Genomic DNA, 142,183 nt, shown 5'->3' with positions numbered 1-142,183 from the left:
GTTGAGTGCTTAATGTCAATTGTTGCTTGCTAACATCAAGTTTTGGCGGTGAATTAATCTGCACGCAGGAAATCTGACATTGTCAGAATAAAAAATATTGAATGAAATTAACAACTGATAAATATTGAAAAAAAATTCCGGGGGATTTTTTTTCGGGGAAATCCCCGGGGATTTTTTTTCAAAAATTCGCAAAATTGTAAAAAAATAAAAAAAACTTTAAAGTCGTATTTTTGGCTTTATTTTAGGTATTAGGGGGCTGAAACTTTACCATGTTGTTTCTACGCCCAAGGCGCATCTACACACCAAGTTTCATCCAAATCGGAGAAGGTTGATTTTTAAAAAATGCCAAAAATAGCGTTTTTTTTGAATAGTTTTTATAAAAAATGTCTATTTTGTCGTTAATTATAAAGAATTGGACTATATAAGTATCACCGTTGGATTCATATTGTCCTAGCGCATCTTCTGTGAAAATTTCAGCCAAATCGGCGTAGGTCGAAAATAATTCGAAAAAAATCGCTGGTATATGCACGTCGAAATTGGCCAATTTTGCCCTATGTTATAGGGAATACTGATGATGTGAAATGCGCTATAATAAATAGTCGAGCGTTATATCAAACAGACAAATCTCGTTCTTATAACTATTTGTAGGCTGCGACAAGCTTCTTGTCGTCAACCTGTTATTTAGAAGTCGTTTTGGGAAAATTGTTGATGTTGAAATCCAACTCAAGATGAACTGTGTATATTCACCAGAAGTCTTTTAACAACCAATCTTTAGAATCCACAAACGCTACTGTTTTTGTGAAAATCACTTCAGACTGAATAAATGATAGTTTGCGGTTTCTTTATGTGCGTTTGGAGAAACTGCGAATATTTCGGCTGGCGAAAAAAATTTTTTTTTTATTTGTTAGTATAAAACAAATTGTTCTTTTTGTAATACATTTTTTGTAAGTTTTTTTTCGAAGATGTCTTAATTTTTTTAGCCAAATTTTTGGTGTGAGTTGTGTTATTCGTAGGCGCAATGTTTGTAACTTTGTAGTATAGTCTGCAACATTCTAGAAAAAGATGTTGTTGGTTTGTGAAACACCGTATTCAGTGCTTTCTCCACTCGTTCCAATTACCCTGCAACCAAATAACTATATCTTCTTCCAAAAGCCCATCGAAGTAAAAACCAAGCTCGAAGTTGCTTAACTTCCTAGATCGGACAAGCTCCCCCAAGGTTTTTTTTTTGTCAAGCAGCACTTCGCCAGTCTTGAAGAAGACCTCTTTAAACCTTAAATTTCGTTTTAAGTAATCCTCGATTAAACTTTCGTTTGTTGGTTGACGACGAAGAGCTTAGTTTCTCCGTGAGAACCAGACAGTGATAATTCAAAGTTGTTTATTTCGTTTCTATTGTTTTCCACATTTATATTTTTGCAGAAGCCGCTTTCACAGTTGAAAGCAAATGGTGTCAGTTGACTGAAAAATTAAAACAAACACTTAATTTTACTTATAAACGTTACTTTTGAAGTCTACAATGTAATAAGGGTACAACATTATTATATTCTTTAATAAATGGGCCGTATGATAACTTATTTTTATCTTTTCTTTTTTTAATTTAACTATTAATAATGGCGCCTCGGATAAACGTCACCATCTACGATATCGCCTCTGTACAAAGTCAAACTCGTTGTCGGGCACCCAAGAAGCGACTAAAAATTTGTTTTTCGTTAACAAGTAATCTGCGTTTAAACTTTCGTTTGTTGGTTGATTATCGTTTGAAATATGAATCAAAATATTATTATTATAATTACAACGTTTCACGTAAGCGACGACGCAGTGTTTTTTTTGTTATTTTTTTATAACGCAAGTTAGGTTCAATGTCGAGGACAAGTATATACATATATATATATTTTTTCATTATTATATACTGGTGTATAGGGGAAAAAACATAAAAGGGGTAGTGGCTTTATCTTCCCATTGGCCAAGAAGGAGGCCGGGAATGTCTGAAATCCGGACAACCATTCCCAAAGGAAGGTGGTGCCGCCACAGGGAGGTAGGGCCCGAGTTATAACTGCGCATCGGCAGAAGGTCAACTTTTCGCCTTTTTGTTTGGGTGTAGGTAATAAATAGTAGTGTCAGTATTAGTAATAATTTTAGTTTTCATACTGACCAAAAAATCACGGTTTTACCCGGGAAAAAATGCCAGGACACAAACCCCACAGTGATCCGGTTAAAGACACCTAAGTTTTTTTTTTTTTCTAGGCAAAAAACTCAGAATAAAAACCAATATACCCATGATTTTACATTATTTTTTAGAAAGTGAGGGCTTCCACCTCCGGATAACCGTCTACCTAACCTCCAAGGAGGAAAGGCACGGAATCCATTGCGGGAGGGAAGGCGCACAGTTTTTTTTTTTTGTAGGTAAAAAACTCAGATTTTAGTCGTTGGTATTACTTTAAACCAAAAGGATACCCATGTGAGTTTATCTATTATATTTCAAATCAGGGCTTCCGCCTCCGGTCAACCGTCTACCACTCCTTCAGAGGGGAGTGGCACGGACCATTATGGGAGAGGAGGCCTATCGGGGGATGGTTTGGGTATGAGTGGCCTCATCATATGTTTTATGCCTCTTCGGCCAACTGCCGATGATTTATTTCTTGTTTGTGGGATGTATGCATCATATACAGTACAACTATATTTTTTGCCACGTCAAGCATTTATAAGTCTATTGTTATTTCTATGTTTAGTTTTTAGGGATAGAAACACACTTTAACATGTGGAATACTTTGTTTCTTCGGCTTATAACCTGACAACGATTGGCGTCAAAGACAGTGTTTGACTTGGTTTTCGAGCGATGGAACTCCAGCAAACTTCGCAGCCCCAACAACAAGTCCACCGACTTGTTTGCAGAAAGCTTACAACCCAACTTTAAACACTTTTAAGGATGTACAGTGCTCACAAACTGCTGTTTATGCTTGTCAAGTGAAATGTGAGTTGTACAGTATTTTACTAAGTGTACGTGCGTCCTTGAATTGCTCTCTTTTAAATTAGGCATTATTTTTCATCGTGTTCATTTCGTCTTTTTTTTAGTTATAAAAAAAAAAATTGAACAGCCACGGTACAATTCTAGCTATTTAATCGAGCAGTGGAATGATATTTCGCCTAAACTTGCTGCTGAAACTGGAAACAATATCAACGATGTATTAATAAATGTGTGTTTACTTAAACTCTGTCTAAATGTTAGTCAAAAGGTTACCATTGATGTATTTATGTTTTAAAGATTACATCCTGTAGATGGCGCCCTCAAGATATAATACATGGTTGCAGGCGATTCCGAAGTTTTCAAATACTCGGCGAGTCATTTCTTGCGGTATTTCTTTCACTGTTTGAAGAATAGACCCTTTAGTGCTTTAATAGTTATTGGCCGGGTTTTGGAGACCTCAGCCTTAACATATTCCCAGTAAAAGGGTCTATTCGTCAAACAGTGGAAAGAATTCCGCAAGAAATGACTCGCCGAGTACCGTATTCGAAAACTTCAGAAATCTCCTGCAACAATATATTATATCGCGAGGGCTCCATTTATAGGATGTAATCTTTAAAACATAAATACCGGTACATCAAATGGTAACATTTGGCCTTTGAGATGAGACAATGAATGCTTTGATTGCTTATAAATGTTATCTCTTTTTCCTAGTTTGAAATGTGGTAGGTTTTTCTGGCGCACCCTGTATAACTCCATTGACAGAAAACATAACACAAAGCTTACACTTAGTCAAGCAACAAAAATTTTTTTTAAACATAATTAAATGACTTTTCAAAGACCTAAAAGTGACTAACTCGTCATGTTTTGAATGTAATTTAAAAGCAAAACAGTAACACCACACTTAACACAATAATAAACAGTGTAATAATTATTTAAAAAAATAACGATCAACAAGGATTTGTGTAACTGCCGCAAGCTATCCACAGGGGTAGCAATTGAAAAAATACATTGTAATTTTGTCAAAACGTCATTGTGATTTGCATATGACGTAAACCAGAGTGACAGTGTATTTGACGAATTACGGTGATTTTGTACCGGACGGGCTCTTTTAAAGCAGGCTTAACATAAAAAAAATAAAAAAAGTTGTATTTTGCGGCAAAAATTTGTAGCCTAAAAAACAAATTTTAAGTGAAACCAACATTTTGACGATAATCACTGATTGACGATTACTGATCAACGCTAAAGCAATGGTTCTCAACCGTTTTAGCTTGCAGACCGGTAAAATTTTAAAACAAATTTTGCGGACCGGTGAACCTTCAGAAATCAAAATTAACCCAAATTGTAATTACGACAAAGTATGTAACTAAAAGTTTTCTTAGCTTTTACGTATAACTGGTTTTCAATTTTAGGTTTTAAACGAGTTGTAGCCCACTTTTAAACAGATGGATACAACACTTGCAGCATTGTGACATATGATAAAGTTTAAAATATACCATTAACTCTATGTTACGTGGCGATGCTGCAAATTACGGAACTGGCGAAGTTCTAAACTTGATAGACAAGCTTTCGACATTTTGCATTTTGTAATTGAGATATAAAATTGTGTTATATTTGGCGGACCAGCAGAAAAGTTGAAGCGGACCGGCACCGGTTGCAGGTAGATAAATATGATTGTGTGCGAAACCTCAATGATAAAGACGTACGCTTACATTAAAAACAATATGGTAGATATTTTTAGTTAGTGAAGCCAGCCAATTGTTTTGACAACTCATCTAAAGGAGTAGGTGTACAGTTTATTGCGGTGCATTCATAGCCTACACATATTGGCTTCGCTAAGGAATGTGTTTATCAACCACACCACTGAGATTTAGTTCCTGTAGTTCGTGGCAACAGTTGAAAAAGAAAGCTAACTGTAGTTTACACCAAAGTAGTCAGGTAAAGTAAGGAAAAAATATTTAGCTTGGTAATTAGAGTCAGCCTTCAATTAATTTAATAGGGTAACGTACTTGCCATCGCGATTTGAATAGGTTGCCGAAACGTTGGTTAACAATTATAATTACCAGAAAATCTTGTTTATATTGTTATTAGTAACTGTCATCTATCCAAAAAAACAAATCGTTTTAACAAGATTAAGGAAAACTACGGCCCACGGACCGGATCCGCCCGCCAAGCAATATAATGTGGCCCGTGGCTAATTTTCAATGAAACTTTTTTAGACAATATTTAACCTTAACATTTGTTTTTTTGGTTTCAAAATATTTTATTTCATCCATTTCTCGTGTATAGCATCCACGTGATCTTACTTTTACCAGCTTGTCAAATCAAGGATATTCAAAGATTCTTTTAAAAGGAATCGCACTTTGTTTTGTGTGTAGTTTTGATGGCTCGTTTAGCAGTGTTGTAAGAAAGTCATTTAAAAAAACCTTTATGTTAGGCTGCGTGTTAGGCCATTTTACATGGCTGAAAAACAACCAATATTTGTTTATTTTATACCAATTGACTAATCAGTGGGCGAAAAATGGCTTTTAGATTCTTCGATCTCCTACCAGGATAAATCTTGCTTAAGATCAAATTACTAAAATAAATGCGATTGTTGTGACAGAAATGTTGTGAGTGAGATGTGTGGGTTTACACTAACTACGCGTTTTGTTTATTCGTTACTTTTATCGCGGGGTTATATCATTAAACACTGACTGCCCAGCTTGCTGAGGTAAACAATGAAGTTTCCGTTTTGGGTAGTTTGTCAAAATGCAAAAGCCTCAAACACAACAAAAGACATCGCAGAGTGCTACATAACAACAGTTAGGCGAATTTCCTTCGTAATAAGTCCTCAATATATATTTTTTTTAACACAAATGTGCCTACGTTCTGAGAAACCTGGAGTTTGATTTGTTGCACTTGAGTAATTATTTTTCTTATTTTTTTCGGTTAAAAAACTTATATTTAAAAGAAGAAATTTTTAAGTAAAATATATAGTGGTCCTTATGTTTGCTCAAGTTTCTGTCAGTTATCTTATTTTCCCCAAATAACTCTGAACTTTATTCTTTGATAAATATGGGGGAATAAATATAATAATAATACTTGATCCACCGAACACTCACTATAATACAAATATAATTAGTAATATCCAGTCTAAAATGTGGTAGGATACTATAGAAAGCGCCGAACATTCTTCTGTATCGGTAGAACAGGCGTAAGTGTTTCTATTTCTTTTCCCAGCCACACAAACAACTTCAAAGGTAACAAATACAGGTGAACGCTGCATGTATGTTTTTAAATAGCATTCCACGTTACATTTGTTTTGGTTAGAATAAATAGGTTAAAAAACTTGAATCAAAAATGGTCAATGTTCGTTTCTGTCTTCGACTACTTGTAGCAACACTTCTTCAACTATCTCCAGTTCTTTGTGGTAAGTTTTGACGCTTTTGCTAACGACATGCAACTTGAAAAAATCAATGCCTTAAAGCGGTTGGGTCTTTATTGCTTAGCTGCAACATGGTAAAAGAGGGTAGCACAGCACAAACACGCGTTTATAAATGTACAATTGCGAAATAGAAAGAGGCGATCTGCACGCTTCGATGAACGTGGATGCACATCGGTAGGTTCGCTACAGGACCCCCTCCAGAAGCGGGCATGCGTGAAGCTGCGTAGGTTGCAGGGAAGTTCGTCGGGTTGCTTCGTTAGTCACTTTTGAGAACAGCGACGGCATCGCGAGTCGGGTACAGCTGGGCGGAAAATGTCGAGTGCTTAAGTTGAAAGTGTTCGTCGGAGGTATTCTCACGTGGCCATGGTCAAGCGACTATCTGCCTAGCATGTGGGCGAGTACGCTTAGAAAACATGTGGGCGAGTAGGCGTTTAGAAATGTACAATTGCGCAATAGAGAAAAGGCAATCCGTACGCTTCGATGAACGTGGATGTACATCGATAGGTTCGCTGCAGCCTGAAGATTTTGTGCCAAACTGTCAATTTGTCACACGCGGGGTCTTACAATAAAAAAGTCCTTTAAAGAAATGTCCAAGTAGCGCCAGGCTTTCAAAAGTCAGTTGTTATATCCGCGTTTCGTTGCATTTTAACCTGGGCAATACTTACTTTTTTTAGTCTGCAACCTGACCACGATTGGCGTCGAGGACAGTGTTTTGACTTTATCAAATGACCAAGTGAAGGCAGACACAGCTGAGAGGGAATGTGTCAAACTGGGAGGACATCTTGCTACAACTAAAGACCAACATATCAATGAATCACTGACAACAGAAATAAATATAAAATTTGGTAATTTCAGTCAGGACTTTAGGTTAAACTTGGGTTATTTTTAATATCATGTTGTTTACCAGATCTGCGACGTGTCTACATCTTTTACAACCCGACCGACGTCAGGTTTTATAAATATTCTAAAGATCCAACAGAGACGGGAGCTTGGAAAAGTACCAAAAACAATCCAAACGAGACTCTGTGGTTCATAGATTTACACAAAAAGTAAGTTTAGGGCAAATAACAATAGTGGTCTATGTTGTGTTTTCAATTTGGCTGTGGCGAGTTTACACTGCTTAGCATTCTGAAGCCTTCGTTTCAAACAATAGCAGTGTATTCAATCAACAAACAACAATCTTCAAATCCACTCTATTTAAACTGTTATATACATGTTTAACGGGTAAAACGTCGCAATCTATGCGATATTTTACAACTTCTACCATATTTGTTTGTGGTTTAACACGATGTGACCCACTAAGATTTAGCCTAAATCATCATCAAACTATTTGTTAGTTTTTTATACGATAGCCGTGAAAGTTTGCCAATGCCTAATTAAATTGTGCTATGGATACGACCCGTGTGGTAGCAGTAACTGTTCGACTTGCGTGATATCGAAGCAAACCCGTAACCCTGTTATCAAATGGAATTCAACGTTAGAAAAATACGTAACCCGTTGTACAGTGAACATGTCTTACGCAATAAACGCGATATTTTGCCGACGTTCCCACATATTTTGGGGTAAATATCTGTAAGATCGTCTAAAGTTAAAATTGCTATGAGAGTATTTTTTCTGTGTAATCGAAAACGACTTTCTTTCTATTTAAAAGTATAGTGATGAACTCCTGCTTGAGGCCAAGCAAAGATTGCTTGAATTTTTATGGTTTATAGTTGCAGATCTTGGAAGTAGGCTACTGTGGAATCCATGAGATAAGCTGAGTAGGCAAGAATAGAATACTATGTTGAATATATTCAAATAATTTTACTTTTACCCGTGGCGCACCTGGCAACCTTCCATGACTGTAGCGTATACTTATGTTGCTACAAACCTTAATGATTACTTTGCCAAAAAATGAGCTCGAGCCAATATTAGGAATTAATGCGATTTGTTAAATAAGTTTAGGCTAGCGACTGTTCAAGAGTGTTTTTGCATTTCGAAATTACTAACGAATTTTCTTTTCTGTATATATTTGTACATTATTCGATGCATCTTTTTGTGACGTAATTTTCTACTTTGGGGTTAGCGTGTAATGGAATTTTATACTGGTCACTTGTGCGCTGAAAGCGGACGCACTTTCCGTCTTTGCATGGATATCCTGTCAAAACAGGGTTTGCGTCCGGGGCCAAAACAGGTATGGCGTCCGGTCAAAGCAAGTTTTGCGTCCTGCTAAAGCAGGATTTTGGTTGTTTGGGCGTTGCAAAAACATGCTGATATTGGGGGTAATTATTTTGCATTGTCCCATGTCAGTTTTGATTCATGATTATTGCAGTAATATATTATGGTTTGATAAATATTATTAAACGAATGGGTTATTAAAATAGGTGACAGAAACATAATTAAAACGCCGTTGCAATGACGCTGCTATAGAACAACCGGCGACAACGATTCAATTGCATGTCACCAACTCTGATTTTCGATGACAAAATTAAAACTAAGTTTACCTTTGTAGATGGGCTACAGGTCGTGTGAAGGTGACGTTTTGCACATATCAAGCCAAAAAGTGGTTGGTAGCAGTTGGGCAAACTAATTATAGCTGCGGACCGCTAAGTGTTGGTAGGTTATGCTACAATAAATGTGTATACAGTCGTTCAGTTTCCATTGTAGAACGCAATTAAATCGATGTATTGTCAGAGGTTGGAAATTTTTACCTAAACCCACCACACGGTAGAAAATTTCACTTTTAGATTTCGGGGTGTGGCGTTTTCTACGCTTTCAGAATCGAAGGGTTTAATTTTCACGTTCGCTTTGGAATATCTTAATTATTGATTTGACTCAAGTGCTCTTAGGTATCGATTTTCAAGTGCCTTGTTTTAGTCTTACTGGCAAAATAACTTGGACGTTACTTTTAAATGTTTGGGAACAAAAAGTGTGCCTGCTGCATAGTGTTTCTAGTGTTTGCTAACAAAAAATCCTATTCCATTTTCTATAGTTACCAAATGATTAAAATGACCTTGAACAGGTGAATTTGCATATGACTTAACTTGGAATTTTTCATTTTTAAATATTCTGGTAACACTTGTTTATCTTTCAAAAACACTGGGGACAGATTGGTTCTACGACTTTCATTTATATGGATCCTCTTCAGCAACTGGAAGTCAGCAAATCTACAGCTACAGAAGATACAAAGTTGGTTCTTATGGCAGCAGGTTGACAACCGTGCAGGGAAACTTCTATAACAGCTTCGTTAACGACGAGATAAGCTTTTTGTCTCCAGGTATTTCTTGAATATGCAAAGCGTTCAATGAAAACGTACGTTTGTTAAGTTATCATTCCTATATTAGTTAAAAGCGATGCACGAAAATTTAAAATACAGGAACGATATAGAACTGCTGTTCTAATATATAATGTTTGTTTGTCTTTTATGAGGGATGTAAGTCGTAATGCCAGTATAACGCCTGCAAGTTTATTTGTAGCCCTACTATGGTTGAATCATTTTAAAACTAACCTTATTGTCAGTAGCCTACTTAGAAACACGGACAACTTTCAGAGAAAGTATTTTTTATTACAAATGAATACCTTATTTGTCTGACTTAGCAATATAAAGTTTAACTAAATGTACAATCACCATTTACATATGTTTTATAGAAAAAATATAATTGCAATTTTTGCTTCAGTTCCTGCAAACGTGTTGATCGGTGCAAGATACAGCAACTCTCGATGGCTTTGGAGCGATGGAACTCCAGCAAACTTCGCAGCCCCAACAACAAGTCCATCGACTTGTTTGCAGAAAGCTTACAACCCAACATTGAACACTTTGGAGGATGTACAGTGCTCACAAACTGCTTATTATGCTTGTCAAGTCAAATGTGAGTTATGCGAGTGCGGGTAGTTTGTGTAGGTTTGTTTAACTTAATTTTTTCAGTCACAACTACCATTGAACATGCGAAGTGCAATTCTAACTATCTCATCGTGAAGTGGAATGACAATTTGTCTAAACTTTCTGCTGCAACTGGAAACACAATCAACGATGTATCACTAAATGTACTGTATTTTTTTTTGCATTTTTTTATATATTTGATGTGAATGCGCAATATTATAACATTAACCCACTATGTCTGCACATTGTTAATCATATTTTGTTAACATAACGTTATATAACCTATAGCAACACCTTGTTTGACAGCCCATTAGGATTTATTTTTTTGCCAAAAGAACACAATATTTTAGATGATCGGACTTTTTGAATTACCAACGACGATTTTTTTGGTTTTCTGTAGGTACACTTCAAGGAAATGTCAGTTTCAATTAACGTTCCATACAAAACATCAGTTGCACAGATAAATGGCCTAAAAGCTCAAACAAGTTATTTAACCAAGGTAAGACAATTCTACTTTTATTTATTGGTAGTATTTTTTCTATAATAAAAACACGTTCTTGGCCGATTGTAAATATATTTTATCAGGCGCAAGTCAAATTTTCGGGCTGCAGCAACATCACTCTTACTAATGAAATGGCGACCACAACGGGATACGGACTCCCAGATCAAGTCACAACAGCTCATGTAGTTAGCTCGGATCCTTGCATATTGATAGTAAATCAACCAACAAACGACATGAATATAACAACATACACGGTGAGCAAAACTAGATATATTGTTCTGCAGCGGCCCATCTCATTGCGAAATTCGGAGGCTGTAAACCTTCACCCCCAAAATCAAAATGTGGAATTTTTGTATTGTCATGAAAACAAATGTTAACTGCTAAACTCGTCTAATTGTAAGCAATGTCTCAAGTAACATTTAGCATAAACGAAAAGTTTTATGTGCAAATACTACGATAAATAACCCAATTTAAAAACTGCTTTATACAAAATGTCTAAGTATTTGTCCGAAAAACTAAGTCAAGTCATTCGAAAATAGTGACTTAAGTGCACTTAATTCAACACTGGTTATGAGGGTGCGGCGTTCAATTTAAGTGGGCACTCACGAATTACTCTGTTTGCAGGTGACAGCAACAAGTAATGCAGAGATCTCTGAACATAATTTCAACAACACTTTCAAATCCGTTGAAGCTTTTCGAATTCCATTAACTGGGCACCCGGAAAAACAGAGGATTAATTTCACAGTAAGCTGGAAAATTTATTGTACATTTTTTTCCTTTTTCAGTAGCTTTGGTATATCATTACACTCACTAAAAGACTATAAGGCACTCTTTATGTTTAGATCCAAGCAAATTCGTGTGAAGGTTCGGGAAAAAAATCCTCGGTGTCCGGATTCTGTATTTCTCCTAAATCATCATTAACCAACACAAAATCACCATCCTTTACTACAAATCCGCTCGAAATCTCAACTAAATTAGCAGCAACTCACCCAAGTGGAACACCAAATAATACAAAACCTTTGAATGGTATGTCGCTATATGTACCCTTACAACACTTCCTAAACATATTTAATTTTATCACTAATTAGAGAAAAGTTGCTGTGGATAGTGACAAAATATCACTTATGGAAGAAAGTTTGTTTATTATATCCTATGTTTTCTTTTTTAGTTGTGGGGATAATAGTTGGATCTTCAGTTGGTTTGTTGTTGCTTCTGGCACTCATCATAGTTGCTGTCATGACAAAGAAACGGTACGTTAAACAAACAGTAAATGTTGTTTGTTTAGGAATTATAAATTACAAGTTTATTTGTAAACAGAATGGCCGAGTCCACAACAGTTCAGAAACCAACCACCCCACAGTCGCATGTTGTGTATTTCAATCAAACAGGTAATAACACTACTTTAGTAACTTTATTTTTAATGGAATACTATCATCATTCAAAGAGTAAAACATGAAACTATTAATTTTCAGCCAATGCACAAGACAACGAAGGAGAGTATGTTGTTCCACAAGGTAACTAAATACACCAAAACTAGATACCGAGTGCCTTTGGAAAGACTGTTACCGAATTCGGTTCACCTATTAGGGATTGTAGCGCAAACAATCCTAAAAAACTCTATCCTGTGGTGAGGTTTGAACGCACGATCTCTGGAAACTAAAGCCTCCGTCCTATCAACTGAGCTACGCATGCTAAATGGGAGCTGATCAAGAAATGACCATAGCACCACTGCCTTCTGCATATTACGAGTCATGAGTTCGAACCTCACCTCAGCCTATATTTTTTAGTCTTGCCTTGCTTGCACTACAATACTAATACATTGATTTTGGTGGAAGCCTTTCTGAAGGCACCTGGTATATCATTTAAGATGTAGCACCGTTGCCTTCTGTTTTTACTTAGTCGTGAGTTCGAACCTCACCTCAGCCTAGATTTTTTAGTCTTGACTTGCTTACACTACAAATCTGATAAAATTATTTCGGTAGTAGTCTTTCCAAAGGCACCTTGTATTATACTTCAGCAGGGCTAGATCGCAGTATATACTCCTGAGTACTGAATGACTAGTTGACATAAATACAAGTTGGTATTTTTTAACTATTGTAAAACATTTAGTTTGTTAAGATCATCAAATTTTGCGTGCTTAATCGACCACTTCGTACTTTTATTTGATTTATGCTTCCCAACAATAATTTTTAGAAATGTTTTAGGGTTAAATTGTTTTGTTGAGAATTTCGTCTTAGCGCCATAACTGTCCTGCTTTCGAATTTTTGATTTGACATAAAATACCGGTTATTTTAACGCTATTACTATTATATTTGAAATATTGTACAAATTTTCGTGTTGCGATCAAAATTTTTCGTGTTGCGATTGTTATACTCTTAACTGATTCTGTGATACCTACCTTAATCTGTGCAATAAAATAGAATGGTCGTTGCGAGTTCAAATACTTTTGTGTTGTTTTCCTTATAAACGAAACATAAAACAAACCCCAGTTGCCTTTAATTATTTTTGGATAATAGAATCTTATTCCTATGGACAGATTATGCCACTTTAAAGTATTATTTCTGATAAATCGGCCAAAACAAAACATCAATTTGAAAAACAATTCCATTTTTAACAGCAAAAAACAACAGTGTTTATTGTTATTTTTTCAGGAATGCAATTGTATGAGGAAGTGCAGAACACAAAACGTGTGTGAAATCACAGAATGAAACTAATTTAAACTTGGGAAACTATTTAGCACATTTCACACCTAAACAAATATTAAATTCAATATTTACAGATATTATTAAAATAGCTACTAAAGTCATAAAAAATCCAGCAAATTCCAAATTACTCTCAATTATCCCGATTCGCTCTTTCTCCTAATGTAAATATACTTTTCAAGTTAAACAGTAGTTTTCTAATTTCGACATAATGTTTATTGTAAATCCTGTCCCATTTACCATGTTTTCCATGTAATAATGGGTTTACGTGTAAATAAATCGTATCATGCGTGTTATAACAATATCGTAAAATGTATTATATATCTACTTCAGTTTGTTTGATATTATTTCAAAATTAGCCGTTAAATAGTTTAATTAAAATTAGCCGTTAAATAGTTTAATTCGTTTTCCAATTCGAAATTGTGACCGGTAGTGAATTATTTTTCATGAGTAACTTATAGAAAAATCGACGACGACTTTTTTAATCATAGCAATTAATATAATAAATAAAGCCCTCTCTATAAGTCATACTAATGTTCAGGGCATCTCCGTATTTTTTTCCATGGCATAGGTTAAAAAAATTTTAATTTGACCTTGGCAAACATTAGATTAGCAGAGTTGTATTATTTTAATTAAAAAGATGTTCACCCGTCGTCCTACTGACGATTCTCTTTACGTTTTATTCTCGTTTGTAATCGTAAGATATTGTAAAACGTTCGCTGTCCAACTTACTAAATTCGAACTTTGCTTTTTAAATGTAAATTATATTCTTCTCTAATCGTTTGCTGTAAGAAAATAAAACTTGTTGTTGTTGATATTGTTGCTATTGTTACATGTTTGTTAAGTGCAAGGTTGAAGCATTGACATAAGTTAAAAACATACCACTAAACATTTCTTTTTGAAAGGTATTTCACTTGAAAAAGACTTTACACCAGGGGTGGGCAACCTTTTTAACAAAAGGACCAGTTAGAAAATGTAATGCTTACAGGAGGGCCGCACATTAAATAAACACTAATTCATATTTTCGGCTTTTACTTGAAAAACTAATGAGCTATCAGGCTTCTGTCGGTAAGCAGGGTCTTTAGGGTGTAAGAGATTCTATCAAACAGGATGACAATGCCGAAAATACTAATAGTAATAAAAGACTGTTACCGAATTCGTTTCACCTATTAGGGATTGTAGCGCAGCAAGCCTGAAAAACTCTATCCTGTGGTGAGGTTTGAACGCACGATCTCTGGAAACTAAAGCCTTCGTCCTACCGGCTAAGCTACGCCTGCTAAAGGGGAGCTGATCAAGAAATCACCATAACACCGTTGCCTTCTGCATATTTCTGAGACGTGAGTTCGAATCTCACCTCAGCCTAAATTTGTTAACCTTGCCTTACTTGCACTACAATTCTAATACATTGATATTGGTCGTAGCCTTTTCTGAAAGGCACCTATATCATTTGAGATATAGCACCATTGCCTTCTGCAGTTCGAACCTTACCTTAGCCTAAATTTTTTTTTTTAGGATTCGCGCCAGTCGCCGAAAATGTTGCTACTATGTGTAGCAAAAAAGGAAAAATAAATTTAGAAAAGCGGCCATGGCCGCGTGCATCTTTCTTTAAACAATGCCTATTTTTAAACAAAACACACAACACCATATAATTTTATTCACCTAAAACGGTCTTGTAACTATCCTTTCCTACTGAGAATCTAAAAACTAGAAACATAAGACAAACTAAAGCGCAAACTTGGCTTTACCCACTCTCACTTCTTTGTTTGATTTACAACATTCATGATGCACTGACTCACTATCTGGTACTTGGGTAGCTCAAATTTTGACTTGACTCTATTAACTGACGACGTTGGTGGATTACTAATTAGTTACCATGCAATGATGGCTTCTTATTAATCCTAATATGTCACGAAAAATCACTAAGTAGGAGCACAGTTTAGAAAATGTCCAACATTTGTATTTTTTTATTAACTGTATGATAGCAGTCTAGTTTTTGTCCCCTATTACACATACACACTTTAGTTGGGGTTTTTCACCGTTTTCAAATGAATTGAATTGACTGGAGTCTTTTGGGCATAATGATGTTACTTGACTTAAGTCTTTTAGACAAATGACTTGGGTAGGTATGAAGTGTTTTCAAAAAAACAATTTGGTAAAATTGGGTTATTTATACATTTTTTTAACATAAAACAATGTGCTTGCTGTATATTGAGTGCGTTTTTGGTAATTTTTAGTTTAGATATGGATTAAAATGTGGTTTACCCAATTTTAATAGTTTAACATGCATTTTTTATGGCAAGATCTTGACCAGGAATTGACTTGGTATTTATTCAAAACGACTTTGACTTTGGATGAACTATTTTGCGAATGACTTGACTTGACATTTAAGACACTTAGTAATACAATAATTCCACAGGAAACATAGGAAATGATTCATGATAGAAGACTTCCGCTTAATCAATCAATGTTATATACAGATAATTTGCCAAACAATTATACCAAAACAACAAGAGCAAAATACATAAATTTTGTAAAAATGTTTATTTACACTTCTAATACTTCACACAACATTTTAATGAAGTTCAACTGTAAGAAATTATTATTGTGGAAAACAACATTTTTTGATTTTCGTAATAATTGACATTGAAAACTTCAATTGAGATTATTTTGACTTCTTTAACTTAACAGCCTCGATCGCAGACACAACTGCTAACACTCCTTAATCAAAAACTTATATACAGGAACAGCGATGTCAAAACCTTATGATTCATGGCACGAATGTCGGTTTTAAACAAAACAAGTCAAGAATAAAAATCCCTTCAAGTCTTTGTATACAGCTGAACACCACTTTTATGCTGCTAGATTGAGAACATGCAGCCTAACTGAACAATGAAACTGGTAAAAAAAAAAAAAAAAAAAAAAAAAAAAAAAATGAAACTGGTACACTGAAAACAGATTAAAAAGTGATGGTTCATGCTAAAATGTCATCATTTAACAAAGCCAAGGAAGGTTTGCAAATTTGTGACAAGATACAGTGAAATAGGTAATGAAAAATATAATAACACCAGACAATTTAAATTAATGAAAGAGGTTAATTAAATAGTCAAATAAGCATCATAAACAGTTGGTGTGCAAGAATTTTGTTTTAGAAAATAAAAATAGCGTTTTATATGAAACTTTGATTAACAATTTAGCTAACTATTAGTGGCTTTCACTCAATAATAGCTTGAGGTATCAACCAATTAATCATGTGGATAAACATACTACAAAGCTAATCCTAAGATAAAAATTTAAATTATTAGATTTTTAGTTACAAATACCAATTTAATGGTTACCTAACTATACTGCAAATTTGTTTAGGCGAAAAAATAATATACAATTCTGTGTTTGCAGTAATTTATAATAAACAAAAATAAGTGTGCGTTTTATAAAAAAATAAAAATGTAAAAGAAAATACAACACCAACCATCAGTGCTAAGATAAAATCAATATTTATACAATTAAAAGGAATTTATTTGCTTTGAGACTGCCTAATCAGAAAGTGTTGCATTTGAAATTGATGTGTACTTTGCAGGAAACACTTCTGAGTAAAATTGAGTCATATCATGACTTTGACGCTAGTTTCCTTTGCTGTTTAATTCTTTCAATACCCAGTTAAAGGTTTAGTTTAGATACTAGACTGAACTGAATGAACAGGACAGTGCTTTGATACTGTTAGCAACTGAAATATAAAGTTAAATACTCAGCAAATGGGTCAAATATTTAATAGGAAATCTTCCGTTCGTTATAAATGTATTTTAAATAATAGAAAAACTACTAATTTTTATGAGTATAAGTAACCAACCTGTTAAATACATGTCGACTATATCAATTAACATGTTACAAAGGTTTGGTCCACTAAACATTTTTTTATAAATCAGGTCTAAGTAAAGATTGTTATAACTAGGCAACAAATACTATGGAAAATGTATGGCAAATTCTGCTATTGCTTGGAATACTTTTACAACTTACAGAAGTGATGCCTGGTAAGTAACTCAGTATATCTATAAAAATAAAAAAAAACTTTTACTGCATGAAACTTGAAGTAAACAAAGTTTTTGAAAAGTTGATTTTAAGGCAGTGGTTTTCAAATTGCTTTACCTGATGAACCTATATTGCCTCTTTAAAAAAATAACATACTGCTTCAGATTTTGTGAATTATATTTTAAATAATTAAAAAAAATTGTTGAAACTTTTTCAAGGACCTTTAGGATTCTATGGACCCAATCGTGTGAACCATGGTTTTAGGAAACATTAAATTTTGAGGAACCCTAAAAAATTAAGTTTGTTTTGTAAGTAACACCAAAAACATTTCATCTTGATTACAGATTGCAGCCTCAAAACTGTTGCCAACAAGGACAGTATGATTACTTTATCGAATGACCCAGTCAATGCGGACACAGCTGAGAGGGAATGTGTCAAACTGGGAGGACATCTTGCTACACCTAAAGATAATCAAACCAAAACCATGCTTAAAAAAGAATTTACCAAGCGTTATGGTATAGGGACAATATTTAAAGTCGATATTTTTTTTAAAAACAAGGAGCCGTTTTAAACTTTTACACTATTGCCAAAACTAACATTCAAAGTTTTAATACGTAGTATGGCAATATTTTTAGGACAGGGTAAACATTCTTTATCAGTTAGAAAAAAAAATGTAAAAATAAATTATTTATTTCAAATTCAAGATTCCAGCTAAATTAAGCTGTTATTGTTATACAATAATTAAATATTATCCTTGCCATAGACACACAAAGAATCTACATATTCTACGATAAAGGAAACAACTTTTACAAATTTTCCAAAATGCCAAATGAGACAGGGCCCTGGAAAACATCAAATGAAAATTTAACGTACATCGATTTATATAAACAGTAAGTCTAAATACCTCAGAGCTGTGAAAATTAAATAGAAATTGGTATTTTTTATAATTTCATGGTTTAAATTTTTATTGCATGAATCACCAAAAATAAATATTACTACATACATATTTAATAATATAACCACTAAGTATATAAAACTGTTTAAAATCATTTTTTTTAATCCTTTTAAACTATCTATTGGATTAAGATAATAACTTTTCGTTAGTTTTAGTAATAAAATATACGTTAAAGTTTTAGTTACTAAAATAGATTTTTGCAAATGAAATAAAGGACTAAGTTTAGAGTATTCATTTTTTGTTGCAATTTGTACAGATCTGATGCAGGTCGTGCAAAAGTTACATTTTGTGTGGCAAAGAACAGTTTTTCAACTCCACACAAGTGGTTGATTGCTGTCGGTCAAACTGGGACCTACTGTGGACCGAGAAGCAGTGGTTTGTAATTAAATATTCACATTAGGTCGGCCTACAAAAAATAGAAAAAATGTATGATGCAAATAAACTATTAGAATACCACTAAAATAAAATTGAAACGCTAATCAAACTGCTAGTTTACAAGACATGTTAAATTAGAAGGTCGATCCACTAACTGTAACTGAATTACACAAATTGATGAAATAATAATAATATTATTACTATTTTTGTTAATTTTGGGATCTAAGCCTGCTCCAACATTGCTAGTTGTTGATCTCTTCTCCATATCGTAAGATTCAAGCAAAGCCACAAAGGTTGTAAAAGAGATCCAAAAACAACTTTATTCAACAAAAGCAGAATACTATAGTTACGCAAAAAGCATCGTCAGTTCTGCTAATATACTACAAACACAACGAAACACCAAAATTATATATAAATAAAATAAAATAAAACTATTCAAAAGTTTAAAAAGCCAATAACAGAATAACAGGACTGCCCTCTTACGACACTACGCCACACATCACATTAATGAACTAGAAAGAAAACCCCCAATACACGAGTGTTACAATGTAACATTTGTTGCACAACCCGAAATGGTCCAGCTGGACTTTCATGAGGACATTTGGTTAAACAAAATAGGAGCTACCATCAATATTCAGAATATTATAACACCCACTATTAAATAATCCTTGCACCTTACGTTTTTTTCTCTTTTCTTGACCTACTTTTGCGCGACCTCAGAATTTCTTTGCGTTTTCTTGGCGGTGTTTTGCTTCAGGCATTGTGATTCCGTTTATTATAGTAGCTCTTTATTTTGCCATTTTAACGTCAGTATTGGTAAACAGCTCTACTAAACTGTATTGTAATTCTGTTATTGGCTTTTTAAACTTTTGAATAGTTTTATTTTATTTTATTTATATATAATGTTGGTGTTTCGTTGTGTTTGTAGTATATTAGCAGAACTGACGATGCTTTTTGCGTAACTATAGTATTCTGCTTTTGTTGAATAAAGTTGTTTTTGGATCTCTTTTACAACCTTTGTGGTTTTGCTTGAATTACACAAACTGTCAATTTATTAACATTAAAATAGTCTAAATTACGCCAATCAAATTTTCTTTTTAGAAGACACTATTATACCCCTTGTTCTTAACCTTTTTATTCTGTTGACCCGTTTTAACCATATTCAAACTCAATCCCTCCCCTAAGAAAAATATTACAACCTGCCTACCTTTAAAATAAGTCAACACAAAAGAGAGTATAACCTTATATATACTTATATAGATATAGCCGACTATGAAGTGCTGTTAGCTTGTATCGTTTATTCCATCACAGAAGGTGGAGTAGGGGGAAAGTGTGGGGCACGAGTTTAAGTTGTTGAACTTATAATAGTTTATTCAACAGAAGTGCGTTCTAATGGACGCTTTCGTTCTGACTCCAATTTCAAGTTGCGTAACTAACTCGCGAGCCAGCCACAGACGTTCTGGTGATTAGAATGAACGAACAACCAGTTTTAAACTATAGATCAGCGGAACAAGGTAGCATATAGCAGATGACACAAATATCAACGCTGTTAACAGTAGGCTACAAGTTCCCGAAAGGAACTAGTTCTAAGTCCAATCCGATGACTTATGAAGCCATAACGAAAATGTCAATTAAGATATAACCCTGGGGTGCGATAAGCATTGCTTCGCTGCAGAATGCGTATAACAAATAAACCTGCCATAACGCAGTACATTGCAAATAACACAGACGTAATTAAATAAGTACGAAGGGTTGAACAGCAGACATCATATAATCCTACAAAAGCAAGGGAGACCAGATAAAGTAAGGTGTGGTCTTAGACAAGAGACAGAGCGGTTTACTAGGGCGAGACAAAAAGGCGATATATAGAATACCACAGGAATGTCGTTGGTCTGATAAATTTGCCACTAGGCAGACCTAGAGTTGCTGTATTAGCACCAAATCATTAGTAACCAACTTTGCTGAATGGCATTCAAATGAAAAATAATTTATTCTGTTACAGTAAATAGCAAAACTCATTCATAGCAATTTTTAACTTACACAATCCAAATCCCTCCTTGAAACTTCAAAAATTTCACCCTAGGGCCTGTTGAGAACCATTTCACTATATTGTGTCTGTAAATACCTACTAAGGTACTGAAAAATGAAGATTAAAGATTACTAAAGTAATTCTATCAAAATAACCATTGCATATAAAACAAAATAGTGCAACTGTGTAGCAAAGAAAAGGTAAAGTCATTTCATTTTTTGCATTTTATCACACCTCATCCAATCATCCATATATCTATTTACAAAAGACATTTTATTTGTAGGTTGGTCTTTTGACTTTTATCTTTATGGAGCAGCATCAATAAATGGAAGTCAAACAATATATAGTTATAGAAGCCCAACTACATATGGCAGCAGATTAAAATCCATAAAAGGAGACTTTGAAAATAATTATCGCAATGACAGAATTCAATTTTATGCTGCAACAAACACAGCGGGTTTGTATTAAAGTTTGCTGAAACCAGACATAATATTAATAAAAAACAGCTCTAGCATGAATAGAGGTCACCTAAGTGGTGCAGGAGAAGAAATATAGAGAGAACCTGTTTGTGATCGTTATTATACTCTTTTAGAAAACGTGTTGATCGGTGCAAGATACAGCAACTCGCGATGGCTTTGGAGCGATGGAACTCCAGCAAACTTCGCAGCCCCAACAACAAGTCCATCGACTTGCTTGCAGAAAGCTTACAACTTAAAATCCACGCAGTTCATTGATGTTCAATGCACATCCAGTGCATTTTATGCATGTCAAATAAAATGTAAGCAAAAACCAGGGCTGTAAACAAGGCGTTTTGAAATGACTTAAGTCCTTGTCAGTCAAGTCATTTACTTAAGTTAAGTCAGTACAACAGTGGCATTTACTATACATGAATTCCTGCAAAGGTTTTCACGATAGGTAACTTTAAGTTATAATATTGCATAAAGCATGATGATTTATTTTATCAAATTGTGTGTAAAATTTATTACTGTTTTTGTTATTCACTGCAGTTTTAGCTACAATTTCAAAAGAAACATGCAAGCCCAGTAATCTTGTTGTACAGTGGGACAATAATATGTCCAAATTGGTCGCTATCACAATGCAAAGCATCACAGTTAAGGTTTGACACACATTTCTTTCACAGCTTTTAATCAACACCGAAATAAAATATTGCTTGCATGTTTAGATACAATACACTGGAGGTCAACAGAAGTCTTTTCCATATTCTAATTTTACTACAACCCTAACAGGCTTCTCAGTAAGAAGAAATTATCAGTTCACAGTAAGTAAAAATTGTCTAATTACAATAAATCGGACCTATACAATATTATGGTCTGTGGACCCCATGTAGCTAAACTTTAAATGTGTCCCCTTTGCGTCTCACAATGTAATAAACAAATTAAGGTTTAATACTTGTAATTGAAATCAGTACAGAATTTTTTATGTATTACGCAATCGATGTAACCACTTACACAAATAACAAAGACAAAGTTTATTAATCATCTGGTTGCTCTAAGTCTAAAACATTTAAATTAAAAAAAAAACAAAAAAACTTGAAGCTAATTTTTTCATAATTTAAACTTTTTTTTATCTATTGTTCAAAATGTGTGTTCATATCCAGGGCTGCCACACCATTTAACGTTAAATATATTTTACCACATTCAGAGACTGTTTGCAAAAAAGTTGCTAGTTTTTAAAGAACTAAAGTTGGACCGCTCTACGTTTTTTGGAATATAATTCGAAAACAAAACAGTAAAATCCGTGGTCAACACAACAAAAAACATTTAAAAAATTACTTTTAACAGCACTTTCATACACATAATTTAAGCTGAACCTAAAATAAATTCTATGACTTTTTAAAAAAACATAGGGTCAAATAACTTTTTGATACCCAAATCAGTTCAAAGACATTTAAAGCTTTTGTTGCAATGTTACCATTTCTACTAGCTGCTTTCAGAAGATTATAATATTAGGCAAAATACAATTTTTTTACTATTACAGATACAAGCTGAGTTGAAAGGGTGCAAAATTCTCAACATAGTTTCAAAACTCGATATAACCACCGGATATGGGATACCAGATGCTTCAAGAAGTTATATTTCATCTAAATTAAAATGCATTGTTGTGATTCCAGTAGACATACAGTATTTAAACAAACAAAAAGTCATGCAGTACAAGGTAGTTTGACTGAGGAATTTTTATTGTTTACTGAAATTTGGCTTATTAAATATTTTGTTCGGAACAAGTGATATAAAATATTATGTTCAACACCGCAGTGACCAGTGATAACAACAAGTTATTAAGTTATTCACAAACAGAAGACTTTAAATAACAGAATTCTAAGCCCGCAGTTCAATAGCTTAACAACTACATTTAATTGATACTTGTTCCAAAGTTGAACATAATATTTAGCATTACATTTATTTTTTTTTTACCAAATGCCTATAAACCTAAAATCTATGAAAACTAAATTGAAAATCATAGAAATCGTCAATGATTAATACAAAATCCAACAAATACTTAACCTAGATAAAATTTTCCAAGACCTTGATGATAAATGTCTTTGTAAAGACAGGTGAACAGTCAATCATAACCATTTACCGCTAATAAAGGTCACCTCAAAAAGTGTTGTCAATCCAACAGTGCAGTATTATGATGTCACAACAGAATCTCCATTCCATAAAATCGAATTCCAGATACCAACAAAACATAATGGTAGAGGACAGAACGTAAACATATCGGTAAGTTGAAAACGATTGAAAAAGCAGAACATATTGTAACATTGACACATTTTATAGGTTCAGGCAATTACTTCAACTTGCTCAAGCACAGTTACAAATTTAATTGAAGCATGCATATCACCAGGTAAAAAATAGTGTTTTTAAAATGTTTTTGTTGAGTTTGTATTATTATCTAAAGGAGAGCTTATCCAACTATTTAAAAAACACATTTTTGAGTTATTGGCCTGACATTTTTCTATTTGTAAAAATTAGTTAAATCATAGGAATAGTTATATATGTACCTCTCTCTCGTATATCTAAGTCCTCAAGCATATTTTAACTAAAAAAACAAAACAGAAAATTAGTGGTTCACCATCTTCAAGCACTAACAGTTGTTTATGTAGAATTATATAATTCTTGTGTTGAATTAGTTTCTATACCTTTGTTTAGAATGTCCATTATCCACAATCACAACAAAAGACAGGATAATAATTCTTTCCGATAAAATTGTAAATGTGGATAGTGCTGAATCAACATGTGCAAAAATGGGAGGAACACTTGCTATAAACAAAGATGCCACAGTAAGAAAAGCGTTGGAAACTGCATTAAATGCTGAATATTTGTCAGGTAAACTTGAAAAAAGAAATTAACTTGGTTCAATTTTATGCAAGTGGAGTTTTTGATCCACTTTTTCCTTACCCTTCAAATAATTAAACTAAATGCCCAGGACTACTTGAAAATGGCAAAACATTTAAAATGTTAGACAAATAACGAATTTGTTAACTTCCTAAATTAAAACAATGCCTTAAATCTTTCACAAAGGTCTGTTGTACCCATTTGAACTTTAAAGTTGAATATATGTAAATTTCCATTCAGTATAGCATCAGGTGTAGTTTAAAATGAAACTGAAGCTCTAAATTTAACTTATTTTTTATTCTACTTAAGATCTGAAACAAGTGTTGATTTATCAGCTTACAAGTGATCCAACAAGTTTCAGATATTCATTTAATCCAAGTCTATCTGTAGATTGGAAACGCTATCAAGCAATCCCTTATATATTTCTGTTTAAATAGTAGGTGAAATTGGTCAACTATTTTAATATTTTAAAATGTTTTTGCCACATTTGTCATGCATTCAAAAGGTTTTCATTTCTAAATATGTACAAACTATTAAAAGTGTAATTTCGGTGATGTTATTGTAGCACTTTACCGCAACTATCATTGTTCCCCTATGGTCAGACTCACTGGTGAATTAATACAAAGTTCCTGGGAAAAAGCGGTTGATTTTTATACACGACTATATTTTACAGTAGAGAAAGAGAGAGCGAGAGAGAGATAAATACAATCAAAATTTTGTTTTAAAATGTTTTTACCTCACTCTTTTTGCACACTAAACCCGACATTAAATTTATTTATCTGTGTGCATAAGCTTTTATTTGTTTTCAGCTTTGTGCCCAAAAGTAAACCAATACATTTTTGCAAAAGAAACAACACTTTATGGAAGATATCTACAACTTCGTTATGTTCAGAAGCAGGTGAACACAATTTTTAATATTTTCAATATATACAAACCATAAAGCATATATAAAATTGAAATCTCTACCACTGCTCAAACATAACGATTATAAACACAAAATTCTGGATTCTTAGTTTGTTTACTATTCTCTCAGGATGGACATGGGACTTTACGCTTTATGGTGGGATTGAACAACAAGATGGATTTAAGACTTATTTCATAAACAATGGATTACAACTGACCAACAATGGAAATTCAATGGAAGCAGTTTATGCCTTAGGTTTGATTTTATTTAGTTTTAAATTAGGTACAGTTTTTGTCAAGACCTTTTAGACTAATTGTGTACCTTTTTTCACAAATTTTCGCCACATGTAAGTCATATGTGTTTTACAAATGTGAGTTTTAGAAACTGCTCTATTTATAAGTAGTATTTGTTTCAAAGCAGTATTTTAGATTATTTTTGTGTTATTTAAATTACGGTCACTTTATTTTGCTTTGTTGTAAAGCATTTCTTTGTTTAGAAAATTTTCTTATTCCTAAAAACATATTTTTGTTCAATTCTTTATAAGCCTAAATAACTAACACCGTTTTCCTCCATCAAATTTAAACTTACCCCAACAGCAAAATACAAAAATAAACTGTTTATCGAATATTTTTCTTTTCTACAAAACAAGTCATTTAAATATTAGTTAATGTAGTTTTCCGTTTTCAGGGTTGCCCCACAGTTTTATGAAAAACAATCAAAGACCTGTAAAATTTTTCAAAGGAAACTTTATAGCCTTCCAAGATATAAAATTGAATTCCTACATGCTTTTTTTTAAATATAATTTGACAAAACAGTATAAATGCGTGGTCAACACAATAAAACAAATTAAAAAAAGTTTTTACCCGCACTCATTTAACGCATAACCTTCAGCTGCACATACGACTATTCAAAGACTTTAGAAACCAATATGTTTTTTCAAGGATTTCTCAATACACCATTCAGTTTAACAGACTTAGTGGCAACCCTGTTTTTTACAGACATAAATGTGTTTATTGGGGCAAAATTTAACGCAACAAAGCAGAAATGGTTTTGGAGTGACGGTACTGAGGCAAACTTCACAACACCAAAGTCATCCACTTGCCAACAAAAAGCTCTAAACTATGAAGGAGGGTGGAAACTTGTGGACAAACCGTGCACAAATTTTAAAGCATACTATGCATGCCAAGTACAATGTAATGCATTTGTTGTGGTGTAATTCTGTAATTCGAATCCAAAAATAATTGTTTAACATAAAAAACAACATGTTACAGTGAAAATCAAGCCAGCTGTTGATCAGTGTAACTCAACTGTACTCTCGGTGGAAATTCCAAATAACTTTACTAAATTGGGATACTTTACTGGGCAAACTAGTAAACCTTTGGTATGAGACAATTTTGCAATTTGTTTTAAATAACAATTGGAATAGTTTAACACTAAATTATTTCACAGATTATTACAACAGGTCCAAATAAAAGCACTTCAGGTGTAAATCATTATTTTGAAACTTACACTGAGCTTACAAAAAGGACTACTTATAAAATAAAGGTATTTAATACTGTATACATATAAATTACTATACTAATTTACGAAAAAATTAGGTTTTGATTCCAGAATATTGAATCCCAGTATATTTTTATTAAACTATTAAACCTTGATTTTGTTTGGGGGAGAGGAAAAAAACATTAAGTTATATCGGTTTGCCAAAATAAACGGCAGAATTGGATATAAATTCCATTTGGATTCGACTCCAAGGATTCAATATTCTAAGTTGACTATCCATACATACTATAAAACTTTTCAATATCAATGTTTTTGACATCCAAGACTATACATAATCATCATATAAAAATCCACAAAGCTTCAAAAGACAATAAAGAAACTTGTTGTCCAAAGTTTTGGGCGAAACTAAAATAGCAAAAATACTTTTTTTCACAGCTTTTAAGTAATACAATCAATGAAAATAAGTTTCCCAAAAGGCTACAAATTTTTTTCTTTAAGTCTTCAAAGTTTACACACTCAAAAGTTTTGTTTTTGGCAACTATAAATTGTATGTTGTTTGCTTAAAAAGGTTAATTTTAATTACATATTTCCACAGGCTGAAGCAATCTTTTCAGGGTGTATTGTTGGAACTATAGAAACCTCAGCTAATGTTACAACCGCTTTTGGAATTCCCGATACAGTTACAGATGCAAAGATTAATTCAACACAACCCTGTATTATTCAAGTATCAAGGCGACCAACAGACTACATATATTATGAAGTAACTATCATAGCTAGTAACAAAAATAATACTGTTTTCTTTACAATTTTTCTTTTAGAACATTCAGGACTCACTTATAACACAGATTTTTTTGTCAATAAGATTACTTTTATTATTATATCACCAGGAATAGTTGTTAAACATAAACGAAGGCCTAAGCATTTATTTTATTTTATAAAGAAGTGTTAATCGTTGTGTAAAAATGACTCATCTCATTACATTAGGTTCGTGCATTAAAATAGTGTGCACAGATGAAAATAAATCAGTCAAGCTTTCCTAATATCTGTGTTGGCTAGTTTTGACAGCAGAGATCATGACTTTGAACCTGGCAACAGACTGTTCTTGCTTGCTTGAAAATCCTTCATTAATAGACTGATTTTTTGGGCCTTTTCGATGACATTGCCGTTAATATATATATTTTTTAAATGATTTCATGAGGGGTAGACTACATTTGTTATACACATATGACTGTGGATGACTGTTTTAGTGACTGACTAAAAAGTCATGTCTAAGTGAATAACCTACTTTTTAGATAACTGCAACTGGTGACTCAATAACCACCAATCAGACCTACAATAGCACAAATGCATTTCCCCTAACATTTTTAACAAATGGGCATAGAGGTGGCGACAAACTTAATTTAACAGTGAGTATTTTTTAATTTCGCCAAAACTATTATAACACATGTTACATATTTAATCTAGTTAAAATAAAGTGCAACTAAGCTTAAAAATAAGGAAATTCTTAACATTTTTAACAAATGGGCATAGAGGTGGCAGCCAACTTAATTTAACGGTGAGAATTTCTAATTTTGACAAACACATGTTACATATTTAACCTACCGTATTTAAAATACAGTGCAAACAAACCTTAGAAATAAATTGAATATTTAAAATATTTTTAGAAATTGGGACTCTATAGAAATTGTTTAGTGACAAATACAACTGTGCGAAAATGTTTTTCTTAGGTTTATTTTTGGATCATATTCATTTATTCTCTAAAAATGTTATAGTGCATATAACCTTTAATTGTGATACAGATTTTTCTAATTAAAAAATAGGCTTTAGTCAATATTCTTACTAAAATAAAGTAATTTATTAAAATTGTGTTTCTACATATGATACCTGTTTTTCATTCATAGAAGCATGCTAATGTTAAAAATGATTAAAAAATTATTTAAAACGTTCAGAATAATACTTAGTTTTGGCTTTGGTATTCTTACCAAAAGCATGCTAAAAGATGATATTAACGTGATTTCAATGCATTACCTATAACAAATTAAAAATGAACTGAATACAGGAATTAAATCATACATTTTTCCAGATCCAAGCAATTTCATGTGAGGGAAAATGTTCTGTAACTCCTTTGCAAGGTTTCTGTGTAGCAAAGCAAGAAACTCAATCTAAATCTGAAGGACCACCAACCGCGATAATTATAGGGGTTATTGGTGGATTACTGGCTTTTTTCTATTAGCACTGCTTATATTCGCAATGTTGAGGTACGAATGCATTTTTTTCGCATATTACCACTAAACCAGGGGTGGGCAAGCTTTATACTTACAGGCCCAAATTAAACTCAGAAATGCTTCTGCAGGCCGTTAAGGTTTATATGTGTAGATTTACACTTCTTATTATAACAACCACAACGACTGTTAATCAGGCGTAAAACTAGAATATTTTGCAATTCAAAAAGGGTCTACATGTTATACTCCATACACGAACAATATTTGCACAAAGCGCAAAAACTGCTTTTAGGTAGTTGAAATAGACAAACAAGTAGGAGGAATGTCCTCAAGCCCAGTTTGTAAATTAGGTCGCGGGCCTATGATTTGTATTGGTCGGCCGGATCTGGCCCTCTTGTCGTAGGTTGCCCACCCCTGCACTATACTACACTTTCCATCATGTTGTAACTTTGTTTACCTATTTCAAACAAAATCCTTTGACATTTGTTTAACAAACTGCACTTTGTAAAAACTTTCACATCAAACCATCATAGCAAATAAAGATTTAACAGTGCTACAAAATGTAACCAATATAACTCTCATTAATAGTGATTAACAAATAAAATGCATACTTCTACCATTAAGGTTTTTTTACCTTTTAAATTACTTCTAAACAGGCGTACAAAGCACCAAAAAGAAACACAACCTCCAAAACCCGAACCTACATACGAAAATCAGGTAAAACAGGCCACACAATATCTTAAATACTTTATATAAAAGCTGACAATTTTTTAAATAAAAATATAAATTATACTGGAATTAATTTTGTTTGTTAGGTAAACCCCTACGACGATACTGCCTGTGTTGAACCTGATAATCCTTATGAAAATGCAGGTATGTAACGTTTTTTTTTTGGTTTAAACAGTTATAAGTAGGGGCATTTTTATTTTAACCTAAAAAAAATATTTTTAACTTTATTTTTATCAAATTTTAACTTTATTTTAACCCAACGAAAATGGTTGTTTGTAGAGGCCACAGTTCTTCCTTAAATTGATGCCAGTTACCCAAACATAATGTTTTGTCAATTTCAGACCGGAACGTAATATTTTGTCGCAAAGTAAAGGTGTTTTATGGATTATAAAAAGTGCTTCGGGTTTTTTTGGCGATAGATTTAGCTTACTTAGGCATTTTTGTATTACAGAATGTCAGTAGGCTATTCCTAAAATCCAAACTGTTGATTTTTTAAAATACCACGTTTATCAAGATGAAGTGTTTTATAAGAATTATTTAAATACGTAACAATAAATAAAAAAATGGACAATTTGCGATAAAAGTTACTGCTGATCCAAGTGGGCATTGTGTAGGTGTTGAAAACAACTTTATTCTTTTATTCGTAGACAGACGAGAAAAATGTTTAACTTTATTGACTTTTGCGGGCCCTAGTTAACCGCAACATGCTAAAATGTCAAGTAGAACTTTTTAAGGCATTGCATTGTGCCCATATGTTCTTTTTACGTAACTGTGCAATATTGTACAATGTAGGCCACTTAAATAAAATGTTAAGGTTTAGTGAATTTACTAAAATGTTGTTTAATTGAAAGCAAAATAGATGAATTTGGTTCAAATCAAGATGTTGTCTTTTTAGTCATTTTAAATTGTTCTAAGGTATGTTTATTTATTTTTATATATTATTTATATAAATGAGTTTCAATATCGCAATTTCATGTAATCTGTAAAACTTATATTATATAAATATCCCTGTGAACGTTTTATACGTGAACTTTGCCCTATGTTGATGAAATTCTAAAAACTGCACACATTTTCTGCCTTTTTTAATTTGTATTATTGATGTTACGAAAAGAACTGTTGTAGACTTTTTAAATACACAAAAATAAAACATTGAATGTATTAAATTTTACTTGACTAAGTTGGGTAAATCATTGGATACTAAAGCCAAAAAAACATGTATAAATATGACAGTGCCAGTATAAACTAGGCGACATCTAGTATTTAGGATGATTGTCAGAAAACTTTTTAGTTGGATTTATACTAGCCAATACTAATTTTAAGATTTTGGGGCTATTTTATTTTCTGAGATATCGCCTTTGTGCAATAAATAATCCGGTTTTCAATAACAAAAAATACCTGTTGTCTTGATGCTACTATTTAAGAAAATGTCAAATTTTCAAAATATTGGACAAATTTCCGTTGCGATCAAAACCTTGGGATATTTTCAACTGATTCTGTGATTATATGCAATTAAAATGATGATTGTTATGACTCATGAGTTTGACTTCGCTAGTTCATTTTCCTTATAAATAAAACACAAATCAAAAAACATTTGCCTTTTAATTGTTTTTGTTGGATAGTGGTCTATTATACCTGTGGTCAAATTGACATATTATTTCTCATAAATTGCAACAAACATATTTTTCGTCTGATAAACAATTACATTTTTTAACAGCAAAAAAAGTATTTATTGTTATTTGTTCAGGAAAGCATGTATACGAGGAAGTGCAAAACCCAAAACGTGCGTGAAATACAGGATGGAACTTATTTACCAAAACGTGGAAAACTGTTCAGCACATTTCACACCTAAACAACAAACAAATTCGATAATGAAGATATTCTCAAAAAAGCTCCTCAAATCATAGAAAATAGCTAGTAAATTTGAATTTGTTTTTCTCCAATACCCATATAGTGTTTCTCCTAATTTAAATATACTTTGCAAGTTAGACGATAGTTTTTTGGTTAATTTCGACACATTTGAATTTGTAAATCCTGTCCTATTTATTATCTTTTTTCATGCAATGATGGGGAAAAGTATAACTTGTACCCATGCGTGTTATAACGATATAATCAAATGCGTAATATTTTTACTTGATTTTGTTGTGTATTGTTCCAAATTTTGTTTGATTTTTAATAAATAAGTTCGTTTTCGAATTCCAAATTATGTCTGTTTGTAAATCAAAATTGTTTTTCATGAGTAGCATATATTCAAGACGGAGACTTTTTTACTGATGCAATCAATTTCTTTACTGATGAATTTACTAATATCTCTCTCTATCACTGATGGTCCAAAAGTTAAGCCCATCGTCGTAAAATATTTTTGTGTACGGCAGTAAATTGAAAAATAAAAACTTGGCCTTAGCAAACATTACCTTAAGCAGAGTTGCATTATTTAAATAGAAAGATGTTTACCCGTCGTCATACTAACGATTTTTTACGTTTTATTCTCGTTTGTAATCGTAAGATATTTTAAAACGTTTGCTGTTCAACTTATGAAATTCGAACTTTGCTTATAATGTAAATGATATTCTTCTCTAATCGTTTTTGCTGTAAGAAAATAAATATTATTGTTGTTTTTGTTGCTATTGTTACATGTTTGTTAAGTGCCAGGTTGAAGCATTGACATAAGTAAAAAAAAACATACCATTAAACATTTCTTTTCAAAAGGTATTTCACCTATTTTTATAAGGAATTTTACATACCCATTAAATATTTATTTTTGCAGTATAATATCTGTCATAAATTTTTTGGTAAAATTTAAAAAAGTAAAAGGATAGAAACCTTTTTTTTATATATTCAAAATTCCTAAATATTTTTAGAGGGAAATTCTCATAAATGGTTAACCGTGCCATAGGCTTAAAGCCCCTCACCACGAATTTTGTCAATACCTTTTCAAAAGAGACCATGATTAAAACAGTTTGAAGAGGAATTTGTTTACAGAAATTAGAAAAAAGTAGTTAGCAGTACGTTTAGTCCATTTTTATTTGTTTTCATTTTTTTATTTTATTTGACATTCCATTTTCGAGTGTAACTTGTTAAAACCAGTTTCTACCGGTTGAGGCCACATTTTGAAGCGATTGCAGTTTTGTGTCAAAACAAAGAAGTGACAAGGTTATAGGGCTATATATTTTTTTGTCGTTCTCGATTAAAAACAGCTTTCTGTATTGGCAGTTCTCTTTCTTGTTTTGGCAACCGGTCTGAACCTTATTATTCCAGTTGCCAGTAGATCACGATTCGTGTCCATTTTATGCTTATACATAAATCTTTTACACTTATTTTTTAAACAAACTTATAATGGAAATCTTATCGAATTTCATTTTCAAAAACCTTGCAAGCCAATCAGTTCAGGTTTGGAGCTGTGTGTGTTTTCAGACAAAAATGACGAAATATAATAAGGTTTAAACATTTTTTCTCTTTTATACGGAGTTTGTGGGTTGTTTTCAGTGACTTGTCAAAAAAGTTCAAATCGGCAGACAAACATTTAAGCCTGCTTTCGGCAAGAAAAACTTTAATTAAATTGGTAATCAAGCAAGGCTAAGAGACAAAAACGGTAAAATCTAAATAAAACATGAACTAGAAAAAATAAAACACCAACTGTTCAAAATATAGGTCAGTTTGTATCATTAGTTGTTGAAAGATACAAAGGTGCAGAGGTGATATCGATATTAAGTTAAAACTTGTTAACCTATAACATCGCCCTATTTTCCTGTTGTTAAAAAAAGTGCAGGAAAATATTTTTATAAAAAAATTAAAAATTTCTATTTTGTCAAATTTATTTTTCTAATGAAATTTTTGTGTTTTTCCTAAGCAGTCAGTTAGAACCACTTTAAACTAGTTCAAAGGTACAACATTTTAGGCTACTTGCACACAGAATAATTAGGTTTGAAAATCGTAATTGGAAAAAAGATTAATTTTAAAAAATCACCCATGGACTTTCTTTCCCTTTTTTTAATATTTTTGAAGTTTACTTTTTATCAGCAACCATTTGTTTTTGTAGCAATTAGTTAGAACCGTATTTTATAACGGTTTATATCACAATTCGGGGTCAAATTGGAAAACAAAACTTTGAGCCAAATTAAATTTATTTTTATTATGATTCAAATTTTATTTTCATTAAAAATTATTCCCAATTTTCTTCAGTCAGCAGATTTTTTGGTTTACGCCAGAATTTGGCGCAGTTTGGAGAACGAAATGTTATAATCAAATTTAGCAAAGTTATTTTATTGCAATATTTTGCATTTTTTTTATGTTTAAAAAGTCCAATTTTTATAAAAAATTAAACGGAATTTTTTTTTAGTTGTGTTTTTAGTTGAGCTGTTTTCTTGCAATTTTTACCATTTTTAATTTTGTAAAAAGTTAATTTTTTATTGATTTTAATCTAAACCAATACAAACTGGTTCGGACAAAATTAAAAAAAAAATTAAAAAAAAAAAAAAAAAAAAAATTTGATATCTCGATTATCAGTTAGTTTAAAGTAAGTTTAAAAACAAACACTTTTAGTCTTGTAAAACTGGAAGTCATTTGCATTGTGTAAATCGGAAAACGGGCATTCCTAAAAAAAAAAATTTTACAGCAATGGACCATTTTACTAATTTTGAAACTTTCCATGATGAAATAATTTGGTTTTCAATATGAAATAAATATTTATGTTTTTTTAACGTTTAAAAATAAATTCTCAGACAGATACTATACTACAAAAATAAATATTTAATCAGTGTGTAAAATTTATTTCAAAAATAAGCGAATTAACTTAAAAAAACGTTATGTGTTTTTTAAGTTATGTCAATTTGTCAACCTGTCACTTAATAAACATATCACAACAGCAAAAATATTTATTTTCTTACAGCAAAAGATTATACAGTAGAACATAATTCATATTACAAAAGCATTATTTATTAAGGCCAACAGTAATAAGTTTTTAAAACATTTTACACAAAGTCAAACGAGAAAAAAACATAAAGAGAATAGTTAGTATCACGACGGGTACACATCTTTCCATTTGAAATAATACAACTGTGCTAATGTAATGTTTGCCAAAGCTAAGTTAAGATTTTTTCAACTTACAGCCGGAAAAAAATTATTATTATACGTCAACTCATATTAAAATAACTGATACAGATGAAAATTATTTATTATACTGATTGCTTCAATAAACAAAGTATTAATCTCTTTTATTCGTTACTCATAAAAAAACGTAAACAAAAATCAAGTACGCTTTTTGACAATATTGTTATAATACGCATGGGTACGAGTTACTTATACTTTACCCCACTACTGCAGGAAAAAACATGATAAACCATTTCGAAATAACTAGCTCTATTTTTAAGACCGTAGAAGATATATTGAGAATATCCTTAAATATTGAATTTAATAGTTGTTTGGGTGTTAAATGTGTTCAACAAGTTTGATGAAATAAATTCCTTGCTGTGATTTTACACACGTTTTGTGTTTTGCATTTCCTCGTACAATTGCATTCCTTAAAAAATAACAATAAACATTGTTGAAAAAATAACAATAAACATTGTTGTTTTTTTGCTGTTAAAAATGGAATTGTTCATCAAATAGATTAAAAAATATGTTTCGATTTATCAGAATGAATATGTCAAAGAGGTGTGGAATGTCCATAGGCATAAAAGGCCATTATACACAAAAACTAAAGGCAACTGGTTTAGTAAAAGTTGGACGTGATCATTTAAAATACGCAACAACATTTTATGATGTTAGCAAACGAAATGTTATGGACCTACTATGGTTAAAATACAAACTTACTTTTTGTCAACTAGTCATTGCGTACAGATGCCACATGGGTATATACCAGGGGTGGGCAACTTTTTTTAGTCGCGGGCCAAAATCAAACTAAAAAAAGTCTCCGCGGGCCGTTATATTTAACTGTGTAGACTGTGTAGACACGCATCTTAATATAATCGCAAGGCATTTAATCAGGGATGAAACTAGGGTATTCGGTGAAAGAACAAGATTAGAGCAAAGCGCAAAAAAATATTTGCTTTTTCCTAGTTGAAATAGCCAAAAAATATTAGGAATGACCTCGTGCCAAGTTTGTAAATTAGGTCACGTGCCGGATGATTTGCGTTGGCGGACCGGATCCGGCCCGCGGGCCGTAAGTTGCCCATCCCTGTATACTGCGAACTAGCCCTGCTTAGGTATAATACAAGCTGCCTTCGGAGAAGCTACTACCGAAATAATTCTATCAACTTGTAGTGCAAGCAAGTCAAGGCTAAACAATCAGGCGTAGCTCTGTTGGTAAGACGGAGGCTTTAATTTCCAGAGACCGTACGTTCGAATCTCACCGCAGGATAAAGTTTTTCTTGTTTGCGCTACAATTCCTAATAGGTGAAGCGAATTCGGTAGCAATCTTTCCGAAGGCACTCGGTATATCGTTTTCGTGTATTTAGTTACCTTGTGGAACAGCATACTCTCCTTCGTTGTCTTGTGCATTGGCTGAAAATTAATAGATTTATGTTATAATATTTGACTCACGATAGTAAAATAAAGTACTGGTGTTACCTGTTTGATTGGAATATACAACACGAGATTGTGGGTTGGTTTCTTCTTGAACTCTTGGGGAATACCTGTTTATAAATAACGTTTTGATTAAAAGATTTATAAACAAATAACCAACTGTTTTGGGGTTAACTTACTGTTTCTTCACGATGACAGCAACTATGATAAGTATAAGAAGTAACAGCACACCAACTGAACATCCAACTATTATCCCCACAACTAAAAAACAAAAACATAGGATATAATAAACAAACTTTCTTCCATTAGTGATATTTTGTCACTATTCACAGCAACTTTTCTCTAATTAGAGATAAAATTAAATATGTTTAGGAAGTGTTGTAAGGGTATATATAGCGACATACCATCCAAAGGTTTTGTATTATTTGGTGTTCCACTTGTGTAAGTTGCTGCTAATTTAGTAGAGATTTCAAGCGGATTTGTAGTAAAGGATGGTGATTTTGTGCTGGTTGTTGATGTTGAGACAGATTTAGGAAAAATGCAGAATCCGGAAACCAAGGATTTTTTTCCCGAACCTTCGCACGAATTTGCATTGATCTAAACATAAAGAGTGTCTTAGGCTTTTAGTGAGTGTAATATTACACCAAAGATACTAGAAAAAGAAAAAAAATGTACAACAACTTTTCCAGCTTACAGTGAAATTAATCCTCTGTTTTTCCTGGTGCCCAGTTAATGGAATTCGAAAAGCTTCAACGGATTTGAAAGTGTTGTTGAAATTATGTTCAGTGACCTTTATATTACTTGTTGCTGTCACCTGCAGATAGAGTAATTCGTGAGTGCCCACTCAAATTAAACGTCGCAACCTTAAAAACAGTGTTGTAATGACTTAAGTCAATGACTTGACTTAAGTTACTATATTCAAATTCTTTAGACAAATGGTTTCAGAGGGTGGAAATTTTAACCTTATTAATCCACTATTACACGGTGGAAAATTTTACATTTTGATTTTGGGGTAGGATGGCGTTCTCCACGCTTTTAGAATAAGAGGGCTTATTTTTTACGCTGTGGTTTTCGCAACATGGTTGAATGTACAACCACTTTAGAGTACACAGGTCGCTACAGAACATTATATCTAGTTTTGATTACCGTGTATGATGTAATGTTCCTGTGGTTGGTTATCTGACTTATTGCCAATATGCAAGGATCAGAACTAACTACATGAGCTCCCGTAACTTGATCTGGGAGTCCGTATCCTGTTGTAGTCGCCATTTTATTAGAGAGGGTGAAATTGCTGCACCCCGAAAACTTTATTTGTACCTGAACAAAAATATATTTACACTCTGTCAAGAACGTGTTTTCACTAAAAAATACTACCAATTAATAAAAATAGAATTGTCTTACCGTGGTTAAATAACTTGTTTGAGCTTTTAGGCTATTTATCTCTGCAACTGATGTTTTGTATGGAACGGTAATTGAAACTGACATTTCCTTGGAGTGTACCTAAAGAGAACATTTTTTGCTGCAGTCGATTGTAATCATTTTTTGCATAGTCGATTGTAATTTAAAAAGTTAGATCATCTGAAAGAAATGTCTTCTTCTGACAAAAAACTAAAATCCCGATGTGCTGTCAAACAATCACTAAAATCGGTTTTGACAAAAACCGGTGTTGCTAGAGGTTATATAACTTTATGCTCATTGGTGAAAAGTAAAATATAATTTGCAATGTGCAGTTATAGTGGGTTAATGTTATAGTATTGCGCATTCACACCAAATATGTAAAAAGTAAATAATACAGTACATTTAGTGATACAGTGTTGATGTTGTTTCCAGTTGCAGCATCAAGTTTAGACAAATTGTCATTCCACTTCACGATGAGATAGTTGGATTTGCACTTCGGCTGTTCAATGATAGCTGAGACTAAAATAATGAAGTTAAATAAATCACCTACAAAATACACGCACTTAATATCTCACATTTCACTTGACAAGCATAATAAGCAGTTTGTGAGCACTGTACATCTTCCCAAGTGTTTAAAGCTGGGCTGTAAGCTTTCTGCAAGCAAGTCGATGGACTTGTTGTTGGGGCTGCGAAGTTTGCTGGAGTTCCATCGCTCCAAAGCCATCGAGAGTTGCTGTATCTTGCACCGATCAACACTTTTACAGAAACTGAGGTAAAAATTGCAATAATATTCTTTCAATAAAAAATATGTAAATGAGGATTGTGCATCTAGTTTACACTGTTAAGTCAGAATCATAAGGTATTCATTTGTAATGAAAAATACTAAACATTTATAATAATTCTCGGAAAGCCGTCCATGTTTCTCAATACACAAAAGGTTCCAGTTGTTTAATTTTATTTACGTTGTTTTTTAATAATATAGGAATGATAACTTAACAAACGTACGTTTTCATTGAACGCTTGGCATATTCAAGAAATACCTGAAGACAAAAAGCTTATCTCGTGGTTAACGAAGCTGTTATAGAAGTTTCCCTGCACAGTTGTCAACCTGCTACCATAAGAACCGGAATCATATCTTCTGTAGCTGTAGATTTGCTGACTTCCAGTTGATGAAGATGATCCATATAAATGAAAGTCGTATAACCAACCTGTCGAGAAATCACGTGTTAGCAGTGTTTGTCATTTGAAAATATTTGAGTCTAAAGGCAAGTCAAAATGCAAAATAACCTGTTCAAAGTAACTTTTTTATTGATTTTCTATAAGTTGGAGAAAAAAATAATTGTAGGACACAAACAACGCTATAGACTAGAACATAAATCAAACTATTTATTTTTCCAAGACAAATTAATTTTCCAAACTAAAGCAAACCATGGGTAAACTCATTTAAAAAAAAAACGATAACCTTGAACCCAGTCATTGACGTACACTGCAGCCAAATCATTGGCCGAGCGTGAGGTTCGAACTCACGACCTCCGTCATTCCGGGACCATCCATTTACCAAGTGAGCTACACTGGCTTAGAGGGGAGTGAGCAGCGCTTCTTCAAGGTCTTAAATAGGGTTAGTTCGGATATCAATAATTTTTACTATCCGGATAACGGATATATCCGTAGGAATTTATCTAACCGGTTAACCGGATAATAACTGCTAAGTGAGACAATCGATTTCACGAGGTTTGCATGAAAAATTGATTGTAAAATCATTACACAGTTTTATTGTAGACCCACGTACGCGCGCAGTACGAGCGAATACGAGAAAAAAAATCACACAAAAAGCTTTTCAACTGACACTACCAGACTTTACCTTTCCATGAGAATGCAGTCTTCTATTAAAAGAATCATTCATTATGCTTTCTTTGTGACGTGATAGTAAATTTCACTCGTGCATTTTACGAGTACCGTAGTTGAAAGTATAAGACAATAGAAGTGTAAACAAAGGCTTAATTGCGCTCAGCCGGAGTCAGCCTCTACGTAACAAAGAATGTTCAGACTTACTAAAAACACCTTAGCAACGATACTCTTTTAGGCGGTTAACCGGCAGAATTATATCCGGATATCAGATAGAAAAAAAAACTGCGGTTAATCGGTCAACCGGTTAACCGTTATCCGGATATTCTAACCCTAGTCTTAAATGCGCAATTGTGCAGCCACATCAGACAAATTCCTCAGTAAAACTTGATTTTGCGCATTTACATCATTCTCAAAGTTAAACTAAAATATCTTCAGTTTTTGCCACAACAGTTTGAGCATTTCGCATGGGCCATTTTTGCGGTGATGTTTCTAACTAAAAGCAAGTTAACAAACCGTAATGACAATTGTGACGTAATAAATTACTTTGTCCAATCGATTTTCATCATCCGTGCTGTCTACGTTTTTTATCTCACGTAGAATTAAAAGTCTATTCTAAGGAAAATCGAGCTTAAAGAAAAAAATTAGTTAAGGGTGCCGCAACAAAGCAGTGGAGTGCTTGGCAATAATTCGGAATCATTAAAGCGAAATGCCATTTAACAAAATTGCAGTTTTACAGGAGCGCTGTGCAGATACAGCTGTCGGGTCACTAATGGCCCTCATAAATTGACAACTCACCTTGTTAAATGCAAATAAACGAATAGTTCGTGATTGATTGTGCGCTAAAGGCATCAGGCATTCCTATTTTAAACTTTTTTTGGTCAATTTTAACCAACGACATTTCAATTTCACGCAAATATTCGGTTTTCGCGCGACCGCTGAGTTGCCATACCCTTGAACATAACTTGATTGCAGTTGCACATGCAATTTTATTGAAAATATTTGTTTCATTTTTTGTGACGTCATCTTTAAAATTTTCACAAAAAATTTGCGCCGTTTTTTTCTTAGAGGGAGCACTGGGAGGGAGTCGAAAAACATATATATAATAAGATTTTTTATAACCAAAAGATCCCCTAAAATCCCCCTCCTTGTAAATTAAAAACTCCCATGGAATCTACAGCAATCAGTTTAGGGACTACTGGCAAGAAAATCTATTTCCAATTTATTGATATTTTCAAACATCAGCATATTTACGTATTTTATCATACATTTTGTAAACAAAATAACTAAATTACCAGTTGATCAAATTATCCAAATTTAAGTTTTTAATATACTTCTAACCGTGTAAAGAAATTGCTAAACTTATAGATAGTAATAAAATAAAACAAACATTTTAAACTACTATTGGAAATTTATATTAGTTTAATTGACACTTCTAGCAAAATTAAAAAATTGACCGCTCCGCATGCGTACTTATTATTACTCTAGTTGTATTGCTTTAATTGACCGTTATTAACAAAAATTAAACCGTATGAATTGATGGCAATAAGCTACCTGCACTCAGCGGTCCGCAGCTATTCCCTGTTTGTCCAACCGCTACAATCCATTTGTTTCTACCAGACGTTGTGCAAAACGTCACTTTCACACGACCTGCGGCCCATCTGTTAAAGTTAAACTTGACTTAAACCTGTATATCTGTGATAATTTTTCATAAATCCACAAATGATATAACCACACTGATCAATACCTCTAGAAGGCATAAACCAAAATCTTGCCAAAACCCTATTAAAAACGAAACCTCGTTAGCACAAATATCAGGTGCAAGCCACTTGGCAAAGCGATAAACTATCCAGAATAGGTTAAGGTCAAAGATTCAAACCTTACGTTCAAACTATAGCCACATGGTATACTTTCCTAGCTTCAGCTCATGCTTTGTATGATATAAATACACTGGTGTTTTTTCGTTTCGTGTCATTGGGACCCAGGTGGAGTGGTTGGGGGATCACCAGTCCATAATTGCCCCCAAAACACATTTTTGCCAACTTATGCTACTTAAACACAATCTTTGTCGCAAAAATTGATCCGTTTTTATTACGTTTCTGTCCGTTTCAAGAAATTGTGTTTCTCGCAAAGGTACAAAGTTGATCTAAATATTGTGATTCCAATAACTCACGTTTTGTGCAAATCTAGAAACCACAGGGTTTCGTTTGCCGTGTTTTTTGTACTTTTCCAAATTCCTGTCTCTGTTGGATCTTTGGAATATTTGTAAAACCTGGTGTCAGCCGGATTGTAAAACATGTAAACCCTTTGCAGATCTGAAAAAACAAATACCATAAAACTAATCCAAATTTACGTTTATACAACCGAGTGTTGCTCATCCAGCAGTTTATTATAATCAACGTTTCGGCATCCTATACAAGACGCATTCATCAGGATAATGGCATATTATTCAAGACAAATTTCTTATAATAAAACACACGGTTATACATTATGCCTGGCAGCAATTATACATTATGCCTGGCAGCAAGCTTATTCAACTTTATACATTTACCAAACTAACCAAACTTTTTATTTATTTCAGTTGTCAGCGAGTCATTGATCTGTTGATCTTTAGTTGGAGCAAGATGTCCTCCCAGTTTGACACATTCCCTCTCAGCTGTGCCTGCATTCACTTGGTCATTTGATAAAGTCAAAACACTGTCTTTGACGCCAATCGTGGTCAGGTTACAGACTGAAGGAAATACAAAGAAACAAGTTAGTCATGTTGTTACAAACTAAAAGGAAAAAACGTATAGTTGTTTCAGTCATATAGTAATCAACAGGGTAGTTATTATTCATGTACTTTATTACAAAAATGTAGATACTTTAAATAAGTGGAACTTTTTTTATATTTAGCATGGGTATTGTTTAAGACCAGATTTTAAAAGTTTAGAAATTCGCTGTTAGCTTTAGTAGGGGAGGGGGGTGTTTTTATATTACATTATACTACATAAAAATAAGCACCAGCCGTTTTGAGCGTAACGCAGGAGTGGTCGATGTTTCATTCAAACGCACCAAAATATTTCCACTTTTACTGAAAACACGCGGAATAAACTTTGTAGTGTTAAAAGAAAGCTAATAGATGTAAGCAAAGCAATAAATAAAAAACAATGCCTTTACTTTCTAATAAATCAGTTATTATTAAACTTTCTAATGCGTTTTCGTGAAATTTTCGTTAGCGTATATTCTACTATATAGTGCTTCACATGAAAGGGCAAATTTTGGCACGTTCGCCATATATTGACCGGCTTTGTCGTAAGGTAATTAAAACTGATATTACATATCATTTTATATCAGCGCAAATGTTGATAAACTTGGTTGTAACTTACCAGAAATGACTGGCGATAGTTGTAGAAGTGCTAGAAAAAGCCGAATGACATACTGAACTTTTATCATTTCTTTTTATGATAAGCACTCGGTTTCAACTTATTAATTTGCAGCAATATTAAGTTGCCTTGTAGTAGTTGGTTGTTTTGTCGCTATTAAATATAATTCGGATTTAAAGCCAGCTAACACAACTTGACAAAGAGCAAATAATGACACTCTTACAACAGCAAACAACTATCGAACAGAGCAAAACTTTTCATGATAAATAAAAAGCGATTAGACGTCTGAGTATTTCCGTTTAATTTCTTAACTCACTCTCTTTAGCCTCAATTTTACCTGATAAATCGTTAGTTTTTTATTTAATTCTTATTTACAATTTCTTTATGAGAAAGCTAACATTCTTTCAACACTATCACCTTTAATATTCAGGCTTACACAGTAAAGTTAGATACAAATTGCAGTTCACGAACAACTATTGCCAATTGCACAGCTAAAGACAGTTGTTCAAACAACTGTCGAAAAAAAACAAACTAGAAGGAAGTAACATTCAAAGTATACAATGTAGCGCAACATATCCACATCGACGTATGGCGCAATAAGTGACTAACGCAATATTGCCAACTGTAAGGATGACGTACCTTTTTGGGATGATTAATTATCACGGACATACAATGGCTGGAGACCTTGGCGGAAACGAAGGGAAACACATAAGTTAAATACATACACTGACACTAGGAATGTACAATATAATTGGTTCCTAGTCGATGCAAAATGGTAGTATCGGTCCCGTCCGTTTCTATGGCGGCATCGCTACCAATCCTTTGCCAAATTCATGTTGGCATTTCAGTTATGATTTGCGATCTAACGCTGGTATTTGTATCTCGAAGAGAAAGTTCGTCGAAATATAATAAGTTACAATTGAGAGTTACTGAATCTAAAGCAAATTTTAGCCCAATAATCTGGATATAATTCCTTTGAACGTTTCAACTGTATCTAATCTGCTTGTTCAGTAATGATGTCGTTTGGTATTCGTTTGGGATCGCGATACTTATTGTCTAAAATATCGTTATTTTCTAAAAATATCCGTTATTATCATTTTTTTTATTGCTTAAAATATCGTATTTTGTCGGATTAAAAGGCATTTTTGGCAAGTATCGGACACCGGTAATTAACATATTTAAAATCTACATACTGTGTATAGCTGAGTGTGCAATACAGGATTGATCTCTGTATTGATTTGACATTTCATCGCAGGCTTGCTTTTTTGCGGGTTTGTGCTCTTTTTGAGGCAAAATGTCTTGATTGGATTCGGGTAAAAACGGGCATCCATAATCATTCCCATACTATATACATAAATCTACATACTGTGTGTTGCTCTCTGTACAAGATTGGTTGAGGTATGGCGCTGACATTTCATTGTATGCTTACCCTTTAGCGACTTTATGTCTTACTCTTTTTTTGGTCAAATACCTTGATTGCACTCAAAACCTTGTATGTCCACTATGTTCGGTTCGACCTAGCTAGACGGAAAAATTCAGTGGTTTTCACCTTTTTGTGCTCATACTGTTTTAATACTTACAAGTATTTTTAAAAGTCATTTAGTCAGTTTAGCAAGCGTGTTATTTTCCAATCTACCAAGAATAATCGGTCATATTAATAATTTTCCGAAGAAGTGTCTTTGGTTAAGACATTCAGCCAAGATGAAACATAACCATATAAAAATCGTTAGGTCGGTGGAATAATACGGATACCCAAATTTAGCCCGTTGGTTTAAAAGGCTTCACGTCCAACATTTCTACGACTAAAAGACAAACCAATCTGATTTAAAGCAAGCATTTTTTTGGAAAATATAAAACCATAACCAGCTATAAATACATAATGAAATCACAATTAAAAAAGCCAATTTCAATAGCAATATACAAATACCTGGTAAACTAAGTTGGCTAAAAGCTCATCATCACAATAAACTAATGTCTTAACTTTGTACGTTATCGTATAGGCAATATTGTAACCTTATTAAATAAATAATTTTGACATTTTAAAATCAAACAATATGTGCTTAAATAGAGGATTTAATTCAAAATGAAAAAAATGTTATAAGAGGTGTCGGTAAAAATGTTTAATTAAAATAAATAATGTCATAAAATAGGAAAATCGAAGCAAATATAAGTAAATTTCGATTTGCTTAGGCGTGGTTTGTCCACTAATACTTTTAGAATTTCCTTCAGCATGTTTACACACTTTAGACGTTGTTCACTTCCTCGTAAAAATGCATCCCTGAAAATAACAAATGTATTTTGCAGTGAAAAACGTAAACTGTTCCGGGCTCGCCAATGGTCAAAAAATGATTGCGATTGTAATTTTATACTCAACTATATACCGTCAGTATTTTTTAGTTTTTTTCTTTAAGAAGGTAAATGCAAACAAGATTGCAAAGAGTTCTCGTTTTACATTATGTTTTATGGTTTCACAAAGTCAAATAATTGTACATGATACAGCAGGGTGTGATACTATAAATAGGTATTTAGTATGTTTCCCCAAAGCAATTTTTTTGCAATATTTGCGAAATTTTTATCAGGCATTTTATGAAAGTTGAAACGTACTGTCTGACAAGGGCAAAAGTGTTTTTTTGAAATACGTAAATATATAATCGGGAACCAAGTGCCCAAGTTATTTGCGTGGTACTCGTAACTCGCCGAGCATATGGCAATAGCATTCAAACTATAGTGCAGAAATCGGTGTGAATAAAGTGACCATGCCAAATAGTCAACGGTCGGATTCAAAGTCCTAATCTTAACCATAATTGCGAGAAAAGAAGATGGCCAAACTGTGTACTGTGTATAGCCTACATGAACTCGGCAAAGATAATAATAGCACTTCGCGTTACTAATCAAGCTAAAAATCAATTTGAAAGAACGCACTATGTACTGTTGCAAGCTTTTGTCTCTTGAACGACAACACTTCGCATATAGATTGAATCTTCATTTTCAAGAGTAGGGTCGTAAACCGTCAAAACTGGCCAATATCGAAAATATATACATTCAAGCCATCATCACAGAATTTTTATGTTGGAATTTAATCGTGAGTAATAATAATTCAAAATAAATAATTAAAATACAGAAGTATTTATATGTTTATGTTACCTTGAGGAATGATATACCCTTCTTCATTCTCTTGCATGTTAGCTGTGAAAAAAAAAGATTGTATTTATGTCTAATATCTGTCGTATAATATTATATTAATATGTAAACATTAGAAATAAGTTTTGAGCGTGGCGTGGTGCACTCTATGCTTTTATGAGCAAGCGAGTTATTGCACGCGCAAGCCGATGTGCTACATTTATAAGCTTAGTGTTGGCGTTCGCGCCATACAGCCGTACTGAATAGTAAATAATAACGTTTAACTTGAGTGCGGCATCCGGTCAGTGACAGGGTGTTAAAGCAGGGAATAAGAAATGGCGCAACATATCCAACTAATATGTAAACATTAGAAATAAAATACTAAAATAAATAGTTAAAATACGAAAGTATTTTTATGTAGGTGTTACCTTGAGGAACAATATAGTCTCCCTCATTCTCTTGCAAGTTAGCTGTGGTAAAAAAAGATTATATTTATGTATAATACCGTACCCGCTTACTGAAGTGACACCTATATGTAAACATGAAAAAGGAAACTTTTTTCTTACTTGTTTGATTGACAAATGTGGCATGTAATTGTGGATTCGCTAGTGTTTCAACAGTTGGGGATTTAAAATACCTGTTAACAAATAATCTCGTGTTTGAAATTGGTTAACCAAAGTTGTTTTTCCTTTTGTCATCAGCTTACCGTTTCTTTACGATGGCAGCGCATACGATGAGAGCAAAAAGTAACAACAAACCAATTGAAATTCCAACTCCTATCCCCACAACTGAAACACACAACATTGGACACGTTTTTTTGTTTTAAGAGGTTAAATTAATATATTACCACAATTCATAGTTTTATTATCACTATCTACAATAAAAAAACAACAATCTAATTTCACATGTAGGTTTTGCTTAGCACTAGGGATGTCCGATACATGACTTTCTTATATCCGATATTTGCTTAAAACATTCCAAACAGGCAAAATTAAAACATTAAAAGGTAATTTTTTCCAATTTATTCTGTAAAAATTGCTTTAGCGTTACGAAGTTTTGTTATCTTCGGAGGCAAACCTACTTTGTTTTAAAAAGGTTGTACATTTCAATTTATGATCGCTGCTTTAAATCTCAAATTATGGCGGAGATTCTTGTATCACATTGTTATAGGCAGTGATACCGCAGGAGTAACGAACCATCGGAACGGCAGCGAAGCCGGACCAATATTAAGACAACCACTTGACTGTGGGTATCGGCTCCGATCCGATATTAACGGAGATCCCTATTCAGCCTTAATTCTAATTGCAATAACACAAACAAGTCACAATAGTGCAAAACAACAAGTCACAATAGAAGAAGCAACATACCGTTGGAAGGTTTTGCATTATTTGCTGACGATGTTGTGTTAGTTGTTGATGTCTTTGTGAAGATTTCTGTTGGATTTGTGATAGTTGTGGAAGCTGGTGCAGATTTGGGAGAAACACAGAACCCGGAAACTAAGGATTTTGTCCCAAAACCTTCACAAGAATTAGCTCGGATCTAAAAGAAGGATTGCTTCTTTTTATGACCAAACAGCATGATTTTTGGCGACATTAAAATTTAAATAATAGTAAGAAAAAAGATAATATGTGCATTAATTTACGAGCCTACTGTGAAATTAATCCTCTGTTTTTCCCGGTGTCCAGTTAATGGAATTCGAAATGATTCCACGGATTTGAATGTGTTGTTCAAGATGTGGTCAATCACCCTTGTTTTTCCTGTTGCTGTCACCTGCATAAAGCAACCCGTTGAGAAGGCACTGAGAGTCAAATAACTTACATTTTGCAGAAAAAACACCATTAAACAGCCTGCATAGCTTAATTGGGAGAGCGACGGTCCCGGCTTGACCGGAGGTCGTGAGTTCGAACCTCACTGCAGGCTGGCTATTTTTCTAGTCTGCCCTGCTTGCATCAATAATCGACAGATTTGGTGAATCTGCAATGGCTTTCAGTGTACATCCTTAAAGAGGGTTTAATAGTTAAAGTACAAACTACACTCTTTGTTCTTACGAATATAAAGCTAGTGCAATATATACAAATCAAAACGTTTTAGAACAATATATCTAGTTTTGCTTACCGTGTATGTTGTTATATTCATGTCGTTTGTTGGTTGATTTACTATCAATATGCAAGGATCAGAACTAACTACATGAGCTCCGGTTACTTGATCTGGGAGTCCGTATTCTGTTGTAGTCGTCAAGTTATTAATGAGAGTGGTGTTGCTGCAGCCCGACAAATATACTTGTATCTGAAAATTATATTTACACGTTTGCAAAAATGTTTCTACAACTTGAAAAGGTAAAATTGCCTCACCTCAATCAAATAGCTTGTTCGTGGTTTCAAACCATTTATCTGTGCAACTGAATGGTTATAAGGAATGTTTGTTGAAACGGACAGTTCCTTTGATTGTGCCTAGAAAAAAAATTGTCATAAAAACAAAGCCATCTTGGTTTATAATTTAAAAAAATTGACCATCTAATTTGTTCTCCCACAGAAAATGTGCTGACAAACTGACGAATAATGTAAGGTCTTTTTGCGAAAATGCTAGTGATTTCTACTATACCGTCCTCCTCTTTGACGCACAAATAAGTATTATTAATTATAATGCACAGATAAAATATTTTAAGATTTGTAAGCTTATTATGTACCGTATATAAAAGTATAAGTTTATTAACATAACTATGAGACGTTTCTATGCTTAACTATACAATGTAATAAATACTGCATTAATTTAGTTGTTTACTCATTCCATACAAACTGAATAAAGTGTAAAGCTACACACTTTTAGTGAAACATCGTTGATATTGTTTCCAGTTGCAGCAGCAAGATTAAACAAATTATTATTCCATTTCACGATAAGATAGCTGGAATTGCACTTCGGATGTTCAGTGATAGCTGAGACTGAAAGATGATAATTATCACGAATAAATATTAGGAAATAAGAAATTTAAAGATAAGAAATTTTTGCAGATAGTATGCTTCAAAAACCAGCACACGAACAGACTTTTAAAAAGAAGGGTCGCCAAATAATAAACCAACACTCATACGCGTGCATATAGACAGACAGAACCACACAGTACTAAACTCACATTTCACTTGACAAGCATAATAAGCAGTCTGTGTGCACTGTACATCCTCCAAAATGTTTAATGTTGGGTTGTAAGCTTTCTGCAAGCAAGTCGATGGACTTGTTGTTGGGGCTGCGAAGTTTGCTGGAGTTCCATCGCTCCAAAGCCATCGCGAGTTGCTGTATCTTGCACCGATCAGTACTTTTGCATCTAGAAAAGTCAGCAAAAATAATCAATTTTGAAATAAAGTGTAAACCATGTGGGTAAGTTCACTGACTTTATGCAACGTAACACAACATCAAGCGTAATGTGAAACGCGATAGAAGGGTTTGTGTAGCTTTAAAGGTCTGCTGATTGTCTGTTAGTCTTTATTTTGACACATCTTAAAATCTTTTTAGTTGTAAAATCGCACCGAAGGTGTTACATGCTAATTAGCTTTTGCCGTTATTTTTTATTTTCTCTCTGCGGTTAGCATTTGAATTTTGTGTACTTAAAGCCCGTTATCCGCTTGAAAACTAACATTCTTACCTATCGACTTGTACTGTTAACAGCGTTGATATTTGCAACTGGCAGCTGCTATATGCTAACTTGCTTCGCCGATCTATAGTGTGAAAATGGTTGATTGTTCATCGACTAATAACTCTATTTGAATTAGAACTTCTTGTGGATTGCTCGCGAGTAAGATACGCAAGGTGAAAGGAGTCTTAACGAAAGCGTCAATTAACGCTCTTATGTTGAATTAACAATTATAAGTTAAACAACTTAAACCCGAGCCCAACAATATCCATTTAAACTTTTCGTTTTTAAACGAATACTCTGCGTCACATTTAAATTTGCTGAGCACCAATCAACACTTTTGTAGGAACTAAAGTAAATGATTTCAATTTAATTCCTTCAATAAAACTAAGTGTAATTTTTTTGTATATAATTATATTTTGTATTTATTAAAGCCATTATTGTCATTGTTAATGACAGAAGTAAGTTATTAAACTTAGGTAATAAAAATACTAAAAATATTAAATCTCGGAAACTTCCACATTGATCATACTCATTGATCCAATATTTGAGATTTAGTTAGGTCGTTTTAAATTAATAAACGAATGACAACTTAACCATCACGTGTTTTTCTTGAACACTTAAAATAACAAGAAATACCTGGTGAAAAAAAGCTTATTTCTTCTTTGTCGAAGTTGTTGTAGTAATTTCCCTGCACATTTGTCAACCTGCTGGCATAAGAAGCACCATATCTTCTGTAGCTGTAGATTTGCTCACTTCCAGTTGCTGAAGCTGATCCATACAAATCAAAGTCGTAAGCCCAGTCTGTTGATAAATAACGTATTACCATTGTTTGTCATTTGAAAATATCATAGGCTCTAAGTCAAGCCATAAGCAAAATAAATTGTTCAAAGTCATTTTAACTGATTGCCTACATCAATGAAAACTACTTTTCGTTGTAAGACACAAAACCTCGCTATAAAGAAGTCAAACTGCTTTGTTTTCCAAAACAAATATTGCTAAAGCAAATATCATAGGTAAAGTCATTTGAAAAACAATTCAAGCGAACTTGAGTCAAATCATTGTTTGAGCTATTCCAATACTATATTTCTTCTTATAGGAAAAAGCGGTTATGTTGTCTAATGAGCCCCGGTCGATGAATGATACCTGTCGATCAATGCTGTAAGGGAGGCTAAACAAAACTTAGCCTGCAGTGAGGTTCGAACCCACGATCTCCGGTCAAGCCGGGACCGTGGTTTCACCAGCTACACAGGCTCAGAAGGGAGCGAGTCGAGATACATATTTATTATGAAGCTTCAAATTTAAGCAGAAATTTTTATAACCAAGAAATCTTTTGGAATCTTTGAGAATTATTTACAGTTGATTACTATTTCCAAATCTTAGCATATTTACATATTTGATCATACATATTTAAAAAAATAAAATAAAATTAGCCTAATTTAAGTAAAAAAGTTTTTAAACATAAAAAACAGAAACTATTTCAAGCTACTAAAAGTTCAATTGATTGTTCCTACATATATCAACAATTACGCCTTTTTGTTTTGTTTTAATTGCGCTTTCATAACCGAAATTAAACTGTGTGTATTGATTTCAACAACCTACTAGTACTTCCCGGCCCACAGCCATTTCCAGTCTGTCCAACTGCTACCAACCACTTTTCGGCTCGATATGTGCAAAACGTCACCTTCACACGACCTGCAGCCCATCTGTAAATAACAAGCTTAGCTTAAACCTGTATTTTTTTATGACATTTTTGTCAAAAATCTACAATGATATAATCACACTCATCAATGCTATTGAAAGGCAGTCACCAAAATCTAGCGAAAACCAGTTTAAGACTGTATTGGAGACGAAAACCGCTATTTGGCAAAGCTAAGGTTAAAATAATCGAATCGAACGTTTAAACTAGTATGGCCGCATGTTATTCTATTCCTATAGCTTCTGCTGATGCTTGTAATGTACACATATATCCCCTGATGCTTGCTTGCTTCGTGTAACATTGTAATCAGAGATGGACCCAGATAAAGTGGGGGGGGGGTCTTCATCACCAGGCCGTGCTTACCCAAAACTACATTTTCGCCAACTTTTACTTCGTGAACGCATTTTATTTCGCTGAACTCGGCCCGTTTTTAATTCCCTTTTTTTTCGTTTTAAGGAAACCTTGTTTTCCCAGAGGAAAACAGCACATATTGCGCTCTGTGATTCTTAAACTAAATATCGTGCAATTTTATATCAAATAGACCATTATTATTATTTTAATCGATATGCGAATGTATTTTATGTGCCTAAAGTGCCACGTCGTTTTAAAACAAACGTGTTGCTAATCAAAAAAATACGCGTTATTTTCTATTAGATCGGATTCGAGCCTTTCTTTCTAAAACTACCGGTGTTTGTACAATAAAATGTTTTTTTACGTCTCACTAAACGTCATTTGTGACGTCATCCCTGACAATTGTCACAGCCCCGCAAAAAAAACTGTATCCGAACCTAGTTTAAAGTATACAACAATAGGGTGTATCTTTATAGAATCGAAAACCATCGGCGGCAGGTTTTAGCCAGTCGATCACTGCTCCGCTGACGCGTATATTAACAAGTAAAACTCATAGTTAAAAACATGAGTAAAAACAGGATCAGACGTTTTGTTTAAAGGAAAATTTGTACTCTTACAGGAACTGATGATGCCACTTTGGCGAAATATATTTTCCTTTAAACAAAACGTCTGATCCTGTTTTTACTCATGTTTTTAACTACGAGTTTTACTTGTTAGTTTAAAGTATAATTTGATCTAAATATCGCGGTTTCTGAAACTTACGATTTGTGCAAATCTATAAACCACAGAGTCTCGTTTGCCTTGTTTCTTGTACTTTTCCAAATTCCTGTCTCTGTTGGATGTTTCGAAAATTTGTAAAACCTGACGTCTTTTGGGTTGTAAAATATGTAAACCCTTTGCAGATCTGTAATAAAACATATTGTAAACATTAAAACAACGCAAATTTAACTTACTACCTTCACTAAACTAACCAAACTTTTTATAAACTTCTGTTGTCAGTGATTCATTGATCTGTTGGTGTTTAGTTGTAGCAAGATGCCCTCCCAGTTTGACACATTCACTCTCTGCTATGTCTGCCTTCACTTGGTCATTTGATAAAGTCAAAACACTGTCCTTGACGCCAATCGTTGTCAGGTTGCAATCTTAAAGTACAAAAATGTACAGAGAGTTGTTTCAGCTATATATTAGTCATCGGAATAGTTTGTATTCATGTACAACACAACGAAAATGTAGACGTTTTAGAAGAGTTGTACCTTTCATTTTGCAGAATAGCATGGTTTTTGTTTGACGACCTGATGAAATTTATTAACGAAAAACAAGCAATTGTATGTATGGAATGTTTTAGTATAAGAGGGTTTGTTTTTTCTATTATCAGTTTAGGGTATGTTTTTGTGTTACATTACATTACAATAACTTCAAACCACTTTGGGCGTAAGGCAAGCGGGCAAACGTTTTATTCAAATGCACCAAAATTGTTGCACTTTTACTAGCAATAAGCCGCAAAAACCTATTGTGAAAAAATCTAGAAGTACAAAAAACAATCAATGAATAAAAACAATGCCTTTATAAGTAACTTAAATTCATGTTGTAGCCTACTTTTTAGATATTTATAATTTTTATTATTTTTATATAGGCTAAGCACAAATGGTAATAAACTTGGTTGTAACTTACCACAAATAACTGGTGATAGTTGTAGAAGTGCTGCTAAAAACAGCTGAACGAAATATTGAACTTTTACCATTTCTCTTATATGTTAACCACTCTGTTTAGTTCCAACTTATTTATCAAATTGCTGCAATATTAAGTTGCCTAGGAGTAATTGGTTGTTTTGTCGGTATTGAATATAATGGGGTTTTAAAACTGTCTAAATCTACTCGACACAGAGAATATAATGACACTTTTACAACAAATTACAACTATCGAAAAACGAGCACAATTTCTGATCATGACAGGTAACGAGTAATTGACCATCGGAATATTTTCTTTTTCACCTATTAACATACTTTCTATCGCCTCAATTTTACCGTTAATATTTTGTATTTGATTTCTTATTCACATTTGTATAAAAGCTTTGCGAAAACACGATTAGTCTTTCAACACTGCCACATTTAGCCTTCGGAATTACACAGTAAGGTTAGTTACAATTGGCAGTGCAAGTATATCCAATTATGCAACTAAGATAGTTGTTTGATAACTACAAAATAACATACAGAGTTTACAATGTATAGCGTACCGCACTTACATTGCTGTATGGCTCAATTAGTGACTAACGCAATGTTGCCAACTGTAAGGATGACGTACCTTTTGGGGATGATTAATTGTCACTAGCATACAATGGCTAAAGCATTGGGAGGATACAAATGGTAAACACACAGAATAATTCCTAAATCGCTACCATATTTATGTAGGAATGTCATGATTTGCGGTTTTTACCTTATAAGAAAAATTTATCTAAAATTATAAGTTATCCATTAAGAGTAACTCATCTTCTTAACGCTAAACCAAATTTTAGCCTAATAACCTAAAAAATATGGGCTTTTGAACGTTTTAATTTTGTTTTGCTTGTTTGAGCCATAGTAATGACGTAGTTTGGTATTGGATCGAATCGTAAAATTTTCCTCCGAAGTATCTGGGATCGGCTTCGGCTTAAAAAAGTATCGGACATTCGTAATTACCATACTGTAAATGTAACTCTGGTTACTGTATGTTGCTCAGTGTGAATTTAAAAATTGGTCGAGGTATTGCTTTGACATTTTTTCGTAGGCTTGCTTTTTCAAAAAAAAAGTTTCTTTTTTTGACAAAGAAGTAAATTGGCTACAATTGGAATAATAATACAATCAGAAGTTTCTTTCGACTCACCAGTTCTTCCTGAATCCGGATGGTGAAAAAGAAACTTTTAAATGATTGTTACGTGTTTATATTCGAATAGAAATACTACGCCCGTCGACCGTTTACATGCACCTTTTGAAGCCAGATCAGATTGTGGTGCAAGCCGAATTAAGGTTTTAGGACCCAAAATATATCTATCATACAGCACCCAAACCAACTGATTTTCGGTTCACTAAGTTCTGTACTTAGTTTAATCTTTACTAATAATAAGACGAAGTATTTATAATTTAATAGATTTGTACGCTTGGTAAAAGGAAAGAGTTTCCGGTTTAACAGTATTTAGTTCAATTTAACAACCGGTCACAATACTTATAGAGCTTTTATTTAGATTGTCACCAAATACCATGTTAAAACAATTTTCTTAAACAACTATTACAATACTCTGGATCAGGATTTTTTCAACTTTTTTTATCGCGGATCCCTAATTTATTTTTTTGCTTAGCGTGGATTACCATAGGCAAGAAATTTTTCAGAGATGACGTCAAAATACAAACTCCAGAAATCTGCTAAATTTGGTCCTTGAAATGTGTAAGTGAAATAAAGTCGAAATACATTCAGTAATAATTTTTTTATTTTTGAATAAACTTTTTAGGAAAAATTGATTTCTTCTTAAATATACACTGACAATTCAATTAGGTATTCACGGACCCCCAAGGGGTACATGGACCCCAGTTTAAGAACTCATGCTCTGGATGGATAATCGTGCACCGGTGCCCCCATTATGCCTTAATGTTTTGTGTATCATTTGCTATTCACTTTAAAGCTACACCACCGTACGTATGATTGAATTCACGTCATGAAGTGAATAACATTACAAAAGTATGAATCACACGACAGCATAACAGAACCTATGGATCACTAGAAGATATATCCCACATTGACTGTTTCACTTTGTGATATATCTAGATAAAATGAACGCTGTTTTTATGTTTTATACAGAATGCATGTCCCAAACATAATTATTTCAGCTAAAACTTGAAAAAGCTGCAATTACAAAATAAAGACAAGATTATAACAAAGTAATAACAAATCATTTATACGAATCGTTTCAAAAACGAGCATATCTAATTGAAATCAAGAATTATTTCCCACAATATACACCAAAATATCCTACATAATGTCTATGACAATATTGTGATTTACACCAACAGAAACGCTTAATTCCAAAGCAATGTATCTACACCCGTAAAAATAGGTCAGTAATGTTGTTAAAACGGTATTCTATGAACTAAGCGCAGTGGACATAGTGGGTCTTATCTGTGTGTTCGAGAGATTGTTAAGCGAGCAGAGAGAAACATTATTGAGTTTACCAGAACACCTATCCGAATAACTAATAGGCAAGAATCCAGCATGCATGACCTAAGTAAATGACTTGCCTTAAGTGCACTTAAGTCATCCATTGTTTTTATATGACTTGACGGGGCTTAAGCGCAATACAGCATTTCTGAGCGACCATGTTTTTTTCCCAAAACAAAACGCGAATATAGTTTTCTACAAAGTGTTTGTAAGCAACTACAGAACAACCAATATTATTTCGACAAGACCACTTAAGCCGTTTAGCAAAGCCAGGATATGTCTCCGGTTATTTCGTGTTATGAGTCAAAAAGGTTGCTGGCAGGATTTAGAAGTTCTTGCGTTCGTCACAGTGTAAGCAGCCAACATAGTGCCCATTTAATTCTATAATTGAGCTTAAACATCCAAACCGATGAGGTAGGCTATTGTGGGAGACTATATCAAACATTGTAAAATGAAAACATGTCATTTACGATAAAAAGTTTATCAAAAGAAACCTTATTTTTTGGATTGATGGAACGATTTAACTTCGATTGCCGCCCAAGTTAATCTTCATTTAAAAAACTGTAGCCCACAACTTCTATTTAAAAAATCAAACCCAAGTTGACTTAGGATATTAATGGAGACCGCCAACCAATGCGATGCGCTTGATTTCCAAATGAAAGTACAACAAGCTTCTTTCGATAAAAAAGTACCACAACAAACCTTAATCTTCGGCTCCAATGAGATTTAACCTCGTTTACTGACCGAGTTACTCTTCGTTACAAAGTGTGGTCACGTGACATCCGTGGGACATCGCTGGCAAACAATGCTGAGCTTAATTTTAACTTAGTTGAGTGGGAAAAAATCTTTCATATGGCTTCAAGTAACAAATTAAGAAACAATCCATCCGTTTATCGGTTGTGGGATATATACCATAGCTTTTATGGATTTCTAATTTTATACAGTTTCAAATGGATAGAACCAGAATTGAGATATACCATTAACAGTAAATCTCATATTTCAATAGTTTAAATTTGAAATGCTTTAAATTTAGGTTTGAATTGATTTTTAATAAATTGCCTTGAACGTTTATTTTTATTGCTATGAAAAAATGGCTAAAACCTACGTTTTATTTTAGTTAAGTGGAACATAACATTTAGGATGCGCAATTTTGCAATATTGACGGGAGAATTTTTAAATCAACGCATTTGCATACTTCCCATGCTATCAGAGGAAGGAACGTAGACGCGACAAAGAAGTTGACGAATCAAGATTCAGCCGACATGCAAGTCATTTTGTCGCGGCACATTATTACGGCGTAACATTAAAGTGTTTTTTATTAAAAGGGAGTAAACCATTTTTTAATTTATGTCAAGTTGAAGATGGTGTAAGCCAATGCTGTTATGACTGAAGTCAATAATTTTATTTGACTTAAGTGCATTCAAGTCATTGTTTTCAAACGACTTAAGCTTTTTGGGCAAAAATACTTGACTTGCCTTTAGTTTTCTGACAAAATACTGGACTTTACTGAATTCTTTAGACAAATGCATTTTTTGTGAAATTGACATATTTATCTTAATTTTTGCACAAAAAAGACAGTTTACTATATTGTATTTTTGTCATTGTTTAGTTGAGGTATTGCTCATAATAGGGATGAGTATTCGTATTTGATTAGTTTGAGGTTCAATCTTTATGACAATGACTTGAATTGGAATTGACTTGTTATCTATTTAAAAAGACTTGAATTGGCAGAATGTAAGGCGACAGTACTTGATAGTAGAATTCATGTTTAAGCTTTTTTTGTAATTTAATTGACTATCAACAAATGTCTAGTTTTGCAAAATTTTTCGTTAGGGACATTTTTTTTTAAATAGGGCCTAATTTTTTTTTGAATGGGGTCCATGACCATGCGTGCAAGGTTCAGGCTTAAGCTTGGTACAAGCAAATTGTTAATTCAGTAAATGGCGAAACATTTTCGTGACATGAATATAAAAAATTGTTTAGTTTTCAAAAGTTTCGATAAAACTCAACGTCAGACATCTTACGAAACCAGGAAATGCTTCTCCAGTTATTTCGTGTTATGAGTCAAAAATTTTGTTGGTTGGAGCTCAACATTCCGATGCTAAGTCGACAGTGTGTCGCACTTTGACATCAAAAACATTGTATCTTTTAATCAGTTTAATTATAAAAACAAAAGCTATTTGCACTGCTTTGGTGATTCAAATTTCAGGTGTGGGTAATAACATAAAAAAAAACGAAAACATGACGCTGGTGTTTTATGTAGCTACACTGACGTTTCTTAAATCGATTCCAATTCAAGGTAAGTGCTTCCAAATTAATGTTATGCTATCTTTTAACAATCAAAATTGTGAGATTCACAGGTAATAATTGATCCGATGTTGTTGTTGTAATAAAACTGTGGCATTAAAAAAATAACTCTATCGGAGGACATCATTTAGTATATCAAAATCAAACCAAAAGGCAGCACATAGGTACGTCGGATACATTTACTAAAAAAAATGAGGAGTTGAGTAGTCATAATAGAATTGGAAAAATCTAAGTGTTTAACTTTTAAAACCGAAATCGATTGGTGACCTAACATGATTATACTTTGTCTAATTACAGCTTAGGCATTCCTTTCGATTACAATAATTTACTTTTCAATTGGCAGGTCTATACGTGTCAATGCCTGACGAGAACAACCTGATCTGGTACATGCCTGAGAAGGCAGGCAACTTGAGTAAAAACTTGGAGATTTGTCGAAGTGCTGGTGGAAGCATCGTTAACGCAAGGGAGTCTTATACACGAATGGAACAAACACTTAACTTCCACCACACCAGTCTCAGTCTTTTTAATCGTAAGTCTTTACTGTTATTTGTCGAAGTACATATGTTTTAAAACGTACTTAAATAAATCATTAGTTCAATGCAGTACTAGAACACTAACTTAGCTAAAGCTGCCAAAAAAATGGCAAAGTAGACACAGTCACCTTTGAAATCAAATTTCTCGTGAGTGTTGTTTTGAATTTGTCAAGCTAAAATCTAAAACTAACTTAAATAACAATTCTGTCTTCGAATTCGGCATTTCAATACTGCGCAAATTACAAACATTTTTTGCCAGGCTGGTTTGGTGACTTGAAATAGCAATATTCACATACTTGCCTTTGCGATAAAAATAAAAAAAAAAGGCTGTGTAGTAACTACAGGGGTAAACTAAACAGTTAAACTGGTCAAAATGTCCCAAACGGCCTTACTGACTGAAATATCGAACAAATAGTGCCCCACTCCGCATCTCCGCCATTGTAAAAATTTGCGACTTCATCCGAGTCGGTCCGCGCGACCCCTAGTGGTGGAAACCACCCAATTGTTCGGCGAAAAGAACCCTACAAGAAGGCAGTTTGAATAGGTTGCGTTGGCTAAAAATTACAATTCCCAGAGGAAAAAATACAATTACTATTATTATGCCTGGTGGCAACAGCTTATAGAGCACTTTAAACTGTGCATATTGCGTTGTATTCCTAGCTCGACAAAGGATTTGGGTTTCGCACTTGAAAGGACATCCCACTATCGTTCAATATTCAACTAAACCTCCAGTTGTTCCTGCAGTTGCTAATGGACAAAACACGACGTGGAAAAGTGCTGGAAATAAGGACATTTCTTATTTCGATGTTTACACAAGGTAGTGCTACTAAAGTTAAAGTAACGCATATACAGTTGAAGTATAAAATAAAATATCTATATATATTTTCTTTCAATACTATTCCCGGTGGTCCAGGACCATAACTGCTAAAGAAATACTTTTGATACGCTCACATTTAACTTTTTGGAAATGTAATTTTATAATGTGAAAGTCGCATTTTCAGGAAAGAAATACGCTTGAATACTGAATAGGCCTGAAGAAGGAGAACTGTTTTTAGATTAATATTTTGCTTGCCAACAATAGATGTGGATAAACACTATTTGGTCTGCCTAAATGAATAAGTTTTGTTCGCTATGTTGATGAACATTTTTTTTATATTATGGACAGATCCATAACTGCACACGTTTGAATATACGCACATTTAACATTTTGGAAATGCATAATTAAAACCGGGATGAACACAATTTGGTCCAACTAAACGAAAAGATCAGGTGTCGTAACCCTAGGTTGAACAACTCGTTAGTTATCTCTAATCATATTATTTACCTTTATATGTGTGTTGAGTGCAGACAAGACGTCAGTCGACAGGAAATTGTCTTCTGCAAAGCTCCTTACTTCAACACGTTCAAATGGAGGATTGGATCGCCAGTAACCTGCGCTGATTCAAGTTGGTCACTTACAAATGGTTCAAATAAAATTTGATGTAACATGATTGGTTGGTGTAACACTAAACAAAGACATAGCATGAGTTTGAACACTTAGCCTGAAGATATTAGTCTGAATTAGGAATAGGTTTTCAAACAGTGCCTTGCTCGCACGGGAAACTAACTAAATTAAGTTTCCTGGTTTGCAATTAATACATTAGACTACATGTACCATTTTCGTCGTTCACTTTCCCTTAGGAGGGGCTACCTAGTTCACCGTTGTAAATATGTGTGTTAAATGTAATAACATCAAACACGGCATATTTATGGAACAACTATAGGATGCTGTAAAGAAATTTGTATTTGAGTGATGTGTGAAATTGTAAATTCAAACGTACACACGAACTAATTAACCGGCTGTTTTCCAGATAATAGCGATGGCTTTGTTTCAGGTTGGACTGAAGAATTTAAGTTTTACATCCCTAAAACATCTGCCTCGGGAGCTGAGAAAACTTACGTCTACCGCTATCCCGGAAGTAACTGCACATTTCTTTCCCACGATAGAAATCAACATGAAAACGAAACACAGCTGATTGGAAACATATTTATTCCTCCTGGTAACATACTTTTGCATAGCTTTTGCTGATTTTAATGTTGTTTAGTTTTTTTCTTCTTTTTCGGGAAAACTATTAGTTATTTTTATCCATAATTACCCAAAGTTGTTTTTGGTTTAGGTTGTTACACAATTATTAAAGAAGTAAAAAGAGATTTACCACATTCAGAATTGGGCAAATCAAATTCTAGTTGAAATTTTAGTAAATTTTACTTACTTCTATCCGCGAACAGCAAATAAGTCGATCGTTACGGTGGTCGTGAAATTCTCAAAAATCGCTTTTTTTAATTATAAACGATTTGTCCTTTTATTTCGGCAGTAATATCTCTGTTCAATGGAGCAATATTCAACACAACTCAACAGCGATGGATTTGGAGCAACGGAATGTTCGCAAACTTTACAATCCCAAACAACACGCACAATTGCGCACAACGGTTGATGCTGTACAGCCCGGTTACCAGCAACGATCCGGTTTCTCAAGATAAAAGTTGTTCTATCAAAACACACTTCATCTGCGCACTGAAAAGTAAGCTCAAGTGTCAATCGCTCGGTGAAATTTATTTTTAATGTAAGAAAGAAAATACAATTTATTGAATAATATTTCATCGTTCAAAGATTAGACATAAACTGACGTCAGAATACAAATAGACTTTATAAATCGATTGACTGCGCTCCAACAAAATGTAGTTGTGAAATGGATTCTTAATTTAGTCAGTGCAAAACCGTTTTATTTTAAATTCAACTGTTTTATTTAAAAATAGATTACTTTTTAAATATACACTAATATTTCAATTAAGTCTTCATAGCGTAGGCGTAGCCAGGGGGGGGGGGGCCTGAGGGGCCATTCCCCCCAAAAAAATTTATAAATATTTTACACTTAATAATTTGTTTTGTAGCATTTATGAGCAGTACCACAACATTTCATCACAGGCATGCCACACCTTCAATTGTCATGCATTGTTACGTCACAAACGATGTAGTTAATATAACATTTACTATACATTAATGTACTTTTACTACTTTCAGACAGTTTTTGCTCTTTGACTATTTTTTTTAGTATTGCGTTAACACTCAGTCAGTTGCTGCTCGAAACGGTTTGCTAGCATTGTTACTTGTGGTCGTTACGGCAGTTGATACAATGCTAAGAGCTAAATAAAACATTCCAACTTTTTGCCCCCCCAAAAAAAAATTTCGGCTGGTTACGCCACTGCTTCATAGATCCCCTAAAACTATTTTACGGGCCCTTAAGGGTCCATGGACCCCAGTTTTAGAACCCCTGATCTAAAAGAATACATGCTTTGACAACAACTATGATTTAAACAAGAATTTGAAAATGTAAAAATATTGATTAATGAACCACATGTTCGCTTTTAGTACACGCAACTGCCAGCATTACCAAAATCTGTGACACCAACAAAACAAAAATAAACGTTTCTTGGAGTGGATTCGACCATTTCTTCGAAGCTGAAGACAAAAGACATGAAATGAGGGTAAGATTTATTAGAAAAATAGTACAAAATACTCGTAACGCTTAATTGGTTGTTGTTTAATGGCTGCATCTTGCCCATTCGCTATACAGCACGCTATAATGGCAATTTATTATTCTATCTAATGCAGGGGTTCTTAAACTTTAAAAAAAAAATACACCTCAAAACGTAGCCCAATACAGATTTCATTCGGATTACTCAAAAATACCAAATATATTGAAGTGCTAACCTTGAAAAGTTAACATTACCTTGTGTGTTTTACAGGTTACATCGATTGTAAATGGGCAAAGCCGATTAGATCGTTCCTACTTGGACAAATCAGCACTATTCACAAATATAACGTTGCAACCAAATTTCACCATTCAGGTAGGTATATTAATTCGTCACATGATTTATTGTATAGCATAGCAAGGAAAATAGTATTAGTTACTGCCCACATATTGCTTTACTATATTTAGCTTTAAAGGGGCAATCAGCTTGGCAATTTCAAATGTTTTTTCTTTTAATATTTTTTCGTTCTTAATACACCATAAACTTACCCCCCTCCTGTTTACTTAGCAGATTCTGGTTCCACCTTTATATAAAGTAATTCAAAGTGGAAAGAAAGGTAAATTATAAAATTTTTTCCCTTTTCCATGATGCCATACGCACGTACTTATTGCTTAAAGGTTAATTCAACCCGAAACGTAAGGAGTAAATATTTCTTGACTATAGGATAAACATAACATATCAATCAACGAACATGTATACCACTTTTCTATTTTTAATTCTAAGGTGACGGGATTGCTTACGCAGCCTTACGACGGCAAGGCGAGGTTATGGGGACAAAACGTGTCTCTAATCACTGTGATGAGATACCAACAACCCTACAAGACCAACTGCGAATTAGGCAGACAAGGTGAATTTTAACACATTGTTTAAATTAAAATCGGCTACAAAAAAGTAGAATTCTTACGGTAATCTGATGCACAGTTGTCAACATTACAAACAAGATTTGTCGATAGTGTTTATACTTGTCCGATTTTTTCATTTTTGGTGTACAAAAATCAATAAGGAAGGATGTATTTAATTTATTCTGGTATAAAAAAATAACTTTCATTTTCCTGATTTATAATTAGACAAATTACGACTTTTAAGGCAAAAGGTAAGTTAGCTGCAACTATATGTAGCTAACACTGTAGAAATCGTGCCTAAGTTTGTCAAAATATCTTCATTAGGAATAATTTAAGAAGGGCAGTTTTTCTCCTATTTTTTATATATCCGTTTAATTTCTCACGTATCTTTCGTTTTTTTTTAATTTTGTAGTAATTTCTAGCTAATTATAGGCTACTCATTTTCATTTGTTCGTCACTAAATCGAAACGGTAGGACAGTAATATTTCTTAAAATCAACAACGAGCCTATCCGACAAAACAAGTGATATTATTACACCACGTAGGCTCACGTGGCGTGTTTTCAAAGCTTACTTCTATGCAGGTGTTCAAATGGCAATAGTCGGCTCGATTTGTGGGCTGGTCATCCTTCTACTTTTTACCGGCCTCGTGTGTTGCTGCTATTCTAAAGGACAGAGGAGGTGAGACTTCCTGAGACAGGACTTCGACTAGACTTGTTTTAGTTTTTCTTAATTAGAATTACCGAATTCTTAAAAACTTGAAATTAAGCTATATTTCAAATTAGATTACATTTGATGATCTCCCAATCAATCTAGTTGAAATCGCAATTGCCTCTCATATGAACGGAAAGATTAATTCGCCATGTATTTTGTGAAAATAGTCCATGCTTTTCAGACCGTATATGAGGTTAAAGTTGTCCGATCAAAAAATTAAAGTGATTTATTCAGGCTGGGCGACTAAAAAATCAAGTTGGACAAAGTAACATTTTGGTTAAACCGGAATTAGATTAGAACTAGACTAGAGTATAGTAGAGCTTTATTTAAGTTCTATTTAGCACATATATCGTATATAAAAAGTATATCTTAAGATTTTACACCTATCGGCTAATTTAATTCTTCTTAAACGATTTTACAGAGGACGAGAAAATGAGATGATCAACGATTTATTGACAGACGAATCGAACTTGGGTGAGTTTTCTTATGGAGCAAAACTTCACAGTTTCAATTGATGTAACCTATCTGCGTTTTGACGTATCAAATATTTTGTTTTGTGGCAGGGAGCACCAACATTTCCAGGGATGAGTCACGAACTTACGTCATAAAAAATTAGTCTTAAAAACATTCAGTAAACTGAAAACGTAAATATAAAGCTTAATATGCCAAATGTTAAACCTCGGTGGCTTAGTTTTAAAATGAATTTATAAATGTAAAATCTATAAATGTCAAATCGTGGCAAACCTAAACATTTAAATTTTTTGGTTGGCAACTTCTTTGGATGGGTGTAAGTTTTGTTGGAGAATCAATGTAGCCTATTTTTGTTACTAAAATGAAGTGTTTTACTGACTTAAATCAATGACTTGACTAAAGTTCACTAAACGGACTGTTTTTAACTGACTAGACTTGACTTGGGTCTTTTGGACAAATGACTCGGATTAAAATTACTTTTTTAAGCATTTTTTTTATAAATTGGGTTACCTAACAAACAATTTTCTTGTTATATGTTGTGTTTTTGTTATTTTTTAGTTGAGTTGTCGCTAGTAATCGGGCGAGTTTACCAATTCTAATTAACATTTAAGTTTTATGACAAGGACTTGACTTGGAATTGACTTGCTCTAATTATGACTTGACTTGAACTAACTGGGACTTGAGTCATTTCAAAATGACTTCTTTACGACGCTGCTAAAATGCTGATTATTTCTATGGCATTTTAAAATAGATTCTTGCGGTTACCTCAGAACGGGGGGTATCGAAATGCAAGAAACGAACAGAAGAAAAAGTACCGGAAAAAGCAACCACACCTATATTTATGGTGCGTAAAAGTTTACTTAATACTTTAAAACAGTGGTTCTCAACCTGTGGTACGTGTACCACTAGTGGTACGCGAAGTCATTTTTGGTGGTACGCTGTACGCAGTATGTTTTTAAGTAAACTTACAGTTTTACCAAAAGGTTAAGCATTTTTTTTTGTAATAAACTATACATTCATTATAATGATTGTATAGTTAAATATTTTATGCTTCTTTAACGATAGGAACTTAAATCTTTCCGGAACATCTATGCAAGTTTATTTTATGACATCATAGCACAACAAAGAATCACAAAACTTGACTACCAGTACCAGTATAAGTTAAAAAAGGGAAACTTTTTCGAAAGTAGTGGGCCGCATTTGTTTTAAAATTTCCGGGCTAACTAATTAGCTAATCCACCCCTGTTAATAATCCTATATATATACTTTGGAGCATAATGGTTGGAGGTTGTAGTAAGGCGTAGTAATACCTATTTCTGTATGGGCTTTGATATTCTAATTACGCCTATATATATACATTTTGAGTAAAGTTGAGTTTTTTGGACAATTTGTTGGTACGCAACAAGATCATAGAAGCTCGAGGTGGTACGCAGTGAAAAAAAGGTTGAGAACCCCTGCCTTAAAACAATTAAATAATTTTTTAAACTAAACTAACTCGAAGTATTGAAAAGTAAGCAAATAGATTCGTGTCGTTTGTTGTGGACATAAGATTTTATCTAAAATAAGGTAAAAAAATTCTTGTGAAGTCAAGTTAATTGTCCAAAAGCCTATGTCTCTTTCAAGACTATGGCGAACTCCCCAAGTCCCCAAAGTACGTCTAACATTCACGTTAGAGTTAGAGGCATGTTATAGCTTAGTGTTGGTACCTTTCATTCGCAAATAGGCATACGTCTCCCAGGTGGTCTAGTGGTTAGGATTCGTGGCTCTCACCCACGCGGCCCGGGTTCGATTCCCGGTCTGGGAACTTCTTTTTATGCCCTGCAAAAAAATATTCAAAAGTCTGTAGAATTGCGTAACATTATTAAATTGTATTGATATTTTATAGAATAAATTAGTAGCTTACCCGTCTTGTATTCTAAAGCAGTTTAACTAAAAAGATATTTTGTATTAAATATAGTTTGGTAAATGATTCGTGGTTATTTTTCTAGAATTCGAATTCACAAAAGGTGATAAAGAAGAACCAGTTTACATGAACGAGAAAAAAATGACAGATACTCAACAAACGAATTAACAAAAACGTAATTATTGGCATTCATTGGAGTTAATCTACTATTGCAAATTTTCTTTTTACTACGTTCCCTGTAAAAATACAAAGCGTTCTACTTACTATGAGGTTTAGTAACTTTCTGTATAGTTAATGCTCCGACCATGAAAGTTCTATAAAAATACTTGTAAGAAAGTTTAACCAAAATTTGTTTTTAATCTACTATTTCGCACACATAATACGCATGTATCAGATATCCACTTTTTAAACAAAGTTCATAAATTTAAACCATTACTAAATGGCTTGTCTTCAGTATTACACAAAGTTTATAAACTAAATTGTAATATTGTTTTTTGATAGTAGTTTCGCCAAATTGGCCTCCATTTAAAGTTAGCGTCCAGACTAATTGATATGAGCTATAAATATATTATTTCGCTCTGTAACGTTCGTCTCCCAGGTGGTCTAGTGGTTAGGATTCGTGGCTCTCACCCACGCGGCCCGGGTTCGATTCCCGGTCTGGGAACTTCTTTTTCCTTCTTAAAAATACTACATTGAATCGAAATTACTAGCATTTGTCCTAGAAGCCTGTACTCCTTTCATATACAATTCCATTTTATTTTAAATTAAGCTCAACACTCAAAGTTTCGAAGTGGGTACAGTAAATAGTTTCAAGTGAACTTGTTTTTGTTTTGATTGCACCAATTTGCTACAGGTTTAAAAGCCTACAGTTTACAATGCTCTTACACATAAGTTATCCAATGTATTTCCAACTTTTAAACTTGTGTTTTCAAATACCTTGTAGACAAAATTGTAGTTGTGTCGTTTGCTGATTTATTGTCCATTTGCAAATACAATTTGTTACATTGTTGTGTTCAGTATTTTGAATCACAGACGTTCACTGTAAAAACAAAAAAGAGGAAGGGTTATTGCTACTTGCAAGGTAATAATTTCACTACTTGTTGAAATCATGTTCAATATTTTAAATCACAGTTATTTAAAAAACTGTTCTATGTAAAAATACAAAAAGAGGAAATATTATTGCTATTTGTAAGGTAGTACTAACTACTTGGTAAAATCATGTTAAATATATAAAATCACAGTCCTTTAAATACTGTTCTCTGTTCAAATAAAAAAATAATAATAAGGGCTGATGCTATTTGGAAGGTATTATTTTCACAACTTGTTATAATCTCCTTCAATATTTAAAATTATACCTCTTTTATATACGTTTCCCTGTAAAAAGTAATGTTTTTCTATTTGCAAGATACTACTTTTACTGTTTGTTGAAAAATCGCATACAAAACTTTAAAAGTGCGTCGACCGGGAGTCGAACCCGGAACTAGTGCTTGGAAGGCACCAATGCTAACCGTTACACCATCGACGCTTGCGGTAGAACATTGCGAAAACACGTTATTATTCCCCACAAATAGTTTCAATCTAGGTTTTATTTTAAATCGTATTGAAGTAAAACACACACTATTTTCCATCAAGCATTTCAAAATGCAACGAATATTTTATCAATTAATTGCGATATTGTAATAAATTTCAAGTAATAAAATTCATTTTGGCCTTCTACAATTGTCAATTGCTGAATATGTGCATGTTGTTATATACAAATATTAAAACTCATACTAGCGTTTACTCTTGTCAAATACCCCATTGAAGACAGCTTATGATTCATGAAACGTAATAGTTATGTCACAATTAGCGAACCAACGTGGATTGGCTGCAGCAAAATATATGTTGTCGGCATTCATATAAATATTTTAAACAAATAGTATTTCATAGGTGTATTTTAACGGTATGCTAAACGCAGTAGACCCAAAGTACAAGCCATGGAAAGAAGTAAGAGAAGATTTGGAAAATATTGTAAACGATACAAGCGGAATCAAAAACAGCAACGCTATGTGCCTCACGCACGGATTTCACCACCAAGTGACCTACAAATTTAAAGATCCAATCCGCTGTGTGGCGTACCGAAGCAATTCGGTTAGAGAGGAATTTCTAGGTGTGTTTTTTAAGGTTTTGGAAAAGTTGTTCGTGAGAACCAGTGGTGAAGGTAGCCGGAACGGGCCGAAACGGCGTTCCGATTAAAAAAAAGGTTTAAAGGTTCGCCGTATACCGGTAACAACTGTTCTTCTTTACCAGGCCATGTCCCTTTTTTATCAAGCCTACCTACTATCTCCTTGAATGTATTTAAATTAAGATTTTAGTTGCATATTTTTGCAGTATATCGAACGATAACGCTACGTTTCCTAATTTTACTTTTTTATGCGTCCAGTTATGACGTCATCTCTAAAAAAATCTCCATGAGTTTCCAAAATTATTCTATATCCACCCCTGGTACACGTTATAAAATAGTTATAGCAGTTATGGAAAACGACTATATGCCGAATGATGGCATACGACTATATACTGTAATCTAGCTATGGTGGTATAGTTTTGAGCAACGATTATCAGTGTTGAAATGACTTGACTTAAGTGCACTTAAGTCACTGTTTTCAAGTGACTTGGCTTGACTTAAGTCTTTCGGACAAACGACTTGACTTGACTTAAGTCATTTAGACAAATAACTTGAGTTAAAATGAAGTGTTTTCTTTAAGTATTTTTTTAATAAAATTGAGCTATTTATCCAAATTTTGCACATAAAACAAAATCGCTTGGTAGGCCTACATGTTGCGCTTTTTTTTTTTTTGTTCAGTTATTGTTCATGATCGGACTAGTTTCAAAATTCTTATAGTTTAACGTTTGATTTTTTTAACAAGGACGTGACTTAAAGTTGACTTGCTCTAATTATGACTTGACTGGGACTTGACTTGCGAAACTGATGACTTGGACTGGGGCTTAACTTGTTATTTATTTAAAATGACTTGACTTGGACTTAAGTTATTTTACAAATGACTTAACTGGGACTCAAGTCTTTTTGAAATGACTTTTTTACAACACTGACGATTATATCGTAACCAGGTTGCTTCGTAAATACTTTTACCAAAACCAGTTACAGCGGCAAGGCTAAAAACATCAGGGTGCTGCAGCAGCAGTGCTATAGTCGTTTCTTGACCACCTCTCACTGAGCCTGCGTAGCCAAAGTGGTAATTTCGTACCTGAACGCAGTCTAGTTTTGTTAACTCCTTGATTGCACGACAATCGCGATAAGGCCAATTGAAATAAATGTATCAGTCTTTCCAAAGGCATGTAACTCAGTGTTTCGCAACCTTTGTTGGCTTGCGCCCCCCTAGAGAAATTATTCGCGGCACCCTGGCTCGTAATTGCTGAATGCTTAACTGTAACGTTAGAATAAACGATATTGAAACAGCACATTAACTGTGCAACAAAATTGGAAAAACCTTCATATAGTTTTTGGCACTTTTTTCGTACACAAAAAATTGTATCAAGAACGTTTCCAATAGAGCAAAAATTGAAACTCTAAAGAATTGAAAATACTTCTGGGCACACTCAAACGTTAAAAATGGCACCCTGGATATCGCGGCACCCCGGTTGAGAACCATAGCAGTGTGTGTATGTTTGTATTAAATCAAATTCTTGCAAAAATATTATTGGTTTTGTAGTTAATCACGGAACTGGACCTGGGAACGTTTTCCACCTGAGAAAGTTTACCAAGACAGATCAAGAGTTTCCTACTGTGCCAACTAAAGGTAAAGGAGCAAGTAAATTATTCATTTACATTAGGGGCCACCAAACTGAGGCCCGCGGCCCGGATGGAGACAGCTGGCTTATTTGCCTAATGAAGACAAAATACGGTTAATATAACTTAATACTTTGTTAACGAAGTTTCTTGTAGGAGAATCCAAGCTAAGGGTTGACGAAATTTTAACTAACAATTCGTATAACTCACTGCATATTTTAAAAATATTAAAAATCAAGTCAATCAGGATCGAAACAAAATTCCATGTCTGGCCTCCGACCTGTGATTGCCAGTCTTAGAGTTATCAGGCCCTTTGTGAGAAAAAGTTTAGTGGTCCCTGCATGATTTACGTTGCTTCTCGACAATAATTGAAGTCTAAAACGTTGTAATATAGATCCAATAGCAGTGATGTTTATGTTGTTGTTTTGTTGATAGACCGGAAAAGTGATATTTACTTGACAAGATTCCCGGTAAAGGGGCCTCCCCAACAGCATATAGTGTACCTTCCAAATTACAGGTAAGACCGAACATTTTTTTAAATATTGACTGATTGGTCAAGGTTTGGCAAATATACCAAACGCTGTGGATTTAACGCAAATTTCTTCTGTTGAACAAAACACAGAATTTAGTTCAAATTTTGTGGTCCCTTGAATTTACAATGCATTTGTTTTACGTCATGCTAATCTTTTTTAAGAGTTCACGACACAGAACAGCAAAATTTTAATTGTAAAACAGTGGCCCAATAAATTATTTTCAAGTATTGACGTTTATGTAGCTTCATTAATATCAACAACATTTATTTGACAAGCTTTATAAATGTGTTGTAATGACTTCAGTCACTGATTTTAAATAAATAACTTGGCCTAAGCGTTTTGGGAGAAATGCATTGGCTTGACGTGGTATAGGCTATAGCAATGACTTGAATTTCTATTTTTGACTAATCACGTAACTGGACCTAAGATATTATAAAAGTTACTTGACCGAGCTTAGATCATTTCAAAACGACTTGTTCACAATACTGCTCTTTAACATAGTAACATTTTTAAACTCACAAGGTATATCTATTATCTAATCTGTTTGGCAAAATATCGTAATTCCTCCCTCAGAAAACCTAAATAGAAATGGTACAGATGGCTGTTAACTTCATAGTGGCCAAATTAGGTACTAAAGCACCAAACACCTTATTATTATACAGCGTCAAGCATCTCAGTATCTTGTATTTAAAAGGCTCTTTCTTAGAGCAAAAATTGTGAACGGAACTGTTAAGTCATAGCCCCCTACAAAACGGTAGAATTTACCAGGCAATGCCACAGGCTTTTTGTAGGATTTGGTAGCGATAAGAATTTGCGCGTATACGCCGACACGGTCCACCGATGCAAGGCCGTTTCGGCGCCGACCGTCTGTGCGATGCCGGTGGTTTCCCTGGCCTACATCGAGGATACTGATGAGGTGGTGACCGGCGGTATCGGCGTCATTCAACCGTGGAAGATCAGGCTCTCAACCAACCTGAAAACTTCGCAGTCTGAAGGTTGGTTTACAAGTTTATTTAAATAGTAGAGAAACAAAGTGTATAGTGTGTCTTGATCGGGTGACATTATTTTTCCAATTTCTTAATACTTTTTTTTGATAAACTCTAGTTTGTAACATAGTTTTCTTTGAAACTTGGGTCTCTTATGGCGACATATCTGTGAATCGACAGCACTTTGGTTTTATCATAATATAGGAGAAAATTGAAGCACTTCGAAGAAAATGAATTTACTAGGGCAAAATACCGTGGTGATAATTTCCTTCTGAAGGCATGAACACAATGTACCATATTTAAAAGTATTTAAATAGTAGAAATAAAGTTTTTTTATCAATGACTTGCATTGTGTTATTATTTGAGGAAAACTATTACCTGTCCAACCCAAAAAATTTAAACAACTGCCTGAACTTTTTTGTTTCTTTTAGGGAATCAGACGACATCTTTTATCTTTCATTTGTAGATAGAAGTGTGGTTAATTCTATAATTATTTTCATTTCGTTTCAACAGATTTAAAACATTACTACTTATGAGTTAATTTTATTCGGTCAGTTCAGTGTTTCTCAACCAATGGGCTCCGACCCAAAGTTGTGTCGCCGTTTGAGATGGTTGGATCCCGACTGCAACAGTTCACAAGGAGATTGGTTCTTAGCAAATTTTTTCGCCAAAATTTATAAAAATTGTGGAAGCGATATGACGACACCACCCGTGTTTCTTAAAATTTAATTTAATAATGCTACTGTAGCGATGATGCTTGTATGAAGCGCTGACAGAAGTGTACAACATGTAACGAGTAACAACGATGAAAACGTACGCAAGAAAAAGGCAATTGTACGCTTCGTCATCTGCAGTGTGGTAACAGTGTGAAGCAACTTGTTCGATTTCTATCTTTATCGTAGAAATCTCACCGCGAAATCGTAAAGGCAGCGTGAAAACACACGGGGGGATTTCCCAGGCAAAGCATAACGATGGATACGGCCCTGGACGACAAATGCTGCAGGTGAGAGAAAATATTATTCTGCAAAGTACGGAGCTGGCGAAGTTCTAAATTTGATGGATAAGCCTTCAACATCCTAAATTTTGCAATTTTTGCAAGGAGTAGTAAGTCTCTGCTATTGAATCGTCTTAGCTGTGATAAGACTTGACCTTGTTGGTTGATTGCCTTGGACTCGGGTTAACTATATATGAAAACAACACTTCATTAGTAAACGTTTTTCGAATCAACTTTAATAACGCCGCTTTTGCACACATTACCCTAATATTCTGAACTGATATAACTTTTACAAGAGGTCGCCTTAGCTGGGATTTAAACCGTTAACCGAATATATCTGTCCCAATTGCGGTAATAAAAGCAAATTTTTTCTCTTAAAAGCTGCATAGCGGTAGTCCTAACTAAGAGTTGCTGGTTTCGTGCGATTCAAGTAAACATTATAACTAGGGCGACTTGTCAAAAAAGTCAAAATTTTGTCAAAATTTACACGTTAGGTCAAAATTTGTAAATAAAATTTCAAGTCAAAATGGAATAGTTTTGATTTATGTTCAAAGTCATTTTAACCCTATTATATCTTTACTAGAGCAATATACGGTATAAAAAACGCGTGATTAACGACGCCTAGGTTATTTAAATTAATGTATTTCTAACAGGACAACGTTTTGTCAAAATAAATTATGTTTAGGTCAAAATTTTAATTTTTGTGGTCAAAATATCCTATTTTTTAGGTCAAAAAATAATCTCCCTAATTATAACACTTTGTCAATGGGCTGCCCCAGGGCTAAAAACTCGGACATTATCTCGTGGTTAAACTAAAAAAAATAAGGCAGGTATCAACCACCACTTTTGTCGAAGGCTGCCTGAAACAGGATTTGAACCCAGAGCTCAAATTCTGCTTCGTGGTTAAAAATCAACTATACATGTGATATTAGATGCGTGATATTTTAGCAGTGCGAACTTAAAGTTTAAGGAACTTTTTATAAAGAATGCATAAGAGGGATTCGAACCGGGAACTAAAAACTTCTAAATTTGCTATCTCAACAAACAAGCATTTTTTTTACACAGGCGCTTACTTCCATACCAGTGTGATCTTGAACTTCAAGCAACCATTAAACGTTTTTATAAAGGATGACTAAAACGGGATTCCAACCGGGAACTAAAAATTTCTAAACTTGCTATCTCAACAAACAACCATTATAACTTTTGTTCACACAGACTCTTACACCAAACCAGCGTGATCTTGAACTTCAAGCAACCATTATACGTTTTTATAAAGGATGACTAAAACGGGATTCCAACCGGGAACTAAAAATTTCTAAACTTGCTATCTCAACAAACAACCATTATAACTTTTGTTCACACAGACTCTTACACCAAACCAGCGTGATCTTGAACTTCAAGCAACCATTATACGTTTTTATAAAGGATGACTAAAACGGGATTCCAACCGGGAACTAAAAATTTCTAAACTTGCTATCTCAACAAACAACCATTATAGCTTTTGTTCACACAGACTCTTACACCAAACCAGCGTGATCTTGAACTTCAAGCAACCATTATACGTTTTTATAAAGGATGACTAAAACGGGATTCCAACCGGGAACTAAAAATTTCTAAACTTGCTATCTCAACAAACAACCATTATAACTTTTGTTCACACAGACTCTTACACCAAACCAGCGTGATCTTGAACTTCAAGCAACCATTATACGTTTTTATAAAGGATGACTAAAACGGGATTCCAACCGGGAACTAAAAATTTCTAAACTTGCTATCTCAACAAACAACCATTATAACTTTTGTTCACACAGACTCTTACACCAAACCAGCGTGATCTTGAACTTCAAGCAACCATTATACGTTTTTATAAAGGATGACTAAAACGGGATTCCAACCGGGAACTAAAAATTTCTAAACTTGCTATCTCAACAAACAACCATTATAACTTTTGTTCACACAGACTCTTACACCAAACCAGCGTGATCTTGAAGTTTAAGTAACCATTATAAGTTTTTCAAGGGTGCCTAAGACAAGATCCCGGAGCCGAAAATTGACTTTGCTATATTAACAAATAACCATTACACCTTGTTTTACATACGCTTTCTCCTCACCAGTGCGATCTTGAAGTTTAACCGTTATAACTTATTTAAAGGATTCCTAAGACGGGATTCGAACCCGGAACTGAAAATTGACTTTGTGAATGCCATTATTTTTCAAACCAAAAATTCAAAATTTTTACTTTTAGAAATATTTTGATTTAAACAATTTCTTCGGAGTTTTTGCAAAACTAATACAATAAAAATACCAAAAAAAGCAAGACGCTGGTTATATTTATAATTGAAAACTTACTGAACGACACTTTTAAAACACTGACTATTTTTGTAATAGATTTATGTGCATGTTTAATCGATTTAGACTACTAATAACTTTCACAAAATTTTGACTGTTTTTGACAAGTTAAAAAATATTCGCTCTAATTATAACTTATTTTCACACAGGCTCGCACCCCATACCAGTGTAATCTCCACAGTGACGACTGGGTCTTCCATATGCGCGTCTACCAGGGGAGGGCTTCGATGTCGGGGGACAAACAGCGCCTCCTGGTGGCGGTTTGTCACGACGCGATACTGGCCATCGACTACGTGAACCGGTGCCAGTTGTGGGGGGTTCGGCTCCACGACCCCATGATGTGGCTGGTGGGGAGAGTGGGTGGACGAAAACCGGACAGCTTTAACGAAGGTGAAACACTTAAATTGATGTGCAAAAAAAATATAATGAACTAAACACTCAAATTAATAATAAAAAAAAATAAATAAGTAAATAAATTAAAATAAATAAACACTAAAATTATTATGTAAAAAATTAACACTCAACTTGATATGTAAAACAATAAAAGAAATAAAATATATAAAATAAATATTAAATTAATACGTGAAAACTAGAAAAATAAAAAAATAAACACTAAAATTAATATTTAAAAAAAATAAAATAAACACTCGAATTGCTATGTAAAAAAATAAAAAAATAAAGAATTTAAAAAAATAAGAAATTCGAATTGAATTGATATTTAAAAAAAAAATAAAAATAAACACTGAAATGCATGCGTAAGAAAAAGAAAAGGAAAAAGAAGAAATACTTAAATACAAATTAAAAAAAGAAAGAAAAAAGAAACACTCCAATACAAAAAATAAATACTCAAAGGCATGTGTTTGCAAAATCATGGCCGAAATTCCTATAAATTTATTATCGGCTTGGCACCGATACTAGCTTAGTATCGGACATGTACCGATACCACCCTAGTGTTGGACGGGTACCGATAGTACCACTTGAAATCGGGTTATTTTCTGATCCGATATTATCGGCCATCCCCAGTGAGTAAAAGCTACAAGTAGAAACTTTAATAATAAATTTCAAAGCCAAAAAGGTCGAGTAGTCACACTAACTGAAGATGATACAAGTTCGTATCGAAACGTCTTAATCAAGATGCTGTCGATCTACTCGACCTTTTTGGCTTTGAAATTTATTATTAAGCTACATTACAGATCCGTGCATAGTGTACCCAAGAAACTTTAATGACTTAAGAATATAAAAAAAACTAATCAAAGATTGAGTTTTGACCATTTTTGTAAAAAATGTCTGGCAATTTGGCAGCTAAAAATTTGATTTTACTAAATATAAACCTCACTGCGGCTAATTGTTTTTCTAGCCTGCCCTGCATACATCATTGATCGACAGATTCGGTTATTTCGTAGCTCAGTTGATAGAGCGACTGTCCCGGATAACTGGAGGTCGTGAGTTCGAACCTCACAGTAGGCTAGTTGTTTTTCTAGCCTGCCCTGCATACATCATTGATCGACAGATTCGGTTATTTTGTAGCTCAGTTGGTAGAGCGACTGTCGCGGTATAACCGGAGGTCGTGAGTTGTTCGAACCTTACTGTAGGCTAGTTGTTTTTCTAAAATGCTCTGCTTACATCATTGATAGACAGTTTCGGTTATTTTGTAGCTCAGTTGGTAGAGCGACTGTCCCGGTATAACCGGAGGTCGTGAGTTCGAACCTCACTGTAGGCTAGTTGTTTTTCTAGCTTGCCTTACATTATTGATCGACAGATTCGGTGAGTCTGCAATTGCCTTGCGGTACACACAAATGTGACTTGCGGTTTTTAACATTTGTTGTTTCCGTTTAACAATTAAAGCAACTCAAACTCATTAACTCTGCTAGCTTTAATTATACAAGTTCCCAAAATTTTTGGTTTAAATAACCAACAATCACTCTGTTTAAATCTGACGTCGGCTGTTTTTAAACAGGCGATGCGAAGTCATCGAAGCGTGTCGCCAATGGTTCGAGAACGTTCCACATGAGAGGTCACGTGACCTTCACCAGGTGCGATTTTTTCCCACGCTTCGGTTATTTCGTCACAGGAGGTGGCGAGGGAACAATCAGGATTATGCATATGGTGGGAAGAAGTTCTTTAAACTGTTTAAATATGTAAAATATGTTTTTTTGCATACCTTTACAAATTTTGAACCAAATAAGAAAAAGTAGAATTTTAAAATTTTTTTTAATTGTTTTGTGAAACTAAACCACTCTTCAAAAGTATCCAACTTAAAATATTGATTTTTCCTCGCAATAGTGCGCACAATTAAACAATATTGTATAGAATTCAAAGCCACTCCTAAAATTTATCTTTTTAGGATCAAGCATATGGCTAGAAAGGGTTGTTTGAGATGTGAAGTATTGTTTATAGGAGGCTTGCATATAGACGTGACCGTTATTTTGTGATTTTTTGACGTATTTATATTTGCTCCCATTATCAAAACATTCGTAATATATATGATTTTCAAATAAGTAATGCTTGAACTACATAACACCAGCGATTGATTTTATGCCTAAATTATACACAAGTACATATTCTTTTTTTTCATTCGTGAACTTATTGCCTGTCATTACAAAACACTTTTTTCAAAAATGATTTGCTAAAATGTTTAAAACAAAGTATTTTGCAAAATAAAACAAAGGTATTTTCTAAAAACACTCCTTAAGATATGCGATTAAGATCTTGCAATTCAAAAGTTTTGACGGTCAGTTTTAACTTTCCTGCCTCTTCAGGTGACCTTCGGTCTCGTGCACGTGCTCAAAGGTCACATCAGCGCGATCACCGGACTGGCCGCTCATCCGATATATCCCATACTCATTAGCGCGTCTCACGACAAATCGATCAGGATCTGGTGCCTGGAAACTTTCACGATTATCCAACGTATTGACACTGGACTGAAGATTGAAAACTTAATATTGGGAAACGATCCCGGCTTATTTTACTTTCAGAGCAAACAAGAGGTAAGACTCATCCTCATCGCGGATTTCGATTAAAAAGGATTTTATTCCGCGTGTTGTTCGATCTAATATCGGAAATAGAACATTTAACATTATCTTGTTAGAGATCTGTGCAGAACGTGTCGAAAAATGACTTACTTATCATTATAGCAATTTGTAAGTGGTTTAATTTAATCGTTGAGGTGAAACTCATTATGTGTGACGTAATAAGAATATCGAAGCCCATACAGAAGTAGGTAGCATTTTGAACGTTTCGAATAAGTCTTTATTCATTTTCAACATCAACTGAAAATCAATGTGATTGGTTTAATCATTATGCGTGTTTTTTGTTCTTAAGATAGTGGCAATTTTGAGTTGGGATTGGTCTATTTTGGATATTGAATTGTATCATTGCGGATTCGATGGATAGAGGATTTTATTTCGCGTGTTAGTCGAACTAACATCGAACATAGAACCTGTACCATTATCTTTCTAGATTTGTGCAGAAAATTGACTTGCCTATTTTAACAGTTGTTAAATAATTTAATTGAATTGAGAGGTGAAACTCGTTATATGTGGTCTTTGTTTTTAAGATAGTGGCAATTTTGACTTGTGATTGGTTTAATTTAGACATTCAATTGTATCATTGCGAATCCGATGAATAGGGGGTTTTGTTTCGCGTAGTCGATCTAACATTGGAAAGAAAACTTGTACCATTATCTTGCTGCTATGCGCAGAGGAACCAAAATTGACTTGTCCATATTCTAATTAATTAAAATGCAAAAGTTTCTTGCCCCTGTCTAACTAGAAAATGGTTGACATAGTTACACTACTATCTTAAGATTTGTAAAAGATCGGTAAATTTACGGAAATTTGGTTCCAAAGATTAAGATATCTTTCAAAAGATTTGAATAAAGTTTATTATTCTTATATGAAGGTTTGTTATTTCTCCTGTCTTGCCACACAAATCAATATACTCTGAAAACAACTTAAAATTGATATACAATTGTACATATTACTATGAACTATAAAATCCGGCACTTCGCAAGTCGTACAGGCCAACGATAAAGCTTCGTTTCAACATAACACCTATCTCAATTATCCGACTTGTTTAAATTACAAGCAAGATATTGGGACTGGGAAAGCTAGTCCGCGATGAGATTAGAACTTACGACCTCTGAATTCCTTGCAATCTTTGTCGACAAACTGATTTAAGATTAGCTTATTTTACGTACAGAGGTACGAGCTAAATCCCAAATACAATCAATTTCTCTTTTTCATACAGGTTACCCTCTACCGTCTGACCAAGGTCTACTCAATGTACACAGTCCTGCATTCGTCGGCTGTCAAGCTAACCAGGGTGGCAGGGGTATCCGAGATGGGGATACCAGGGAAGATACTTGCTTCCTTGGAGGATGGGTCGGTTGCTGTGTTGTGTCCTTTAACTGGGCTCCTACTCACAATGATCTACCCCATGACCACTTTTCAGGTTGTAAAGTAGATTAAATGTGGAGCTATTATTTCGTGGTTTATAAATATCCAATAAGTAGGATGTTATCCACTTTTTGTTTAAAATCAATAAGCAGGTTTGTTGGCCACTTTCGCTTAAGCAATTTATTTTATCCGTTTCCAGATCATATAGATATATAAGACTTGTCTCGAATACAAAACATGCCTTTCAACAAAGTTAACTTTCATGTGGTCAGTCACCTATTAACTTTACGTAGGATATTTTATTCTATTTAATGAACACGGGGTCTTTAAATCTGTTGCAAACATTTTAGGGCATTGCCTTCAATCCTTTTAGAATATATTTTAGCTTAACCGTTAATCTTTAAAGCAGTTAGTTTCGTACATGGTTTTCGTTATTTAAACTTTATTTGCATTTTTTCTTCTGTTGACTTTTGTTGCACTAAGTTTTTAGCCTTTGTCATCCTTTGCCCTTTGTTCCATATCTTTTTTGGCATTCATTTATCTAATACAGCAAATATTTTTGAAACACTGCCAAGAGTTTTTTGAAATCTTGTTCATAAATAAACATTAATCTTTGGTGCATGACGAAAATAAAGGTTTTAATCAAACGTTCTTCAAACATTATTGCAGATATTCCTGGACATGGCCTTTGATCCATTCAACAACTTGGCTTACGTTCGTTTACATGACGGCAAAGTGATGCAATGTAACTGCTTAACCAACCCCAGCCTTCCGATGCGTCGTTACGCTCCAGCGATTCCCTATGACGAGGACGTGATGAGCGTGACGTCAGTGATCCTCAGTGCGAAGAAAGATCGGAAACTTTCGGCGATCTTTGCGGGACTTCGCAACGGACAGATAGCGCTGGTTCATCCAAACAGCTTGCAAATGGAAACGATGCAAGCTCACTCAGGTTGAAAAAGCTTGCAAATAAACGCAGTTTGTGAAAACGTTCATTGGATAAGATATATGGCTATGGAATTTGCAACAATTTACCCAGAATAATTGTAATAATCCGTACGATTTCAAGACCCATTTTTGTTTGTTTCGTTAAAATATGTTCCGACCATTTTTATGCTCAGTAAGTTGTTTGTTTAGTTAGGTCACTAAAACCTTACATATTGCATCACTTGAAATAACTAGTTTTTACGAAATACACACATCAATAATGCTATTGTACAACGTATAGACAGTTCGTAAATATTCTGTTGGCATAGGTTCTTTAACTAGGCTTGCAATTTTTTACAAACGTAAATCCGGGACGCATATTAAAAACTGCAAATAAATTTAATGTAGACTTAACATAACAAAAACTTAATGCAACTAATTAACTTAACGGGGTTTGTTACTCACCACACACAAAAAAGAAACTAGCTCCAGCAACCTCACCCCCAGAAAAAAAACTCTTAACACCCGCTGGAAAAATAATTGTAAGTTCTTAAAAAAAATTGCTTGATAGCCTTACCAACCAAAATGAAAAGTAAAAGGTACTACTTAGTTTCAAGAAAGAATTGCTAAATGGCTAACGTAAGAGTTTTTACATTTTTTTTTTTGTAAATCTTAAATTGAAAAATCCGGGACAAATTGGTTAACCGGGCGGGACAACGGGACAAGGCCTAAAAACGTATGGCAAGCCGATCTTTAACATTAACATAAACAAGTTCCAAATAAAGTGCATAAGTATGATGAAAATAACTTACAAACCCTCAAAAAATATTTTTGCTTTACAGGTAGCGTTAAATACATGGGCGTGATATCCAAAGGCTTGCAAAATTCAATGATACCAAACGGTAAGTGTAATTTATTTGACAAACATAATTATAAAAAATATTACCTCTAATGGGTAAAATATCCCGATAAAAAAAATTTTGTAGTTTTTACATTGAAATGCAGCAAATTGTGTAATAATTTTCTGATAAGGTCTGGCAAAAGTCATTTTGAAAACTTGAGTGCACTCAAGTCAAGTTATTACCTATTAACGTAAACTATATTATAGGTGCTTGATTTATTACAGAACTGACTCTTAGCAGTTCGCACAACCTTTTGAGTGTCGGCTCAACCACCGTGCGTACCTGGCGTGTAATCGTCGAACCGTGCACGGGCAAAGGCCTGGTCGAGTGGAGAGTACGTCTGGAGCCAGAGCTGAAAATGGCCCTTCCGCCATGCATGACTGACCTGGCGCTTGTAACTGCACTCAGAGACAGGCTGTGCGTTTGTACGGGAGATAACATGATCTTTCTGCTTGTTCTGAAGACGACAACTTACAAAACGGCAGGCGTGCGACGAGGGGCGATTATCAACACTTCACAAGTAATTAAAGAATTTTCTCGGGTAAGTATTGGGGAAGTCGATATTCGATACCGAGTGGTAGTTTAGACACCGATTCAATATTGGATCAATTTGGGGGTTTCAGCCATGATTTGCCGATACAGAACTTTCGTGGATAAGGATGAAAACAGTTGGGGAATACATATGAATAAATGCTTAGACCGCCATGTTTTTTATTCAATAAACTATAATTTTGAAAGTAAATACAAAAGTATAACATTGAAGCTATAGGAAGTTTTTTTTAAGTGGTTTAACCTAGCAAAGCCTACACATAAGTGTGTAACGAACAGTTGTTTAAAAAATCTGAAATCCATTACGTCTAAAAGTATTTTTCTTATTCGCTCGGAAATACTATTTTTTTGCTGTAAAATTATTTTCAGCTGTAAATGCCATGTTTGACTGAAACTTCCATTTCAATAACTGCAACAACAAAAAAATCACCGAAAATACTATTTTACTACTAAAACTACCTTTTCGTGCTGCAAATACATTTTCGAAAGAAAAATACTACTTTTTAACAGAAACTGCCTTTTTTACCGAAAATACTATTTTTCAGTAAAACTACCTTTTTTGCTGCCAATGCATTTTCTGAAGAAAAATACTACTTTTAACTAAAACTACCTTTTTTACCGGAAGTACTATTTTTATTTAAAACTAACTTTCTTGCTGCCAATACGTTTAATGAAGAAAAATACTACCTTTTAACTAAACTGCTTTTTTCACTGAAAATTCTATTTTTAGCGAAAACTACCCTTTGTACCGAAAATATTTCTTTTAACTGAAACTACTTTTTTGCCAAAATCACATTTTCTGAAGAAAAATACTCCTTGTTTGCGCAGATCAAGTACGGCAGTTCGTTCTTCTCGAACCGCCCCTCCATCACGCCCATTGACGAAGCCAACTCGCTCAAGGTGCATCACCATGACGACGATCACGTGGCAGCAGTGACGTCATTGGAAAGCTCCCCAGATTTGAACTGCTTCGCCTCGTGCAGTCTGGACGGCTACGTAAAGATTTGGGACGAGGACAACAAGTGAGAATGCTCGAGAATTGAAAGATATTTTAGTAAAGATCCTTTTAATGTGAAGTTGCTGAACGGCGATCTCAATATGGCCGAAGGTCGTTATTTGAAAACTCACGACAGGCTAGTTGCTTTTCTAGACTGCCTTGCTTACATCATTGGTCGACAGATTCGGATCTGTTGGCTTAGTTAGTAGAGCGAAGGTCTCTGTTTGGCCGAAGATCTTTGGTTCGAACTGCCTTGCTTGCATCATTGATCGACAGATTCAGTTCGTCTAAGATGGCTTCTGGAGTCCTCGAGAGTTTCTATAGATTTATCATTTAAACCACATATCGATCAACTATTGCATATTGTCATTTTTTCGTAGATTAATTATTATTAGAATTACTAGTTTAATTGACTATTTTGTTAAAGGTTGATCCGGGAAATTTGCTTCAATCCTCACCGCCTCACAGCGGTTTGTTTTCCCAACGGACGCGACCTGCTGGTGGCGCTAGAGGGACGGGTGTGTTTGATAGATTGTTGCACGTTTATGACACAACAATTGATCAAGGAACGCCGGATTTTCGATTTAGACTTCGATGACGATATTATTGAGGGAGCAATTCCCTACGACAACAACCTTGGGTAAATGCACTACTTAAACAAAGATTCAGTTTAAAGGTTATTCTATGAATGTTTCTATAATCGTAAAAACGCGAATCCAAATTCTAAAAATATTGTAAACTTGAACGTAGTTCAATACGATACTATGCGAGTGACAAAATACTTTGTTTAAAAAATATATATCTATACATCCTTAACAAATGACTTTACTAAAGACCAATGACAAGGTGTTTCCATTAATGAATTTTGGTAAAATTTTATTAGCTTAATTTGTTGGCCAATTGTTTTGTTTTTGTCTTGCTAATTACAACTTTGCAGATTTAGGCAAGTTTACATATTTTAATAGTTTATTTTCTATGACAATGACTTGACTTTGGTGAAACATTACTTGGAAAACTTACAACTTAAAATGAGACCAGAGTTCATGACCCCGACTTAGACTTTACAAAATAAAAATTACTTAACTGAAACTTTTGTCACTATCTTATAAAGTCACCTAACAAATACAAAAATATAAAAACCTCCGCTACTTTTCGCAACGTTACCTTTATGACGTCATTTTTCAGTGCCACAAAAGACCTCGAAGCCCTCGCGTCCCTGCCGCTGGAGGCAACAGAGCGCACAGTGGCGAGCGACGTTTGTCCAATTCCGCGAATTAACGTCATAAAGGTCTCGCAACCGGAAGTGACCGAACCGGAAGAGAAGGCGTCACGGGTATGACGCGATTTTCGACCTATTCGCGAAATTTGAAAATGGCGATGACTAAGATTAATCTAATGTGTCATTTTTCGAGAAAAGATAAGTTTACCTCAATTTTAAGACGTAAAAGTTGCTTGCCATTTGTTTCGATTTTGTTGTTCGATGTACAAAATACGTCTTGAAATTAAATAAATTTACTAAATTTATTACTGCGGTTATATCAGCCATGACCGATACTGTACGCTCCGGGGTCGGGTGGTGGCTCCTTAACCCAGGGTTTCCCAAACTCTGTCATTTGAACTAGATTAGCGCTTCTTGCGCTGTGGAAGACTGACAAGTGCCAAAGTGCGTCGCGTACAAACGGAAAATGTTTTGAAAAATATGAACATACATTTTTAATTTTTATTTGTGAAATGTAATAAAAACTTGCAAGAAATTTAAAAGAAATGTCGGTATATACCAAAAAAATTCGCGCTCGCTTCGTTCGCCAGGTGCGCCCCAACTTAAATACAGTACGTTAACAAACACTGAACTAGATTAACCTTTAAGGTTATCGCGTTAAGTCGTGTTATTACACTTTTCAATATGAATAACGGCGTGTGGACTCGAATTTTGAACCTAACAAACGATTTTTGTCCCGCTTTGCGCCAACACTTTACTGCCTCCTTAAAAGTAACTAAACACGATTTTAAGTGCAAAAACATATCCAAAGCCCGCCTGATTAACCGTCGTTCTAACATTTTAAAAACATAATTCGTAGTTAACATTTTGTGCGGCCCGCAGAGACCTTTTTGAGTTTTGTTTTAGCCCGCGACTAGAAAAAGTTTACAGTAAGTGTAGGCTAAAAAAGTAAATTTAGTACTCTTTCAACAATAATTAAATTGCCGCAGTTATTCACAACTTATTGATTTCGAAATCTTTTGCTGTCCAGTATCGTAAATCTTACTTGTTGCGCTTTGAATATGAATTGATGATTTAAGCAGAGGGAAGCAATCCCATCTGTCCCATTGATGTTGTCAGTTTTGTAAATATATAAAATTTGGTTTTATTTATTTTTTACTTTGTATTGCGGTCCGCGAAAAAACAGATTCACAAATAGTGGATTTCACAAATAGTGGACCCCGCCTTAACCGATATTACGGCCTGGTGTCGGCATCGATGCGATACGATAGAAACATTTCAGCATGGAAATGTGAAAATAAATTCGAAACAGGCAAAAAGCAACAAATAGACATTTTCATTCAGCTCATCTTTAAAAAAAAATAAATTAAACTTTTTTCTTTGAAGAATTGCTTAGCCTTCGTACCCCAAGGGGTCTATGGACCCCAGTTTAAGAATCCCTGGAATAGACGAATAGCATTTTTGTTTGATACAGAATACGTTTAAATTTGTCAGTATCGTAAGCACAGGTCAATAAAAACTTCTGTTTTCTTTAGACAAAGAGAAGGCGATTGGGGCGCAAGGATCACGTGACCACGAGCAAGAGTACGTCATCACTTGCGTCTAGCGACACCTGGCGGTTAAAGTGGGTCGAGGTCATCGAGAAGGTCATCGTCGAGATCAAAGCAAAGAAACTGAACCGCAAAGAACAATGCAATGAAGATACTCTTCTTCCCGGATCGGGAGATTTTAAAGAGGAGGATAAAATGCACAAGTTGCTAGTAAAGGAGGAAAACCGAAACGAAGATCTTCCGGATGTTAAGGGAGCGAAAGTGAGGCAGTCTTACAGGAGGATGGTGGAGTACGAGAATTGCTTCGAGGAGAAAATAGTGAAGCGACTCCTTGAGAGCAAATTCCCGATCGCTCCTGATGGATACATCCAGAACTCGGTCATCCGGCAAAGAGTCCGGCCTCCAACTCCTAAAATCCTCACCATCCTCGAGTGGAAGCTGCGTCCGGCTCCAGAAGGAGAAAAGAGAATCGCGGAAGAAGAAGAAGAGGGAGTGGAATCGGTGAAGACGGAAGACTCGGGATCAAGGATGCTCCTTCTTAATTCGCAGAGCTCCGATTCTTTTCGATTCTCCTCCTTCAGTAGCGTAGAGTCGATTCCCGACTTCTCCGATCTCGATGTTAGACCAAAAGAGGATGTAGATCTTGAAGATCATCTTCGAAGCGTATCTTCTTTAGGAGGAGATGAAGTGGGAGGAACACAAGCGGAAGAGACGAGAAAGAAAGTTGTTTTCTTCGTTGACGTTAAGAAGAAACAAGGATCAAAACCTCCAACAGATTCTTCTGGATCCAAGGAGCAGACCACCACGAGATACAGATCCGCAGCATCCAAAGATGCTCCATCTAGAGGACTCGACAAAGGAGGATATCAAGAAGGAAGTGAAGAAGTTGAGAGTGGAAGCAAGCCACCAGTGACAGCATCCGCTCAGAAGAAGAACGTCAGAGAAAAGTTAAAGGAGCAAAGGCAAAGAGGGCTCGATAAAGTGATGGAGAAACAAACAATGATCCCACAATTGCTGAAGGTAAGCGTTTTTTACATAAGTAATATTTTGTTTTTTTAAATAAAGACACATTTCATACTTTTGAGACATTATTTTGGGAATAAAATTCACCAAAAACGTTCTTAATTGTTATTGATATAAGAAATATGTACAATAAACTACATGCTGCAGGCCGATGGGAGGAGAAATGCAGCCGTGCTGCTGACATATAAAACAAATCCGACAAACAGTACGTTGACTTATAACATCGTTCCGGTAATACATTGTCCAACCTTAAGTTGTCAAACATAATGGACATCGTACGCAAATATCTTAAGGACAAAGAGTTTTACCAGCAGTTTTAGAAAGTAACATAGCGAAGACTTGTCATACTCAAACTTTTTAAATGTCTGTTTATAAAATGTTGTGAATCAGAAGCTGTATATCAAGCCCAACAAATTTCATGTTAGGCAGGTATTACGTTAGACTTTATACAATAATATCTTTCCGTGATCGATGTATAAACCACATTGCATTTGACGTTAACTGAACTTTGTTGGAATTTTTCCGACTAAAACTTATTTTACTCAGATACAAGCTTAAGGAACGGTGTTTAATAAGTGAAATAAACTTCACCAACTAAACTAGATTTAAGTTGCAGTAGGTCGCGGAAAAAAATCACCCATGCTTTTTAACTGCAGGACATAACGAGCGCCCTTTGGTTCCGCAAAAAACTTACAAAAGTGATACCGGACTCTGTAGTCGAAGCTCTGCTGGAGATAGGCGACACCACACGGTTATTTGCGCACGAGAAAGCGATCGAAAACATCCTCATAATCACACAGGAATTTCCGATCGCAGAAGGTTAGCATATTAATTTTAGAATAGTTATTTTGTTATAGTTCTTTTTGTCAGAAGGTTAGTATAGTTATTTTGTTAAATTCGGCAATTCTTTGTGACCAACATTTTAAGTAAATTAAAAATAACAAAATCTAAAAACTACTTTGATATTGATAGAAATTGGAGGCTAATACTGTATACTGTATTGATTGCATCAAAATAAATACTGTATTTGATTGCATCAAAACTAAATTTGTTTCAACATGGTTAAATTGTTAAATATTGTTGGTACTATTCAGTTGAAGCCCAATCAAATCATTTGCAAAAATATTCAAACCAACATTTGTTTCCAAATTGTTAAAAATAATTGGTAATTTTTAGTGCTGCAAGTCCAAGGTTAGAGGAGTAGAATAAAAAGTGGCAACTGCTCTTTGCGTTAAATATGTTTATGAAATTATGACAAACAAAAATTTTAACACTTTTAGAAATTTTAGCTACCGAGTTTTTGTAAATGCTAGTAGTAATGACAATATTTCTTTTTCGATTCGTTTCACTTATGAGGAAGCTAGTCGAGAAACAACCATACGCCAATGCTTGCAACATTCTATAAGTACAAGCAACTTCACGTACTGTTAAATCTACAGCACCATATTATTATTCAAATGAAAGAGATTCGGCTTTCGGTGTACTAATGATGTGATGTCTTTGATATTTGTTAACCAACCACAACCTTTAACCAATATGCTCCAAAGATACACCTAAGCTCAGTCATTACAACTTGAATAAACTTATTGATTAAAAAGTGACCTCAATCGTTATATATTCATCTCAGAATCAACGACACAAGTTCATATATGCGACTGTAAATTTATGTATTTCATATTTCGCCTTTTAAAGCAGCCAACAATATAGTGATTCATGTATAGCGTTTTTAAATCGCTTTACTCTCCTTACTTCACACGTCACAATCAACCCGTTGTTACGTCACAGGAGGCGGAAAGGAGAACCTGTCGCCGGAAATGATGACGCTCATCCAGGTGCACCTGGTCAAGTTCATGAAGCCCAGTTATGACGAAACAAACCCGTACGCGAACCACCCGAACCGCGTCGCGCTCGCAGACAACGCACTGGACGCAATCATCTCGGGGATTCCCCCGGGCGGAGAGCAGATGCAACGTGAGCTTTTCCGACTCCTAGCGGACGAGAGTGAGAAGTTGAGGGGGAAGTCAAAGCTGATCCTGGAGGTGAAGTTGGGAATCGACTCTTGGGAGAAACTGCACCAGGAGCTTAGCGAGATGACTGGAGGAGACGTAATCCAGGATGCACAGGAAAGAGTGAGAGAAGAGAAGATGGTGATGGATGCGATCATGCAAAGCATACTCAAGGTAAGAGTTTATTTTTAATCTGAATATGTTACACCGAAAGTCATCGCAGTCTCACCGAATCTGTCGATCAATAATGCAATAAGGCAGGCTTGAAAAACAACTTTGTGAATAGAGGCTAAAAAAGCAACATGTGTGTGCCAACAACTCTGATATAGCCCCTCTGAAGCTGCTCTATGACCAACGATTACTGCTAACAGACTAACCTAACTTGCCGGTCAATGATGTAAGGCAGGCTAGAAAAACAACTATAGCCTGCAGTTAGTTTTGAACTCATAACCTCGGTCATACCGGGACCGTCGATCAACCATTACTAATCACAGGCTTGAAAAACAACCATACGCCAATGCTTGCTACATTCTGTTAGCACAAGCAACTTCACATTGAAGGGGGTCTACAGTACCATATTATTGTTCAAGAAAACCTGCACAGTCTGCACACACATATGTGTCTTAACCACTGTGATCTAGCCCTTCTGAAGTTGCCTTTTGACCAACGATTTCGGCTTACGTATCATTAGTACACCGAAAGCATCGCAGACTTCCCCGAATCTGTCGAACAATGATGCAAGCAAGGCGGTCTAGAAATACAACTAGCCTGCAGTGAGGTTCGAACTTACGACCTCCAAGCCGGGGCCGTCGCTCTACCAACTGAGCTATGCAGGCTCAGAGAGAAGCGAGTCGAGAAGCAACCATACGCCAATGCTTGCAACATTCTGTAAGTAGAAGCAACTTCACATTAAAGGGTATCTACAGCACCATATCATTATCCAACCGAAAGAGATTCGGCTTTCGGTGTACTAATGATACGTAAGTCGTAATCGCTGATCACAAAGAAGCTTCAGAAGGGCTAGATCACAGTAGTTAACACACATTAATTAATACATGTTAAGAAATTGTTTAGCTCAAAAGATTTGTGGTCATTTATGGGGAAGACTTTTTGAGGTTGACAGTTCGAATCCCTTACTTGATAATTGATTTTTCGACGATATCCGTGATAATAAAAGCCTTCAAACAAACAAGTTTAGCTAGGTAGTTATTGTTAAGATGGTGGTTTACAAATGTAAAATATTCTCCCTTAGCACAACTTGCTTCGCTTATAAAAAAGATGCCTCAGAAAAGGCTTACCGAAATCAGTCGACCTATTCAAATACTTGTGTTTATAAATGTTCCAGTTCGTGACACGCGCTAGAAGGTTTTTGGCTCAAACAATTTGTTGAAATGTATGACTAAAGACTTCCTCGGCCTGTTGTTTGTTTATTTAACGAAATCGGCGATAATCAAAGCATTCGAACGAGCTATCAGCCGGACAGCCTCTATTGGTTGTGAGAGATCGTGGTTGTACAATGTACTGTACATATGTTTTTCCTAATTTGATCTCCGAAGATTATGGACTTGAATCTCCTTTTACAGGTTTTAACGTTTCTTTAAGCCGTTTTTTTATAATAAGATTTGGAACAATGGTTTCCGCATATGATTTACTGTGAGAAAAGGCAAATATTTAACGCACAGCTTGCTCCGCTTTTGGCAGCAGAGAATTGATATAATGTAAACAAGACATTTTTTGAGCGATACCATAGAGTTCCAAAAATATCTTTGCAAGGTGGTGGTTTGCATACAGAAAACATTTACAAAATTAAATTTACGTCCTACGGACTCGCATCCCCTGGTTTTGTTTTAAGGTATTTTTTTACATTTTTTGTGATATTAAAATACTTAGAATAGCGTTCCTATCTAATTCTCTGTGGGAGACGGAAATATTTAGCGCAAAAAATTAATCGGTTTTAGCAGCTGAGAATTGTTGTAAAAAATTATTTTTGCACGATTATGGATTTAAAAAAATGCACGGCAGCGAATTGTTGGTCGAGGGTCTTTGCGGAATTGATCAAAGCGTCGCGTGTTTGTACAACGTCACAATGAGACGCCCGAGCTATCGGTTGACCTTGACCTTGAAAGACGCAGAAGCTCAGTATGAACACATTTGTAACAACAAACCAGATTCGTCAAGTTTGAGAACATTTTACTAAAATTTAAGGGCCAATTGAGAATTACTCGATAAACTTTTCTTAGAGAGTACATCTTAATAATTTTTACCGACTATAATGCGGTGAAAAGTTAAATATATAATGGTTATTAACTATTCCGGGAGGCTTGCATGTTAAAAGCTACTAAACAATACCTTTCCTTTTACTGATTACCTTTTTCATATGCAAAAGTTGCATTTGCGTTCATTTGTCAATCTATTCTAAACCTTCATTTTATCGACATTTTTCAAACCTTTAACAAGAATCTGACAAACTTATTTTTTATTTTACTTTTTAAAACGCTGGTAAAATTACTGACTTTTGGGTTTACTGACTTTACAAGGATTTTTGTCAAGTATTAAATTATATTGAGTATTGAGTAAGTTCTGTTGAAGCGTATACGTTAAATGTGGTCCAGAGTTTAATTTGGCGCTTTAGCAGCTAGAAAACCTTTGCAGGCACTAAGTGAGAAGTGTACCTTTGTGTACTATGTTGAATGCTGAACTTGGATGTCGTTTCTGTTGCCTTTGCTAATCGCTTGTCGGCGAATCAAAGAAAGTTGTTGGCGGGATTAGGAAGGGGGTTCCCCTACAAGACGTGACCATTTTATGTGATTTTGGAACTTGGTGTGGATTATTTTGGAAGTTTTGTGATCATGATGTTTGGAAGATGCACACAGTTTTAATGTTAAGGTCTGTTTTGGTGCGTTTCTAGCGTACAAACTTCAAGAAACGTCAATTATAAATTTAGGTTAGATACAGAATTCTTGAGCAAAGGGTTACAGAACAAATTGCATTCGACATTTGAGATATTGAAAAATGGCGAAATCTTTATAAAAGTAAAACCTATCTTTCCAGTCGTTAGTAAAGTGGCAAGTCACAACAAAAATTAGCATAAAATTGCAAACATTTCGCTAAAAGTTGCAGCTTTACAAGCCTTTCATTTCAAGCAAGTATATTATGAAGATGGTTGTTGTTTCAATTGCATAAACTTAAATGCAAGACGAGTTTTATCCACAGTATTGTAGCAAAGCGCGATACATTTTAAGCGCATTTAACAATGTTGTAAAATCACACCGTGCGAATACCACTGCAAGCCATAATTCTTCTATTTGCCGCATGACAACCCACGAATCAGCCTGTGACAAAAATAAGCCTGGCGTAAGACCCGGATTTGGCGTTGAAAGGCGCCGACGAGTGATGGGGTTAAACCGCCACATCGAGTAAAACCACAGGTGAACGCGAGAGATTGACTTGTCAAATACTGTCGCTTTATTAAACTGGCTTCAACAAAGCGGGTATAGAGAAGCCAGACTGAGTTACTGGTGGCGTTTTGCTGCCGAACGTATATTTGCTTTGTAACAATACAGCTTGGAGCAATGAGGGTCGGAATTTAGGTTGAAAAGCTTGCAGATATTTTATCAAATGGATGTTGAATTCGCCATTAAGCTATTCAAACCTTTCGGTAATACCTCAAGCCATCAGCAGTAGGCTGTATTACCGAAACGTTTGTGAATAGGAAAACGTCGATTTTTTATCGAATACTATGGTATAATATTTTTATTAATTGTTTCTAATTTTGTTTTGTCAACCAAAAATAAGTTTACGCGTTACAATGCGAAGTTAATGGTGTTAGTATAAGATGCGGTATTCAGGTTCGCCGTTTTGGCAGATATTTAATTGGAAGGTATTGATTAGATTTCAAATTTAACTTTTTTATAGCTTAAAATCATTTTAGTTCTGTAATGTGAAGTTTTTGTTGTCGATAGAAAAAAAGTGTACAATGTCACGGACAACAGAAACATTCGAAAAGTAGGGGTTCCCCAATATGTTATGTAGTATGTGAAAGCGATACATAGCCTATAGAAAGAACAGGAGAATGAAACTTTCGTATTCAATTCGGCAAAATAGGTGTTATTACCTGTAAGGTATTTCTAACATTCGTATAATAAGCTTTTGTTTTAAAGAAAAAAGTAAGCAGATAGATTTGAAAGTTAGTTTAGAAGACCAAGGGTTGCCGCGACGTTTTCAATTTTTACAGACGAATAAAGTGTTCCAAGCATCCCATGTTTCTCCTTTTTTAGGTACGATTGGCTGCTTATTTTCTGCCTAATAAATAACTCCTTACAGGCGAACCTGCATGCCTTCAAAACCTTCTAAAATTGCAATTACTTAGAATCCTGCTTCACTGCATTGAAACTTTCACAAGGACCCCAGAATCCCGCTAGTCCTAGTTTGATAACCACGAAATTTCGATTTAAACCCTTATTTAATGACTTTACTTTGTGATTTTCCAACAGAGAATAGTTTTTATAGTTTAAACGAAACCCAAAGAGCCAATTATTTGCTTTCACGTCCAGGGACGAAAATCGCTAGTTAAAGCCCCCCGGATGGCGAAGCGTTACGGCTTCGACATTGTGACGTCAGAAGAGGGTCGCCCCTTGCGTCTGGGTAGGGGGCCATCGTCGAGCGTGTTCGGGGGAAGGTCCAAGGGGTCTTTGGCGTCATTGAGGAGGTCGTTTACTTCGAGGGGGAGCATCAGGCGAGTCAGCTCTTCGAAGAGCGTCAAGTAAGTGACAAAAAGTTTAACCGAATGTAAAAGACAACAAAATAAGAAAAAAAGTAAAAAAACTTTATGACCGCTGAAAAAAAAACTTTATGACCGCTAAAAAAAAAAACTTTATGACCGCTAAAAAATAAAAACTTTATGACCGCTAAAAAAAAAATTTATGACCGCTAAAAAAAAAAAAACTTTATGACCGCTAAGTTGGGAATGTTACGCGGGACATTTGACTAAAACTATGGCAGAGTTAAAAATTAAGCTTTATCCGAGCTGTGTGCTGTAACCCATAAAAAGTTATATGACTTCAAAATAAATGTCAATCTAGCAGATTAATTTAAGTCAAAGCCCAGATTGAACATGAATGTTTCGTATAAGTCTATTTCATGTAAACAACTTTTTTTCGAAGCGTTTACAAAATGCTATCTATACTTGTACATGGGCTTTGATGTGACTTTAACACCTAACTCCGGTTACCAGCTATTATGCCTCAAAACACTTTGTTTATTTTAATAAATCATATATCACGAAATACCAGTGTTGTAAATAGGTGATTTTAAAATGAAGTCCTACTTTGCTTTAAAAAGACTTTATTTTTCATAAAATATATGTCGCGAAATACTAGACAGTTTGCACATCAATAAAACCCAACTTCCCTTATATCTCTAGAACGGTGACCTTCACCGCAGGAGGTTCCAAGGAAAGATTCAACCTTGACAAGTACCCGGTGCCCGTCTATGACGACACAAACGAAGAGGAGGGAGGGGACCCGAACCTCCTGCATCCCGAAATTCCCTGGATCAACATGATACCTCGGAAGTCACTCTACCGTCGGAAGATGTCCGGACTCGCAGCCATGCTGAGCACGCCGCATCTGGCAGCTCCACAATCCAAGAGGAAAATGAAGAAGATTGAAGAAGAAGAGAAGAGACTGACAGCCGCACCAGGTCATTTGAAGCTGCTCCTAAGTTTCTTGTTTATAAAGAGTTGAAATATTTTTTATGTATTTTCTATGTTATTGAATTATTTTTTATGTTCATGTGTGTTTGTTAAAGTTATACAGGGATCTAAGTTAGATTATTTTATTACAATATATGTTTAGCCTGACATTTCATGTGCGTTTGTAGTTGGGTTAGAAATATAATGCTTTTGATTTTTTAGCCAATTTAATGCGGATTTTTTTAGGTTCAACAAAAATCATTTCTAAAAATATATTTTTCTCAATTTTATATCGTTTTGGTAACTTTATCTTTAAAAAGTCGTAAATATGCCAAATTTGTTTCTTAACCTCAATTTTAGCTTTATTCCGATCTCTTTTTAAGCAATTTAAATCATTTATGCTTTTAGAATTAGTAAAATATTTCACTTAAGCTAGGACATTGTAATGACGTCACAACAATAAGTTTCTTGTCTATATCAAGTTGGAATATTTTTTTACGTTTAGCAGAGTCGAAAAGGCTTGACATTTCATGTATGTTGGCAGTAGGGTTAGAAATACAGTGGTTTTGATTTTCAGCGAATTTAGTGCGAATGGTTTAACAGGGCCCAACATAATACTCTTTTAAATCAATTGCTATATTTTGAAACTGCTTTTTATAGTGGAGCGCTATACGATAGGTAGACGTGAGATTTTTGGCACATCTGTTCATGTTGGCGCTTTATTTTTACCCGGACCCAACATGATTCGTTAAAAGTCGTAGATACGCCAAATCTGTTTCTTAACCTTCTTTAAGTTAAAATACCATTTTTGTTTTTTAGAATCAGTGAAATATTCCACTTAGGTTTGAAAGTTGTTTTTATTATTAAGGGGAACAAAATCAAATGAAGATTTTTTCGTTTTGGGTCGATAGCAGTTTTGTTTAGTTCTCTAGCAGGAACAGAGTTCAGTTTGTTTTGCATTCTAACCCAACTTAAAATGACTACTAGTATGGTTAAAAAACACTTTGTTGGCAGCCCGTAGCGTTTCTAAATGTCTTATAGTTAACATTTTGTCTTTGTCCATTTTTGTTAATTATCTTCAAGTGATTTTCTTAATGGACAAGTTCATTGTTACAATTCAAATGGGGATATTAGTTATTTTATTTTTGTAAAATTTTACATTTTAAATATTTTCATCTGTTTTTGCAGATAAAAAATATCTTTTGCCGATTTCATCCCAAATAATGATTTCATTTGAAAGCGAGCCGATTCCAGAAACACGTGAAACTCGTGATGCACGTTGCACTCGCGAAAAACCTCGTGATAAAAAGACATCACATAAAAAATCCGGTTCCCGTGGAAAGCGACGAACCCGTGAAGCCCGTAATGCGAGCGGCTCACGTGAAAGACAATCATCACGAGAGAAACAAAAAACCCGTGAAGGACGTCGGCCTCGTCGTGAAAAAAAAGACGCTCGCGATAAATTGAAGTCACGTGAAAAAGAGAAATCACCTGAAAAATATAAATCACGTGAAAAACCAAAGTCTCGTGAAAAACCTAAATCACGAGAAAAACCTACATCACGTGAAAGACCTAAATCTCGTGAAAAAACAAAGTCTGGTGAAAAACGCGATGATTCGAAATCGCGTGAAACAAAGAAAACCAAGCAATCAAAGAAGCGTGAACAGCAATCACGTGAAAGTCATGAAGCTCGTGATAAGAATGATCCTCGTGAAACACCTACTCAGTTTGATCCATCAGCATCAAAAAGCAAAGGTCAGCAAAAAATACTTTCTAACTATTCCATTTTAATACTTCGATAGTTAAAGTGTGGTTCACTCTGATGATGGTTAAAACACTAACTTCCTTTCTAACAATAAAACCCAAGGTTTAAAAACGCGGGTAAAACCAGAATCAGACTTTTTTTTTTTCACTTTTTTTTTTTTTCTTTTTTTTTTTTTTTTTTTTAAAGGAATTGTTATAAGTAAAGTAAAGTAATAATAAAGCCTTTCTTTCTAGTTACTATTACACAAAGTATTTACTTATTGGTGGACGTAGTTATTTAGTCCAAAGTTGCAAAATCAGGTGGCAATGCTGAACGACAAATTGCATTTTTCATTTCCAGATAATGTATTTTTTCTCAATTGTAAGGATTTAACCGTATTGTATGATCTGTTTTCTTGTTAGGTTCTACTATGAAGAAAGATTACAACTAACCAAAATATACTATCTGAAATTGCGTTACTGCTGTTGCCTTACACCTCATTATCAGACATTTAATATTATATACTGCCTTGCTTATTCCTAAAGTCAAATCGTTATTAGCCTAAATGTAGGCCAATCAATAGGTGCATCTTAAGGCGCGTTTACACTACAGCTGCGCTGAGCGGAACTGAGCTGCACTGGGCGTGAAATTGTTTTCACTACAGCTGCAGTGAGCTGCGCTGGGTGAAAATCTCCCCAAACGTAACGTGTTTCTATAGCTACACTGGGCTTGAGTTTAGCAAAGCGTGAAAAACGCTCCAAATCGTAACTTTAAGCTATCTGCAGCTGCTGCACGGGGCTTCAGTTTAGCAAAGCGTAAAACGCTCGCCACAATAGAATTTAAATGCAAATTACGCTTTGCTCAGCTCAGTGCAGCTGTAGTGTAAACGGGCCTTTATCCAGAGGTGAAAATAGAATTAATTTAGCGCAACGACAAAAAAAAAATTCTACCGGAACTTAAAGTATTTTCCCTTCACCACTAATCTATTTCTTTAAAGTTCTTACAACAATGTTGGATTACAGATTCGGAGGATCTTTCGCAAAAGGACGGAAGATTCAGAACGCTGATAACAAGACAACAGGAGACTTACGCCAAAACAATATCGCAGCGTAGAGCAACAAATACCGGTACTTTATTGAAATTCGCGTTTTTTTAGGGGGGAAGAGTCACACTTTTGTAAAAACAATTTTCAAATTGATTTACTTTTTTTGGCGAACTTTAGCAGTTTTAAATATTACTTAATTCATTTTTTTTTCTGTTCTAGGATCAATATATTTGTTAAATGGTTGCGAGCAGGTTACACATGGTTAGATTTCTATTTTTTTTTGTCTAAACTACAGTTGCCTATTGCTTGTTTTACAAGTATTTCCTTTTCATCTCTTCCCCTAAATGCATATATGCGATACAACTAAAAACATATAGCCCATGCCGTTTAACCAAAAAACTATACTTGAGGTATAAGTTATAGGCTACACAAGACAACAAGATATCTCGGGTAGTTTATTTGCTCAGCGTGCTCTTAACATTTCTGGAGGGGATTCGCCCTTTCTTAATTTGCGGGCAGCTTTTAAAGCGCCACTCGACAAGATCTCTGGGCACTTTGAAATGTTGCCAAGTGGCAAATAACGTACTTTCCATCGCACACGCGAGCTAGCTGCTTAAAATCGCCAAGTGTGTGGCTTTTATCTAGTAACCAAATAAAATAATTTAGGTTTAACGATTTACTAGAAAGATTAAGTTTAGTATCATGATTGGCGTTTTTCCTTGAGAATTATTTTCTATGAAGTATGAAAGGCGCCATACCAGGTAGCGAATTTCACTTTTAGGATTTTTTTTTGTCACACAATTGTGTCTACAGTTTCTTTGATTATCCAACTACTATCAAGTTAATTAATAATGCATTTCTAATTAGAAGTGTAAGTTCGTATGTTTCGAGTCTTTTTACTAGCTAAAAAGGTAACACTTTGTTGCGTGAGTTCTATAAATTTTTTTTTATTAAGTTAATGTGTATAAAGAAAAAAAAAAAAAAAAAAAAAGTGTATAAAAATTTTTTTTTTATTAAGTTAATGTATATAAAGTGACTTCAGGTTTACTGAGAAGCCATCCACTTTTGATGTAAAATAACTTAATTAAGGGAGTTACGAAAGCAGTCGGTCTTTGGCGGGAACTGGGCACGAAAGCAGCCAATCGGCGCTTGACGGAGCTTACGGCAGCCAATCAATGCAAAGCAACAATGTTCCATCTGACCAATCGCTGCTGCATTACGTGAACTCTCTTTATCAGAACTCAAGCGCCAGCCTACAGAAGCAGTCGGCTTCTAGAGTTATCAACAAACTTAGGCTGTCCGAGATGAAACTGCGACGCTCAGGTATCTATACTACTGTAGATTTTATTTTCTAATAATATTAGGCGAAGGCTGTGTTCTAAAGTAAAAAGGTGGTGTGCTAAAGAAACATATACAGAATCGATAACATACATGACATTAAGGAAAGATTGCCAGCCTTGTAAACAAGTCATTGTGAAATGACCGGAGTCATAGTCAAGTCATTTGAAAAATAACCTAAGTCCAAGTCAAGTCGTTTGCAAATATAACAAGTCAGGTCCCAGTCCAAGTTATCGGTTGCCCAAGTCAAGCAATATACAGCAATCAAATTGTTTAACGTAGAAAACTCAAGTTAACTTTTAATGAAAAACACTTGTCCAAGTCGATTAATTTGTCCAAAAGACTCAACCAAAGTCAAGTCATTTTAGTCAACAGACTTGAGTCAAGTCATTTGAAAACAGTGACTTAAGTCAAGTCAATGACTTTAGTCATTACCACACTGAAAAATACCGTATTTTAGTGATTAATCCTACCCAATTTTATACTGGTGTTATAGTCGCCCAAAACGCATCGTATTTAAATGTTATTAACCTAATAGATTTGTTTTCCGGTGGTATAGCCTCTCAAGTTTAAAGTAACATGATTTTGAAAATGAATAAAGAGTTATTCGAAACGTTCAAAATGATACCTATACTTCTGTATGGGATTTGATATTCTTACTACGTTTTACTACAACCTCCAACTATTATGCTCATTGTTTGGTGTAGTTAAAGTACAAAAAAACATCACATTAAAAAATATTCCACACTAGTAACAGTGCAGGGATAAGCTGGGTTAGTTTAAAGGCTAATAATTATAGTTGATTAGAATTTTGCTGAATGCATATGCGAGCGCAAAGCTGGTACACGCTGCGATTGAACCCGGCTTCATTTGTTAGGTTGCGTGTTTCAACAGCTTAGCCGCAGCAATTTATTAAACGTGTCTGTGTTTATTGAATAACATCAGAACGGCAATCAACTTACAAAGATAGCGAAAGGTCCATAATACAGCAACAACTGTCCAGCATACAGTAATAAACTACTGTCCGTTACTTTATTTTTTAATCATTTTTATTCAGACCCTTCACTTTTCAACCAATCTCTTCAATCTCTTCGCTCGCTGCAATCCTACCAATCAAGCACCGACGACGGTTTGTGGTCGGGAGGCAACATGACGTCATCCGATGACGTCAGTCACAGCGCTTCGTCACGAAACGTCGACTGGCAGTCGCGCGCGCACGATTCCGGGATCGTCGAAGCGCAACGTGACGTCATACCCAGTTATGCTGACGTCATGAGGGACAGCGCGATTTGGCGTGACGTCACCAGGAGTGAAGCGAGATTGAGTGACGTCAGCAGTGATGACGTGAAACCGGAAGAGGGTGATTGGCGATACACGTTGATGAAGTTGAGGGAAAGACGAATGAAAAGTAAGGTTGAAAAAAATTCGCAAGTTTTTCATTCTTTTTCTTTTTATCTATATTTTTTTTAATTCACGGAATTGTTTAAGTTGTGAGCCAAGGAAATTTGGTGTGCAGAAGTATAAGGCATAAGTTTGTAGAAAAAATATTTGGGGAAAACTGTATTTTGATAGTACCTTATTTGTTTACCGATGCTGAAATTTTTTAAGAAAAAAAATAAGCAAAATTGTCTTGAAATGTTCTTGAATGTTCGTCATACAATAAGGCCAGAGCCGCAAGTTTTGTATTGAAAATTTGAAACACCAAAGGCGAAATAATTTAATAATAATCATCCTAAACTTCATAAAAACAGTTTTTTGCGGAAACTCAAACGCGCAAAGATTGTAAAATTAATTTTGAGCAGGCGTTATTGGATTTGGCAATGACTGTTTTTACTGTTTTAAATTAATAAGGAATCAGTGTAAAAATTTTTTTTTTTTAAATTGTAACGCCAGCGTTAACCATTCAGCGAAAATATGAGCATGGATTTAGCTAGACTGATTTGTTTCCAGCAAAACTCTTTGTTCTAAGCAAATAATTACCATGTTAAGAGTTCAGCATTAACCTTTATTGTGTAGTTCGAATACTGAAATAATAGACAACCTAGTCTCCTTTTAGACGAGAAGACAGAAGAGAAGCGTGTCGAGTTTCTTTGCTATTTATTAAGACTAATAATGTAGCACGCCGTAAATACACAACATCGCAGTGGACGCAGTTATGCGGTTGTTTTTTCGTGAACCGTCATTCTATTGAAATAATTCTAGATAACGTCAAAGGACTGCGGAAGTCACACAAGCAGTCGTGTCAACAGAAGTTCATGACCCCGAACAATTCGTTTCTCTCCTCTGGTGAGCGCCTTGTTTCCGGGTATTCCATTTCCAAACCCTTGGGTGAAATGACTCCGGACATACCTCCCATGCGCCACCTTGCGAGCAGCGAGTTTGGATTCGACAACCACTGGGCGGAAGGCGAGAGCAGGTAGGCTTCGGATTATGGGATAGCACTCAGGGATGCCAGCTAGGAGTTTTTAAAGCCAAATTTGAAAATTCAGGCTTATTTTGAAGCTCTTTGGATTCCATTTTTTAAAAACAAAATCAAAATGAAATTCGTCAATTTAGGCTTTTATTTGGTATTATTCAAAAAAATCAAGTGTATATTGTTAAAAAGAGATTAAATCAACACTAAAAGAGAAAACTTACCAAATTTTTATTTTTATTTTGGCCATCTGGCAACCCTAAATGCACTTGTAAATATGTCCAATTTCCCTATTATAGCTATACCAACTATTTTTAGCAAAACAAGTAAAACTCGTAGTTAAAAACAGGAGTAAAAAAAGGATCAGACGCTTTGTTTAAAAAGAAAACCAATATATTGGTTTGTTGATGGCTGCGCTCTGTTTTTATTTATTTATTTGTACTCTTACAGGAACTGATGATGCCACTTGGCGAAATATATTTTCCTTAAAACAAAACGTCTGATCCTGTTTTTACTCATGTTTTTAACTATGAGTTTTACTTGTTAATATACGCGTCAGCGGAGCAGTGATCGACTGGCTAAAACCTGCCGCCGATGGTTTTGGATTCTATAAAGATGCAACCTATTATTTTTAGCAAAAAGTACACATCTAAGCGTATTGTTAACCTTGACCAATGTTCTAAACAAGTCATTTTTAAAAGACCCAGACAAAGTGATTTGCAATTAGGCTACTATTACGTCAAGGCCAAGTCATTGTCATGCTAAGTAAAGCGATCTACATTAAAATAAAATGGTAAAATTGGTTAACTCGTCCGATTCTAAAAATATTTTAATTGGCAAACAACAAAAATATAACAATAGTCAGGCAAACTGTTTTACAAACATAAATTGAGGTAAAAAAACAACCATAATTTACCAGAGGTTGAGTCAAGTCATTTAAATTTCTCTACCATGCATTGGATAACATTAATTCAAAGTTAAATAAGTTTAACAAGCATCAAATTTTTAAGATTTATAAACTTTTTAAAACTTGCTTCCCAGATACGGAATCATGAACATGCACTGGGTGAACGGCGGCGAATACGGGGAAGCCCCTTCACCCATGGTCACCCCGCGACACCCAAGGACCCACACCCACGCCTACCATATTAACAACAACAGCAGCAGCTACGGACAATTAATGACGCCACAAAGAGACGTCTCGCGCGCCAAACGCATGTCGACGATTTTAAACAAGACGAGGTCAAAAGAGCGCGAAACCAGAAGAAAAACGCGGGAAGCGCTCAAGTCGGATGAGGGCAAGATGAAAATCTCGAAATCCAAGGAGGGCAGGTGCAGGGCGAAGCTGGTTTACTAAGTTAATGTTGGTTTACGCTAAAGTCCAGGGGTTCTTAATCTGGGGTCAATGGACTCCTTGGTGGTACATAAACAAGTTTTAGGGGGTCCATCAAGGCCTAATTCAAATATTGTCAAAATTTTTAAAATAACCAAATTTCCAAATAAAACAGTTTAAACAAAATGAGTGTTTTTACACTGAATGTATTTAGATTCCAATGCGCTTTCACACTTTTTGGAGCGGGATCAGCAGATTTTTGCAGATTATTATTTGTGTTGTGACCTCAATTTATGACGTCATTTCTAAGATTCCTTGCCTACACTTGTCCACGCGAAGCAAAAAAAATTTTTAGGGGTCCGAGGTAAAAAAGTTTAAGAACCCCTGCGCTGGAGTGTTAGACTGATCTGACTTCATTTGTTAAGATGCATGTTCTCAAAACTTAGACGCCGCAATAGCTTAAACCTGTTATGAGTTTATTGAATGACAATAGAACGCCAAGGCGCTGGTCTAGAATCCTACCACAATTTTGGGTTTAGGGTAGGTTTGAGTTTGAGTAGGTTAAGCCATATCATTACATATTAACACATGAGCCACCCTCAACCAAACACTAGCCGGCAGCCTAACATAAATATTGTGCGTTGCTTTAATAATTGTTTCAACTCTGTGGTGGGATTCTAGACCAGCGCCTTCGAATAGCTTAAGGTCCAGTGTGGTGCAGTACTAACGGCCAGCATAACAACCTCTGTCTGTTACATTGTGTTAATTGCGTAACTTGTGTTGCGTTTTATTTTTCCAACTCCTTTTGAACCAGGGGTTCTTAAACTTTTTTTTGCCGCGGACCTCTAAAATCTGTTTTTGCCTCGCATGGACCACGGTAGGCAAAAAAAAATCAAGAATGACGTCATAAAATTACGTCACAATACAAATAGACTTTAGAAATCTGCTGATTTCGGTCAAAAAATGTGAAAGTGAGATGGAGTCTTAATGCATTCAGTGCAAAACCGTTTTATTTTTAACTAAACCGTTTTCTTTGATAAATTTATTACTTCTTAAACATACACTAATGTTTTAATTTGGTTTTCATGGACCCCCTAAAACTAGTTCACGGACCCCCAAGGGGTCCATGGACCCCAGTTTAAGAACCCCTGTTTTAAACATATAGCACTTTGCCAAATAGTCTGTCAATAGAGGCGTGTGAGCTGGCGTCTAAGGTGACGGGAAGAATGCGCAGGGTTGACAAAAACTAAGAATAGCCAAACTTATCTTTAAAAAGCCAAATCTACTACAGAACTCTAACAAGCCTATGTTTTTCCTGAAATACAAAAGCAATGAATGGCCATGGTGGTAAATTGATTTTCTCGTTTTGTGACTTTTTTTGGCAAGTTTTTTTTCATTTTGTGTTAGTTTTATCATATTTAACATAATACTCATGACTTTTTTGAATAAAACAAATAATAACTCAAAAAGCCAAATTTCATTTTTTTTGGTTGAAAAAATAAAATCCAAAAGAGGTTCAAAAAAACCTAAAAATTTTTAATTTAGCTTTATAAACTCCTCACTAACAAACCCGAGAATGCGTTGGCTCACGAAATGAAGTTTAATTTGAAAAATAGCTTCGAATACAATGGCAACCAACAAATCTTAACACGGCCCCTTACACAGGACAATGCTTATGCTGCGGATTCCATCTTGCGAGAGCGACATATCAGGAGAGGCGAAGTGGAAGAGAAGGAATTCGGCACTTTCTGTAAACGCTACGTGATTGCTGCGTTTTGTGTGTGTTTTAAGATTAATCAAGTTTGCAATTAAACTGTTTGTTGGTTATTCTTTGTTTTTCTTTATTCTATTGTTTAACATTTCTATTTGTTTAAAAGTATTTTCTTTTATTCTATGGTTTGTTGCTTTATTCTATTGTTTAAAATTGTTTGCCCTACATTTTTTTATAGTTTTGTGGAATCGAATTGTACAAAAAAGAGGAAAGTTAAAACAAAGAAAGTAAAATCTGTTGTTTCACTGTTGATTTTTATAATTTTTTGTGATGATTGTAACTAAGTTTTTGAATAAAAGGCATAATTAATTAAGTGCATATCGGGATTTTAATCCAAAGCAAAATGAACTTAATTTTTTTTTTCTAGTTGAAGCTGGAACATTATTTAATTCAAAGTTTACTTTTTAGAGCTTCCCTATTTTATTTCGTTAGGTCACATATTGGAATGTTAGTTTAAGAAAGCTGTGATACACGCTAAGCAAAAGTCACGTGTAGAAAAGTTGGTTCAAGTTTAATTTGATTATAGAAAGCTACAGCGGTTTAAAGATCGCGGTTATAACGGATTTAAATCCTTATCACAAGATAAAATTATATTAAATTGCTCAAGATTTTGATCTGATTATAACTAATGTGGATAGACAGGAATTTTATCACCGATATTCCAGTTAGTACCTGCATTTCAACTTGCTGCTGTCTATAGGAAAAAATAGCACTTTTTGTAACTCACATAAGCTCGGTTGGTTAGAGTTAATAACCAGCAAAAAATACGTTCATAAATTAAAACTTTAAATAATAGTCAGACACTATAGCTTATTTAATAGTTTTGTTTCCCAGCTATTTTATTAGACGCTAGTAACTCTGTGTTTATGGTTTCTATCAAGGTGAAGCAAAAATGTCCGACATACACAATAACCAACAGCTTGTTCAAATAGGTACCTGATTTTTTTTCTATGTATTGCGGATTTGCGACACGGCAGCACTAATGATAACAGATAACGGGGTCAAAACACTAAAAAACGTGCACAAACGAGGTCATGTTATATGGGCTAATATCGAGGTGTCTATTCAAAACCGTTGGGTTTATTTCAAAACTAAGGAATTGGGCGAACATTTACAATTCTAAATTAATATTAAATAATTGCAAAATGTAACAACTTGGCTCGCGCAAATGTATATGTAGTCAATGTAGGAACAAGGTGTTAAAAAAAAAAATTGAAAATTAAAGTGGTAACTATTCCAGGATTGTACAGCTGAAATTTTCGCCTCTATTTCAAAACTGTCAAAATACACATGTTGGCTCAGTCTACGTGTATCCAACTTGTTTGGAAAGTGGTAAAAACTGCATAACTGTGCAAAAACGCGCAAGATCAGAAATTATTGATGTGTCAATGCTCTAACTGAATTTCAAGTGCAAAGCAAAAAAAGTTAAACGAACTAATTGCCTAAATATAGATGTTAGCAACAAAACATAAGCAAAGGGAAGCAGCTGCTTTTGATGAAAACAAGGTGCTACAATACTCAATTTCTTCTAGTACAAGTACAAAAAGCATAAATAAACAAGCAAAAGAACTAAGATAGTTTAAAGCGACATTACTTTCGAACATAATATACTGCCAAAGATGCTAAGGTTTTTTAAATGATTTCGAAAGAATAAACTGAGAACTGCATTGTGCAACTAAAACTAGTTTTCATAAACTTAAAAAAACACGGCATGTTTGTTAGTAACTGCTAATCACGAAACCTTAGTTGCATGAAATTTTCAGGGTCCTTTTTATAGCCGTAAATTCCGTAAAAGCCTATATGTTCGTCTTTGCATTCCAGCGTGGTTTTGTAGCAGCCAAGCTTTTTACTCAAAGCTGTTATAACTCCCAACATTCTGACAAAAACAAGCGTTACTGTACTTTTTATAATATAAAGTTTTTTAGCCTTCCTAAATTTCATCCAATCTTTTGTAAATGACACAAAAAAATATATGCTTTTTTTTAACACTTTAATTGTATGCTGATTAGATTTTATTTTAGCAATTTTTATACCATTTGACAAAAAAATGCTACTTTACATTTTTTCTCATATGAAATGTTTAAATGTTTTAAAACTTAGTCCATTCATTGGTAAAGTATACTAAATAATATTTTTTGTCCAAAGTTTTAATGATCAGATTTTATTGTGCCCCAGTTTATTACAGATTAAAAAAAAAGTCACTTATATTTTTCCTAATATCAAATGATTAACAAATTTTTAAACTTTATTTAAGTGACACTAAATAACTTAAACTGTTAATTTTAGTGACACTAAATACACAATTTCTGCTGAATTGATTTTATTTCAGCCGATTTTTTTAAATCTTACATAAACAAACGTTACCTTCCATTTATCTTAATATGAAATGTTTATTTTTTTTAATGGGATTCATTTATTTACATACAAACAATAGACAAGATACTTTACCGAGAAAATGTTTCTTGCATTCAGTTCAGATATATTTAGACCAATTTTAAGACACTGAACAGCCGTCTGTTTTTGTTTTGTTTATTTCTAACTATATTTAATTGAACAAAAAACAATATATATATAATAAATAAAACTGTACTTACAATTTTCCAAACTTCCTTCCTCTATATGCGCTATCAATGACTACTTCTTCAATACGGCCTCTCTGTAATGATGCAACAAATTGTTTGTAAGCTTAGTATGGGTAATTTGTTACCCTAATTAGTTACATAAAATAATAAACGACAAAACAGTTATTATACGCAATAATATATAATTTGAAAATAACATAAAAATATTTTGTTGTTGTGATTTAACAATCATCAGTAGTGCAGATGTTAAACAGGTAAACATAAAAAAGCTTTGATAAAATGTCTCGCACTACGGATCCACATTTAAAACTGGCTTGTGCAAACAAATTTCAGCCACAGTTTAATTTGTTTGTTTTCTGAGAAATTGGTCACATTTATTACTCACCAAATAAACTGTTTGATAAAATATCAGAGGGCACACAAAGAGTCAAACTTCAAGTGACTAATGGAGCAAGTATTGTAAGTTAAATATTAATAGAAAAAACACCCATTATTTCACTTGTATCCATTTTAGACAATAACATTTCATGAAACGCAGTCCTATTTTTTATTACTTTTTCTTTTTAAATATTTAATTCAATATCTTAAAAGTGTTAAACGAAAATTCAAAATAACAATGATACATCTAACCAATTAGGACCATAACTATGAACCTTCAGTTACTTCAAACGACTAAGACATAGAATGTATTGAGGGCTGTGGCACTTCTGTACAGGGTTTGATATTTGTTCTATGTCTAAGTACAACCTCCGGCCATTAATTTTGAAATAAATTATTTAATTTAATTAACATGTAATATTGTATTAAATGACCATTTTATATATTAATTTAATTTTTATAAGCTTTAAAAGCCTTATTTAAGTCAACTAAAATCACAGTCGTACAAAAATTACTTGCAAAATACAGTGGTTTACAAAACACATAATACATCATAAAAGGACTTACTGTTGCACAAGAATGGATAAACTTTTGTTCGATTTCGAGCGTCCCACATCCGACAATCTTTCCCCGTCCCTGGTCAGCCTCTGTATCTTCAATCACCATGTTGTAGTATCCGCCAGCTTGCTTCATGCCATTAAACCGATCTATAGAGTGATCGTAATATTATTTAGCTAAAAACAGAAGTATTTTAGGACTTTACCTCCATGAAAAGACAAAAATTGGATACATGCTTGATTTCAATTCAATAAAAAGAACATATTTAAAAGTTTGTCAATTTGTATTTTTTCCTTAGAAACTTCTGGGAGTCATATGAAAAACATATTGTTAAAATAATGCTGTTTATTTTAATTATGCCAAATTCTTTTAAAATTTACCAGAAATTGTTTTTTTCTGCAACCAATCAAAATTTACTAGAGATATTTTACAAAAGATCAGTAGTGCAAAAATAAGTTTACTTCTACTTAAATTGGAAAACAAATTGTCGGTTTCTGGCAGCATATAGACTACCATTAATCGTGGTCCATGTATTATAGTTTTTTAATACCTATAAAGTTTTCTTTCGACACTTCTCCAACTTTAGTCAGTTGAGCAAGAACATCTGTATAACCTGAAAAAGTTTAAATATTATAAGATAGATAAATAGTGTTAATACAGTAATAATGTGCCGGATTCTGAACCTAATATTTTACGTAGAAGAGTGCCTAACCTACATACCAACAGATTTTGCCAGGACAATTGGGACCAAGATGATATATAAAACCGAGTGTTGCTCATCCAGCAGTTTTATTATATTTAATCGACGTTTTAAAGACCTATTCTCTGTCTTGCATGATATGCCATTTTCCTGATGAAGGCGTCTTGTCTAAGACATTGAAATGTTGATTGATTATAACAAAACTGCTGGATGAGCAACCCTCGGTTATATACATTATGCCTGGCAGCAGGATGATATATGCCTTTGAAAAATACATCTCCACATATGTCCTTGAAAATACAGGTGGTTTCCAAAATGTATGGCTTACACTTTGGAAATTTTTGCTTACTCTTTACAGTAAATCATTTTAAAATAAATATATGTCGCTATCCATAATGTAAAAAATTCTAGACAAATCATGAAATGCAGTTAATATATTGTAAAATCCAATAAACAACTACCATAACAAACAGCAATAAAAGTAAACATTGACCAATACCTCTGGCATAGTCAGCTGTAGAAAGTGGCCTCAGAACAATTCCTTTATCAGGTTTGGTCGGCGAAAGTCCATCAGCTTCAAACTTTAGTCCGTACTCAGAAAGATCAAGGTCTTCTAGCAACTTGGCGTCAAACATATACCTTACTTCGCAAGACATGGCGGCGTACCTTTCTTATCAGCTGGAATTGAAAATGAACGGAGCTTTACTTACTTAGCTTGGTAACGTGGAATAGCTACGGCTATAAGTTTCAAATGTGAAATTATTAATCTGGGGGATTTCCAATTCCCATTGTAAGACCATATTGTGAAATAAATATGTTAATGCAAAGTAACTCACCGCTTATGTTTGATGTAAACTAAATCTTTTTGCTCGAAAGTGTATTTTATTGACAGAAATATTTACTTTTGTAACGTTTACAAATGTGACGATAAAATCAGTGGAGCGTATCTGATGATCAAAAAAGGTAATTACCCTTTTTAGCAATAGACTGTAACACATTTGTAAGAAAACTAAAATTTTGAATTAAATGCTTTATTTGAGCAAAAACTCGTGAGAAACCGCCATCTTTGAGTGAATTGTTCTAAAATCCACTTTGTAACCGATGTTTTTAGGTAGGTCTTACGAAAGCAACGTTGGTTAGTGTACTTGAACAGCAAAATGCTGAAGAATACAATGTGCAAGTTGATTCAACGCCAAACGTACACCTGTCTATCACACCGTTATGGGATATATTTCGCATATACTGGTGTGGTTATTGTACTTTATTCAATGTTTCACTTTGGAGAGGTAAGCCTATTGTATATTTGTTGTTAGAATACATGGTTTGCAGCCCACTATGAAAAGGATGGCTACTGCACCATGATATGTTTTTAAACTTACAAAACCTGCACATTAAAAATGAATATGTACACGGTATAGTAACGGGGTGAACTTTTGTCCCTATTTACACCTCGATTTTTTGCCTTGAGCACCCACAACATCATGTCCATATCTTCCATACTTTTCGAATAGGTCTGCAGCTAGAATGCATTTTATTATGCCAAAATCTAGGGTGTGTAGTGCCAAATTTGCAGGTGTGCAATCATGTTTTTTTACATGCCTTATGTTGGGAAATTCTACAACAACCTTTTTATGATATACTAAGGTGTTTACCCACAATTATTTTAGAAATCTATGGCCTGCCACATAATGCAATCTGGGCTGACAGGATTAATTCTCGAAGCCCGCATTTTTTTCCTATTGAAAATAAAGCATTAAAATATTTTAAAACAAAAAAACTAAATTTTAATAAATTTTGGAACTGAACCATTAAATTACTTACTATAGTTTTGTTAAATAATATTTATGTTGCCTTCGTTTAACAATAGTCAAGTTTATAGACTCAAACACCAAAATCTATGTTTGTCCGACATTCGTCAGACCTTACAGTTATTTTTTTTTGTGAAAACAAAGTTGAATATTGGCTTATTATATATACAGTAGTTTCTGTGCAATATTTGTCTTAAGCAATCATTAACCATCTCTTAGCACTGTATTGCATTTACATGCTGTTGTTGTCAATGTATTAAACAAGAGTTTTTTTTTAGGAACTACTGGAATGGAGTCAACACAAATACGACGTTACATTCAGTCTCTATCACGACAACCTAGCCTCGCGTTCGTTTCGGCATAAACTCTGTACTCAAGTTCCAATAGATGTTGTGTATACGTGGGTGAATGGGTCGGACCCCGAGTTAATTGCGCAGCTGAACAGCGCCAAACTTTCAATCGGGTTTAATGCCACGAAAAACAACGAAACCGAAATAAGTTGCAATTTGAAGAATTGTCTTCTGCTACCACTTTTAATTTCAAAGGCTATGAATAGGACACTTGAACACAGCGATAAAATTGTCGCTACTTTTGATTTACACATCGCAAAAGACGTTGTAAGCACGTCTGCAGTTAATGCAACGATTTACAGGTTAGTTTCAAATGATTGTTTTAGTATTGGAAATAACAGTTGCTTATATAAATAACAATGTTTTGTTTTAGTATTGGAATTTATAGATGCGGTTGAAAACAATATCTTGTAATTGTAAAATTACCAGAAAATTATATTTCGGCCTGATAATCCAAGCATTTACTAATATGTCATTTAAAAATGCCTAAAAAATAGTGAACACTCTGTTGTTACTTACATATATTAAACTAAAATATTTAACTATGTTAATCTAAAGAAAATATTTTATTTAGACTTCAGAGTATTAAAGACATGAAGTCTCTTCGTCACACCAATCATTCTCTGATACCTTTTCATGTAACAACGGACAAGTCTGCTCCATATTCCATGAAACTGGAGCAATCCCTAATCCTTGAATCTGTTCCAAACAAAATTAAAACTTCCGAAGAACTTCAAAATCTTCTCCCTACTGAGATTAAAGACAAACTTGATTGGATGTTTTTAGACAGTGGAAAAAACATGGCCTTTGTTTGGTTTACTGGTAAGCATACACATTTTAATTTATAATATAAATATTTATTATTGGGAAATACAAAATTTTATTCAGAAAGGAATTTATATTTTTAATTAGAAAGCTTTAAAAAATGATAAAATGAAAGAATATTCTTCCAATAAAATACTTTGTCAATAAAAGTGTTTACTTGTTAAATTTACTCCAACATGTAAAAAAAAATTAAGTTTAAAAATACTCTCTAAAGGAATATGTTACCAGAATTATTTTTACTTTTTTATTAAATATTTTTACTTTTTAATTTTTTACTTTTGCCCAACTAACTTCATTTTTTCACTTTTTAAGTTTTAAGAAAATTAGTGTCTTCCTTTAACAAAATATATATATATATATATATTGAATTATTAATTTCCAGATGCTTCAGTAGTAGAGGACCTTATTAACGACAAGAGCAACTCAACGCTTAAGTCTGGGTTTGAAATTGATGGTTCAAAGGTTAAGGTTCACATGGCATACCAGGTTGGACTTACCGGGTCGTATGCTGGAGAGGATGTGGTTTCGAAAAGCAGATTTGAGGATAATGAAGAACTGAGGTGGTTAATTATAAACTTTTGTTTGTACCGGCATTTGTGTTTATTTTGAGTTTCAACACCCGGCACTCAAGCAGTATGCTGCTAATGCTTTGTTTGTCAATCATTATAATTTTAACACAAAGTGCAATTTTTTTTAATTTATACTAGAGATTACCTAGAAATTGTTTTTTTTTTCTAATTTGTTCACTTTGTTTGTCATTGTCAATGATTGTAATTTAAGCACAAATGTTTTATTTTACTCAAAAGTGCAACCTCCATTGCTCTAACAACCTCCATTGCTCTAAGATTTTTGTGTATTGAAACCACGTATTTGTTTAGGTATTCACTTCGTTCTCTTGAGAAATATGCTCCGTGGGTTCGCCATGTATATATCGTGACTAACGGACAAATTCCTTATTGGCTGGATATGGACTGCTCAAGAGTTTCAGTGGTAGGTAACACAGAATATCATAGGCAAACAAAAATCACCACATTACATTTAAATAAATTTTGCAAGTACTAAACAGCAATTTATAAAATTTACCCAGCAATTATATTACCAGTACTGGCAGTACAAATCAAGTGCTGAACCATTTTTGTAAAGCAGAAGTGTGTTTATATTCCACCATAATAGCGGCATCTGTTAACTCAGTTGTTGTTTTCAGGCCAAAAAATGTGAAGCAAAGTCTTTACATTTAAAAAAGGTGCCAAAGTGTTGTTTTCAAGTAAACTCTTTTCTTTTACAAATCGATTTTTTAATTATTCTTTAAGAGTTTGGTTAGTCCTTCATGGACCCACTAAAATTACACCACAATAACACCAAGGGCTACTCGTTTAGAACCCTTACTAGTGCTTATTTTAAAGTGAAAAAAAGTAATCTTTAGCCTGAAAGTAAACCGTCATGTGGCCTTACAAATCATACTAACAATAGTGTTTTTAAAAAGCACATATGTAATATATCTATCATGCACATTGCACTACAGGTGACCCATGATGACATTTTTTTGAACAAAAGTCATCTTCCAACATTCAGTTCACCAGCTATTGAGGCACACCTTCATAGAATTCCAGGGTTATCTGAGAGATTTATCTACTTCAATGACGACGTCTTGTTTGGGAAAGAGGTTTGCCTTGTTGAACTTAACAACAATCTTTCAGTTAATCCATCTATCTAACGTCAAAATCCAATTTTTTTGTAAAATAAGATTATCAAATGGTATAAAAATTTTATGAGGTTCAATTCCTTTTTTTTGAAAAACATTATTTTGCAGCAAAAATGTCATAAAGCTGGTAAATTATTTTCAAATTTAACTGATTCCTATTTTTTCATGTAATTGGGCCTGTAAATTTCAATTAAAGTAGACCACATTTACAAGTAATTGTCACTCGGTATAACATACAGCAGCTGTGTGGTGTGTATTCTTATTAGCAGTATTTACTATCACCGGCACTAAAATATACCACATGCATGTATAATTACAAAGGCTTATAATAAAATTCTGTAGTCTTGCGGTCAGACAGGAAGTTGAGATATATGAAATTGAATTGCCTTACCCTTGTTCAAATGATGAATGTTTCCTGTTCAGGATACTGTTAAAAGGGTTTTATAATTTGATCTATTTGTATTATACTAGTTTTATAATGTCAATCAGTTGTCCTCTTTAATTGTTAAGCTATATATTACTGTAGTTGGTTTTCCAACATATATTCCTAATAGACACGCTTAATTTGTATGTAAAGAAATAAATTACAGCCCAAACATTGCAAGATTTTATTACTAAAAATTGTATGTAACTCACATATATTTTATCAACAATTGAAAGAAAATTTGAAAGAAGGTCGAAAAACACTGACTTACCTACTATGGTTATTTTTACATACTAAGTTAAATTAGTTGCACAGTCTCTTCAAGTTTCATCAAAGCCAAAACTTAAAAATATGGTATAGAGATTTTGTACAGCAAGTAAGCTACTTTTTTTTTGTTCAGGTATATAGGCTCACAAAATAAATATGCTTCACTCATGTACAGGTTTTTTTAAGGTTTGGTTTGGGTGACCGCTAAGTAGTTTTAAGAGACCGCAAGTGTTTCATTTAAATACCAAAAAGTTGCAAGTCCAAAATTTGGAAAACCGCTGACAAAAAACACTGCTCATGTAACAATTCTGATTTTCATAACAACATTTGTCTTTTACACAAATTAAAATATTTCTCCAAAGCTGTTTTTTGTCATTTGTTTCGAAAAAGGTTTTAAAAAACATTTACTTACACACTATGGAAATTTTGACGTACTTAGTTAAATTGGTTGTGGTGTGTCAAAATTGTGGACCAATGCTAAACGTTAAAAAAAGTTTATACAGTATTTATACATTGGTAAGTAAGGTGCTTTTTTGGTCAGGTTTGGCCAGACGACTTCTATACCGAGACATCAGGACACAGCATCTACCTGGCGTGGGCCGTGCCTAATTGTGCCGACGGGTGTGCCCCAAGTTGGATCACCGATGGATATTGTGACGCATCGTGTAACGTTTCGGAATGCAACTGGGATGGTGGCGACTGTACTGGTAAGATACGCCCCATTTTGCAGTCCAATGTGCGAAAATTGCCAGAAAACTCGAACTTGTTTTTTAGGGTATGTTGTTTATCATGTAAATATTGGTGAGATACATTTCTCCTAAATAATTTTATAAAATGAACAACTTTGTGTATGACCCAGGGGGTTATTTACTTTTATTTGTATTTGCCATAAGGAAAAAAAAAACTTTCAGTTTAAAATAACGACTTCAAAGATATAACAGTTTTATAAGTTATTAAAAATAACTTATTAGACCTTGGTTGGTAAAAAGTAAAAAAAAAGTGATTTGCTTTCTGTTTATAAGTATATTATAATTAAAAATTGGAGTAATATTATAATTGATTTTTTGCAAAACTAACATATTAAGATTTGTTATACTATAAGCTAATAAAATTAAAAAAGTAGTAAATTGATGTTAATGGTTGAGATAATGGGTTTGAGTCAAGATTATAAAAATGTGACTTAAAATTAGAAGCATGTATTTGGGTTTGAATGTGAATACTTTTTGTCCCTATTTTATTGTGTTTTATGGGGCAGTCTTGTAGTTCACTCTTCTTCTTTTAAAATCGATCCTTTTAATTTAGGGAGTAGTATAAAGATGGGTGTCGGCCACAGCAACCTTGCTGGCGATTCGTGGAGGTCGTCATACGCAAGTTCATACTGCAAGGCTGGATGTTCAACCAACTGGCTTTCCGACAAGTTTTGTGACCAAGTGGGTGAATTTTTCATGTGCCAGACAAATTTTAGAAATAAATTAAGGTCTCGGGAAATATGTGATACTGAGAGTATTTAACGTTAGAGTGCAGAAATATTGGATTTTCTGCCAAAGAAAAATGTTTAAAACAAAAACAGATTTAAAAAAAATATATATATCCAGTCCACTGTAAAATAAGCATGTATTGGACTGCAGTATTTTGTTTGAAATACTATTTATAGCACTTTCATAGTTAAACAAAGTTTTATTGTGCTTGAAAATAAATGCTTACCAATCAATTTAACTTTACTTCTACTCCTTGCACCCAACCGAAGCTAATGCTAAAAATGCACCTATACATTAAACAGTTATGTTTATTTAAACAGGATGATTTTATCAGCTTATAGACAATATTATACAACCTAGGCACTCTTTACAACTTCCTAATGCCCTGTTTATGCTTCATTTGACATGTTTAGTCAGCCTTATAACAAGCTCTTGTGTTGTGTATAAAATGCTTTGGAGCATAATGTTGTTTCCCAAAATAATGGTGCCATGTACAGAAAATTACATGCCTAAACTCAGGGTTATTTTGATTGATCTTGTGAACTCAAACAGTTTATAGCAGGATTTTAAGATTTTCAAAGTTCTTTTTGAAAAAATGTCAAACAATAGTAAAATTTATTAAACAAACACGAGAATGGTTTAAGTAAGGATGAGAAAAAACTGTAGATATTATTTAACACGTTAAATTTGCATTTCATAGGATATGAAATAGTTACATTTTAGGCTTTTTGATTTTATGATACAATTACCTTACCCCTACTTAATTCAGGATCAACTGAATCAATAGGCATTTTGTGGTTCGCTGTTGATTCTTTGCTACCGTGTTTGCACTGTTGCTCAACAAATAAACATTTATCATTTATCTTATCTTAATCTTGGTTCTGAGTTGCTTATTCTGTCTAAAAACACTTACTTAAATGTATTAATTAAATAAGTGACCACTTTTTCTTTATAGTCCTGTAATTCGTTTGAGTGTGGATTTGACGCTGGAGACTGTGGGCTGAGTGATTACAACAAAATCTACAAGTTGACCTCTAAACTGAAGAATGGAAGCACCTACCATCTTCCGTGGGGAAAGCACCTTGCCTACATTGAGCTTTCAAAGGCATGAATATTGAGTAAAACACCTTTTTTACGCTAAATTTTGAAAACTCATCGAGATAGTCAACTGTGAAACAGGAAGTGTGGACAAAAACTTACATTTTGTCACATATTTATGATAACTTTCTCCTCTAAAAACATCAGAACAGACGCAAAAAGTGGACATCCTTCGTAAAGATTGAATTCATGCTTATCACCGACATTGACAGTTTTTAAGGGACCTTTGTAGCATTTCATTATTTTAAATTGGCTAACAATAAATTAAATATTAAATTTAGTGTCAATGGCTTATTGACATATATCCACCTTCTTTTTTTAAAGAAAATGATGAGAAACGCAGTTGATTGGAAAATGTGATTTTTATTTCAGACATTTTCGCGTGTTACGCACGCCACATACGAGAAAAACTCCAACCTTCGAATAGCCGCTGTTTCAAACAAGTTCCATGTTCTCACCATTGTTTTTAACATGGCTGGAAATCAAACGAAGGTGAGGATTTTTTTCAACTTTTTTTTTCAATTATTTTTTAATCCGATTGCGGTCTGTAATTTTTGACCAAATGAAAATCGGTTGACTTTCTGAGTCCTTTATTTTGGTATGCTGCTCCAAAAGCTTATGATCTGTAACTGCTTATTAATGGCTAGTGTAATTTGAGGAGGACCTTAGAGAATTCTTTCGCATTTTAAGTATACTTTTATATATTAACAAACACAAAAAGGACACAATTATGATTTAGCAAACAATATTTGGCAAATAAAATAAAGCGAAATTGTAAAGGATAAAAGAAAGTCGGGGATTTTTTTAAAGGGAAGTTTTTTATGTTGTATTTTTAACAGTTTCTACTGAATTGAGCTGCATAAAACCTTTAAAGTATTTGTAACCTGTGGTGGTAAATATTTTTAGAATCAACTTCATTATTTGGTGCACATGATATACAGGATAATCCATTTAATACTATCCAAGGAAAAAAGTAGTTTAAATATTTAACCTACACAGAAAGAAATAATATTGTTTAAACTTTTCAAACAAATAAATTATTTATTCTAACCTTTGTGTAGTCTGTATTGATTGCAAAAATAACATTAATTTCTAACCTTTGTGTTGTCGGAATTCAATGAAACATTTTTTAACAGATTTCGTTCAATGTAACTGGAGTTCCCTTAAACGACAGCAAAACTGCGACGAACAAAAATTCTTCAAAAGTCGTAAAAGACGAACCGCTTATATCCTTCACCTTCAAATTAACCGCTTACCCTTCAATGAACACGAGTAACGTGACACATCCCAACATTACCACATCTGAACCAATAAGCACAACACCATTGGATGTATACGACCCTGTTGTCATTGTGATCCCAGAGAACAAAAGACGACCCAAAGTAACCTCCAAGGAACCCGTACGTGAACCAAAGTTACCTTTCGACCTGGGGTTAATAAACATAGCTCTCCTACCCGAAGACATTCGAACGAAGCTCTTAAGTCTAGAGGAAGAGTTGGAAAACGATTTTTTAACCGATTCCGGATTCACGAGAAAAGTTTCAGTTTTGTTGGAGCCTTATTATGAGCTTTTGAAGAGTAATACGGTGCTTGGAAACTTGACTGCTGTCACTTATAAAAAGGATCCCGGGTTGATTGATACAGTTGCCGGCCATGGGCATGATAGGGGAGATTTGGGCGAAGTTAAGAAGGTGAAAGTTGAACATGAAGAACATCATATGAGGTAGAAATTGTTTAAGCATTTGTCACCCTTTCAAAAGTAGAACATGTTGTGTTTTTTGGATGCTAATATTGCAAAATAGAACTCCTAAAGGGGTATTTCTGGTTCAATACCTGTGACAAATTGTGGGGATTTATTCCTAATAAAATCGGCAACACTTTTGAAAACTTGTAGTTTTTGAATTTGTGTTCTAGACGAAAATATAGCCTACCATATGAAACATTTAAAATAGTGAGATCAAAAAAAGATTTCATAACGAATTATTTAGTATAGCTTAGGTTTCAACCAATAACTTCACAAATAACCAAGGAATGCTTTTATTATACTGTCTGATATTCAAATTTGTTGATACTATATTTGCAGAAAAGAAGCAAAAGGTCATCACGAAAGTGACAACACCCCGAAAGAAAGGTAATTTTATCTCAGCTCTTTAACTTCTAAAGTCGCCAATCCCAGTTTTCATATTGCACACATGGTTTTAACCAGGGCTGCGGAGTCGGTTGAAAACAACCCGAGTCTGACTCTGGCGAAAAAAATAAAGTATAATCCAACCCCGGCAAAATTTACCAACTCCGTCAAGTCCCGAATACGGCTCCGACTCTACAACTTGTATTCCACTCTTTTGTATCTGAAAAATAGTAGATATTCAGCAATCCACTCATAGGGGTGTCACATCACTTATCCACCCACTATAAATGGTTGAAAAATACTCCACCATATGTTATTCCATGTTTAAAGTTTGCAGCCATATCAGTTTCGAAATTTAAAACTGCGCACATCGGACTCAGGACCCTGGTAATTTTATGTATATTCTTACTCAAGCCCTGGTTTTAACGTGGCTTGATTCTGGGTTTCACCTTTTAAGTCATTTGTTGTGCAGCCATTTTGTTGACCTTGAAGCTGACCAACCTCCCCGAAAGCGAAAGCTGCTCTCATTGGACAGCGCGACAGCCAATCAGGAGCGCGGATTTTTGCCGTGGGAACGCGATGCTGAGTTGCAAGCGTACATCAAAGAAACGGAAGAAAAACAGAAAATTATCGACCGGTAAGTGATAAAAGCTAAAGTAGAAAATCTAAATTAACAAAAATAGTGTGAGAAAACTGAAATTAATTGCAAACCATGTTGCACTGAATATGTGATGTTGGAAATCACCTTGACTGTTGCAAGATAAATGTCGACCTGTGTTCCAGATCAGTAACAGCAGAATAATCTAGCAAAGCTAGAATTTAGGTCCTGGACACTATTAATAGATGTTAAAATATATGAATCCATTCATTCAAATAACGATACAGTGACGAAGACTTCGTCGGAGAAATTATGTAATATGCTTGATCACCTAATCTCAATAATTTATTTTTTGGGCGCTTTCAAAATTAAACGTTCATTTTTTGGAGGGGGTTATATATTATAAATATCTCTTTCATGTAATAGGTACGCCACCTCGTTTAAGCGGAGAAAGTTGTTGGACACATTCGGCGACTCGCTTCGTTTCGTAAGCGGTCTTTACAACAAGAGGTTCGGATTCACGCAACGCAAGGTGCCCGCGCATATGCCGCACTACATACACAAGTAAGTGGACCACTGTTTCTTTACCTTTCGTGGTTGGTAGCTGTACAAAGTAGCTTAACGCCATTTGTGATGCTAGTTAAGGAAGGCCTTTTTCAGCTGTGTGTGCATGTTTGTTTGTTTATGGACCATACTTAGGAAACCATGTAAAAGACCTTGTTACTGTAGCCCAGTGTTTCTCAACCCATGTCCGGCAAAAGTTAAAAAAGTGGTTTTAACTTAGAATATGCGATGCTTAGGTTTATTCCAAAACCAAGAAATACTTCAGACAAGTGTTTCTCAATTCATGGGTTGCAACACAAAATTAGGTGGCCGTATGATTTGGCTGGGTCGCCGACTGTAGTATTTTAAATGATTAAGTTAATTGAGCTTGCTTCTAAACAAAATTTTTGTAAAATGTTATAAAACTACGGAAGAAATAGGAAGACGTGATGCATAAAAACTAAATTCAAATTAATGCTTTGCTTAATAGTTGGGTCGCCGCGAAAAAAGGTTGAGAAACCCTGGTGGGCATTATGTTGTTTTATCGAATTATGTCACCATGAGCTATATCAGGGGTGGGTAAACTACGGCTCGCGAGCCGCATACGGCTCTCCGGCATGTTTGTTGTGGCTCTTTTAGTTGAATCGTAAAATTTTAAAATATTTTAAAGGTTACCAAGAATACAGTTTATAAACATTTTTTTTTCTTTATTTAGGTCAGCATTTCGTTCATGACGTAACACTAGACATATAATCCGAAGAGTTAGTTAACAAAAGACTGATATTAATAAATATTGTGCGTGTTATTTTGCTATTACCGTTATTATTGTGTTGATTAATACCGTTTTGGTATATTACAATTCTGTTATTATTGCGGCTGGCCCTTCATTATTTACCGCTTTTTATAGAGAAAATTTTGAGGCTCTTTGGAGCTTGTATTTTCTGCAAATGTCTCTTCCATTGAATACATTTGCCCACCCCTGAGCTATATGTTTTCAATCGTGTCTACTTTGTGTGCGGTTGTTGTTGTTGTTTTATATCTAATCACGTCAAATTTATCCTCGTGTATAGGAGCATTATGGAAGAGTTACAGAGCAAATTTCCTGCAGAGTACGACCAGACTTCGTCTCACAAGCTGAGGCATTCACAGGTTATTAAAAATATGGTTTTAAGTTTTGGGCACGTAATTTAATGTGAGCCTAATGTTATTTTGCGCGTAATAATTTAACAAGATTTTTTTCTACAAACAGAAAAGACTTGTCACTTATAATCTGTTATTGCGATATCCGATACTTAATATTTTTTTACGATACTGATACCGGTATTTAGATCAAAAATCAGATCCTGTCAAACTATGACAATTAAATAGATAAATTTGACATGGTAAGAGTATTTTTTCCGGGTTTGCTTCCGCCATATTGAGTTTTTTTTAAATGTCACAGAACTTATTTCTTATAAAAAACATGTAACCGTATTTTGCAGGACATGCAGTTCGCCTTCTCCTACTTTTACTACATTATGAGTGAAGGGAAGCCAATAAACTTCTCAGATGTTTTCGATCAACTTGACACTGACGATTCTGGCGTCTTGTCCGACCGGGAAATAAGGTAAACAAGCTTTTTAGGAGTGCAATAATACAGGTTGCCTTAATCAAGGAAACCAATTTCCCCGTACATGCTAATCATGTTTGTTTGCGCCGTTTACCTTTCTTAAGCTAAAACGCGTGATATGGCTTGTTAAAAAAAATTATAAAAACCTTTTTACCGGTACGTGCGTACCTGGAAGTTGTTTTTCACCGAAACGCTGTTTCTGAACTGCTTCGGATTACTTTCGCCACTGCTATAATGTCTCTACTAATAGGTCATTAAAACATTTGTGATTTGAAAAAACTTAGAGATCGACCGATATCACTTTTTTGTACCGATACCCGATACCGAATTTGTTTATATACCTGGGAAATGTATAAAACTTGAATTAATTACAATCAAATCCAAATAACGTTTTAGTTTACATACGTTTATTAGTTATTAAACTATTATTTTGCATATTAACTGGGCGTGATGCTAAAGTTTTTTCGATCAAAAAATGTGTACGTTGTTTGATGTACAGGAAAAATTATATCATATTTTTGAACTAAAGTATCGGCCTACATTTACCGATACCGATATATCAATAGAAGCCAAATATCGGCCGATATTGTCGGTAAACCGATATGTCGGTCTATCTGTAGAAAAAATATATGTTTACGCGAGTTGGTGGTTCGCCATCTCTGTACTATGGTGTGAAATCCCAGGAATATACAACTCTATTTGGCCTTATAAATACCCAGGACGACTTACACACAACAACATGTCACGTTGTTTCTAGGTTGCTTGCCACGCACCTACACGACCTTCCTCTCACCTTACAAGAATTAACAGGCTTGGAAACGGACTTTAAACAATGTGCATGGGAACTCTATGGAGACCACAGCGAGGTAAGGCACTAGAAAGAAGTTCTGCAGGTAGCTTCTGTTAATTTGGAGTCCGTAGGCTCTTGTATTTGTTTTCAGGACGTTGTAATATTCAGGGGTTATTCGAAAATCGTAGAAGTTCATTCCCGTGCGTTTCTCAGAAAATGTAGTACAAATGTAACGAATCAAGTATATGAGAAGTTTTGTAAGCAGTTTTTAGTAATTTGCAGCAGTGCAGTGTTTAGGGTTCAATCGAAACTCTTATACGTGATTCGTGCGCGTTTATCAGAAATGATATCGGATCGGAGCCGATACCCGATACCCGATACCGAGTTGTAGTATCGGTACAATACCCGCCCGATACCAAGTGGTATCTGTGCTGATCCGATACCAAATTCTTATCGAAATTTCAGCCACAATTTTCGATACAAAAACAGCAGTTCTACCTTGAAAAGGTAAATTTATCAAAACATAAACTGTGGCCTATAGTAACCTGCTGCAAAACCTTTTAATTTCCGATATAGTAATGACGTCATTTGGTTTTGGATGGGTTCGCGAAACTTTCTCCCAAAAATATCGGGTATCGTTATCGGAATAAAAAGTACCGGACATCCCTGTGTATTTCCAACTTGCAGAATAAAACCGTCGGTAACACGACCATAGAAACCTACACCCAGCCGCTAGATGGCCTCGAAGAGTGGGCGGTCACCGAGCGTTATTACGACAAGGACATGCCGGTTGTGACGAAACAATTGGTGCTCAACTGTACCCCGGTGCTGACAATGATGAACAAAACGTACGGCGGGAAGAAGAAGTTTAAATACAGGGTAAGGAGTAGGATACAACGAAAGCTATCGCAGACTTATCAAATCTGTTGATCAATAATGCAAGTAAGGCTAGAAAAATCACAGTTGTTGAACACATATGTGTGTTCATCTTTCTTTTTAGGATACAAGTTCTAATGACCAGCTAGATTTTTTCGTAAAAAATTCTTAGGCTATTTGTGTGTTTGAGTCGACTTGCTCCCCTCTGAGCCTGTGTAACCCAGTTGGTAGAGTGAAAGTCCACGGATGGCCGGAGGTCGTGGGTTCGAACCTCACTGCAGCCTAGTTTTACAAACAAGATGCAGTAAGCATTGGCGTATGGTTAAGATGCAGTAAGCATTGGCGTAAATATATTTTATTTAATATAAAATGACTGAATTTGATTGGGCAAAAAAATATTACTTCTTTATATGTATTGGCCAGCATTTTGACCAACACTTACCACAACTTCAAATCATAAAGACGTCAAAAAAAAATTATTCGCTGCAGCCCTTGAAATAAATATATCACACAGTAAGTCGATAAAAATAATGTGTTTTTTGCATCACAATGTTCAAACAATGCACCCTAAATGTGTATGGGTTGCTTATTGGCTTCCGGCCTTATGACGTTAACAATAAGCATTGTTTAAGTAGAATGTTGAAACAATGCTGATTACGTATACTGACAGGAGATGGAGCACGGCGAGGTTGCCTTTAAGATGATTAGAAGCAACGTTTCTACAGTAGTTGGCCAGTTGGACGACATCAGGAAAAACCCGAAGAAGTTTGTCTGCCTCAACGACAACATAGACCACAACTTGGAGTAAGTACAGTTGTTAAGTCCTTCGTTTGTTATGTGGTTATATCATCCCTATTTAAATGCCACGTATTTCAACATAGTTCACGCGCAAGTCTGAGCCAACGGGTTTAAATTGCTAATATTATTTGGGTTAGGGTGCTGATTAGCGTTTGGGTTTAAGTGGGTGAAGTATAATTATTATATTTATTTATTTACTCTGTACAATTTCAATTTTGACAACTCGTTTCGTTACTGTAAAAGAAGTGGTAGGATTTTAAAAGAGTGTCCTTATTTGTTCTCGCCCTGTAGCTATTTTTTGTAACAATGCTTTCCAAGGCGAGCTTTCTGAATTGTTAAACCCGTAGCCGGTCCCCGGTGTTTATTAACTTTAACTTGGCCTACTATTTATACTACAGTATTTATATTTATCATGCTGCATTTATGTTGTTTTAAAAAGCTGAATGGTTCTGAAGAAAAGGAGTAGACGCGGAATAACATATTGTGGGATCACTTCATACAGCTCATACTATATGAAACAGCTTAACTTAACTTATTTTTCTCCAGGCAAGCGGCCACTGTGAAGGCTGTAGTGCGCGACTTCTACGAGACGCTCTTTCCCCACAGATCCCAGTTCGAGCTTCCCTCGGAGTACCGGAACCGCTTCCCCAACATCCGGGAGCTGCGATCCTGGCAGGATGAACACCGGAGGACTCTCAGGATCATGCACGTCATCCTCTTCATCCTCATTATATGCGTTATCTTTTCCTTTTTCTGGGACCCACTCTTTCGCTTTTGGAGGCGCTACCGCCACCTAGTGCGCGGCAGGCGACGCTCGCGACGTCATAGCCCGGTGTGACGTCATCCCTGATGTGACGTCAGTTGATTTTTTCTTCGTCGTCGGAGAAAGAAAAGAGGTGACTTCCGGGCGGCTTGGCGCTGGGAAATTATTCGCGCGCGGTGGTGCTTTGTGGACGCTGTGACGTCATAAACTGTGCTACGTCATAGGGGTAACGCGCGATGCACTTTTGGTAATTACACATAAATGAAAAACTTAAATCAGCCTTTTGCTTGAAAAAAATTCTTAACCACGGGAAATTACATCCAAATGAGCTTATAATACAGTGTTTCTTAACTGGGGTGTCGCGGCGCCCTGGTGTGCCATTTCAAATGCTCAAGGGTGCTGAGAGGTATTTGAGAATTTTTAAATATCTCATTTTTGCTCAATTGATAAGTTTGTTGAAACAACTATTTGTGTACGATTTGAGACCATTATATAAAATGACATTTTCCCACATGTTTTAAGTTGATTGTGTTGTTCCAGTTGCATTTTTAATGACATTTCAGTAAAATACTCAATGAAATTCCAGTCTGGGTGCAGAATATATATTTATTGTTTTTGAGGGGTGCCGTACGCCATAAAAGGTTGAGAATCACTGTCATATAGGGGGTAAGGCGTGATACACTTTTGGTAATTACACAAAATTAAAAAAAGTGTTAAACATCTAAATCAGCCTTTGTAATTACATCCGAATGAACTTCTAATACTTTGCCTACCTTTTTTATATTCACTTACAGCATGTGGTTCACTGGTTTATATGTTTTTACCTCAGTAAGAATACATTATAAATAAAAGTAATAGACAACGTAGATAAGATTATAAAGCTAGACCACATACTAAAACACTATGGACCTTTTCAATACATTTTTTCGCCCTACAACACCCAACTTTGTTCAATTATGTTTCTCGGATAAAAGTCTAAAATATACTATATTATTTTCGGTTTAAAACTCTTGCAAATTCAATTGGGTTCACAAAATATGATAAACACATGCGGAATAAATCAGTTTTTTATTTTGTTTAACCGGTTTTCGGGAAAAGTTAACGTCATCAACGCATTGCGTCAAAGTTGCCAAGTGCTGATCATCACGAGACTCATGGGTATTGCATGACGTCATAGCGCTGTTGCTTACACACTGTACGAGAGATTTAGCGGAGTTCTGGTGCTATGTTTACACTTCTATCGCTTTCGTCATCAATGACGTAACAATGACTGTGATGTCCGCTATTTTTACGTCATAGTCGTGAGCTGAAGGGTAGTGTGGCGTAAACAATCGTTTTATTTTTCTTTATTATGCATTCGCGCCGTTATGCAATCATCTGCCTTGTGACGACACAATGTATATTTTCTGTAACGCGTGCAATATTTTCGTCGGTGCTTTTCAAAAGGTACCGTAGCGACGTTTCTACTAACATGTAAATGGTGTACCACCAATGTTTCATGAAACGATCTACTATGATTATGAAGTTTCAACTTTAATGACGTTTCACTTTACTTGCGATAAATTCAACCTTTTTAAGAACTTAAATTAGTAAATTGTTGTAAAACCTTACGATTAGAAATGCGTTTTATAAATCAACGTATGATTTGTCCCTTTAATTTAGGGTTGTAGGTTTGAGTGTTATCATATAGAAATGGTGTTTCAAACCGATTGTAAACGTTTTAAATTGGGGACTATACCTACTGTTAAAAGATAAAATTTGGTACCGTTTTTGTTTTGTTACATGTTGCTTAAGCTCACCATTGCTGCATACTGACTTAAATTCCACAGATAAAAAGCAATTACCTGCGATAAATATCACTTTCGCATTGTTATGCAGGATTTAATGATTGTTAATAGTGTGATGACCGCAGTTTATTATGTTGGACAGCCATTTTACCAACAATATGTCCTTTGACCAAATTTCTAGTGAAACCTATATAGTTAGCGCAATCTACTTCGAAGTAATTTGCGATGCTATTATTTTAACAGCAAAGTCACTAGGAGCTGGCTTTACGGTGTAGTTAGTCCGCATCGCTAAACCTATACTTCCATTCCCTGCTATGTGTTTGGCTAGGTTGAGAATTGCTATTTAATACGTTTTTGCGTTAACTTTATAGAAAATATTAGGTGTATGCCGTTTTGTATATAGGGTTTTAGCTTCGCTAAAAAAACTACTGCCAGAACGGCATTCCTGTATGATATTTTGCAGGAACGCCGTAGCGGTAAAACAATGTTCTTTTTAACAAGGCCATCTGGCCAACTCACTAAAGGTATTTAAACAACCATGTCAGTTGCATTTTGTGCTCGAACGATAACCTCAGGTTTCCTAAGATAACTTGATCCGGACGTTCCGTTATGACGTAGCTTTTGACGTCATCTCTAACAATTATTATGCGTTCTGGTAAAAAAAGTATTCTACTGTCACCCCTGATGTTCAGTTTCTGCCGTTTTGTATGCTGTTAGATTTTTAGGATGGCTATATGTTCTATGACCCTTATATTAAAAACACATTTTTTCTGACCGTTACTTTACCGTTAAATTGCCAAACGAAAACAAAACTAAAACGTCAAAGCCCTGCTTCTTTTGTTGATATGTTTACTTGTGCATACAATCGCTAGTTTGTTTCCGAATATTACGCGGAAACTTGTGTTCCTGTAGCAAATATGTTTGTTTTGTTGCAGATCCTAACGCGAACGTATGCTTTCTTCATTCCCCGCGTTTATATGTGGCAAAAAATCGTTGAACTTGTTTCGTTACGACGTATAATCGTAAATAATAGCTGTATTCGCTTCTTAGTTAACGGAACGCGTAACGCTTTTCCTAGTTCCTATTCCACTGTATCAAGTGATGTCGCAATAAACAAAATGAAAACGTTTTAAAAGAATGTAGCAGGGCATATTTTGCATTAGCCTATTGGTTCTTGAAAATTGGCATATTGAAACCCCAGTTTAACAGTTAACCTTCCTTTATATCAGGGGTTCGTAAACTGGGGTCCATGGACCCCTTGGTGGTCCGCGAACTAGTTTTAGGGGGTCCATGAAGGCCTACTTAAAATATTAGTGTATATTTAAGAAGTTTCCATTTTTTCAAAGAAAACAGTTTAATTAATAATAAAACGGTTTTGCACTAAATCCTATTTAGACTCCATTTCACTTTCACATTTTTGGACCAAAATCAGCAGATTTATAAAGTCTATTTGTACTGTGACGTTAATTTATGATGTCATTTTGAATTATTTTTGCCGACCGTGGTCCACGCTAGGTTAAACAAAAATTTAGGGGTCCACGGTAGAAAAAGTTTAAGAACCCCAGCTTTAAATAGAGTTGAACCCGTAGCACATTTTGTTTTTTCAGAAAATTCAGCGTAAGTTTGAAATAAAAAAAACACTATTTTGATATTAAAAAAATGAAAAAAAAGTAAATACCACTGTTTTAAGTGCTGCCACAATAAACAAACGAAAAATGTACCGCAAAAACGTAACAGGGCATTTTGCATTACCAGTTCTTCAAATTGGGCACTTGTGTATAATTGGAATCCTAAGTTTGCCAGTTTAACAACCCTAATTAAACCCGTAGCATTTTTTTTAGAAAATTTAGCGAGAGTTGAAAATTGAAAAATAAGTGTTTTGACATTAAAAAATAAAAAAATTAGATTTGCACCAAAAAGCGTACAACCCAAATCAGTTGTTTTTCTGGCGACTTCGAGTCTTTCTTGGTCAAGGTAGAACATGCGTTAACTAAATATGATGCTAACAAATGTTTAACAATAAAAAAGAAGAGTTTGGAACGAGAAATGTTTTAATACTAGGAATATGTTTTTAAAAATACCTTGTTTTTAATTTTTGAAACGGTTCTATGACCACTAGAGTGTGATACAGTGCTTCTTGTGACTTCAGTCGTGGGAAAATATTTGTAAACCACTTACTTCCGGTTAAAGCGGCTAACGTTAAGCTGGAAATGTTGTTTAAATGTTGATGAGAAATCGTGAAAAACATTCAATTAAAATGCAGCAACTTCGGGTTTATTTGAGAAAGTGGAAATGGCTGTTTGGAACGCTGCTACTTTTTCTGATATGCAGACGGGTAAGTTAATCAAACCCATTAGCCCTATTTGATCTTCGTTAACGCGCCATTCTATCTATCGTTTTTTAGTTCTGAGCAAAAGGGACATCAGTTTTTGTTTCTTAGTTTGAAATTCTATTCGTTTTTACTATGTCCGTTTTAATGAATCAATTCAGCCCGCCCAAGGCGTTATATAAACTATGGCAGGTTGCGCCATGAGACTCAAACTCTACAAAGCTAAATTTCAGTTTAATATAACTACAAATGCTGTTATTTCTTGTTATTTGAGCTACTTTTGCGCAAGATTTTGCTCGAGAACAACTTGTTTGTTTACCAGTATTCGTTTTATAACGTCACGTCATGTCATAACTTTGTGACGTCATTCCATAAAATGTTTAGTAGCCCCAAACTTTAGTCGCCCCAAAAATCTTTGATCCCCGTGCAAATAAATATATACAGCAAGTCAATAGATTGTTGAGTACATTTTCCTTTATATTTCCAGGCACAAAAGACAATTTCATGGGCGTTTTCAAAACACAACGAAGCTGAAGTTGACATTGACGTTGTTTATACTTGGGTATGCGGATTTGGAAATTTGAAAAGAGACTCTTTATACAGTTACTAATGTCTAACAAGTATAAATCAATGGCCAAAAAGTTGTGTATTTAATTGATATAAAACAAAGCATTGTTTAATTCAAACAAATTCAGTGTTTTTTTGATCAAATCCTTTTGTATTTGTGGCATACATAGTTTAGCTAAACGAGCATTTTTCGGATATATTGGCTTTTTTCGAAGAATATGTGAATGCTACTGCTGTCGCCACTTGGCACAATGTTATCAAATTCAAATGTTGTACAAATTTTTATTTAAATATTAGTTGTGTTCTAATCAAGTATTAGGGCGATACTATATATAGACTTTGTGATGAAATTTCAAATACAAGTTTTAACAGTCGCAGCTTGAAGATTTCGTTTTGAAATCTGGTGGATTTTGTTTTATATCAGTTTAAAAAGTTGAGATACAACTATTGTGCTACTAAAATGTGATACCGGTATTAATTAGAGATGGCCGATACTTGCCACTTTATTTCGATACTGATTCCGATATTTTGGACACAAAGTATCGCGATTCGATCCGACGCCAAATGACGTCATTACTGTGTTTAGAACAAATAAAAAAATTGAAATGGTAAAAGTCAGTTTTCCAATTTATCAGAACATAACTTTCTTTAGCTTTAAGTAATCTTCAGCTGCTCAACTACTTTTAATTTTATAATTGCTGCAATTAATCGCACATCATGGCTGAAATTCATCTAATGATTTGGAATCGAATCAACACCGATACCACCCTAGTACCAATACGTCACTTGGCGTCGGGTATCGGCACCGATCCGATATTATCGGACATCCCTAGTATCAATATTTGAAGAAATCCAGCGCAACCAGCAAAATCCACCAGAAGTCATATACCAAACTAGAAATGGAACTTATTTCCAATGTTTTTCATTTTTTACGTATATTTCAACTTAAACTTATTGGTACAATGTTTTAAATCTTGTAATTTTCTTGTTTAAACAGGTGAACGGCTCGGACCCACAATTTGTCAAATCCTTGCAACAAGTACTCAGCGAGTCACGTGACCAGCAATTGGAAGCAGACAAGCGAAGATTTAACGACAATGACGAACTCAGGTTAGAGCCAAATGACATTAATCTAAAACAGGCTGAAATGCATACATGTTTAAATGGGAATTCGGAATGTCCACAAGAATCGGAAAAACCGCTACCCGATGCCAAGTGACAGTATCTGTACCTAATAATATCGCAGTATCGGTAGGGCCTACTCGTGCGACACTATACGAATTATCAACGTCCGCAATAATTTGAGGTCTAAAGCAGCAATTCTACTTTAATATGTAAGTCTATCAATCAATACTAGATCTTGCGGAAACTAAAAATCTTCTTAAAGCTAAAGCATCTTTTGGCCTAAAGACTTAACAACTATCTTCAATATTACCGGTCTGTAATTTTCTTGTTTGTTAAGCGTCAAATCGGTTCGCGACACTTTTTGTATAAAATTGGGCTATATCGAGTATCGGTATTGGAATAAAATGTCAAGTATCACCTTCCTCATTGGTAATTTATAATAATTGTTAACGTTTTTACCTTCCCCACACGCTATTTTTTTTCTATCCTCGGTGCTTTTCTTAAAAGCTCGTTATAGGTTTAATATTTTTGTGTATGTTTTGGTAGGCTACAACTTCGGAATAATAGGTAAAAATCGGGGCGCTTTTCTGTCGACGAACAACCACCTGTCACTCAACAGATACTTTTGTCATTAATATAAAGCGCCGAATTCAAGCAATAATTTGGACACGGTACCTGTCGCACTATATCACACGTTTGTTGGACGATAACAATCAATGATGATCCATACGGCCGGTCGAAATCATTGTTATTTTGTATAGGTGCTAGTTTGCACACAAAAGGGTGTTAGGGTCATAAAGACAGGCTGACTTCTAAATACCTTGCGGCACTTCGTTTATGGCAAGGGAATGACTTCTAAAAAAGCTATTCATAATGGCGAGAGGATACGGCTATCGGTGTTTTTGAGAGGGACATTATTTTGCCTTGTTAACACAATTTTCTCTTTTGTCGGTATACCTTGTGATTTGCTTTTTTTTTAAATCATTTAATGAACACACTTGATTTTAAAACAATTTACTCAACAAAATGACTTAATAGTAGGCCTATATTTGTCCAGAAGACAAAATCAAGTCATTTTTGGCGTTTGAAAACAGTAACTCAAGTACAAATAAGTCGAGTGTTTGACTTACTGACAAATGTATTACAACACTGACCTGCACTAAATTACTTTATGGGCGACACCGTAACCCGCATATTAAAAAAAGGAAAATGTAAACTCGAACCTAGGTACTATCATTTTAAAGATGTTTAGAATAACCTAAAGCCCTTAAGCACATGCAGAAGTAGGTATCTTTTTGAACGTTTGGAATAAATCTTAAGATAATGGCTGAAGGTTGTAGTTAGACTTAGTAGAAAAAAAGCTACTTTTTTATTTACCCAGATATTCGATGAGGTCACTCGAGGTCAACGCCCCCTGGATCCGCAACATTTATGTCGTCACAAACGGCCAGGTGCCATGTTGGCTGAACACAAGTAACCCAAGAATCAAAATGGTAAACTAACAGAAGACGTTTCAAACATCAAACCGCTTTCTTGAATGAGATCACCTTTTAAACATCTGAAGAACTAATTTAGTGGGTTTCGTGCGTTTGTATGGTCGGTGTCCTTTTGGTGCTTAACTTTGCGAATTGGCAAAAAATAATCAAATATGTTGGGAAATAATGCAATTCGCCCTGAAAATATCTTGTCTCATAAACGGTATGCCCCACTGTTAAGACAATTCATTTCGAATAAAGAACAAGCCAAGTCATTTAAAAAATATATATATATATATATAAACAACCCTATTTTTGCCGAAATCTTGTTTAATGATACATAAGTAGCTAGAGCTACTTCTAAATAGGCTTTGGTGTTTTTACTATGTCTTACACAGCCATATAAACACGTTATTTTGGCCGAAAATACTTAATTCACGTCACTTAAAAACAGAGGTCGAGTCATTACAAAAGTGGTACTAGGCCAATTCAACTCTGTATTCGTTTGTTTTCGTGTAACAGCGGCTAATTAAAGCATCCACCATTTCTATGAAACGACAGTATTTCCTTCTCCAGGTATTTCACAGCGATATATTTGACGACCCGTCTCACCTTCCCACTTTCAACTCAGCAGCAATCGAAGTTCACTTACACAAGATTAAGGGACTCAGTGAGCAGTTCATCTACTTCAACGACGACTTCTTGCTGGGGTCTCCAGTGGGTATTTTAAAATGAACTAACAGTTAAATTTCGACTTTTCGCAAATTTTTTGAGGATTTTTTGAACAAACAGAAAGATGTCACCGTTTGGATTGCAGGTGGAGTATTTTGTGTCATGGAGTTCAGTTTTTCATAAAGGCTTAACGTCGTAAAAAAGCAAAACAAAAAGCTTTTTAGTCATAAATCTAGAAGGCAATGCTGCGAAGCTTTAATAGGCTTGACTTGGGCAACTGATGACTTGGACGGGGACTTATTATTTATTTAAAAATTACTGGACTTTGACTGGAGTTGTTACAGAAAAAAAATTGACTGGGACTTTCAAAAAGAATTAAATGATGCAAAGTCGGTTAACAAAACCCTAGTCCGACTCCAGCGAAATAAACCACTCGGTCGAGTCCGACTTTGCAGCACTGCCAGTAAGTCATTTATATTGAAAAATCACTTTAATAATGATCAATAGCTTTTGTTAGTAAAACGCATTTCACCACACTTTACCAAGACTACATTGAAACTACCGTATATTGTTTTAAGGATGCATATTTCAAAGACAAAACCTTATTTCACTTGGCGTGAAACTTTTATCCTATCACTTATGCTTGTAGATTACATTCGAAGATTTTTACACAAAGAAGAAGGGAATCAAGATTTATCAAGCAGGAAGAATTCCAAAACCGGATCTTTATGACGACAATGGGGACGCCATTGTTGACGGACAAACAGCAAAGGCAGCAGAGTGCGTCACCCTTTGTCAAAAGTGTATTTTTGCTGGCATTCGGTTTTTATTAGGTTGTTTTTGACTAAAGTTATTCTGCAAATGACTTGACTCGGGCAACTAATGACTTGAGACTTTGACTGCGAGTCATTTCAAAATTACTTGTTTGCTACACTGAGTGTCCAGGTTTAAAACTATAACAGAATAAACTTATTGAAACATTTCCAGCGTTTTTAACCCGGTAAAGAAAATATTGTATTGTAATGTCACCTATTCCGAGACCAAGTTACAGTAAATTGTTCTGATTTTTTGTTAGTCCAACTCTTTCTCCGTGCTAAAAAAAATTAAAAAAACATAAAAACATTCGTTTTTTTAGCGGAAAGAAATGTAACAATACCTATCCTATATAGTCGCCGATTATTTTTTTATTTTTACAGGGTAGCTTAAAATTTTCCGTCAAACATGACGTCACAATATGCCAGTCGAAAAGACCAGTTTGCATGCGGAGTGGTGAAAACATTAAAATATATCGCTAGCCATGTGGAATAATTAACTAACGGTCGGAAGTTATGTTTAAAAAAATGCCCTTAATAGTACGCCCTATAAAGCATTTTGCAAGAAGATTTATTATTGTTTAGATGGGATGAGCCCCCAAAGTTTCCACTAGGCATGCTCGGGGCAAACTTAGCACACCAAACTCAGCGTCTATGCTATCTTGTAAACTTTGAAAAAATATCTTTGTTCGTAATGTCCCTTCATTATCAGGTCATCACCAGCTGACGTTTACTCTGCTTCGCTGCGTTACGTCGCACATTTAATGAAGCTCTACTACAACGTCAGAGTAACCAGACAGATTGCACACGTACCCTATCTTATAAACCGGTAAGATGAACTGCGGTGGAACATTGGTAGCGAAAAACGCACATGTTTTGCCACACATTTGTATGAAACAAATGTAAAGACATTCAATAACTTAGGTTTAAGTTTTGAATAAGAAATCACAGTAAAATACCATCGTCAACACATTAATGCTTTAGTTTGACACTTTTTAAACACATGCACTAAACTACACATATAAGAATTAGAAAGACATTTCGTAAAACATAAGGTTTTTCAAAGACTTAAGCATATTAATTGAAAGACAAATAAAACATTTAAAGATATTAAGACTTTGTGGCAAATCTAAACATATCTCCTCCCAGACTTAGTGTAAATAAGGTTTTTTAAAAGTAAACCAAGAAACTATTCGCGTATACTGTTACATGCATTTCGCTTTTTCAGGTCTATAATGACAAAACTTCAATTAAAGCTGCAACGTTTCTATAACGCCACATCGTCACACCGGTTCAGGCGGCCCGATGACGTACAATTCCCCCTCGCATATTTTTCCTACGTCATAAACGAAGGTATTCCTACAGAGGTGAGAGTCTGTTGTTGACTGAATCTCATGAAACAGTTTTGCCAAGAATTTGGTAAATACTAGCAGAAACGAATAGCTAGACTTTACAAATTGAGAAATATTGTCTGCCAAAACAGAGCTTCTCATACTGCGTGTCGCATTTCAGTTTGTATCGCAACTTATTTACAAAAACAAAAGCTTACAAATATATTGTTCAAGCAAGATAAATACACTTGAAATCACGAAAACTGTAGCAATTGATTACATAATTTTGTATAACTGAAAAGATGTAAAATCCCAAGCCCAGAAAATATGTATCGCAATGTAATTCCTAAGACAGGGATGTCCAACCTGCGGCCCGCCTGATACTTACGTGCGGCCCACTACGTATTCTCACTTTCAATAGTTCACTCTCGAAAAGCGGATGTTTATAAGTTATTTTATGACGTAACTTATGACGGCACACCCTTTAATTTATTGGGTTCTGTCGAAATTTCTTAAGTGGCAATTTGCGGCCCATCCTGTTAAAAGGTTGGACATCCCTGTCCTAAGGCGTTGCAATACTGCGCTTACAGCTCAGAATGTATCACAATCCGGTGCTAAATGACGCCATTTGTCATTACTGTCCTCAAATACGCATAGATGTTCAAAGCTGTTTGTTCAGTCCATTAAACCAAAATGCTTTTGGGTTTTAGTTAATGCCAGTTGTTAGCCTACTATTTTTTGATAAATTTACCTTTCATGGTTGAAATCGTCTTGTTTCTAAGTCAATTTGGTAACGGATCGTCACCGATAACAAATTATTGTTGGACAGGTAACGATACCACAACTCTGTTAAATATCAGCTCCGATTTGATATTATTGCAACCCAGGGACCAGGGTGCGGGGTTCTAAGTTCCGATTCCGACGTGCGCATGCGCAGCACTTTTACTAAGTGCTAAGGCCGCAAACTGAATTATAAAGGTGTAATATGTGATGTAGGTGGATGAGTACATAACACCTCTCTTGAGTGGATTGCTGTATATTCACCTAATTCCAATTACTTAAATGGGCGGAATATAAAGCGATTTGTACATTGGGTCGCAGTCGGACTCTGGTTGCTTTTAACAGGCTCCGCAGCCCAGGTGACCCCAACTGTAAGGTGGAATAATTGTCCAACCATTTTGAGTTATATAGAACACTGAACACCCCTGTGAATGGTTTGCTGAATATCCACCTTGTTTTTACGTAAAACGGGTTAAATACAGGCTGCAGAATTAAACCCAGACTCGGAACTAGACGAATTTGCATATTTGTCCGGAGTCCGCTCTGGTAGTGTTTAACAGGCATCCCAGTCGGAAACCCCACCTTACGGTAACATTACCGCACTCCAGTCGTTTATTCTGGCGACGGTTTATTCGAAAATCACGCGTGCGCAACGAAAAAAGTCGAAAGATGAAAATGTTACACTGTAAAGGTGGCGGCGAGACGCGGAGTTGCGATGACGTCAATCGGTAACGACTGGATGGCGAACAAATGGGCGATGCGCGGCCTACAAAAAAGCAAGTTCGTCTGCTTGAACGACAACATTGACTACAAAAACGAGTAAGTGTGCCTTGATAACTATGCTAAATACACTGGCGTTAAAGCGAACTGCATGGAGTCTTTAAGAGAAAGTTTTAAGTTATGGGTAATAAGAATAACTAAGTTCATATATAAAATCGGCCTTTCAGGCATCAATGGAATTAAAAAAAAATAATGAAGAGATATCGTTTGTACAGTTCAGCATTGAAACAATAAGTTTTTTTTCAGTCGAAAATTAACTTAAAAACTAAGAGTAGGCTAGCTTTTTCTTCCGTAGACACCCTTAATATTATTTCGAGTATGTCGTAATCGTTGGCCAACACAAATTCAGGAAGGATAGATCGGTGTGTACCCATGTGGATTTCATGGCCTAGAAACTGCAACTAAAAAAATAGCCTCACATTATTTACCTTTTTTCACCTAGGAACTCCAGAATTGCCCTTGAAGGTGTGCAGATATTCATGCAAGGCCTCTATCCAAGAAGATCTTCATTTGAAAACGCTAAAAGAGAATGTTAAAATTAATAAATCAGTACTTAATAAAAATTATCCGCAAATACCATTTTATAACTCCATTAAATCAGATACATATGCAGCAAAGTTAAACCCCAATACAGATCCAAACATTTTTAGACTTTACTGAAAGTACTTTTAGTTGAGTATATTATATCCAATAAGATTTACCTTTTTTCAAAGAAGTCCTGGTTTTATACAGCAAGTGAAATTAAGTGCTGCATGCTGGACCTAAAAACAATATTATGTTAGTTGGGTTAATATTTATAGCAAACTGACTACAAACACAAAGGGTTTAATGTATAAAAATTTTACGCATTGCACCCAAAAAACGCCTTTATTATCGAATAACGTAACTCCAAAACAGTGGCGAAAAAATCGGTAAAATTAATTGGGGAAGCGCGTTTGCCCTTCAAGCAAGGAAGTCTCAATTGTTAGCAAAATTAAAGCAAAAACTGTTAAATTTTACATACATATTTGTGTACACCTCCATACATAAACTTGTACCTATTTTCATTTTATAGCCAAGAAATGGACTGTAAACCGCCACTGCTTTGTTAAAACATTTACGATCGCGAAGTCTGCGCATGTTTTTTTCATTGTTGGCAGTTTCAAAGACCTTTACTGCACCAATGGTATGTAACATTCACTTTATTTGAATGCTGCAAAACCATTATTTTATGTGCGCTATTTATTTTAAAGAAACATTTTGAAACCCTTCCAATTTGTGCGAAACATACAAAAAAATTGAACAAAAAAAGCGTATCAGCTTGCCACTGCCATTTAAAATTTCTCGAAAAAAAATTACGCAACAAACCGAAACTGATGAAAAAATGCTGATAGGGTCACCTTTACGCATTGCCGCCTTTTGCCATCCGCCGCAGATTCGCGTTTCGCAACGATGAGATCTTTGATCGCGCATCTCTTTCAACCACCGGGGAAAACAAACCGTTCGAAAAGTTGCGAAACAAAAAACAACAGTCTACATTGCCACATTAAAAAATAACGTGGCGATCAACGTTTTTTTAAAGCTTACAATAAAAACAGTCAACACTAAAACAATGCCAACATTTTTCCAGGTTAATCTAAACATTTTCGCGACATACAACATAAAAAGGAAGTAAATAATCAATAGGGCCTCGAATCAGCGGGCAATGGGATTGCAAATTTACAGATTTTTACACGGTTGAAATAATTGTTGTGTTGTAAGTTTAGTACTCCATAGTAGGGTAGGCATTTTCATAAGACAGTGGCGCCAGAGGCTTGGGTACAGCAGATGGGGCAGCAGCCATAGAAACATAAGGGTGATAGGCATTGCTGGCCTCCAATTTAACCTTAAGCGACGATGCGGCAGCTCTACGTGCAATTATAGCCCTGGTTAAAGCACTAGAAGCAGTGGACGATCCTGCAGTTGGCAACGTGCGCGAAAGCGTGCTGGATGTTGGGGGCAACGGTAGCCTTGCTTTCACAAGAGCACGTTCACGTAGCAATCTTAAGTATTCTGGAGGCGGTGGTGGCAAATTAAATGGGTCGGGGCAGGCAATCAGCCTTCTCTCGTAAGGGTCAAGAGCTTCCAATCTGCGTCGCCGGTCTAGTAAATCGAGCAACTCCATTCGGTCCTTAGCAGGCGGAGGCAAATTATGTTCGCCGTAGCCAGTTTCGCCATTGGACCCAAACCTATCTGTTGGAGGGGGGCGATCCGCTCTATAGTCGGTTACAAAGCCACGCGTTGGTGGCGGTACAGTGGAACCGTTACGCCCTGGGCCCGGGAACATTGTGCCCCTGCCTCTACCGGTACCGATAGTGGGAATATAACCCCCTCCCCTTGGTGAACCACGAGCCATCCCACTGAAAGGCCGGTCAGAATAGGGCTGGAAATTCTGGTTTTTCGACCTTTGCACTTTTAAAGGAACACCTTTAAAGTTATGCCCGTTCAGACCGTTAATGGCTGCTTCACCGGCCGACTCTTCGATATGTACGAAAGCGATTTTTCGATCTTCGACGACGTCACACTCGGCAACGTGACCGTAACGGTCGAACAACTGCCGCAGTTCCGATGAGCGACAATTGTCGGGCAGATTCGCGATGTGCAGCTTAACGCACCCGGAGCGACGCGCCGATTTCGCAGTGGCGGAATTATCGCCAAACGACGGGGCAGGCCGTCCCAGGTACGACTGGGTGAACATGCCGCCGCCCCTGCCTCCTCGCACTGAGCCCCTAAAAGTGGGTTAGACACATTTTAGGACTTTTACAAAACAGAGCAACATGAAAAGTTGGGCAAAAGCCAGAGCTGGAAATCGATTAGGGGAGTGTTTTTTGCGAGGCGTTAAGCAGAAACAGAAGCTGCATTTCTAATGATATTTGAGCGACAGTAAAAACATCAGTTAAGATAAGTGTGACGGTGGCTTAAATACAGTCCAATTTTTTAGGATCTTTCCAGCGCTGGCATTGTAAATAAATAGCAAAAGCATGTGAATGAACTTTGCCTTTCTGCTAACCATTACACTTATATTTTAGATTCTCCAATTTGTCTTATAGGTACTCCCATTAAAAAACAAATATGCGGTGTTCCGGCTGCGAAAATATCAACGATTTAAAACAGATGCTTTGCAGTCGCCTTAGCTTAAGATTATTCCTATAGTTCAGCAATAAATTTTTTTGAATAACATAAGGCCTTTTTTATGTTTTAAATGAACACCACAACAAACCTGTGAACGATAAAACCTTAAAATAAAAGCTTAGCACACCTTAGAGCAGTGGTTCCCTACCTATGGGTAATGCCCAAGGGTGTCACATAGGCAGTATGTTACTTAATTGTGTACTGCTTATTGTTCTAAGATTGTGCTTATAAAATTGCAGTAAGCCACTTCGGGAAAATGCTAGCAAGGATGCCACCATTGTATTCGTCTGTTCTGAAGGGCTTACAAAATTTGTCACGGGTAACAAGTAAAAAAATGAGTAAAACAGAATACTATTATGCAAATGTCTTTAACCAGTTTTTTGTCCCCGTTATTTTCACATGCGTTCATTTGCACAGGAAAGTAAAATGCAGTTTGGTGGCCTTAAGCACGGACAATATACACATATATTAGCCTGAAAAAACGGTTGGGAACCACCGGCTTTAAGCAACGGTCAGCCCTGATCTGTCATCGCAAGCAGAAAGAACGCATTGGCTAAAACATATTCATTTGAAAACAGTAAAAAAATCATTAGAAAAAAAACTAAATTACCTTGACCCCGTGCCTCCACCTCGACCACTGCCTCCACCTTTGCTTTTTTCGACGTTAATCTGTTGACCATTCAGGCTGTACTTGTCCAGGGATCTGCAAAAAATCAGAAATAAAGAAATTTAATACATTTTTTAAGAATTTGTTAGCCAACAAAATTTTTGTAATATATATATGCCAAAAGGCTAATTTTCAGTGAAAATTATAAGGCAAAAAGTATTTTAAGCCAAATTGCGGCCAGTAGGAGATTTTAGGTGTGGAACACTAAATTTTGAGGTTGACAGGCAGGCAATTAGGAATCTATATACACCAGAGGTTCAAAAATTTTTGGAATCCTATCTAAATTCACAATACAACCTTTTCTTGAAACTTTTGGGTGTGCTATTAGCTTAAATTCGGTGTGTACACAATTTTCTCTAATTTGCTTGATTATCAAACATTTGGTTAAAATTAATTGGGAAAACATTTGAAAGTTATTCCTCAACTATAAAATATTTTTGAGATTCAATATGAACCCTATACCTACCACAAAATTTGCAAGCATGAAGTTATATACACCAAGTTGAATGTGAACAGAGATTCAAAGAAGTAAAAGAGCTTAAAAAACTAATTTTGGGTGAAAATAGTTTAAAAGAAAAGCATTTACTTGATCGCCAATTCTGCCTGGTCGTCAGTTTCCATATGCACAAAGCCGTACGTTCCCAAAACGTCGCATTCGGTAACTTTTCCATGCTTGGCGAACAACGCTCGCATTTCGTCGTCCGAAACGCCATCGGGAATATTTCCGACAAATATTTTCACCATACTTGCAAAACAACCGGTTACTTTCTGCTCTCTATTGTACAAAACAACGCAAACAACGATCTGAAGACGTTCTTGTTTGATCAAAAATCAAAAGCACGAGTTTTTTATTCCGCACCTCGGTCTCTGTCTACAAAATATCACGTGATATATAATTGCTGCAACAGTTTTCGATATAAAATGTATTTCCGTGGGTTATGTTGTTTTTACTTTTTTAACATTTTGAAAAATATTGCCGAACTGAAAATATGTAAAAGATTGGTTTTATATCCAGACTTTTTTACTTACGGTAGTCCTGCCACCGAGAAAAATAAATTTAAAAAGTTTACCATAGAATTTAAAACAGCATAACACAGACGTGCTTAAACAATGGATAGCCTGGGAAAGTCGGTCTCGACTCTAACAATACTTCAACAGATTTTAAGCGGGATTATTTCACCTCCTTTTGTTTGTCTTCAATGCTTTACTTGTTGCCTTTATGCGCGTTTGTCTTTGGCGCCTTTTAATTATTTTTATAATCACCGGTTAGTATAACTAGCGAACAAACCTAAGAAACAACAAATAGTTTGTTAGCTAAGTAGCAATTAATTTAAAACGCAAAATGTTGCTGACCTGTTTCGCTATTGAATCTGGCTGCTTTCACAAACTGAGTCGATTGATAATGTTACTTGACCAAAATTTCAAACGTCGAAATATGTGCTAAAGCAGCTAAACTGTGCCGTAGCAAGTCTAACTAACGGTCAATTCAAAGTTGGAAAATAATAATCTTAGCTTTCGAAAAGAACACTAGGCCTACTTTCCAAAATTGGCTCATACTTGTTAGATTACTTTTTTGTTTCGAAAGCCGGCCATTTTAAGGGAAAAATACATAGTTTTGCATAAAAGTGGAAACAAAGCACAGTAGATTCTCGTTGTTAAGCAATATAAGTACCGTTTTTTGTCATACAGCATATTGATGACCACGCAAGTATTCCGCACTATATTTTCATTGCCTCGTTCGATAAATCAACTTTTGTGTTATCAATAACAACCTATTGAAAGTACAAATCCATGTTTAACCAATTAGAGATTTATTTCTAGAAAATACTTTGTTACAAATGAAAAAAATGTATTAAAAAAATAAAGAAGTACCCCTGAAAAACGAACAGTTGTCTAGTTTAGACGACGTATTTTAATACCTGCAAATTCGAGATTTTACACCTTCAGGGTTCACCCAACATCAAATTGAAAAACTTGTGACCAAAAACGGTTTGTTAAAATGTATAAATAGTTAAAAAAAGAAGAGACATTCAGCTAAAAACGTTCTCACTGTCGACGTGGAAGGGGTAAGTTCGCTTTCCACTAAGGGTGAGTCCCGTTGGACAAACCGCGCGAGCCAGCAACTCCACATCCGGGAGAGTCAAACGTGTGATTTTTTCCTAATGTTGACGTAGTACTTTTGCGTGACGTTTCAATCAGCTGACGACATTGTCTCTTTGCGCCGGTTCTGTTGCTCAAAGTCGCCGGAGACAGCTCGCTTTGCAGCAGCTATGGCCGTGAATTTAAAGACGTATAGTAATTGTCTGTTGAAAACTGGGCCGCTTGCTTTTTGTGAGTACGTGTCAAGTAAACAGTTAGCTTGTTTAATTTGCGAGTTTTAGTTTGCGAAGCGCTATGTGCTAGTCTGCGAACTTGAATTAATGAACGAGCAGCAGAATATCACGCTTTCCTATGAAAAGTGTGTGGTGGTCTTATTACTATGAAAAGTGTGTGGTGGTCTTATTACTATGAAAAGTGTGTGGTGGTCTTATTACTATGAGAAGTATGTGCATATTGCTAACATTATTTGGCGCTCTTTCACTACTGTACGTAAAAATTAATAATTTTTTTTTTTTTACAAATGCCGCATACCACAACGCATATTGTTTGTGTTAGGGTGTGGGTTAGCGTTTGGTTGAGGGTGGGTCAAGTTATTATTAATAATAAACATAATATTACTTGACCCACCCTCACCCAAACGCTAACCAGCACCCTAAACCAAACAATATGCGTTTTTGTTTTGCATAACTTTTCACGTACAATAGTGAAAGAGCGCCCATTATTTACGTTAGGCTGTGTTTAGCATTTAGTTTTCGGTGGGTCAAATATTAATATTATATATATTTATTTTTTTT

At 34.8% G+C, this 142,183-nt stretch overlaps 5 protein-coding genes, 1 long non-coding RNA gene and 3 other non-coding genes across 10 annotated transcripts; 5 read left to right on the top strand and 4 right to left on the bottom strand.

Moving 5' to 3' along the window:
* Positions 1-6,270: 6,270 nt before the first annotated feature.
* LOC146141103 (uncharacterized) lies at positions 6,271-7,439 on the top strand. The gene is made up of 3 exons (XM_083392811.1): positions 6,271-6,371; positions 7,061-7,231; positions 7,294-7,439. The coding sequence occupies exons 1-3, from the start codon at positions 6,302-6,304 to the stop codon at positions 7,437-7,439; spliced, it is 387 nt and encodes a 128-aa protein (XP_083248937.1). The 5' UTR covers positions 6,271-6,301.
* Positions 7,440-37,210: 29,771 nt separating this feature from the next.
* LOC146141102 (uncharacterized) lies at positions 37,211-37,975 on the bottom strand. Its single transcript, XR_014501277.1, has 3 exons — positions 37,857-37,975; positions 37,460-37,558; positions 37,211-37,375 (listed from the first exon to the last, which is right to left on the bottom strand). It is a non-coding gene; the product is annotated as an uncharacterized LOC146141102 (long non-coding RNA).
* A 27,838-nt stretch (positions 37,976-65,813) lies between these two features.
* Trnae-cuc (transfer RNA glutamic acid (anticodon CUC)) lies at positions 65,814-65,885 on the top strand. Its single transcript has one exon. It is a non-coding gene; the product is annotated as a tRNA-Glu (tRNA).
* A 691-nt stretch (positions 65,886-66,576) lies between these two features.
* Positions 66,577-66,648, top strand: Trnae-cuc (transfer RNA glutamic acid (anticodon CUC)). Its single transcript has one exon. It is a non-coding gene; the product is annotated as a tRNA-Glu (tRNA).
* Positions 66,649-67,437: 789 nt separating this feature from the next.
* Trnag-ucc (transfer RNA glycine (anticodon UCC)) lies at positions 67,438-67,509 on the bottom strand. Its single transcript has one exon. It is a non-coding gene; the product is annotated as a tRNA-Gly (tRNA).
* A 419-nt stretch (positions 67,510-67,928) lies between these two features.
* LOC146141098 (uncharacterized) lies at positions 67,929-101,792 on the top strand. Its single transcript, XM_083392810.1, has 26 exons — positions 67,929-68,133; positions 69,695-69,793; positions 70,207-70,288; positions 71,085-71,299; positions 72,193-72,293; positions 74,783-75,023; positions 76,591-76,739; positions 77,393-77,620; positions 78,882-79,085; positions 79,700-79,982; positions 80,800-80,859; positions 81,084-81,400; positions 82,237-82,430; positions 82,833-83,045; positions 83,591-83,738; positions 85,160-86,194; positions 86,854-87,016; positions 87,983-88,377; positions 92,757-92,965; positions 93,626-93,903; positions 95,084-95,650; positions 96,662-96,766; positions 97,774-98,007; positions 99,080-99,430; positions 100,225-100,438; positions 101,477-101,792. The coding sequence occupies exons 1-26, from the start codon at positions 67,929-67,931 to the stop codon at positions 101,790-101,792; spliced, it is 6,606 nt and encodes a 2,201-aa protein (XP_083248936.1).
* A 2,685-nt stretch (positions 101,793-104,477) lies between these two features.
* LOC146141097 (glucosamine 6-phosphate N-acetyltransferase-like) lies at positions 104,478-108,669 on the bottom strand. Its single transcript, XM_083392031.1, has 6 exons — positions 108,594-108,669; positions 108,257-108,435; positions 107,608-107,670; positions 107,067-107,206; positions 106,134-106,195; positions 104,478-105,415 (listed from the first exon to the last, which is right to left on the bottom strand). The coding sequence occupies exons 2-6, from the start codon at positions 108,411-108,413 to the stop codon at positions 105,268-105,270; spliced, it is 570 nt and encodes a 189-aa protein (XP_083248157.1). The 5' UTR covers positions 108,414-108,435; positions 108,594-108,669; the 3' UTR covers positions 104,478-105,267.
* A 147-nt stretch (positions 108,670-108,816) lies between these two features.
* LOC146141096 (N-acetylglucosamine-1-phosphotransferase subunits alpha/beta-like) lies at positions 108,817-124,544 on the top strand. The gene is made up of 20 exons (XM_083391237.1): positions 108,817-109,043; positions 109,844-110,217; positions 110,490-110,737; positions 111,123-111,300; positions 111,619-111,730; positions 112,263-112,403; positions 113,675-113,840; positions 114,436-114,563; positions 115,567-115,716; positions 116,082-116,201; positions 116,846-117,432; positions 117,793-117,840; positions 118,310-118,474; positions 118,862-118,999; positions 120,049-120,127; positions 120,460-120,584; positions 121,345-121,453; positions 122,065-122,256; positions 122,924-123,057; positions 123,598-124,544. Exons 1-20 carry the CDS (start codon positions 108,915-108,917, stop codon positions 123,887-123,889), a joined length of 3,615 nt encoding a protein of 1,204 aa, XP_083247363.1. The 5' UTR covers positions 108,817-108,914; the 3' UTR covers positions 123,890-124,544.
* Positions 124,545-131,907: 7,363 nt separating this feature from the next.
* Positions 131,908-140,146, bottom strand: LOC146141095 (uncharacterized). Of its 2 annotated transcripts, XR_014501305.1 has the most exons (6): positions 139,876-140,146; positions 139,233-139,325; positions 136,852-138,219; positions 136,174-136,233; positions 135,901-135,991; positions 131,908-135,458 (listed from the first exon to the last, which is right to left on the bottom strand). XR_014501305.1 is itself a non-coding variant. In XM_083391750.1 (3 exons), the coding sequence occupies exons 1-3, from the start codon at positions 140,031-140,033 to the stop codon at positions 137,214-137,216; spliced, it is 1,257 nt and encodes a 418-aa protein (XP_083247876.1). In that variant the 5' UTR covers positions 140,034-140,146; the 3' UTR covers positions 136,240-137,213. The 2 variants fall into 2 exon arrangements, 1 of the variants encoding a protein (XP_083247876.1); XM_083391750.1 differs by lacking the exons at positions 131,908-135,458; positions 135,901-135,991; positions 136,174-136,233 and having other exon boundaries at positions 136,240-138,219.
* Between the last annotated feature and the right edge of the window lie 2,037 nt (positions 140,147-142,183).

The sequence above is a fragment of the Ascidiella aspersa genome, chromosome 6, assembly GCF_963924565.1.
Source record: "Ascidiella aspersa chromosome 6, kaAscAspe10.2, whole genome shotgun sequence".
In the NCBI taxonomy this organism is placed as follows: domain Eukaryota; kingdom Metazoa; phylum Chordata; class Ascidiacea; order Phlebobranchia; family Ascidiidae; genus Ascidiella; species Ascidiella aspersa.
Note: the sequence above shows the minus strand (reverse complement) of the source record. Positions and strands in the feature narration are given on the sequence as shown.

Excerpts from the sequence above, each read along its gene's own strand:
- LOC146141103 (XM_083392811.1), top strand. The coding sequence starts at position 6,302 with ATGGTCAATGTTCGTTTCTGTCTTCGACTACTTGTAGCAACACTTCTT. Across the intron at positions 6,372-7,060 it reads ACTATCTCCAGTTCTTTGTG|TCTGCAACCTGACCACGATT; the intron begins GTAAGTTTTGAC and ends TACTTTTTTTAG. Across the intron at positions 7,232-7,293 it reads AGAAATAAATATAAAATTTG|ATCTGCGACGTGTCTACATC; the intron begins GTAATTTCAGTC and ends GTTGTTTACCAG.
- LOC146141098 (XM_083392810.1), top strand. The coding sequence starts at position 67,929 with ATGCTAAACGCAGTAGACCCAAAGTACAAGCCATGGAAAGAAGTAAGA. Across the intron at positions 80,860-81,083 it reads AAATTCAATGATACCAAACG|AACTGACTCTTAGCAGTTCG; the intron begins GTAAGTGTAATT and ends GATTTATTACAG. Across the intron at positions 95,651-96,661 it reads ATCAGCATCAAAAAGCAAAG|ATTCGGAGGATCTTTCGCAA; the intron begins GTCAGCAAAAAA and ends GTTGGATTACAG.
- LOC146141097 (XM_083392031.1), bottom strand. The coding sequence starts at position 108,413 with ATGTCTTGCGAAGTAAGGTATATGTTTGACGCCAAGTTGCTAGAAGAC. Across the intron at positions 107,207-107,607 it reads GTCGAAAGAAAACTTTATAG|ATCGGTTTAATGGCATGAAG; the intron begins GTATTAAAAAAC and ends ATCACTCTATAG. Across the intron at positions 106,196-107,066 it reads TTATCCATTCTTGTGCAACA|AGAGGCCGTATTGAAGAAGT; the intron begins GTAAGTCCTTTT and ends GCATCATTACAG.
- LOC146141096 (XM_083391237.1), top strand. The coding sequence starts at position 108,915 with ATGCTGAAGAATACAATGTGCAAGTTGATTCAACGCCAAACGTACACC. Across the intron at positions 110,738-111,122 it reads GGCCTTTGTTTGGTTTACTG|ATGCTTCAGTAGTAGAGGAC; the intron begins GTAAGCATACAC and ends ATTAATTTCCAG. Across the intron at positions 121,454-122,064 it reads TCTATGGAGACCACAGCGAG|AATAAAACCGTCGGTAACAC; the intron begins GTAAGGCACTAG and ends TCCAACTTGCAG.
- LOC146141095 (XM_083391750.1), bottom strand. The coding sequence starts at position 140,033 with ATGGTGAAAATATTTGTCGGAAATATTCCCGATGGCGTTTCGGACGAC. Across the intron at positions 139,326-139,875 it reads CAGGCAGAATTGGCGATCAA|ATCCCTGGACAAGTACAGCC; the intron begins GTAAATGCTTTT and ends GATTTTTTGCAG. Across the intron at positions 138,220-139,232 it reads GGTGGAGGCACGGGGTCAAG|GGGCTCAGTGCGAGGAGGCA; the intron begins GTAATTTAGTTT and ends ACCCACTTTTAG.